This window comes from Zosterops lateralis (genome assembly GCF_965231275.1).
Source record: "Zosterops lateralis genome assembly, chromosome: 6".
Lineage (NCBI taxonomy): Eukaryota > Metazoa > Chordata > Aves > Passeriformes > Zosteropidae > Zosterops > Zosterops lateralis.
The window spans coordinates 14,255,359-14,399,537 of NC_139761.1; the positions used below are offsets into that span (position 1 = coordinate 14,255,359).

Genomic DNA, 144,179 nt, shown 5'->3' on the forward strand with positions numbered 1-144,179 from the left:
CTTGAGATACTGTCAGATTTAGCAAACCAGCTTTTATCACTTGTCACATACTGTTGTAGGGAAGCCCATTTAGAAATGTCATGTGGTAGAGCAGCTGTGTAGGTATACACTGGATGTCAGAGCCTGTTCCATTTGTTGTCTTTCCTCAAAGTGCTCATTAAGGGACTATAGTCAAGATCTTCTAGCGTTGTAATTCTGGATATGAAATACATTCATGCATCCAAATAAAATATTTTTATGCCATGTCAGGTGACAATATATCTTGTGCTCCATTGCTTCAACTGTCCTACAAAACTCAATTTAAAATGATGGTTACTGTAACCTCATTACTGAATCCTAAGTGGAATCACTTCATTCAGAAAAAAAGCAGTGGACATAAGAAAACTAGCAGGAGTGTATAATTTTGTCATATATGGCATGACTATATATTCACTGTCTAGTAAGTATGTGATCTGATTAAATTTCTTTTTTTTGCATGAGACTTGTAGAGAAAGTGTTGTTTTCTGCACCGTCAAAAGTTCAGTCTGACAACACCATGCACCATTCTTGCCCTCGTTGGTGGTGTTTACTCTGGATGTTTCCAGTATGCCCTAGCAGGATTTTAGTAGCAGGATTTAAAGCAGCTGTCTCTCATTCTCAGAGGGCTACAAATTCTTGTGTCTTAGACTGCCTTTTCAAAACCATTTCTAAAAGTTTGCTGTTGGGTACTGCCAATATGCTAAAAATATCTGATTCTGATTTTTTTTTTGTACTTTGGCACACACCAGTCTTAGTAAGCTTGGGGTTGGGACTAGCAGGTGTGCCTAAAGACTAGGAACACATCACTTTTTATAGGCCAAATTCTGTTACATTCTTCTTATCCTAAAAGAAAAAGCAAGTGGCAGATGCCTTTAGCTTTTCAAACACCAAAAGTTTGATCATTATTAAAACTGAGATATGAAAGATTTTCTCAATCTGCCTAAAGCCAGAGAGCCATGGCAGTTTTCCAGAATATCTCCCTCCCAGTAATGTGGTTTCCTTCCCTAACACTAACACAAATAAAAAGTGCACTACCTTCTCTTCATGGCTTGAGGAGGGTCATTAGTTTATTACAGATGTTCTAAATTAACCTTCTACCCCAATACAGGCAGCTGTGGTTTTACCCTGTGTAACTTCAGCATGATAATATTTGCTTTCTAAAACCCAGAATGTTTTCCAAAGTAAATTATCTTCTTGATAGCATCATCATGTATTGGGAAACCTTTATGAGTGTTTATGAAAAGGGCAGGAAATGAGAGGTAAAATGATCTGTGTTTCAGAAAAGTTTATAGCTCATCTAAATTTCCTGGCCTTGAGGAATTTAGTGTCTCTAATTCAGCACTGCAGTAGAACTAATTGCCTTGGATATTCTTTTAAATGTGGATGTAATGCTCAGATAAATATAGCTATTGAGAAACCTTGTAATATTTGGTTCACTTGTATAACCAAAGTGCCTGTAAATCCTAAGCATGGGCTCAGGCTGTGCTGCACCCACCAAGGCTCACACAGGCTGGGCATGGGCTGCCAGGCTGGCACTTCCCACATCACATTCAGCACTCCTGGTTCTCTGCTGCAGATTGGAAACTCACACATTTTTCCTGTGGACCCAGAGGTGATAGGGTAAAGAAAGAAGTGGCTAGTGGTGTCAGGTATGTGCCCTCTTAGAGGTTCATGTGGGATCCCACAGAGGCAGAGCAGGACATGGGCAGCAGCAATGCTCCCCCCGCTGACAGCACAGCACTGCAGAGAGCAAAATGCCTTCCCCACTCCTCAGAGCTGACAGCCTGAGTGGCTTGGGAACAGACTTAAATATTTACTTGCTATTACACCATCTACAGATTACTCTTCTCTGGGGAGTTGTCATCAAGCCTTTAATACAATATTCAAGCTCATTAACCGGCTGTGAAGACAGACTGAAAGAAAGAGGTCAGAACACAATATTTGATTGTATGATGTCTGCACCTGAGGAAAAATGCAATAACCAGAAAATATCCACTCTCAGAAACAGTCTGTTTGTTAACAAGAGCCACACTGATGGCACAAATAAAGCATAAATGAATATGTTCTACATTTTAAAGGGCAAAGCCCAAAGCGGAATTTTTTAGCCAGAAAGCAAAAGAAAGGAAAACAACTGTATGAAGTCTGATAGAAGCAGCTATTGCTATCAATTGCATGCAGTAAAAACTAAACTAGAATAATAGACATGGACAGCATTATAAAACTTCCAAACTTCCAGAGAGACAAATAGATAACAGCTTACAAGTAAAAGATTACACAAGGGCAAAAGCTTAGCTTAAAGTAAGAAAGAAGGGGGAAAAGATCCCTAAAGAAATTATAACAAAAAACTAAATATGAAATATCAGTCAACTAAAGTCATGGATCATGGGTCTACCCCTAGAGCAAATTTACCTTATGTGGCATCAATTAACTGATTCTTTCCACCTGACAAAATCACAGAATTGGGAGGGATTTCTCAGGACCCTCTCTTCTACCCCTACTCTGCAATACAATCATTTTTATAGGAGGTTTTTCACTCTGTTTTAAACTTGTTCTGTACTCGAAATTCCATATTCTTCCCATAAAATTCTTCTGTTTCACGGGCCTCACCACATGAATGGCTAATGCTTATCTTCCTGATGACAATTTAATCACATATTCCTCCTCCTGTTCAAAGCCCACACTGGAGCAGCTGTTCCTGAAGAACTGCAGTCCCTGTGAGGGACCCAGCCAGGACTGTACCTGTGGGAAGAACCCTGGAATGGAGAAGGGAAACAAAGTAAGGATTATGGAGCAGCTGAGATGAAAGGTTATGAACTGACCACTTACCCAATTCACCTGTGCAGCTCAGGGGAGAGACAGCAGAGCCAGTACTGAAGTTGAGCCTGGGAAGAACAAGTGGGAGGGAGCAGAGGAAGGGGACTTTAGCTTTATCTTTTCTTCTCACTATCTTAATCTATTTTTAATTGGCAATAAATTGATATAATCCTCCTCAATCAAGCTTCTTTTGCCCATGACAGTAATTGCTAAGCAATCTCTCTGTCTTTATCTCAGCCCACAAGCCCTTTCATCATATCTTCTCCTCCATCCCATTGAGAGAGTGAGAGGTAGAGTGGTTGGTAGGCATCCAGCAGCAAGACAAGGTCAAACCACCACAGCTCCCTGCAGCCATCTCTTCAGCATTTAGAGAACATTTTATAGAGCACATGGACAGTATGTACCCTCTTCAGCCTTAAATGAAGTAAATTTTAACTAAAGGTAGCTTTAGATAAAACAATGAGCAATAAGAATTATAGATCACCTAAGCCTTTCCTTGGTATTATTTAGCATAAGTAAAGCTTCTCAGAGAAGAGCAGGATAAAACTCTTCAGAAATAAGAGATGAGCTGGAATTTTCTAGAAGCACAGTTCATGAAATGAGTTAGATTACAAATAACAGTGTTATTAGACCCACTTATCATACATACTCTAGAACAAATTTATGTGACTGGTACAGCAAGCAGGAAGAGCTTCCCTCTGAAACAGCATTCCTTTGGGGCTGAGTTCATAATCAGATGGCAGGCCACAGAAATTATTAGGTCTTCACAGAAGTTTTAGTTTTTGAATATCAGGAAAGCTAGTGAAATTTTCTTCTCTAATGTACTAACCATCATTTAGTGATTTCTAAAATACAGATAGACCCCTTTCTTTTAATTACTTCCTATCATCTTAACATGTACACATTTGTTTATTAATTTATTGTATCATAGACTGTTCTTCCCTTTTTTGTATTGGATTTTCTTATCAGAATCTTAAGATAAGGTTGTTGTGGTTTTTTACATTTCACAGTCATAAAAGTCCAGTTTTGAGGGTAGGTGTCCTTGAATTCTCCTGCTTCTCACATCATAGCAAGGCATCAATCCTCTTTTTTATCCTCAATTCTTTAAACAAAGTAGATCCTGTTGGTCTATTTCTTACATGGCCACACTCAAAACTGAATAATGTACCTAAGCTGAATCTTTACCAATGAAATGTACACTGGAAGAAATTATTTCACATATTTTACAAGTTTTACCCTTGGCAAGGCAACTTAGGATGACATTTCCCAGTTTTGTAATATGATGTGGTTGACCAAAGACCATACTTGACCAGAGCTTTTTTTTTCAAAACTGCTGAAGAAAGTTACTCTCCATACTGTACCAATAAGGATGATTTATCCCACTCATATAGCATGTCTTTGGATAATTTTAATTGTAGTTTCCTTTTAATTTAATCTTATTTTTAATTCCATTTTCAATTTTGCCAGGAACATTTTGAATTCTATTTTTGTCATCAAAAGAATTTCTGTCTTTAGTGACATTTGCAATTTAAATTTAAGAATTAATTACTAGAAAATAGAAACCATCATCATCAGTGCATTGCAAGATAAATCAGTTTGAAATCCCTGAAAAAATTAAGATTTCATGGCATGCCGCCTCTAAATTGTAATGAAGGTCACACAGATGTGAACTCAAAGTAACTTTAGATTGACGAAAGAGGAAGTTATTTACTTGTCCTCAGATTTTCTGGTGTCTCAGGATACCTAGGAGTCCTGCCTGTACAAGGGTCTATCTCTTAACACCAGGGGAACATGCAAATGACACCAAAAGAAGAGGGTTTATTCCTAATTCTGTTCACCCTTCATGCTATTGTCTATTGGGGTTTTTTTACATTATTATATTACTATATTACTAGTATTGCTATTATTCAATTCCCCATTAAATTATTTTCCCTGTTAAAAGATGGATTTGATTCAATAGCCGTGCATTATATTAAAGAAGGAATTCAGCTAAGTGTTTTTAGGGATTCTGTCTACTCTTTTAATTACATGATAAATGAAATTGTTTCTAAAAATTGTCATTACAAGTTTTGGCATTTGAACAGACATCATATGTATGATGATGTATGTTCATCATACATGTTTCTGCTTTGTTACTCAGCATTATGGAAAAAACTCAGTCATTGTTCAGACATCTAAAGTAAAGGCTTATTTTTTCACTAAGATGTTCTGGAACAGTTTGGAGCAGCTCAAATTCTGTGCCCAGTCCTGCAAGGTTTCTGCTTACCCATGTGGGCTCATCCACACTGCTGGAACCCATCTGCCAGCAGAGCAGGGCTCTTGAGAACATTTCTGTGCACAGGGGAAATGGTGTGTGCTTGTCAGATCCAGAGCTGTTGGCAAGAAGGAGCAGACTCAGATTTGGATTTAAGCTTGAAAACCAGAGATTTATGTAATTTGATGGAAAGGGAACAATTTCTTCATGCTTCTTTGAAGTAATTAGAAACAATTTTGGAGCTAATTTCTCTGTGTAGAGAGATTTGCAGGAGTGGTGTCAACTGTGCATTAAAAAAGATTATATGAGCCATAGAGCCATAATCCAAAAAATTCTTGTCTCTTTGCTTTACTGTTATGGCCCCAGTGGAATTAATAAAGATACTTCCATAACTAAAGTCAAATAAATAAAGACAACCTCTTGATAACAGAACCAAAAGATGAATAAACAAAGAGTGGAAAGGGGAGATAATGTTTTAAAGACTATTGTACCTGAAGAAATTAGTATATTTTCTTGATTTTCTCTTTTCTTGAGTGACAGAACTTGACTTGCAACTGGATGTTAAGAGAAGTGTGAGAGAGGAAGCAAAGCAGCGATTAAGACTGCTGTCCTTGAAGCCCCTCATTCCCAAGAAAATTGATCTTTCCATCAGACCATAAAAAAATCATCTCAGAGTTGTTGGGGGGTTTTGTTTGGTGTGGTTTTTTTTAGACTGAGCTAATAATAGAGCTGGTCATAATTGCTTTAAGTCAGGTGCTTACATTTTTGTTCAAAGACGATTTTATGAATTTGAATGTAAAAGAAATCCAGGGAAGTGAAAGATACCTAGGAGCTGCAGACCTAATCTTGGGATGCTTCTGCCCTCTTGTGACCATTGTGAGATGCTTTCTGTAGCTCTTCACTGTGTGGATACATCACATTTATTCTTGTTCACACCCTGGACCCTTCTCAAAACACGCTCTCACTGACAACAGGTGGCTGTGCCTACACAAGCTGAGACACCTTCCCCCCCCCACCCCATGCCTGACCTCTCTGCCCAGAGGCAAGCAGAACTCTTTGGCTCTATAATTTTACTTACAGAGTGGAAAGAGGGGACTAAACAAAAAAAAAAACCAAAAAAAAAACAAAAACAAAAACAAAAACAAAAAAAAAAAAAAAAAAACAAAAACAAAAACAAAAACAAAAACAAAAAAAAAAAAAAAAACACAACAAAACAACAACAACAACAAAAAATATCCACCACATAAAACAGGTTTATGATACATTTGTTTTTCTCCAACTGCGAAATGGAGATTTTGCATTATAATAATGAAAATCATTGTCAGCTTAATATAACCATAAGTCTTGGAGAAAGGTCAAGTAGAAATTATTAGGAGAAATTTTGTTATATTTTTGGGTCTGTGCTTTATTTTAGGAGAATTGGCAGTTGCATCCAGTTCTTCTTCTTATTATGGGGTAGGTTTAGTATTGGCATGTGTGTCGATGGCTGATGAGTCCAGATACCTCCTTCATGTTTCTAGTGCAATTTTTACTGTGCTTTGGCAGAATATTATTGAGTTTTGTTTACTCTGTCTCTGGCAGTGGACCCCTATACAGAAACATGGGAGGATTGAAGAAAATGTGGCAAGCTTTGGTTATGACAGTTGGAGTAGCTCTGAGTGTTGGTTTGGTGCAGATGCTGTTGATAGTGCGGGTGTCTTGTCTGTGTGACTGGGTTTTACTGGGGTAGCTGTTCTACCCATGGAGACCAGGGCGGTTTTTGGTTGCAGGCTTGGAGCTGCTGCTAACTCTTTTTGTCATCTAAGAACTTTCATGGAGGCTATCCTGGGGAGCAATTTGAGCAGTTTAAGGTAGAGAGGAGTCAAAAAGTAGTTTAATTTAAAATAGCAGCTTTGGGAGTTGTATATAAAGGTTTTCTTTCAGAAGGGAAAGAACTCCAAGAAGACATATAATCTCCAATCTTTTGTTTACAACACCAAAGTTTTTATGAACTATTGGAGTAGTTTTAGAGGTTAAGTAATTTGTTTTCTAAAGCTCCAAGAACAGGCATAGGATTAAGAGGATTATGAAGCTGAGTGAGGCAAATTGTCTGATGATCATGAATAGGTGTTCTACTGCTTGGCTGCCTGCTGGCCTGAGAATAAAGAGATTGGCTGCTAGTGTTTAGGACTGGAGTTGTGATGGGGTTGGAAAGGTATTCTAGATGGTTTTGATTCCTGTACGAGGGGGACAAGGAAAGACTCCTATGGAGGTGATGGGAGCTAGGACACTGCAAGAGCTACACAGTCACAGGCTGCCTGTAAGATATTGCCACTGCTCCAAACACCATCCCAGACCTTGAGAGACACATTGTGTGGTGACATGATACCCAAGAGAGAATCAATTCAGACAAGGGGCCTGATTTTAGAAATAACCTTATAACCTCTTGGGCAATGTAGTATTGAATGCATACACTATGTCCCTTATTGCTCCCAACCCTCTGGAAAGATGGAGAGGTATAAAGGACTGCCAAAGACTGTGTAAGAGCATTAAGTGGTGGGGCATGGAAGCACTGGGATGCAAACTTAGGGTTAAAGTTGGCCAACACATGGCCAACAGTCATCCTTTTGAATCTTTTTCTCTTCATGTGTGAAATTATTACAAGCAATATGAAGAATGTTGATTTGACGTTGAAATAGCAGCATTATAATTCTGGCTGGTCACAGAATTGTCTACTAATTGCGTTTTTCATATAGCATCACTCACTGCAGCTGGGGAAGATTAGGGTCTGTATTTTGTCCATGCCTTAAATAATAAATACAGTTATCAATTTTAAACTCATTTCCATGAAAAATTGTTATCGTGCCTCTTTGCAAGCAAAGAGTACTCGAGGAACTGATGAGTGCTTCTGGCCATTCTGGCCCCTTCCCTCCTGTCCTGCATCACGGGCTCTCTCCTACCCTCCACTGCGCCCAGAGGGCACTCTGGGATCAGCTGGATGCTCTGCAGAATTCCTTTAGCACCGCCAGGTGTCTCTGCCATTTAAGAAAGCACAATCTGAAGCCTACCTTAGAAGACAAAACACTTTTTAATTCTTCTTTTTTTTTTTTTTTTTTTTTTTTTTTTACTATTTATCTATTTATTTAAAATCAACAGGAGCTGTGTTTCCAGAATGGGCAAAAATACGAGTAGCATCCATCCTCTCTGTCTCCCTTGCTCTCTCCCTCCGTCCCCGAGCACAGCCTGTGCAGAACCAAGATGATTTATGTCCATGAGGGTACAGGCTTCACAGCTTTCCAGCAGTACTGAAGCACACTTACTACCTCTGCTCTTGACATGTGCCTTCGAACACAAATGAATATGAGAAAGTATCTGACATAACTGTGAGATATTTTGCAAAGAAAAGTAGCCTGGTACTCCTCTGCCCGCCTTCAGTGGCAGCTCTGGGAGTGTGTGTAGCTACTCCAGTGAGAATTCCATGGTCCCTGCACATCTTCCTTTGGCCCTTGACCCTGGGAATTCAAACCCAGGTGTACGGGGTCACTGCAGAGGTACTGCCAGCCTTGTGTGCTGTCTCAGAGTCTCCAATAGCAAATGTCTGAGGAAGGAATATAATAACATAGAAATACAGTATAATCTTTTTTACTTCCTATCCTCCCAGACTCTGATTCTCAGAGAAGTCCTTCCCACTCCTTCAGAAATGTTCTTTCTGTGCCTTATATTTTTATATTACAAAACAAATATTTGAAACTACTATCATTAACTGACCTGTGCAGTGCCACACCACAGGCACCAATGGATTTTATGAAATTACCTATATTCAGTACTGATTGGATCTATTAACTTTCCTGTTCTCAGCTCTGCTCCTCTTTTCTCTTCCCTGTGGTTGGACATAGCTATACATACAGGTCATGAACTGATAAAACAAATTGCTAACACACATCATACAAATCAACTGAGATCCATTTTAGAATTTAGAAATAATTTAGCACACCATAAAATAGAAAAAATAAAAATATAAATATGGCAAATATAAATCTTACTACTATGAAATCAATATTTTATTATAGGAGCTATCTGCAATCTATATACCAAAGTATTTACAGTTAAAAACCCTGGTCCAGAGTTGCTATTAATAGACCCTGTTTCAGTATATTTAGATGTGAAAGATGGATTACATCTCTAAATATGGCAGTTAAAAATTAAATTTATTCATGTGAGGGCTTAAGCAAGTTTTTAATTTAATACTACACAAGTGAGGCAGAGACATTTAGAAATAAATCATTATGAAAAGTTGTCTTCTCTGAAATGATCATTTGGATTTCTTTATCGTTTTCTGCCTGAGAATTTAATCATAAAGGGCAGCTGTAGTTCTGTGGAGGCTCTGACCAGTGCCAGCTGCAAGCATCACTTGGTGTTACACAGTTTACTTTCTTTGACAAACAAGTGAATATGCAAAAAGATACATTTACTGAAACATGACCATCTAAATTTCTCACTCCATTTCTCCACGACCATCTAAATCCCCTTCACCGCTTAAGCAGATGACAATCCCCTGAGTGAATTAGATGCCTCATGGCAAGCACATATTGCTTCCATGGACTAAGCCAGAGTTGCTCTGTTTGCAGCCCTTTACAGTGATCCAAGGGAAGAATGAGTCAAGCATGTTCAAGAATCAGTTGGAACTCATGTCCCAGTGGTAAAGGGCTCACAAAGAAGATAGAGAAAAAAGAAAGATGTAGGTCTTACTTCTTTAGGATTCAATGTATTCCTTCTGTCATTAGGCTTTAGAAGGGCTTCCAGAGCACAATACTCCTTTGGGTGCTGTAATGGCATCTATGGAGCCAGAAGAAAGCACCAATGTATAAAACTTTCAGCAGGAGTGTTTTAAAACACAGCTAGATTCTGTGCCATTTGAAAAGAGTATAATAGGAGAAATCAAGGCATTTTTCTAAAGAGGACTACATTTGTAAATAAGAAAATGTCATCTTTATTTTTTTACATTGATGTATTGCACAAACATTGCCATAACCAAAATATCTGCAAACAGGCTAATTCCAAGATACCATTGCAGTTTAGTATTACTTTTTTTTATGTAGCAAATCCCCAGACAGAGAAAGGCTTGGCAAGCAGATACTTGGACACAACATTCCTTAAATGGTTTAGGCACATCTTCAATACTCACTTCAATACTCACTTCAAAATCAGACAGGCAGTAAAATTAAAAATCATTGCAAAAAGAAAATTGGAAAATCAAGGGTTTTTTTAAAATTGAAGTCATTCTAGAGAAAACTTTCAGTCTGGAATTCCTCTGTCAGACACACAGCAAAATGCTCACAATTGCAGTTTAAGCACGGAAGCACCATGAAGACACATCAGACAGCAGAAAAAGCCCTCTGCTCATGTTGAAGGGAACATGGATGTTGGAGAGTCCTGCTGAGTAAACAACATCCCTGTATGTAGTCTTTCAAAATTAAATTTTAGTTAAATATTGAGTCACAGTGATTTGGACATATGGGAACAAAACTTCCTCTTGATCACAATTAGGGACCTCAGTGAAACCCAAAGATCTATCAAAGACAAATGCAAAAAAAAATTAGGAGCTGGGTTTACAATAGATGATTATTATATAATATTATATATTATTAAATCATGGAGAAAAAATTTGCAAGAGCCATCCACCAAATGAAGGTCTCCACTCTAGTAAGAGCTCAGCAATAACAGAAGCCAAGAGCATCTATGTGAGAGAGACACACTGTTAATGGCACAGCTGCAGGAAACATTTCTGACCCAGCTGGCATCTTTTTAGTTACTCCTAGTCCCATCAAGAAATAGGAAACTCTAATGTTCATGCAGCTACTTGTTTTGTGTTGCTGTGGCTTAGGAAAAGGAAAACACGTGGGTGGATTGTCTGGTGGATGCATAGCGCAAGTGAGATAAAAACTCTGATTAAATATTTAGACTCAGGGAAAACAAAGGTGATTTGGGATGTAAACTGAGCTGCGTTCTTGATTAAAAAGGAAATGGCAATGCTTCCTTCAACAAGTAGATGGCAGCAGTACTATTTGCTGCATAATCCTGTAGACTGTGATTTGTAATAGGTGGACAGAGAAGAATGGGAGTCCCTGTTCTGGAACAGACAGCTAGAGGCAAAGGAAAGAAGGAAAGCAAATAAGTATAGCTCCTCTAGCAAAATCAGTTCAAGGAACTCACAATATTGCATTTAGTTTATAAACAAACATCCATTAAAAAAAAACCCCAAAACAACACTTTTTTTCTTCCAAATAGGACTTAATTATATTCTGTGCATGAAAAGAATGAATTCTGCCTCAGGTCTGTCAAAAATATTCTGACCATTATGAATCTATACGGAGCCAAGAGGAACACATACAGTGCATGATAGAGGCAATTGTCAGGCTGCATGCACGTGTGTGTGGACTCTGTCTAGAACAGGGGTAAGAACATGGCTGGCAATGATGAGTCTGTGCATAGCACAGCAACAGCTCTCTGTGCTCGTGTGGCAGAATGATGGTTAGTGATTGCATATTCAACCACGTTTGAGAGTTTGCCCTGCCTTTCTTTCTCTTGGTTGTCCCTGCTATGTATATGGGAATGCTTTTTCTGTTTTAACAGCCAGGAAATAAAAAGCCTTCATGGGTTGGAGCCTAATTGCTGTCTTCCTCTGAATTTGGATAAGTGAAGCTGCAACTCCTGTCCCCAGCTGTCAGCCCTGCTATACACAGCAGAGGGGAAGAGATGATAGCCAAGTACTCAGAACAGCCAAATAACAACTGGAAGGATCTGCCTGTATTAATCTGTCACAAAGCAATGACGTTTTTGGTTGTTTAGCAAGTTTGAATATTATGGTTTATACCATACTTTGAAGTCCATATGTTTTTATATGGACATCAAAGTCTTACATAGGTTGAAATACTGCCAGAGGTCTACAGGAACAGAGCACATACATCTACACCTACAGACACAGTGTCAGCCAATGTGGGTTCATGGAGAGCCAGTGGGTTGGCTGGGTGAACAATACCAACACATCCACTGGGACTGGGAAGAACAGTCTACGTGAACAGGAGCATGACGCAACATGAGGCACAATGTACTCCACATTTGTTACCTTTTATATTTTTGATGGCAAAGAATGACTAATGTAGTTAATCAGGATTGCTCTCAGATATGGAAATGGCATTTTTCTACTTTTTCCCCGCAAAATTTTTCAACACTTTAAATAAAAAATAAATTCTGCAGAATGAAACTAAACCTACCAAAGGTTTAGCATGTGGAAAGTCCAGACATGCCAAAGGGTAGAAGCAGATCATTTGTTCATAAATATGTAAGAGGATTCCCATAATTTCTTTCATAATACTTTGCTTGATTTTTTTTCTTCCTATGTTTGTAATGGAAATAGGGAAGTACTGACCATTGCTTAAATTAAATCTAACAAAAGGTTTCTATCACAACAATTCAGCATCCATTGATGCTGGGCTGACCTTAGCTGACTGTAGCAGTGGGATATTAATGATTAGAAGGTCTGCATTGTCACACAGAAGGAGGGAAGTTGGTCAATATTTTGCAGAAATCTATGTTTTCAGCCATTGTTTTACCACATATCAGCATAATCAATTTTATCAGTTTTATATAAGCTTATCCTGGCTCACACACAAGGTAAGTAGTTGCCTCAGGACTGGCATGGGACACCTTGTCTGAGCTGGCCAGAATTCTTTCCTAATGCTAAAAGTTTCTGTTGTTGATGAGGCATAGCAGTGGCAACAGCAGCCATCTGAGACTGACCAATGCCTTCTGGTATTCATTAATTGACTTCTGGACTGCATGGTGATTGCTAAGTCGTGGAATTTTCAGTGATCTAAGCAAGATAATGAGATTCACAAAGGAAAAGACTCATAGCTTCCCTGTTGCTCACAAATTCAGATCACTCTGAATTCAGATCAGGAGTTATAAAAGACAGAGATTTTCATTACCTCTTTCCCAGAATTTCAATTTCATCTTAAAAACATTACTGGATTGTTTTATTTCATCTCAATAGAAAATACAGCAGCAATGCATGACATGCTTACAAACTGTAGCCGTGCATTTGGTAGGGCATGATGAGGTGAAATTTATACTGAAAGGATATCTACCATATTTACAGAACAGCCTGAACAGCACAGGAATCATGATGACCTAAAAAAACCAGAGGAGTACACAGAAGGTTGCCCAGTGAGCTTCAGCTGAGGGATGCTGAGAACCAATGGGTGCAGCAAAAGAGGTTTCAGGGAGGGAGGGGTAGAGAGTTTGGTTTCTCAAGGGACCTAATTTGATGTGCTACTTGACACTCAGAAATGAAAACTGTTGGAAAATTTGCTACAGTCTTCAAGTTCCTAACAGTCCACTTAACATCCACATAATAAAAATAGACCCTGTATGTCTGCCTGAAACATTACAGCACTTTGGTGCCAGCCACATCTAAATGATCACGTCAGATTTAGGTGAGGGAGTCACTCACATTCCTGTTAAGATCCCTTCCTCCCTTCTTCTACACATTCTTTACACATTTGTATTTACTTCCCTCTGCATTAAACCATACTATTTAAGTACTATTTGCAGTACTCAGAGATTTGAAACACAGTGATGGTAAATTATTTAGCAAACAATTAGAGGAAGGAGTGCAAACAAAACCACTAATTTCTAAAAGTATCTTTAATCACTTGGTGCAGGCTCAGAACCCCAAGCAAATATTAAGATAATTAATAGCTGTCAACTTGTCAGTCACAAGAAAAGCACCTTCAGTCAATTATGCAAATGTGTCCCTCATACTTCAGAAGGTGTGAGCACAGCTACCTGCTGTTTCTGTCAAGGTCACACTGACTTCACAACACTCTTCCCGTGGTATAGAAGTTCAAATCTGTTCTGAATGTTCCTTTAGGATTTCCAAGCCTTTGTTCAGCAATCACTATCAATGAATGAAACACTTGCTTTATATCTCCAGTGAGTACTTCAAACATAACCTTTGAATAACCTCCAATAATTGGATGACAGATGACCTACATATGAGTTTGGATGTAAAAATTGTTCTAACAAAAATCCAGACAAGCATAGAGATGTAGAATTCATGATCAAAAAGGGAAAACAAGGCACCTTTCCAGAAGACAGCTGTTCTCATTCTTTGTTTTGCGGGAAAGATTTTGGCTTATAGGACTTAGAAGTACCTTGTCACTTGATAGCAACATATTCATGCCTTCAATAACTACTTAAAGTATTAAATATAACTGCAAATTGCTAGTGTTGTGGATCTTTGGGATTCTTAACATCCGGTGAGGTGTTCTTTCCCCCATCTGTTTTAAGTAGAAATCACTAGTAGAGGATGTGATGGTTGCCTCCACCTTACTCTGGAGTTTGGGGATGGGTGGCAACATGGTAGCCAGGGTCTGTCTGGAATGGTGGCCCAGACGTCTTGCTGGAATGCAAATATGACCATAAGTCACTCATCCTTCTCTATAAATAGCGGCCAGCCCAGGGCCCGTGGAGCTCTCCTGTACGGCCGCGGGCTGCACGCCAGGATCTCTCCTTGGGCAGGGACACATCTCAAGGTTACTCCTCCAGGCTGAGAGATCCCTTCCCACAACAGACCCTCACTAAGTGGTTAACAGCATGATAAACTTTGACTTCTTAACTAAGCGGTCTAAAGGATTCACTGTGCATGTATTATCCTTTAGCCACAGACTGCTGACCAAGTCTGGGACTAGGAGTGGACCCAGCTGTGCCTAGACTGCTCTCTGAGAAGGCGTTCAGAAAGCAGGACAGTCTAATCTGAACCTCATGATTCAGTGGTAGGGTCTTCCTAATGGTTTTGTCTGACCCTGTCCTCTATGCAGTAACTAACCAAGTATACCTAGCCAACAAATCTTGTTGAATCACTGTCACACTTACCATTGAATATTAACTCACAACTTTATAATGATACAGTATATGATGGCTTTTTTTTTTTTTTTTGTGAGTGAAGGGTGTCACACCAAGACATAAAGCATATTAGTCTATGTCTATTTGAGAAAGAAAGCAGAAGGAATGTTGCTGGAGGTATGCCAATACTTCCACCAAGAGAGCACTCTGGGAGGAGTGTGACTCCAAACACCCACCTTCATTTTGGTGCATTCTCATAAACCTTACCGGAGGCAGAAAGTACCCACACTTTTTTTTTCCCATTACTATCAGTTTTGCTAACTTAATACTATAAATTCTCTTTAGTTCTTTTGCTGAGCATTGTTGAAGATTACATATTTGTACTTAACCATTGTTGCTTTTGAATACTGTGAGATTTCATTGCTCTGACTTTTTAATGAAGGAAAGCAGAATTATCAAGATGGAGCTGGACAGTTTGTCTTCTGGTACAGAAATCCTGGCATAGTTATTTCCATGTGGAGTGCTACATGTATTAATGTTAAATATAAAGACAGGCAGAGTGCCTCACTACCTTTCTAAAGGATATCATGTCTGTGTGGATGTTGCATTAATCCTGTGACCCACAACGAAAGAGTGCAAGGGTTAGATTTCCAAAGAAATTAGGCACCCAAACTGCATTTTAGTGTTACTTCAGCTGTTTTTATCACATGAAATCTTCAACTTCCAATATTTAGGGATTGCCTAGCATCCCAATGGCCGGCTCTGTAGATTCAGACTCTTTGTCTCTGAGCAACTAATTTCCGTCTCTGATAGAAGGAATTAAAAGGGGGGAAAAAAAGGGGGGGAAAGAAAGGAAAAAAAATAAAAAACCTTAAAGTGTCTAAGTTTAAGTAGCTCAGAGATGTTCTAAAAGGCTCTGAAATAACCTTGTATTTGCCAGTCCTGGATGAGGAGGCACTGAGAAGCAGAATATGGCCTCCCCTTGCTGGCAGCCCATCAGGCTGGGAAGAGTCAGCAGCATGCCCGTGGCCTCCTGTAGCTCATTTGCCCAGTCCTCTGAAAATGTGCTGGCTTAAGTTCTGTTTGCTCAGGACTTCTGTGCTGCACTGCATGGCCAGCCAGCCCTGGGAGTGCAACTTTGGAGACTTGCTTGTGGTCCATTTGCATATTCTTGTGAGTCTCGCTAGAATGCTTTGCAGCTGCATCCTCAGAGTCTGGAGGCCACCCAAAAGAAACCAACATTGAAACTAAACTAATTTTGGTCTCTGGAGCTGATTCTGCATTTTGGGAGCTAGCTCGTGCCATAGGCAATTAATGGTGTTTTTATGCCCCAGAGCAGATTTACAGCAAGATCCCTTTCTCAGGGTGAGAAACAGCCTTGGCTTTAAACAAGGGGACACAGCTTTTCAGCATCTGGATGCTTCTAAGATCAAGTATTGTAAGGGCTCTCTAGAGAGAGTTTTCACTGTCCATTAACTTTTGCAGTGTGTCAGCTTTCCAGTGTAGTTGGAGAAGTCACTATGGAGCTCAGGGTGTTAGGACAAAACATACCAATAAGACAATAAAATTCACTGGACTAGCTAATGTGAGCCGAAAATCCTGGTTGACTCTTCTCTAGTAAAGTCATCCTGCTTTTTTACAGCTCACAACAACTTAAAACCAACTCCCACAGCCAGAAAAAAAGCACGTTTTGCCCAGAGACAAGTTGGAGCTCCCTGTTGCTGGACAGCAGCAGAGGCAGCAGCGGAGACAGATGGAAAGTCATGCTACGAGTGCAATGCTGATCCATGAGAAACGATTTTGCATATTCTGCAGCATAGTCAAGCTGTTTTGTGAATTTTTAAGAGACTAGAGGAAAGATCAAGAACAAAACTTGAGTTGAGGTTTGAGGCTGCTTATGAATGGTACAGTGAGATGATCTTTTTCTCTTCATTTCTTAGCTTTTGAAGAAACAAGAAGGCTGTTACCACTCTAGGACCAGGCTATAGACTTGGGGGCTTGTCATAGACCTCTAGCAGATAAAGTGGGGTATTGCCTAAACATCATCTTGGTTTAAGATAATTTAAGTGGGAGGACACTCCAAAATGAATTACCTTCCTTTTTAGTTTTAACCCCTCCCTTTGCACCTATAAAGAGAGACAAATGCAAGTAGATCTAAGTGAAAAAGTAGCTGTTTACTAAAAAAAAAGAAACAAGAAGAAAAATAACAGTAAATAATAAGTAGATACACTGTTGCTGCATCTCGCAGGCAATGCCACCTTCCCAGTGGTGGCAGCTTCATGGAGAGAGGTGGCTGAAAGACTCTGGGACTCTGGGGGCTGGGAGACTCAGGAGTCAGAGAACTCGGCGAACCTGCAAAGTCAATTTCTCTGCCTCCTCTTCGTCTGGCTGGACCTGGTTGGTGTGAGCACTGCAGCTGCTGAGCCATCCATTGGTGTGCTGCCACCAGTGGTGTCCCCAAGAGCTGAAACCAGCACCTCCCAGCCCTGATGGCTCTGGCTGAACACCCAGCTGTAGACAGGTGTTGAGAATTTTTCCTTGAAGCAGTTTAGCACTTAAAATGCAGCTTCTTGCAAGCAGGCAAGGAGCTCAGAAAGAACAAAAGAAGGCTTCTGCCTTGCTCTGTCCCAGCTTCCCCTCAAGAAAGAAATGGAAAGGGCAAGAGAATTCTGCCTGAGAGACCCCATTCTCAAAAGGACCTGGCAGGCTAACCTTTATGGTTCTGTGTCCAGCTGCTGGTTCTGACAGAGACAGTAGCATTTTTGGGCACAGGTAGATATGGGATACAATAACACATTGGGTTGCCCAGGACAATATTGTATAATCTGATGCTCTAGTAGAAAGATGATCTCCAGTGAAAAGGAGTTATAGCCAGATTACTGTCCAGTAAGACCTCATTCCTCATATGTGCTCTTAGATGACTTTTCTATTCACTAAGAAAATTGCTGCAGTTGGATGGGCCCTCAATAATTCTTTGTCTCTTTTTTCACTGTCCAGAGAAGTGGACAATTTTAAAACAAGTTGAACTCAGGAAGTATTTAAAGTAGAACACTACTCTCCAACACTGCACATGCATCATTATGCACTGTCGAGTGACTACTTCCATTCTTGTGAGCAGAATTCAACATTCATTTGTGTTTAGGTCTTGTGCTTAAACTACATTTACATTGTCATTTTGAAGAGAAAGAACTTGTAAGGGCACTGAAATCTCTGCACCCGCTCTTTCTTCCTTCCTTGAAGAAACCAGAATGGTATAAGGAACCTTGGTGTACACTAAGTTTAATCTGTGCTAAGATGTCCATCTTTCTCAGAGGAGAAGATAGATTGCTCTAATATGCAAGGTTTTGTAATAACAAAATGTCTTGCCTAAAATTGTAGCTTAGTTGGTAGATTAGGTAGAAAGAATTATTCCCATGTAGATTCTAACGTTGTATTTTAATAAATGTTTTAAATAAAGGGAAGGCTACTTCCCATGCAGTTTTGCTTTGTTCTATTGAAATATTTACCATGCTGTAATTGCAGTCCATCCCTCAGGCAGAAGAATACTGCCAGCCATGTAATAAATATTCTACTATGCCTGAGCTAGGCTTTTCAAAAAAGAAATTTCTCTTAGTAAGTATGAGTTGTTTGATAATGGTTTGTTCTGAGATGACCACTAAGGAATTTGTTCATTAAACGGATTTCAGAAACAGCAGGGGTGTAAGATTCTTCACACATCATTACATTTAGCTAATCATTTATACATTTAAAAAACTTTACTAACTATGCCTCACAGAGGAGAAACAAACCACATGAGTCAAATCACAAGTTACTTCTCGATTGCAAAAGCACTTCATAAAATCACCTCTAAAAATACAGGAAGCTCTTTTGAAAAAAGAAAAAACAGGAAAACTAGAGAGGGCAATGTGCCGAACCAGCTACTTCCCCACTACCATAACTCTGCTGTTCAGCTTAAATCAGCTGAGACCCTAGATCTTCTTCAATTAGTGCCAGAGTACATTTTTTTTCCTTCCATAACTATTCTAAAGGAAAAAAAAAATCTAATTTAATCACAACAAAGGACATCAAAACAGGCCTGGATTTATTCCCACACTACACAAAGTCTGTGGTCCATGTCCAAGGACACACCCATGGGTGTTTCTCACCTCTCTGGCCATAGCTGCCCTTTTCCACTAGTGCTGATATGGGCTCAGCATCTGCAGGCTCATGCCAATACTCACTTTCAGTTCATGAAAAATAACTGGAAGTACTCCTGCAAAGCCAAATGACTTGGAATAGTCTAAGCTCAGTGATGCTGTAGAAAAGACAGAATAAGGTCCTTCTGGTTTCCTGGCTAGCTCTGCCCTTCAGATACCATATAAATGAGTTATTCCTTTGGGTCCAGATTTCAGACAGAGATGTGACCTTGCTTGGAACAAGGAGCGAACTCACACTGGGTGGAAAAGAAGGTGTTTATTCAGGGTGAAGGTCCAGGGTGCTGAGTGCGAGAGTGTGAGTGACTCTTTTTGGCTCTTCCTTGCCTTTATGAACAGGGGCATTACTGATGGAAATGAGGGGGAGTGATTTAGGCACAGGGGGATTGACATTGCCATTTTGGAGTAAAAGGGGTGTGGAGATACCTGAAACCTTGGCTGAGCATCTGGCTTAGCAGGAGAAAGGGTGAAGCTGTTAATTCTCTCTGTTCCCTCTCTTACTCTTTGCCTTGCTTTTCTGGGCTTTGATCTAATACTTCGATCTGACAAATGGAAAAGAACAGAGGATCACCAGGAGGTAGCAATAAATATGCAGCAGTACTTTTCTGCCTTTAATTTTCACCTTCCTTCATAGCAGAAAAATTGCCTCAAGATATTCTTCTTTACAGAATGGGGAGGAGGACACTTTATGCCAAACAGAGATGTATTTGTTTCCTCTTAAAAGATCAGCCTCTTACTTCTGTATTCAGAAGTGTGTATTTACAGAGTTGTTACATCACCTACAACCAGACTTTAAATATTTATTGCTTATGTGGTTGAAAAATAATATAATCAGATGACAAGCAATCCTCCACAGGTTCTCCCTCTGACAATATTTCAAGCCATGAGGGAACACACACTACAGCTAGCTGGCAACTAACTCAACAAGCAGCTCTACAGGGACAGATCCTGCTTGAGTGCTGGGTTCCTCCACAGCTGGGAGAGGAACAGAAGCCTAAGGAGACCAGTATTCATATCTCACAGAAAAGATCCACAGACTCCCAAACAAAAACAGAGGGAAAGGACCATCAGGATAGTAATGTTCAGTTTTGAATACTCTTGATGCACCACACAGAGAATTACCCTGGGTAGGGCTTTTGGACTGCAGAATCTGTACCAACCTGTCAACAGCCTCCGTGTCTCCCCATACATCCATGGAGGAGACATCCTGACCAGCAATGAAGACAAAAGTCACAAAGAATGGAAAAGTTCCATTTGGACAGACTAAACCTACAATTAGACAAGTATTATCCTGTTCAGGAAGAGCCACCAGTGTCACTGCAATAGGGAGCAATATCCCAGGAAACTGCAGCATGTCTGAAAGGACCATCCAAGATTGTCAAGCACCATATGTGTCACCAGTGCTTAGCATTCCCCTCCAGGACACTGCTGATGTGTTCATCTGCATTAGAAGAACCACTGCTAAATCAGGCTAATTCTTAAAAATCAATCAAACCTTTCCTCAAACATACACTCACTGTACAGTGTGGGCTTCCTCCACAGTGGGCTATGATCTGGGAACTGTGGAATACTTTCTGCCCATTCTATTAACTCTATGGAAGATAGAGTCAGAAGTGAAACACTCTTCAAAGGTTTCAATTAAAAATATTGGTGAGCTTTTAGTTCAAGTTCACTTTTCCTTGTTTATGGTGTTTCAGCTATACCTCAAACTTAGCTCTGTAAGAGTGTCCAGTTTCTACTGAATTGTCCACAGTGCATCATACACATTTTTTCTGAAGTGGAAACTCTGAACCACACTATTAAACACAGAAGATTTTTCCTTTTTCATTTTTTTTCTAGAAAGATAAGAAGTACCTGCTGAAAAGTGCAGATGCATAAGTGACATCTTAACATACATGACAAGTCAGGAAGCTTTTCTTGCTACTAAATTGATCATTTCTCTTGTGAATATAGACAAAATAAATTTATTTTAGTTTTGTCATTTCCATTTTTTTTTTTGTCTGGGCCCTGCAGTTATGAAACTCCTGATCAACAATTTTCATGTGGAATGAGTGTAAGGATCTTTTCATTCAGCACTTGGGTTGCCAAAGGCTTGTTGGCTTATTCCGGGAAAAGTGAAGTTAATACCTGTGATACTCTGTAAATACAAAGAGATGAGATGAAAGCACAACACTCTTCTCACACATGGGTGGAGATGGACCAGCTGAAGTTATTATGAAGGGTATGAACATCTCTGTTAGCACTGATGAGGCACAACTCACACCCCTAGCTGTAAGTATAGGGATACTGAAGTAAATGGCAGAATTGCTCCTTGCCTCTCTGGCCCTAATACAGGACAGAAGAAATACATTTTACAATGCATTTTTACTCTTGTATAATATGCAAGAATGCAGAAGTGTTATTGTAGGCTTTCAAAAGGCTACAAAAGCAAAATGCTGGCAAGGATTTTGCACAGAAAAGGTCAAACCCATGTTATGAGGTAGCCATAAAGAATGGAAATAAAAGCATCATGCCTTTCTTTGAAGGTGTAATATCACAAAATTTAATTTCCAAATACTGAAAAAGAAGAAAATATATAAGAAAATTTTTATGTTTCAAAGTACATAGGCTAAACAAACAGCAAAATTAAAAACACTCAGGAGGATGGCAAAATTTCACGTCTCTTATAAATTAAAGGCTAAACTAGCCAGCAAAAATGGGTTGAAAAAAGCAATGCAAACCTTGAAATAATACCAATGAGCTGGTAGAGAGAGAGGACAAGGGGAGACAGCCAGTAGTGAGCATCCTGTGCTCAGAAGACATTCTGGGAAAATGCCAGAAACAAGTGGCAGACAGGATTTTCATTCTGCTTAAACAAGCTTCATTCCTTGAGAGACTCTACTGTGCTAAACAGGGTTATTTCAGTTTTACTCCTGAGAGCAGGGCCATTCTCAAAAACTTTTTGTGCCTCTGACACAAAGCTGGTAATCTCTAATTTGCCCAGTTTTGTCAGATGTTATATGGGTCTTACAGCACTGTTGAGCTACTTTATCAAGATGAGATAAGCGGGTTCACAGCCTTGGCCAGAGATACCCTTATGCCTTTGCTTCAATGGTATTCCAGACTGGGCAGAGCAGAGTCCCTCCCATTTGCTACCCACCACATGTCCAGAGGTCAGCTGTCACAGGGAACTCCAATGACACATGGTTATATAAATAAGGAAAAGCCAAAGATTTTCATAAGTTAAACTCGTATGTAACAGCAATAAGTATAATAATAGGTAAAAGTAGCACTACTGCAGGAAGATTTCCTCTTTCCTTCATGTCCTAGGCTCTATTACACAGGAGAGCCATGGGCTGCATTCACCTTGCATCAACAAATCAAATCTTCAGGGAACAGCTATAACAACTTACTCCTCCTTTTCTCATGGGTAAAGGGATAAGAAAAACTCCACAAAATCAACAAATGTCCAATTCCCTAAGATACAGCTTTTCTCCCGATGGCTGGGGTAAATCTACTGTCTTTCTCTTTTTGGACAAAACACTTTTATTTCTTCCTAGCCTAAACCTTTGCCTCAGGTTAATCCCTGTGGAGATGAAAGAACAGGGAGGAGCAGGGGAATTGTCATTGCCCCTTCCTCAGCTGCCTCCATAGACCTCCAGCTGCCCCAACACACTCCCAGCTCTCCTCTGAGATCACTTCCCTGTGCTTGCACTTGGTAGAAACTGGTTCTATATGTCTTGTTTTCCCCAAGCACTCCTTGCTCCCTCAGCATAGAAGCTTCATCAGCATCTCAGTTCTGCCCCAAATGTGGCTGCCCTTCCCCAGGCTGTTCTGCTGGGCAGGGTGCTCATGTGGCAGGTTTCTGTCTCTCTGCAGGCAGGGGGGGGCTAGGGCCAGCTCAGCCAGTTCCAAAGCTGAAACATCTCTGGCTCTGCCCTGACCATGACCTTTGGCCTCAGACACAGGTGTAGGACAGAGTTGTGCAACAGAACATATAATTTTCGTCACAGAATACATTCAGGCTGTTGTCTCCAGCTCAAACTGCTTTTGGGGGCAGTGACACTCACTTCAAGGGCTTCCCACTGCCAAAGCAGTCATTGACAGTCCAACAGTGTGTTGATATACCCAGCAAGGACAATGACAACAAATGTTGTCCCAGAGGAAACACAAAGAAAAATTAATTAAACATGCATATAAAAATAATTACATTCTAGATAAGGACACATGCAAACTGACATTTCACAGATGAATCATACTTCCCTGCTTTTTTTTCCCCTGTGTTTCCTTGAAGCCTGCTCTTAGTCATCTTGAGGAATGCGTGTTTGCTCACAGAGCCATGCTGCCTTCATGGAGAGCACTCGCCTGATCCTACGTCCTCTTCACCACCAGCACAGCCACATCTGCTGTAACAGAGCATATAAGAGCTCAAGAACAACCACAGATCTGCCTGTGTCTTCTAGGGCTTTTCCAATCCCCTGGAAAAAAAAAACAACTCAAAACCCATACAGAATCACAAACACGCAGATTTTTAGGACATCGACTTCTTTACAGACTGCTGCAAAGGTTCAGTCAGAGTAGCAGTGACCTTGTGAGCATGAAATCAGCTTGATCACCATCACTAGTTCTGTAAGATTACCACTGCAGAAGAATGGGATTGTACAAGACAATAAACCAAACTGATTTTTTTTTTCTAAGCAGCTTCATCAAAACCCTCAGAGGCCTCATTATAAAAGACTCCGACATCTCCACCCCTCAGCTCTTTCTCTATTAACCAAAGTGTGTAAGGAAGGAATTTTAGACCATCCTTCCAATGCAGCACTGATTGCAGCATTCAGTCACAAAGTCCTGTATACTCATCTTCCTTCATAGCTCAACGTGTTTCACCACAGGCTCTGGTGATTGCACTTCAGTCCAAGAAGTTCTTGTAGCCTATACCACCCTGTAGAGTCCTCTCTGCAGTTGCCCTGGTACTGGGTCTCACTCACCAGCCTTTTTTGCTCCTAGCCAGAAGAGCTCTGCTGAGAGGTAGCTGTATTATCACTACATGGTGGGGAGGTATTTCTGGCAAGCTTCAAATGAGAGAAGGAGCAGAGCTGGTATAAAAGGCAAGCAATGCCAGGTATACGATAGGAACAGCCCACAGCTCTTCTGGCTGTGGGAAATGATGATGCTCAGCACAGCTGGTGACATTGGTGATTGAAATGAGATCAGAAGATAAAATAGAGCCTTGGGCAAGGAAGAGGTTCTCAATTTAAATCTGAGGCACATAAAGCAGAGAGAGCTGGCCATTTAAGCAAGACTGTTTAGCTACGATGTTTTGTAAGGAATGGACAAGGCTGATGTTATGAGCCAGGAAACAAGGAGGGAGTTGCAGAATGGAGAAAAGGGACTGAGAGGGAATTGAATGAGTGCTCTGGGATATTTGTTCCCTTCTATTTCAAAGTAATACCTCTTTCAAGCAGTAATAACCTCCCTAAAAAGCAAAATGGACTGAGTGTTTCAGCACGGCTGCAGGACACTGCCCTGCTCCAGTGAAACACTTAAGCACATCCTTACTTTCAAGCTTATGGGCTACCCAGAAACCCAACAGGACTATGCACTTTCTTGGACAGAATTATGAATATAAATGCTCTGCTGGATTCAGCCCTGGGAGCTAGACTGTGCCTTCAGCTCCAGTCGTGTAACTTCAACAAAAGCTGGACTGACAGCTGGGAAACACGACCCATTATGTGAATGTAATGAAAAAAATCTTACCAAAGAAAAGATGCTGAATTGAACTGAGATGGTTAACTTTTACATAATAATGGTATAAATTTTCAAGGTAGTTTTCAAAGAGCTTTTGGATATATGCTGTATATCCTGCTGCTTCTACCACTCCTAAGGAAATCATGGCTTCTAAAAAGTACTTATTTCTTATAGGATTCTATACATTTTGGTCTGTGGAGCTTGAATTGATTGATACAATCAGATATGTTTTATTCCTACAACTGGACTATTAAATTCCTTTTGTTAAAACTACTTCTCAACAATGACTTATCAACAATGTTATCACACAGGACTTGATGAGTAAAAAGATACACAGAAGGAGGAAACTATCTGGTTGAAAGGAAGAGTACCCATCCTCTGTACAGGGGACAAGACTATAAATAAAAGTTTACTGATCTGAAAAAATATTGGAAAGTACCAGTCAGATTCTCTTTTACTGTTAAGCCACACTTCAGTACATCCTTCTGGAAACCAAGCATGGACTAATGGAGGAACACTCTGCATGCCTATTGATTTCTTTATTTAGTTTCCAGGCAGTGGAATTGCAGCACAAGGATCACTGTTTTCAGACTTTTTCCTTTATTCTGCAAAACAACAGAAAGCCATACAAAAATTTTGAGCTTATTTGACAATTGCAGAAATGTCTCAGAACTAGAAGTGAGTTTCAGCTGGTATTAATTATGATATTTTAATAACATGAGATCTTTATCCTCCTCAGGTTTCATGGCATCAAAAATTCTACTTTTGCCACTAATTTTGTAAGAATGCTTTATTTTCAGACAAGCAACGAGGTTTGAATCAATTGAAATTACTAACCTCTACTAGTGAAAGTCAAAGAAGGTGTCATGCCCCTGATAAGCAATGCTGGAAAGCTGGTGGATGAGGAGAAGGCTGAGGTATTCAACAACTTTTTTCCCTCAGTCTTCAATGGCAACCTCTCTTCCCACACTTGTCGAGCTAAGTGCCTCCACTGAAAACTGGAAAGGTGCAAGTTTCAGATCAGATAGTGTCCTGGGTTGCAGTGTAGGATGTACACAAAGTATTTATTCTATCACCATCTTCATGAACTGTTGAAACCAGGTGGGCTAGTGTTTTCCCAAGCCCCTGCCTCTTCTGCTAATGACCTTTGGGGTGTCTTCTGCTAATGGCCCATTAACGCCTGGCCCATGAGTCACAGGTAACTCCCTCCAGGGGTTATCTCTGTTTAATGGGCCATCAAGGACCCACTTCACACTTCTCATGCTATTGTGAGATGCTCTGCCCAGGGGGAGGAGCCAAGCATTCTCACCTGGATATAAGCTGGTATGTGGGACAGTGCAAGGGCACTTATCCACTGGATTCCCAGAGGAGCAGGGCTACCAGACCTTTCTACAGGATCACTGTTTCAGGAAGAGCACTTCACCTGGACTGCTTCCACCATCCTCCTCAGGTTGTATTCTGACTCTGTCAGTGATCCTTTGTGTTATTGCATTTATTTTATTTTATTTTTACCTTTTTACCTTTCTTCTTATTAAATTATATCTCTGACTTGGAGCCTCTCATCTGTTTTGCTTTCAAACCACAACAGATAGGAAGGATTTTTTTACTGTGAGAGTGGTGAAGAACTGAAACAAGTTGCCCAGAGAAGCTGTGGATGATGCATCCCTGGAAGTGCTCAAGGACAGGTTGGGTGAGGCTCTGAGCAACCTAGTCTAGTGAAAGGTGTCCCCTGCCCATGGCAGGGGGCATTGGAATGAAATGACTTTACAACACAAACCATTCTATGATTCTATTCTGGTTGTTAGTTTTGTGCCTCATTTAGTCTCTGAGATGATGGGAATATCCTAGCAATTCCATGAAGAATTTGTGAGCACTCCAGGCACTGTGGATGAAATATGCCACTACTGCAATTCTTACAGCATCATGTCATGGAAGTGCTCACAAGTCAAGTAAGACTCTTAAGTGACTCTTAAAAGCTGAGTTGCACTTAAAAACTATCCTTAAACAATCTGAGAATTTCAAACGAAAGAGAGTAAAATTTTAGGGAAGAAGATTCTCAGCTGGATACCCAGGCCTTCATCTATGGTCTTTCCACCCACCCTGTCACATGGAGAAGGCAGGAGTCTGGGGAATACAGATGCAGAAAGCTGCTTCCTTTTCAAACTCTACCAAGAAGTGAGGCAGCTCCTATGAGGCCTGGATAAGGACTTTGTGATTGTCTAGTTTCTAGAAAAAGAAGCTGAGGGATTATCTGATTTTTCTCTATAGCTTCTTGAGGAGACAATATGGAGAGGAAGGGACTAAGCATTTCTCACTGGCATCCAGTGATATATGGTCTGGGAATGGTGTCCAAAGCTGCATCAGGGGAGATCCAGAGGTGGCACTAGGAAACATTTCTTTACCAAGAATGGTCTGGAATAGGTCTACAATAGGCTTTCTAGAGAGGTGGTTGATGTCCCAAACCTGCCAGTATTTAAGAGGCATTTGGATAGTACCCTTAGTAATGGGCTCTAGCTTTTGGACAGTCCAGATGGTTATTGTAGGTCCCTTCCAACTAAAGTATTCTATTCTATTCTATTCTATTCTATTCTATTCTATTCTATTCTATTCTATTCTATTTGAAAGTGCACACACAGGAAAATATGGAGAGTAAGGGATTGCAGCATCACACAACATCCTCCAGGGAATTGGCATGGTCAGTTTTAGGAAGATGCCTCTTCAGGCCACTTGAGTCAAAGCAGTGATGACTTGTGGGGATGAGGATTGCACCAGGCGCTGCCAAGGGCTCTTCACAGCTCCTGGGCCCACTTCTCTAAAAAGATGTATTTTGAAAACAGACATTTAGGAGCACCTTAAGAAATCACTGGCTGCTTTTCTGTTTTATGTAAGGCTACTGCTTGGTGGTGGTTTTTTTGTCTAGACCAATGAAACCAAAGAGAAAATGGTGACATTTCATATTTTGGGATGTTAATGACTTGACTACTACTGCCTTTCATCAAGTGTAGAGGGCACTGAGCATTTGGTCTGTCAGGGTACAGCTAGGGCTGCTGCCCCATGGGAGAAGGTCAGCCAGGAGCTGAGCATTGTCTGTGGTCATCAGATTTTTTTACTTGCTCTGTAAATTGCAAATACAGTGCAATGCACTGTTTCAAGGAGTTTCACAGCTGGGCTTTTTTTTTTTTTTCAAAACCAAAAGACTCTAATATTGTATGCAGCACCATATCAGGCTCACTTGGCCATATGAACAGTCTCAAGAAAAAACACCCCTGTTTTGTGTAAATGGTCATATGCTTTCAATCTAAGCTTGTAGTGAGGATTGCATAATTGTATAGTACTTTAGGATGTGGTATATTTCTCCTCGCGATCTTTAAAACAGGAGACGGGTATGTACTGGAAAGAGGCTTATACAACTTAAACAGCAACAAAGGATGCAAAATCCATTTGCTGGTATTTTCACAGCTCAGTGGAACTGTACATAAATATTATTATACAATCAAATAGAAATAGTGTGTTGGCTGATAGTGAAACATAAAGGAAAATGTAAAACATTTAGTTCTGAGATCTTTTCTTAAAGCCATTTAGGGAAATGCTTAGTTTCTGATATAATATGTAGATTTAATATTCCTCTATGGTGTTTATTCTTTCATTGTTTAGGCAGGCTTTAACATCATTCTCATCAATCACGCAGTCTGAAAACAATCAGCTGAAAATAAGGTCAATGAGACAAAGAGGAATAGCTCATTGTACAGGAAATTTCTTATTTTTCTCTGTCTGATTAGCTGCATTTTTGCTACAGCTGAACTGTCGTCTAACTGTCAACTAATGCCTCAAACCTGCAAATACATATTCATATGCATATTCACTGTAAAGGAACTTAGCCCCTTAATCTGAGTTATGTACATGAATAGTCTTAGCAGAGTGAGCTTCTAAATTATGTCCTGGTGTGTATTATACAATGTCAGCAGGGGTGTAAGAATGATAGTTGTGTGGTCTCACTTTGAGTTTCAATCTGCTCAAAATGTATATGACTGATACGGTTTTCTTTTAGCTAAACAAGCATTTCATATGCTTCTCGGTTTGCTGACATTTGTTTGAATATGCACTGCTCTAAATGATGGAACTTTGTCTCACAGAATTCCAGAAATAATGGTATCAAATTATTAAAATACTGCTAACTATGTGCACTGGATGCAAAGAAAACTACTGACTATCTTTTCCTGCTCACAAGAACAGAATAATACAACAGTGACAATATAATCATCATTCTTTTGCATCCAGTAACAATGCTTTTGCATTAGCCATCATTATTACAGAAAGAATAGCACCTCCAAAACTAAAATTGAGTTGTTTGGTAAGGGGGGGAAAAAGAAGCAGCACATTAAAATTTGAAAACATATATAGTAAATTTTAATCCATATTTTAAATTGACAAAGCCAGAATTATTTATAAAGCCTTTCCCATTAAGTTTGCAGGAAATAAAGTTGAGAAATCATGCCCTGCTACACAAACATTTTACTACATTTACCCACCACCAATATCAATCCACCATAACACTACTGCTCCTCAAGAAGGTAAATGTTGGGGAAAGCAGCCACAGTGCATTTTACCTCTGGCTGCCCATGGCTCTCATATGGTGTCCCTTGCTAATGTTTGTCCCTTAATACTTTGTTGACAGAGACTGACAATGACCAAGGCTTGTTATGGTGACACCTTCACAATATCAAGGCCAGATTAAGGTTTCATGACATTTAATACGTTTCTGAAGACTTGGCTCAGAAGTCTGCCTCATAAAAGTCTGCCTCAGTCTAAATGGTGACTGAGTCTGTGGAGAAGAACCTGGAGTCCAGGTAATAAACTTGCATTTCCCAGACTATGAGGAATGATGGGCAGGAAAAGGGTTTCCATCAGCACCCTTGGCAGGTGGCCTTGTCCTTGAAATCCAGAAATGGATGCCCCTGCTGCTATTTCTGCCATGCAAGAGTGACATTGTTCCCTATTCTAGGAGATTAGGAAAGTCCAGAGCTGTTTACTTCCCTCAGGGGGAAAGGAAGTTCTGGGACTGCCACAAGAGGCTCAGGGTGGCTCATGGGTCACCTTCAGCTAAACTGGGACTGGTTGCAGAAGAAGGGATCCCAGTGGGCATAGCTAAGTGCCTTTCTATGAACAAGGCAGGATGTCCCTTCACTCTACAGAGCTTGACCTGGGATCCAGGCTTTTGCACAGAACACTTGCACACTTTCTCGGCTGTGTGGGCCAGTTACAGCCCTGCCCCAGCCCTTGGGTGTCACAGAGGCTGTGTCAGTGTGGGACCATACAAGAAGGATGGTGAACAGGCACTTTCCAGGTGACAGCTCCACTATGAAAAGCTGGATCATTGGAAACAGTTGGGTGCTTTCAGCTTTACAAATTGCCTTTCACTGTCTGAGTCCCCCGGTGAAATGCAGATAAGCAAACCTAATGCCCGAGACACGGAAAGTCTTACTGGATACCAGATGGTTCATCTGCAGATAAATGCATAGGGAAGCATGTGGGATTTCAGTCTGGTGTGGAGGTTTCCACACTGAATAGGTTTTGTTTCTCTTGGATCAGTGGTGGGGAAATAAAGCTATGCTGAGTTTATAAGACCTTCTGGGATGAGCCTCCAAAACAGACAGCCAGGCATGGAAGCTGTGCAGGTTCTGTGAGGTGTCTGTAGTGTATCTGCTGGAAATAAACGTAAACAGAATTTTTTTGTTGTTGATGTTGCATAATGTGCTATTTCATAAATTTGTAAATCTGTGCATTCTGTTCCAAAGAAGACAAAGCCTCTCAGTAAACAAGAGGTGCTTACATATGTGTGCGCTATGTTCCTGGGCTGCCAAACAGTTCTCTTGGGAAGCAAGCCACTCAGAGTCCTGGTCAGTGTTTTCTTTGGAGCACTGCTGCTGAAATATTTTCAATGAGGTTCTTTCTTTCAATTAGACATATTTCTTCCAGGAACTTTCCAAGGAACAATAATATCTTTTCTCCAAAATATTGGCTATCCAGATACAAAGTACTCTGGCTAGACCTCAAACTAATTAGTAAATTCTAAAGCGCTGCATTTCTGGAGTTTTAATTCAGCTAATTTTTATCCTTTCCCTCTGTGGGCCAAGTTCTCTGCATATGCCATAATTCACACAGAAGTTATAATTCTGACTAAGAAGAGATTAGACCTCTTGACACAGGTGAGATCTTGGGGCATTTGGGGTGAGCTTCAGAGTATAGATTAAATGGAAATATAAGACACATGGACTTAAACAATGCTTCATACTGAAATCTGGTTGTGATGTAACTGAAGCTTTCTTTTGTATTTTGATGCCTACTTAATCAAAATTTTACCTGTAGGCCAGGGGTGGGATTTGTCTGGGAATTCACAAAGTGAAGTATCCCCAAGATTATCAGACAGTAACATGATGATGATTACTGACCGTCCTTAAAATAATAAAACTCAGGCCCATAGTAGATCATTACACCTCAGTAAAACAAAACAATTGCTTCCAGAGGCTGCCAGGCTGGGTTTGTGTTCAAACTCTCCTTAGGCACAATGAGTCACACACAGCTGCAGAGGTGCAGGTGGAAGGAGCAGAAGGGACATAACTGCAAGGACTGCCCTGGCAGCCAACACAGAGGATGATACATTCCTGTACAAGGTTGTGGTTCCTGAGATATTAAGTTTTCAATGCAGTTGTAAGAACCAGATTGGAGGGCAATAACCTGCCTGTTTTCTGTCTCCTGATCCTGTTGTGTGCATAATAAATAGTTTTATCTTCTCCCTTCTTGAAAGTCTTCTGTATTCACCAGCCAACACAACAGATACTGAGGGACAGTGTCATCTTTCTGTCACCTCATGAAAATACTTTTCATTCCCATGACACAAACCATCAAATTACAGAGGGTATGTAATTGTATTCTTAGCTGCCTGAAGCAAAAGGTGATGCTTTAGTATCTTATTATGACATTGGATGTTAATTTCCTTCTACTCAAATGCAAAGATGAAAGTTCCCATCACTAATGGAATAATACCTCATTTTTAAAAAATTTTACTTTGGAAACTGCATTACATAAAAGTCAAGCCCAAAGTAATACTGTTGGATTTTTCCTTGTCAAAGCAGATTTACCATTCAGCTCTTGTCATGAGAAGGTTTATTCAACTGTTTATAGAGCAGTTACTGACTATAAGGTATCTATGACATATATATTACCTAGTTGAATATTTCCTATAGTTGCATGCTGAAAACTGCTCACATAAAAAAGCATGAGGGGAATTTGGCTCCAACTGTCACTGAGCCAAGAGCAGGGCCACCCACAGCTGCCTGGGTAGGCACACATTCAGATCTCTGTATAAAATATTCCTCTTCCACTGTCATTCTTGAAAACATACTTTCCCCCTATCAGTGTTCATGAATACCAAATGAAAGGTAAAGAAATTGCCCTCAAAGGAAGCTCTTCATTTTTATTTAAATGAATACTTAAGGAATCTACTTAAGAAGAAATTGCCCCAGGATATTTCTAGAAATATCTGTGAACAGAAACCTGTAAAATTAAAATATTAAATGTTGAACTTTTTATGGAATGGGATAAACCTTTCTTCCTCTTTCAGAGGAATAGAAATCCCATGGCAAAGCACAGTGCACACAGCTGCTGCAGTGCAGGGTGACAGTATACCTGGACACACTGCCTACATCAAGACTAACAGGCAAAGTACAGCAGAGAGAACATGGAATTGTTAGGCTCTTGATCCACCATTTCAGCTGATTTGGGCTATTTGCCATACCTGTCTTGTTGAAGGTGCTGGCCCATGTCTGAATAAGTGCAACTGTGCTGAGCAACAAAAGTTCCTTCTTTACTGGGTGAGGTGTCCTATGCTGTTTTCCAAAGCAGAGGTTTAATTTGTGATAATAGTGGAACCCTCATGAAATTTGATTCATTAAGCATCTTCATGCCCACAAGATGACAGGTATTACCATTTGATGCAGAGGGAGGCAAAGTATCTGGCATGAGATTTCATCCTTTGACTCAGAGGCTGCCCCTCTAGAAGATGAGCATGAGCCTCAGGCAGATTGCTGTGGTGTTTGCTGTAAAAGGAGAAGTTAAAGAGAAATATCTGCAGAGAAGATCCTGGCAGGCAAGAGGGTGGCTGAAGTTAGACTGGTGCCTCGAGCATGTGCAGGTGCTCAAAGCCACAGGTTGTGAGCAGCAGCAGTTTAAAAAGAAGAAAAAAATGCCTAGTGGAATAAAATATTTTTTAGCCATTAGGTTGATCAAAAACTAGAGTTTGCTGATTCCTTAGAATTATCAATAAATAACTATAAATTAAAAACCAAAATCACTTTCACTGTGCTAGACTGTCCTGCACCACTATAGTTTCTTGTCCTCTCTGAGACCTGCAGCTCTACCAGCACTGTACAAATTCAAATATTTTCACAGCCATGCTGGCATGCACGGCACTGGCTTTCTGTGCTGTTTTCTACTTCAAATCTCTGCTCATTTCCTCACCTCTCTCACCCTGTCATGTTTTCATTAACAAGAGATTATTCTTGCTCTGCTTTCCTTCAGTCTTCATATTGGAGTTCACTGTAATTTATTTACTGACCTTTTTTCTACTCTTAATGGTTTTGTATTAACTCTATGGTACCATAAGACACTAAACACCTCTGTTTATAAGAGGTGTCCCTCAGGCTTTCTTTTATATCCTGCATGGAAATTCTGTATTTTCGAGCTCTTTCCTAGACTCTCAAAAATGGTGAAAACCTCATTATTGATTCCAGAGGGACAGATAGGATCCCTAAAATCAATGAAACTCTAGGGTCAAAATTTTCACAGCTCTAGCTGACTTCAATACCATTTCTCCTTGTGCATCTGAGGATGCAATCCAAACCACAAGTCAGTAAACAATTAATTGACCTATTTTTTAAGAGGATCTATCAGAGTTAGTGGGCAATGTACTTAGGCAGCTTGAGGCAGAATTGAGGTCTCATATTTTTAATGCTTCGTATATTTATAGGTACTGAACTCTGAAGAAAAATGGTGATCATCATCATTGCACATTCCTGTCAAAAACACAAGTCAGCGAATTTCACTGCACTGCACTTTCACTGCAACTCAGTTAAAGCACATGTCAGAGAAGCGTAAACAGTTAATGATCCTCACATTTAAAATACACCCTGTATTTACAATCTGGATTTCACTTAAGCCCCTCACTATAGGCTCTATAAATTTCTCTTTTCAACTCTATAAACCTCTGCCCACTTCTCCCAGCACAAGTACTTAGAGAGCGTGACCAGATTCTGAAAGCCATAAATTCCAAGAATTTTACAATATTTTGTGAGATGCCTCAGTATTCCTTTAATTTGCTTTTTCTTTTTTTAACTATAAAGAGAGCCTTCTTTCTGCAACCAGTCTCCAAAGGTCACCTTACAATGTTTTGCTATTTCCCATATTAAGCAGCAATGCTTTTCAGCTGACATTCCAACTTCAAGTCATGCATGTGAGCATGATGTGAGCTTGCTTCAGACCTCAGTGAGAGGGCTGCAAACAAGGCTGCTGTATAATTGCCGAGAAAAATAACATCCATTGTCAAAAGGGGCACTTCATCAAACAAAATTTAGCTGCATGAATACAAGTGTCTCCAAATATTTGGTTCATGCTAAAAATATAGCACATTTATTAAAAATATATATTTATAAACATTGGTATGAACAGACACAGACGTTAAGCAAATGAGAAAGGAAAAATAACCATGTAATGTATTTCTCCCAACATTTTATCAGGTTTAGGCAGACCTTGCTCAATGGAATTGTTTTTTTCATGATTGCACCATATGTTCATTCTAAATAAAAAGCTTGTCGGATCCAATGTAAGTAAAAGCAAAAACCAAGAGAAAAACCCATTTGACCTACAGACACGTGATCTGTGCTATGAAGCTATCTTTGAGTTCAATCTTTGCGAGTATACAGCATACATTTCTTATTATATATAGTGTACAGTTTCTTTCTTTTCCTTTTTTTCCTTTCTCTTTTTTCTTTTCCTTTTTATATTTTTTTTTTTTTAGTTGCGTTAAAACAACCTATCCCTGGTGGATTTCTTCAAAGCTACAACTTATATAACTGCAGTCATTCTCCCCCAAACTGAAAACCAAACAGAAAGGGAGAGGGCAGGAGAGAAGAGTTAAGCTTATTACTGTGTGAAAAAGTCTTGTTAAATTAATTGTGCTTCAGTCTTCGCTGCCTTCAGGCAGTGCTTTTATGATGTGTTAATATAATACAGAGTCAATTCTGATTAAAGAACTTGTCAATAGTCAGCAATGTTTGTTGTCACTCTTAATGGCCGTTTTATCTGGTCTATTTGCATGCCTTCTAGTTTACAACGTTGTATAAATATACACAAAAATGATCACAATGAGGTTCAGAATTGTCCCAATAATTCCAAGCATTGCCAAGATGGTTTCTTCTTTGCTTTCCTTTTCTTGACTGCCTTTATCTTCTTCATTTCCACTAGTGATTACCATCTTGGTGGCCAGTTTCTTTATCCTTCCCTTCAGAATAACCTGGATTTAGGAACAAAAACATTAAAATGGATTATTAGTGTGAGTATAGAAACTCGTATTAACCGTGGAGCCAACAGCAGAATTTTTGCCCCATAACACATTTTATTAAGAATTCACTTGAAAAGGAATAGTATTTTCATTAGTTATTTAGTAAATAATTAAAATTATAATTCAGATATTCTGTGGTTTACTCACAACCCTCTGCTTATGTGCCAGCAATCACTCCTAGCACACATAACTCAGCTGCTATGTCATTATAAAATTGGTCAGAAATGTGACTCCTCCAGCATCAGTGGGGACTTTGCCTGCCCTGGGACTGCAGATCATCTTGCCACACTGTGGAGACCCCATATTTATACTTCAGTACCAAGAAGCAAGTGAGGGAAATAAAACTGGGAAGACCTTGCTTCTTTTTTACTAGGAAAAAAAAATCATTAAAGAGAAAGGCATTTTGTCTCCCGATGAGAAGGAAGACAGCAGTGACTTCTTAATAAATAATTCAAAATAAAAGCAAAACCAAAATAACATCCATCTTGGCTTTTATTTTCCTCGTTCTTAATGTACGATGAAAAGTTACTTGCAGTGCAGTGAGCTGAAATGTATCGATCTGCCTGCAGGGAGAATACAGCCATTTCCCAAGCAACAGCCCCAGCCTAAAAAAAGAAGATTCTTAAATGTGGGACAAGCCCTGACTCTCAGCGCAGCTGAAGCTGCAAACAAAGAAGCTCCCTTAGTCTTCCCAAAATGGGTAAACATCTGATTGTTTACATGATTGTAAACATTCAAATTAGAAATGGATACATATTTATCTGTGTTTATCTAACACTGCAAATTTTAATCACATGGGCAAACCAGAGTGTCCCAGAAAACTGAAAAAGGTTGGCTCATCTCCCAGCGCCAACTGATCTGCCAAGATCTGGGTTCAGGCAAAGCCCTGCTGCTGTCTTCTAAGGTACAAACCCCATATCCCATCATATTTCTGCAGCAGGAAACAGGTAGGATGTAGAAAAAAAAATTGTTCCCCAACAGCTCCTGCCTAAAAGAGGGATTTGATTTGGTTCTTTATTGGACCCTCATTCCTACCTCCACTAACTCAGAGCAAAACCAGTACCCCCCAGGCAGTGCATATACTCGGGGAGGTGAGGGCTCCCCAAGAACTGGCCACCACCTCTGTGGGCATGTCCCCTCTGGCAGGTATCACCAGAGGAGAGCCCTGACCTGCAGCTCCTCTGAGCTGCCCCTGCACTTCACAGCCACAGAGCAGCAGCCAGAGTACTGAAAAGATAGAAAACACTGGGGTAGGTGAGGAAATCCTGCATTGGAGAGACTGAGAGGAAGAACTGAGGATCCAGACAAAACAACCTGTATTTTTATACATCTGCAAGTTGCTCCTATAAAGGACAGAGAGTGACTTCTGGCAACTTCCTAGAAGTGTTTGATTCCCAGCAGGTACAAGTGATTAGTGGCAAGTAAGAAGAAGTTGGGCTCTGCAGAGGCCTTTGTACTTACACTTGTATTAGTATTTACGTGTCGTGTCTTATTGTAACCAGTGGATCAGAGGAAAAAATAACAAGGGAGTCAAAAACCCGAGTACCCACAGCAGACAGCAGTCAGTGGGAGCAGGGGGCATGAAGGCGTAGGTCATCAAATATCAGAGCATCAAACATCAGAGCATGATCATCCAGAAGGTCTTTGGATATCCTGCCCCAGGAAAGCAAAACTTCATAGGCACCAGTACATACACAGGCTCCTGCTGTACCTCTCCAGATTCCCTTCCAGCCTTCAGAAACTTTGTCTCCAGAGTTCCTTCAGGCACAGCCATCTCCAACTCTTTCTGCAGCATCCCTATCTCTTCTAGCAGCAGAAAGGTTTTGTTGTATTTGCTCCAGCTCGGGTCCAGAGGAGGGTTTGGCTGCATCTAGTGCATGTCCTCCTTTTCTTGTTAATTGCCACTAAGCAGTCAGTGGTATCTTAACAAGCAACTTGTCTCTGAGAAATCAGAGAGGTCCTACCAAAGCCATTTACACTAACGTCACAACCTAAGTGCATCCACTCCATGTGGCATCAGACCACAAACTCACATCCTAGGCTATGACATGCAGCCATTACTTCACCCACAGAGCCATGAGTCATTTGGATATTGTGTTCTTTTCCCCTTCAGTAACTGGAAAGTTTTCCCTCTGGCCAACTGTTTGCATTTCACTGTTTATTTGAGAAATCAAGTAGGATTACAAATATAGTCTGATAAAATTCCAGGCCTAAAATGCAAGGATTTGAGAAGAGAGTGGAATTCTTTCTGGCTGGATCCCACAAGAGCTGAACACTCTTGATTCAGTACTCTGGTTCCCACAGAAATACGATCATGCCCAAACATGTTGTGGGTCAAGCATTTCTGGCTTGAAAAAAGCCAGAGAAGGTACAATTTGACTCTGCATCCCGTGGTTTGGGCAGAGTTTCCCATTCACACCAAAAACCCACAGAGTGGTACAGAGACCCAGCTGGGGTGGCTTTGCTCTGCAGCCACTGGAACTCTTCAGTTTGGCATGGTGACCCTGCACTACATGCACTAGGAAATTCTGATTCCAGGATTAATGTGAACAGAAGGCAGCATCTGATCTCCTGTTATTAGCATCCCCATTCTTTTCTTGATAAACTGTGCAGCACGAAGTCAATATCAAATTCTCTCCTGCAGAACACTAGATCCCAAAATTAACATCAACCTAAAAAGTAGCTAAATAATTCACACAAATGAAGGAGACATATCAAAAGCTATTAGATATAGAGACAAAGCCTCTGGCTTAGCAAATCCTTGAGTTGTGAATTTTCTGTAAGCTAAGAAATTATTCTGGGGAAGTACCATCACATTTTTGCCTTATTATTAAAGTCTCTCTCAGGCACCCTAAACTGGCTAATGAGAAAGGCAAAGGTCCTTGGGCTGCACAGTCTCTGATCTGAGGGTGTACAATCACATTTTTCCTCTTTGCAAGTTATACTTATTAGCAAGGAGATAGTGCATGGTTTCAATTCAGGTGACATGAATCAGACTGCCAGGTTATTTCTGTCCCTCCAAGGGGCCTTAACTGAGGGAGAAGTCCTCAGTGTGATGCAATGAAATATGATGCACAGAGAAGCTGGTGGCTGGAACATGATGAACAAGGGGGCATCAGCAGCTGAGGGTTTACACATGGGCTGATGCATAGTGTGATTTGTTGGAGGTTGTCTCTATGTGCTCATGTGCTGTATTTGGCTCACACTATGGTGCATCCTGGGACTGCATAAACTGCAGCTTTTTTTTGATGAAACTGCACCCAAAAAAGTGGTTTCAGCCCATGGGAGTAGGGATCCAGACAAAAGCTGGTGTGAAGCAAAACCCCCAAAACACACATAGTGTGGGCACTGGCAACACAGATTTCCCTGGAGGGATTGCTCCAGCGGGTGTGTGCTGCTCTCTGTTTTATACCTGGCCTAAGACACAAGAGGGAGCACACAATGGCTTGGGATTAAGAGGAGTTTAACATTCAAACAGGACATGGCTGGGACCAAATACAATTATATCAGTACTTTGCCAAATATAGCACTGTTGAAATCAAGGTAAGTGTTGACTTTGTACAGTGAGGAGACTAGAATCAAAATTACTTCTCCATATGTAAGGACTGACCTTGGGAGAAGAGTAGCACTCTCCTAATGGCAGACTCAAGCCTTTAACCTTCACAGATCTCATGCTCAGAGCGGTATTTTTGCTGGCTGGTGTTAGTGGGTGTTTTTTGCTACTGGGGAAATACTTGCTGTCAGCTTTAGCATAATTATCCCAATTAAGAAAATAGAAAAGTCATCTGGCTTTCTGAGTACCTTTTCTCAGTCTTTATTATTCTCTTCTAGAAACTGATTTCATTTATTTGACATTATTTAATATTTCTTATAATTCTTATGACACATTTTTCCTTTCATATTTTTCTGGTGGTACTTCATGCTTGACAGAAACATTCCTTTTCCTTACCCAGAACCACTGCTAGAACTGCTGAGATAGGAGGGCTAGAGAACACTAAATTTTTCATTTTTTAAAATAACTATCCTTCTTATTTAATTACTACCTCATTAGGAAAGCACTTTCCTGCCACATCAAAATGAATGTCTTTCCTACTTCATTTTGTAAGATTCATCATTAACCTAACATCAGGCTTTGAAAAGATATGTATTCCAAAAAGCTATCCATTAAAAGAAAAATATTCTGCGTATTCTGCACTGCACATGGGAGACAAGGACAGTTCAGTGGTTAGGACACTCCTTGCACTATTCATCTCCTTGCACTTCTGCTGACTTCATATATATCTACATGAAATCCACTTATTCTCTCTCTGCCTCACTTTTTCATCTGTGGTGTTCTTTGAAGAATAGGTTATTCAGCCTACAGCAGAAAATGGTCCGTAACAAAAGTGAGGCCTCACAAATATTTCCAGAAGAGGAACACACTAACAGGAAAAGTTTTAAATTCAGCTGTGCCATGAAATACACCCACTACCATCTCCCCAAATCTGGGGAACATGCTGCACATCACTGCCATTGCAAATAGTCCAACGAACCAGGAAAGCTTTTCTAGCAAAAGATCTTTTTGCATCTCGTCACTCAGCATGACTGATCTAAAGGTGATGGCTTGATGGCAGGGCTTTGGAAAAGGCAGTAGCAAGTGTGTGCTTGAGAATTTACTGCAGTATGTTTGTCACATCAAAGATACAAAGCACATCCCCTCCCAAAGCACCTGCCCTGACATATCTGACAGTTTTTGGATATGCTGGCACCTTGACTTGATCTTGAAAAAGTTTAGTAATATTAAATCATTTCTCCTCTAAGTCATTATTTATGAGCTCCCCAAAGAGGCTGCAAGTGGAGGGCTCAGCCAGCAGAATCTGAGCTCCTGGGAACTCAGAGAAGGGGAGGATCATCCACGCTCTCCTGGGGGCCCTCAGTGCTCCTCCTGATCAGCCCCGTGCTGTCATGTATTATCTGGCACCTTGAAAAACAAGAATGGAAACTTCTGAAAACCTCCCAAGATCAGATGCTCACCTGGTACAAAGCAGTTTTCCTCTCCCATTTCAGCTTAGCCACTTCCATTTACATCAGCTGAGGATATGGCTCCTTGTTTTCAATCTACCTTGAATATCAGTGAGCACAAATTTTGTATTCTTAATCCATAATCACAGACAATCACCAGCCAAATTGTTTTGATATTTAAACTTGTTTACAGTCCCCAGGCTATTAGTTGTGATGACACATTAAGAGATAAGAGAGCTTTAATTTTCTGAGGATAGTTCCACCCTCCGGGGATAAGAAAAACAGCGGAAACTTGTTTTGATTAGCAAACTGAAGAGGGCACAGAAATCATACAAAGCAGAGTGTGAGTTCAGATGCTGCTGGACCTGACACCTTTCCTTATCTCACAAACAAGTGCACGAATTACCAAACAGGGAGGGGAGGCTCCTCGAGGATTTAACCTCACTTGAACATCACAGACAAATGCAGTTTTTTTCCTTTCCTCATAAGAAGTTAGCTTCTAACCTCGTACTTCTAACCTCTTTTTCCTCCAAGGGCAAACTTGGGAAGTTGGGTGCTTGGCTTAAATCCTGGTCAGTCCCCAAGGAAGGTGCTGAGCAGGGCACTAAGTGCTGCTTATGATGTGCAGGACGAAGTCATGCTTGGCTCACACATTTGTGCTTGCTCTGTTCTTTTTCTAGGGATTACATTGTCACATTTTCTCACTTCTGTAACGACTTTGTATCTGCTCTTGATCCTTGTGATGTTTTTACTGGACTGTCCCCTCCTAAACTCCAGTAACACAGAGTGCTGTCAGTTACCAGTCAAGATCCTGCTCAGAGAAGCAGGTGCTGGTAATCACATTTGCATTTATTCTTAGAGTTGGATTTCAAGGAACTGAAAGGCACCATGTAAATGCAAGATAAGGCCAAGAGAAGCTCTGGGGTTATAAGAAACTTGACTAAAAGCTCATCCAGACACAGCAGTGTGCACAGGAAGTGCACAGTATCTATGAATACCAGAGGAATCAAAATGGAATGAGCAGAAATTAATAAACAGTAGAAATCAGTATACCCAAGAAAAGCAAGGACCTGCCATAAGAGACGGGAGAGAGGAAACTAGGAAAGGTGCCCATGGGAAAGTCTTTCATTAGAGAAAAAAGGATCAGAAGGAACAGGAATGTGAGCCAGGTTCAATAACACTCCTCAGCAGTGAGCAGAGGGACCAGTGCCTAAAGCGAAGGGATGTCTCAGAGGAGAGAGGACACAAGCACTTATGTAGTCCTCAAGCAGAAAAATAAACCCACATCAGACTGCTGCTATGCTGCAGGTTTTAGTCAGTGGGAAATACTTGCTATTTATAGCACTACAGTCAGGATATTTCCAAAGGTCTCAGCAATGTGAGACCCCCTCCAGAATAAAGGGAAGCACTCAGCAGCAAAGAGGTTACTCTGAGAGGGCAGAATTTAAATAAGTAATGTATTACAGGGCTCATCCTGCTCTCCACCTTGAGTCTGATCCAGTTTGTTCTGGCAGCAGTTTTTATCCCCCAGGCAGCTTAGAACTCAGGGGAGGAAAAGGACTTGAAGCCAGTTTTACAGTTCTTCCCTCCCCTTGTTTATGTCTCTGGGACTGCTCACAGCCTTGATATGCTCAGGATATCTAAGCTCTATTGTAGAGAAATCAAATATTTTCTGTACAAAAATCCTTATCTTAGAAACAAAGCTATAATCCATAGCAGAATAATGATCCTCAAGCACCAGGCTGTTACTGCTGTGCAGGCAGTGCCATCCCCAGACTCACTGACAGCCTTTGGTTCCTCCACCTACAGCAAGGCTTCCCACATCAGGATTCATAAGGCTTCACAAGTCCTAGTTTCCTAGATTGTGGAAGAAAAAAAAAAAACCTGACCAAAGGGAGAGCAAATTACCCTTTAACCCACAGTCCTTTCCCTTTCAGTGTGAGTTGGATTATGAAGAATGAATTGTTACAGATCAAAATTAACAGTCTGTATAAAACACAACTGGAGGAAGCATTTATGACTTCTTTGACCTTTTTCGACTTTTTTATGACCAAAAGTCCAAATTTAACAAGTACAGAGGTTAGTAATTTTCTGGTGCAACCTAAAGAGTGTTGAAAATTCTGTGTGCTTCTGTGTGGTTTAGACTGGCCTATTTTGTGTTCACAACCCATTTTCCTGATACACAGCACCTTGCTTGGTTGCTTAGCGCTAATGCTCAGAAGCAGAATTGTTTGACTCTCAGTGGTACTGTAGCACACACCTGCAGTTTCCCTCCTTTTAAATACTCATTATTTCTTTTCAGACCTTTTGATTTCCATAGTATATACTTGTTCAAGTATTGCTCAGTTTTGTTAGAAAAAGTCAGATGGTCCAGCTTCTGCTTCCATTTGTTGCTCTCATAGAGGAAAATTAAATCCTGGCTTGTTGGAAGTTAGTGACAATATTCTCTCACACTCGCTGAAATCAGAGTTCATGGGCTGCCTTTCATTTTAGCAGGTAACGAGAAAGTCTTTAAGATGAATAAATACAAAAATTGGTTGAATAAATGAAAAGCAAGGAACAACTTTATCCCAGGAATAGTCAGTAGTTTAATTAGTGCACGAATGCAGCTATTTTTAGTAGCATCTTATCCTTTGACTTTGGTACCCAATATTGTTTTCTTTCTGTTTTGGTATTTTGCAATCCAGACTCTTCAGTGAACATGTCACTACAGTGTCCTCTAGCACTGAGGTCAAAAGATAATTAAGGGAGTTCTGAAAAAGTATCTACTTGTTATTTTTCACTCCTCATTAGGCAATTTGGAACAAAATGAGTAATTGGCTTTTATTCTTCAGGCCACCTAGAATGCTGTAAGTCTCTTACCATATCCTTGTAGCAATTTTTTTTCAAGACTGAAAAATCCCAGTCTGTCTAGTGGTATCCTGGTTCAGAGGCTATCCCCCGCTTTTGGTTATTTTTCTTGCCTTTCTCTCTGAATTTTCTATTAGTATGAAGGAGTTTTAAGCAGCAGATGGTAAAACCTTTCTGTGCTTCAGGTATTAATGTCTGGCCTGGGAGCTGAAGAGGTACTGTTCTTACTCAAAAGATTTTGTCATTTACACATATCAAGGCTGGCAGAAAGGACACATTTTGTTGGAAAAGAAAAAAGAAAATAAGAGAGAGAAGAGAAGAGAAGAGAAGAGAAGAGAAGAGAAGAGAAGAGAAGAGAAGAGAAGAGAAGAGAAAAGAAAAGAAAAGAAAAGAAAAGAAAAGAAAAGAAAAGAAAAGAAAAGAAGCTAACACTTCTACCTACCACACACCAGAAATTATAAAGATTTGAAGTTTGAAGCCAGAGCTCTCTCTTCCAGTATTTCGCCCATCTTTACTGAGGTTAACAAAGCAAAACAATAATAATCTATCATGAGCACATCTGGAAAATTCATATATAAATAAATAAGTGAACCAACAAATAAGTAAAATCTGGAGGAAGCCCTCAAATTTGCAACCTTTTTCCAGATAAAAGTAGTATTTGCTGGAAAAGCTTTGTGAAAGAATGAGATGCTAAAGTATTTCTATATTTTCAGACCTATTTTTCTGTTTCAAGGGCATCTCCAGGCTTTTCTTTTAAGAACCAAAACACACTGGAGCCCTGTACAAGGAAAAAATGCAATATCCAAGTCTCAGAGAAAGACAGGTCTCCTTTATCTGCCAGAAGGCACATAACCTCTGTCACAAGCAATTTGAAGATCTGCCCTCACCACTACATGTTGGAATGGAAACTGAGCTGCTTCAAAGACATTTAAGAAATATTAAGAGAAGGGAAAGTGACATAAATTTATATTAATTTGTTGCTATATAATATCTCCAAGTTCAGCCAAGGCCAGAAGATAATTTGCCCTGTAATGGATTAAACTACCTTTAGCTCAGATGTGACCCCTCCTTACAAAACAAATGCGCACCAGAAGAGCATTCAGAAGCCTGAGGGATACAGAAGTAGAGTTTCTCTAGGAAAGATCTTTCAGTGTGTAGGTAAACCAAAAATCTATAAAGCCTCAAATCTCCTTTACTTTTACTTCCATCTATACCTTTATTCCAAAATTAATTATTAATTATGGCTACATTAAGGGACACAATAAATCTAACCAACAGGCACTTTCTGATTTAGGAGAGTTGTGTTCAGGGGGTTTTAAAATAATTTTAAAATTACAACTGTTTGGCTTTAAATTATATTTACCAGCCATTTGTTTCAGGAAAAATACTTTTTGGGAAAAAAAACCACCTAGTTTTTCTGTTTATAGGACTGATACTTGTAAATAATTTTTTTTTTAAATCCATCTAAAACCTCGACAACTGTTTTTGTGAAATACTCAAATATCATCATCTTGAAGCAAGGACTGTATTTTCAATTTTACTGTGGCTGAGATGGTTTGATATAGGTTCTGAAGAAGGTTCTGTGTGTCTGAAAACATCTTTATTTTTAAGTGATAAGTTTTATAAAAGAAATTACTTCTCTGGTAATTTATTTTCCTGTTTAATTACTTTCCTAGCTTGGTGCATCCTTGCAGCACTCCAATAGGTTGAAATGACATTGATAGTTTTCAGTAAGAAAATTTAAACAGCAGAAGGCTTTATTTTGCTATTAAAAATACATTATTTGGGATTTTTTTCATTAATTTACAAAGACCACCCAAAAAATGCCACAATTAAAGGCGATCCAGAAAGAATTCATCCTCCATCTATTCATGTAGGCTTTAGAAAGCACTAAATTCCAGCTTCAGTCAGAGCACCACACATTTGCTATAGAAGAGGAGAAAAAGAAAGTGTTTCCTTGTAGAATGTGGTTTTTTTTTATTTTTTTTTTTTTTTTTATTTTTTTTTGGGTGAGAATTTAAAGGTGTCAGGAGAAACTGAGAAGAGGAACAGCAGTCTTTTGTCTGCAAATCTGAGACACTGCTCTGAGGAACAGGAGAAGTTGCTCACACTGTGCTTTTCAAACCTGTTCCCCTGGTCTGTGTTTCTGGGAGCCTGCCTTGGGATTGGGGGATTGGAACATCTGAAAGTGGCAACTACTGGCCAGTAGTGTACAGGAAAGTAATAGGAGCTGCAGGATGTGCTGCCAAGTCCTCTGAAAAATTTACATTAGCCACCCACAATTATGGATACTTGTAATCTTGCCCTTTTTTTGTCTTAGGTTATCAGCTGTACTAGGGAGCAAAGATACTCAAAATTGTTATGAAGATGCTATAAATGGAAATTAGCCAGTGTTTGCACGTGGCAAAGGCCCACACGGTGGAACACCCTGGAATGCCCCAGTGGGGAATAATTTTGCTTTCACAGCAGAGTCTGAACGATGCCGTGAAAAGAAAATCAAGTATCAACCTCCCAAACTGAGTCATTTGTTATGCACACCAAGTGAGACTCGGATCCTGCGCAAAAATAGTCTGTGACTGATGCACCTGTGCAAGGTGGCAAATTAATGGAGTAGAGACAATTTTGCTTACAGCATTTCTTAGCTTCAAGTGCTGAGCTGTGCAACCTTGATAATGTTCTTTTCACATACTGTTTTGTGTGTAATTATTACCTGTATCAGCCCAAACTTAAAAATAGAGCACTTCTCTATTGAATGCCTCTTTTAGGATGCAGTTGCAGCTGACTTTCCAATACCCTGCAACTGATGCTGAAGGCTATTGGCACTGTCACAGCAACACCATCCAAACTCTGAAAATTTCAAAGCGTCTTTCAAAGCCCTGGGATGAGCACTCCAAAATGGAGGCAGGCAAAAATCCCTTGCCAGTTGTAAAATATTAGATGTAATAAGATAAAATAGCAGATAATTTGAGGAAGAAGCTAGTTTCTGAAACAAAGTTGTCAAAGTAGGGTAACACTCCAGGCAACCAACTCCCACACCTTTTATCATCATCATTAGTCATTTTTATTGCAGCAGCATGCAGCAACCCCTGCTGACGTCTGGGCTAGAAACCAGACACAGATAGTGAGAATGATACCTAGCCCAAGCAGCTTGCAAAATTACAACAGTATTAAGTATCAGAAAGGGAGGGAGGAAGAACAGAAGGTTGAAGTGGGTTGCTGAAGGTCGATTTGCACAAACCTGGCACAGCCAGGAGAGTCAGGGCCTCGATCCATGGGAGCAGCTGCCTCTCTGGCTCATGCTCTGAGTGAGCATGGCATGGAAGAGAGATGGTAGCTTGACTTGTTCAGGGTTCCTGCTCCTGGGGAAAGAGGCTGGTTGTGCCAGGAGTAACACATTTGGGAACACACAAGGGAAAGGTGACATATGTCCCCTTCAGGACTTGGGGTAGAGCTCTGTGGCAGAGGAGAGAAATGGGATTTGGGAGGGAAAAGGTCACAATTAACTCACAAAATGCTCTGGCAAGGCCATTTGGGCAGGCGGTGAAGAAAATAACATGGGAAGAGCTGGTTCTCCTAACCCTTGTGCACTGGTCCACTGCTATAGCAAATGTTTGCTGTTGGGAGTTGTGGGTATCACAGGGTCACAGAATGACTGAGGTTGGAAGGGACCTCTTCAGGTCACTTGGCCCAACCCCTTGGTCAGGCAGGATCACCTACAGCCAGTTGTCCAGGACGATGTCCAGGGAGTTTTTCAATATCTCAAAGATGGAGACTCCACAACCTCTCTGTGCAACCTGTTCCCCTGCTTGGTCACCATCACAGTCATGTGCTTCCTGAGGTGCAGAGGTTTCCATGGTTTAGCAAAAGATTTCACCTTGCCTATGGGGCAGAGCCAGTTGGGTTCAGTTCTTTTTTCTCACTTCTTCTTCTAATTCTCTGTAAAAAGATACAACTTATGTGGCCACAGATCTGGGGAGATTATTTGCATATGTCTCCCAAGTCTGTATGCCTAACAACTCAAATCTCTGTCTGCAGTGGGTACTGTGCTGTATAAGGAACATACTTTGATGGCCAATGTAATGCAATGTACACATCACATTGTCTCAAGGTCATGGTAAATTGTATCTGTTTATATGATGCATCTTGACATACTCTAATGTAGTGCTAGTAATTTAAAACAGTGACCATATAAAATGTGAATAAGACCAAGAACAAAGCCACAAATTTCACTGACTTTTTGTATTAGAGGATTCACTAGCATATTGGCAATTCATCACAAGGATTTCAAGAAAAGAATGTATATTTTGCCACATTTTTCTTCAATGGACACCAAGTCAAATTCCATTTCCATTGCATTCCAAATTCCAAATTCCATTCCATTCCATTCACAAAACCTTGAGTAAAATTACTGCCAAAAAGAAAGGTAATCTGGATTTATGACCCCAGAACAGAGAGCCAAGTTTAATCCTGACTTTTTTTAAACATATAATGGATTCATTAAAAATATTGCTTGCAATAAAAAGGCTGCTAACAATAAATAAAATATTCATAATATCTGAATTATGCAAAACTGGCGATTGGAAATGATTGCGTGTAAGTCCCAGAATCCTTATAGGGAGAGCACTGAGTCCCACTGAACCAGTGTGAAAAGTAAATAAATAGCAACTTGCCTGAAACAGTAGAGTGGATAACGTTTCTTTAAAGTTTGTTTTCAAAACAAAGCCTTATGTGCTATGAATTGTTGCCCAAGATGTTCTGCATGTTCACACAGGCTGGATTTTATTACAGCTGCTGTTATACCATGCCTATAGGATTGATTCTTTCTCCATTAAAATACTTTGCTCACATTTGTAAAGTATCCATTTGGCTTTACCTGTATTTTTAAAGCCAGGCAATCCTCTTGCGAGATTATCATCCATTTCTTTCCCTTTCATGGTCTAAGGCAGCATCAAGGAGTGCTGGGATGAGCTGATTGGGAGAACTGACCATATTAGTGGAAAAAAAAGCTTATGGTCAAAGACCATCTAAAACCCATGGAAAATAGTAGCCTTGTTCTTCAGGCTCTGGTGAGAAAAAGGACTTTCCTCAGGAAAGCAAGCTGGGAAGTGAATTCTAATCATAGCAGAGGTATTCAGGCGTTTTCAGTTCATGACATTTGAAGAAATTCTAACAAATTTTAAAAAATCTAAGATTAAAAATCACCCCAACCACTTAGGCCAAACTTCTCCAAAAGCTATTTGAAGGCTGAGCTAAATATTATTTCAGGTTAACCTGAAAATGCTGATCAGAATCATTCATACTCTAAGAAAATGTTTGGATTTTCTTTACTATGTAGGAAAGAAATGGAAGGCTGCTTGACAGACAAATCTGGACTGAGAAAGGGCATCTTCTAGTAAATACTCACAGGCACTGATAAACCTAATAAAAATTAACCTATTCCAGGATACCATTGCATTCCCAGATATTATGATTTTAAAACCTATCTGTAGTGCAGATTAATCAGTCATACTGTTAAATGTTAGATGTGAAAGGAAAAAAACTACATGACTCAAAAATTGAATGTGCAAAGTGCTTTAAAAATAAAGTGTCACTCTACCACTCATTCAGAAAACCTGAGGCAGAGGAAGATGAAATTTTTTTATCTAAATTCATGAAGCTGCCCATGCTCCAGAGAAACAAACCCTTTTTCTTGGTTTCCAGATCAGCACCCTGTTCTTTGGACCACATTTTGTCTCTGCACCCTCTGGCTTAAACTGATGCAGCTCATCTGCAGTTTGTACTGGTTGAAGAGTTGCAGCATAAGCTTTTTAAGAAGTCACTTTGCAGCACCAACAATTTAATTCAGCTTTACAGAAACATAGAAATAGAAACAGTAAAATGTCTTTTGACCTTTGCTGTTGGCTACAATCAAACCCATGCAACAAAGAGAGCAGAGAGGAAATGTTGGACATATGCTCAAGATGAAAAAAATGTTTGGGCATGTAACAGTGCACTGGAGAAAGCATTCAAGAACAATTCATTGTGCTGAGAATATTATTCCTATAAGGCTGAAAGGGTCAGTGTCATCTCAGATTATACACTATGCAAGTGCCAGCCATTGAAGAAGACCCACCCACAGGCCCTACACTCTTGAGCAGAAGGTCACTAAACACTAGCAATTGATCTGTGGCTCTAGAGACTCCAAGGAGGGACACAAAAACCCCACCAAATAAAAAGTGCAGGTTTCTTTTTGTTATTATGCTAACTACTTTGCTAAAGATGATTAGTAAAGCCTTAATAATGACACTGCCTTGTCAATCCAATGTTAATAAATGCCAATGATGGATAAAAATAAGTTAACACAACTCATAAAAACATCCTTAAACAAAATTCCTCTCCATTTCCTCCTGATACATAAACAACCTTCCAAAGATTTCTATTTGTTTGAAGTAAATTTTCTCCAAAGAATTCCCAGCCAGTTAATTGCTTTCACACAAGTCTGTCTAGCTTAACAATTCAAGCTAAGTCCTAGTTTGTGTGTCCTATCAGTCCTTAGCTCTGTCCAAACTTCACTGACACAGGTGCATATCCAACCCTTGTGCTCCTCACAGGGACTTTGTGTCACCCTCCAAACCACTCTTTTCAGCTGACACCAAAAGCCATACTGTGCATGCCAGGGGTCCAAGGGGAGACAGCTTTTGTCACCCAGTGACTTTTTCTGTTGAGTTTGGCATGGGCACTGCCTCAGCTGGGCCACAGACCTGGCTCTGCCTCTCTGTACGCCTTTCAAGCTGCTGTCTGAGATTGGAACCAGAGTTCCCATTTCCTTACAACTCCAGACGTCAAGCACACTCCAATAATTCACATGGAAACTCAGCAAAGTGATTAGTGACTGAAGTGCAGCCAGCTCTGGAGTGAAGCACAGGCAGTTACAAACCAGAGAGCCATGCCAAATGGTCCAGAGGAGAGGAAGGGACGCAGATTTTTTTTTTTTTCTGAAGAGTATGGCAAATTTATACTGGCAAATATCTTATTCCATGAATCAAGAGGTGCAACCCTTCTTTGCCAAAAACTGGGGAGCCTAAAAGCTCATAACTCTACATTAGTGCAGCAATTATATTAGCTTTCCTGTACTTTAAAAACCCAAGACAAAAGTTTAATGTTTCTGGCTTTGCTTTTTAATAGAAAGTGAGAGTTACACTAGGCAAACTTCAATTTAAAATCTCAGCGGGGCTGACAGCTGTATTGAAGAAGAAAGCTTTTCACAGTACTGGCTTGTGGACTGATTTTAATAATGGATTTTCTTTCCATAGATCCAATATTTATACTCTTGTTGTTATTTTAAAATCTGCCTGGGGACACAAAAATCTGCTCATATCATAATTACACTTACCTACATATCATGCCTGTAATCAGACTAGGACCTATGGCGGAATCCATAGGAATATTGGGCAATCTATTCTGCATGGATAAGAAAGACTCCAGGAATTTTTCCAAAAGGATAACCTATTTTATGGATAATAAATTAACTTTGTCAATTTTTTAGGAAGTTAAGGATTTGTCAGGAGCATTTTTGGGCCTATTTCTGAAAGTAAACATTCAAAGGAGTCCTAAGTATTTTTTCTTGAGTTCATGTGTCTCTTTCTTCCAGTTGCTTCCAAATTCAGGTTCCTTTCTCCAGTCGTTGCATCCCTGGAGCTTGCAGAACTGCTGCAGATCATTCTGTTTGGCAGGGGTGGAAAGGAAGACAGATGCAGGCTGGTTGAGTCCTTCCAAGAGGAAGCTTAGGGTCGTACAGCTCACAGCTACACTGAAACCCCCAGAAATAATCCAAGAATCAAGCTTTTTATGGAAACTTACTGGCAGTGTTTAACTTTTAGTACCACTGCTTCTTGAACTACAAATGTCAGAAGTGTATCTGTAGTGATGCACTGCTGCAGGCTGGCTTTGGGAAATCCTTCATAAAAATCTGTCAGTGAGGCTGGGTAAGTTCCCTCCTCTTATGAAGTCATCCATTCTGGTCACAGCTACACTCTGCATTGTCCCTGGGGCTAAAGTAAACATTACTGAGGAGAAAATGTGCATGACTTACAAATCCACAGCACTTCACCACATGCAGATATTTGCAAATATTTAAGAGCAGAATAGCTTCCTCATAGGTACCTGCATTTACACCATGCTTCACCAACATGTGCCACCTTCTGTATGCTGCACAGCCAGTTAAGAGCAAACTCTTCTACACTGCACTTGCAAATACAGTTTTGGTGGATGCTGTTGCCTATCACAGGAAGGATGTTTGAGTGGCCAGAGGTCCAGGTGGGGACTGAGAAGTCAGAGCCTATGAGGTCCTAAGGGCACCTTCATGGACACAGGGACATCCTTTGCAGTTGGGAAGTTGGTCAGCATGGACAATTCTGGCTCTGAGAAACTGTGTCTTTGTCTTCCCCTCATATTAGCACTCTCTCCCCAGTCTTATGCTGCCAGGGTGATGCTGTGCAGAGCTACTAAACATTTTATTAAAGCACATGATTGCCACCTTGTCAAAGCAGTGTAAGGGCTGCCTTCCTCACTGTTGCCAGGTGGTAATTGCCAAGCAGGAAAACAGGGATTTGCAAAAATGACTGTGCTTTATAGATGGCACAGTGCTCTTCCTTGAAAGCCATAATCCCTCTGTTAGCACAAATCTCTGATGCTTTCCTTCTGTTTTCTCATTCCTGACTTCTTGTAAATGCTAATTTTGATTTTTCTCTTGTGTCATTTTGCTGTCAAAACTGTAAACACTAGAATATCACTAGGCATCACATCAAAGGAAGATTTACAGATGATTGATCTTCTTTTTTAAAAACATTTTACCTTTTTTTTTAACAGCACAATAAACAAGATATTTAAAACTTCCCAAACAAAGCTTATAAATTCATCCTGTTTCAACTTTTCCAACTTGCAGTCATTTATAATTGACATTAGCTATTTCTCTGCTACGGTGACAGGACTGCTGCCCAAGGTAGCTGCCACATAGCCAGGTGGGAGCAGAAGTCTCCTAGAAAATAAAAGGCCTGCAGCCCCATCAGGAACAGCTATCTGAAACCACAGCTACAATCCTGCTACACCCTTTAGATGTGCTCCAAAGCCGATGCCCTACCATCTCTCCCCTGCCTGTTGATTAATCCAGCTAGATCAATGCTAGCTGGGTACATTTATACACATTGTTTAGTGCAAGTGTAAACAAAGACCTAAAATGGAGTTGTGCTGTCATTTTACAAGGAGAAAGAAGAAATCAGTTCCTTTCATTATCAATCATTTTCATGGAGTTTTGTGGCTGGCAAACAGACTGCTTGAGAGAAACAAAACAAGAGGTGTGCTAAATCTTGGACATAACCCAGCCGTGGAGCAGCAATTCTGATACCAGTGGAGATGTGTGTGCAAAGGCATTGTGCAGAGGTACAGAGATATGCCCTGAACATTTGCTGAAGCCCCAAGTGTATGGCAGATAAATATCTGAATGAGGAAAGGAATGGAAAGTAAGTCCCAGATAAAGAAACAAAGCGCAAAGCCAAGGTATATTTGTATTTTATACCACAGCAACTTGTACCGGTGAAGATGAAATAAGCCAGTGATGTGATCCAGCTGTGGAAGAAATCAGTGGTACAAATCTCACTGACCACTAGGTACCGGATTAGGCTTTGAAATCAAAAGGTGCTCAGATGAGCAACAGTGAGAGAAACAAAATATACTTTGTAGTAACCTGGTCACTCAAATTGCTGGCTTATGTGTAGACCCCACAGCCCTGTGTTAATCCCTGAAAATAAGCTACCTAGTAAGTTATCAGTTCCGGTAGCCTCAAACAAGACCATGCAACCATGAAGATTCTCAGGATGTCCCATTCTTTCGTTGATCCTAGTCTTGTATAGTAACATATTATAAAGAAAACAGCCCCTGCATTATGCTGCAGCATGGTAGTTAAGGAAAAGTACAGTTACATAGAGAGACATCAGTAAAGATCTGTGCAAGTGATCCTCTATGCAAAAGGCTTTAAAGATAATGAAAGTATTAATGATTAATACCAAAAATCAACATAAAGATCCACATGTAATTCTGATAACTGGGACCAAGTATTTAGTCAAGTAGACAGTGAAATTAGTTACTATCTTTTTGGCATTCTGTGTGCTTGCAGAATTCATTATGGGAGTTGCATTCACTCAGAATTTAATTCTCCACAAGAGGCTGTTTCCGTTATCATTTCTTCAATATCTACCCCTGTCAGACCCTGATCTCAATAATTGATATTAGCTGCAATCTGTGTGATAAGCACAGAACAAAAAGGTTCCTGAATTTCCAGCATACCCTCCTCTTGGTAGGATTCACATTCTTGGATGAGCTTGTGCCGACTATTGAAGCTGTTCCGAGCTCCTGCAGCTCCTGCAGGTGCAGCAGGGCCAAATCCTGCCAGTGGCTCACAAAAGCAGCTTCTGCTGCTGCCTCCTGCCCACAGCCAAGGACAGCACCGAGCTCTGCTTGCCCTCCCTGCTTCCCGTGTCTCCTGCAGGACCTGAACTGCACATGTACTGTAATAGATCCAAGAGGTTTTCTTTGAGTCCATGGTCCTGTACAAGCATAAATAAATGTCTGTATGGAATTCTAGGTTATGTGAAAAGCACTGGCTTTGCATATTTCTGCTTTATCATCCAATCAGTAGGCTAGGAGCAGTAAGTCTAAATCCTGAGAGGGTTAAGCCAGTCAAACCACATCAGCAAACACTGTCTGAAAGAGTAGGCATTGTTCGGCATATATCTTAAGCTGTCAGGAAGAGCAGCCAGTGAGCAATGCAGTACTTGACCTGTCAGTGTGATACAGATCATTTACATAGCTTTTTACAAACATTAACAGATTAATCCTCACCTTGGGACACACAAGCAAGGTTCAGTAGCCCTGACAAACAGATCTGGAAGCTGTCTCCCACAGTGATGGTAACCTGATTTCCAGGAGGATCAGCATCTTTACATCTTGTAAAAGCAAAGAGGATGGGACTTCATACCTCCAAACCAGGAGAAAAAGAATTGTGAAGCAGATAGCAGCATTGGCCCAACCCCTTGTGTTTGTGGAGAACTGGGGCTGTGGGGACTTTCTTAAGTGCTCTATCCTGGCTCCTGTTCAATTCACACCAGCTGTGACAATCACAAGGAGGATGGCAGCTCTCACCCCAGCACTGAGGACATGGGCATGTTCATGTGCAAAATATTGTGTTTCACACCCAGGGCGTAAAGCAAACCAAGCAGCTGAAGTGAAAAAGTCCTACCTGATTGTGATTTCCCTACCCAAACAGCTACCCAAAGCATCTCAGCTCTTCCCAATGATCCCTCAATCTCAATGGGATCGCTTTATAAAAGGTAACAGTCATCATATGAGTGAAAACTGAATTCTGAGCACAGAGCTTGGGCTTTGGCTTGAGGAGAAGGGAGGATCTGTGATGGATACAGCCCACAAGATCATACTGACAGAGCTCATGGACCTAGAGACAAAGTGGAACATGGCCATGGCCCATGAGGCCATGCTGGCTGATTTTTTTAATTACATGAGAGACATGATTTGTGCATGGATCATTTATGCAGCTGAGAAATCTGGTCTTAGCAGTATTACTGAGGGCTGAGCAGCTGTCCTTAAGCCATGAGAGACTGGGAGATCAGGTCCCTGGTGAGGTAGGACAGGGTGGGTTCCCACAGGTGTGATCCCCTACAAGAGGGACATGTGCATATATGCACTGAAGGGATGAGAATCCTGGTTTATACCCATATGCAATGTGTGGATGTACCCAGATGCACTGTCACGGGGTTTAACCATGTATGTCCACACGGACTGGGATAGACACAAAAAGGATCAAGGGAAGGTGAATCTGTACAAGTATCTGCTAGAGACATGTGGGCAAGGAGGACAGGATGGCAGATTATATATATATACAATAATTCATATGTTGTGACTTGGTAAAAATTTTAACTCATTTTGACTGAAGGTCTCTGTTTTATGAAGGAAATTGCTTATTGATCCTGTCTGTTTGCATCATATTCACACTGTGCTATTCACATGCTTAACCTGGAGAGATTCAGAAAGGTTCTTTCTCTCTTCACATGCAACTTGACTTCTGCAGGGAGATGCTGCACATCCATGTGAGGCTGCAGCAAAGGGCTGTGGGTAGGAAGAGTTTGTGAGGTAAGGAACATTAATGTTCCTGACATTAAAATCCCTGTGATGACCATTTGGTGTGCCTTCTCCATGTACTCATCATGAGATGAGAGGTCACAAATAGATTTGGAGATAGATTCAGCAAAACCATTGTAGGATTGTCTCTGTACCATTACACAGGGTCTACTTATGGTTTTTTGAGTTGTTTCAGTGATGCCTTTGATCTATCACCTCTTTTGAAACATTGCAGATGTGATTTGTGGTATTTTACTAGTTTACTAAAATTCAGTGAGGAATGGTGCAGACACTTGGGATCCTTTGGCATTAAACATCCATTGCATTGTTTTCAGGGTGGGGCTAACAACTAGACTGAAAGACAACAGTGATCCCTTAAAATTCCTTTTGAAGGCACATGAACAGATGCAGAATTTGTGGCATAACAATTAGGAACAGAAGGAATAGACAGCCCTTCCTCAATCCCCTCTAAAGTGCTCATGATATTAAAACCACGCAATGAGGTACATCATGTTGCACAGTCAGGGTGTTCCCAGTGAAATGACACATTAAAACATGCTGAACATAACATTAAGTAATGTCAAAGATGCCATTACCTTTATGCTGAGCCAACAATACCTCAGAATGGCTCCAGAGGAGCAGGTACAGTGTAGATTCTCATGCATTTCCATAGCAGTGTTTTCAGAACTCATCCAGCTGTGCTTGGATGCTTCGGAGCATTTTGGTGCAACATTCCATTTGCTATGGAATGAGGTCACAGGACCCCAAACCAAATGGGTATGACATTACTGAATATCTTCCTTATAGAAAGGTTTGTTTTCTAGCTTTCATTAATACATATAGAGGACAAGTACTGTGTTCAGCAGCACAGAAACAATACTGTCCTAAGGCCCATTGCGGTCATCCATTAAGAGCCACTTTCAGGAATTCTTTAAAAGCCTTTCTGAAATCCTCCCTTCTCCTGCTAAGTGTTTTGTAGTGCTTCTGTATTCAGTGTAAAATTACATTTAGTGTGAACACCTGAATAAAAACCTTTTACCCAGTGTTTTGTTTAGATGCAAGTAAAAAAAGGAATTCCAGCATGCAGCTCTTAGTTCTGTCATCAGCTTTCCCACTCAAAAAGTTACATGGTTTTGTTTTTAATATTAGGCTTGTCTTTCCTAAAGGAAACTTGCTGGTATTCTTAACATAGTTCAGTAAAATCTCACTTTGCAGACAGTATTACTAACTTTTGGGATGTATCAAAATAAAGTCCTAATTGTTCTCATCAAATGTATCACTTTATCAAATGGAGGAGAAAGTGTTGCTTTTCAGTATCTAAAGACTTATGCATAAAATGATAAATCACAAATTTTCAGAATCCAGAAGTTAAGAATATGGATTGCATTCATATCCCTGGAGGCTCTTACAATGAATGAAATTCATTATTTATTTTTCATTATTTATGTTAATGGACTTCAGTTGTTTTCCAATATTTCTTAGCCAAATAAAAAACACTTTACCTGTCAAAGTGCAGTAATTACCTAACTACATTAATTTAATATATGTTCCTGATTTCCAATGCTGTAGAAAATAAGCAAATATTATAAATCTCTTGGTCAGATCCTCAAAGGTATTTGGATATCCTTACTCCCTCTGGCTTAAAAAATAAGTAGAGGCCATGTGATATGCGAAGCCCTTAAGCATCAGCATGTGCTTGAACTTAAACACCTTTATGTACTCTAATATCCAAGGTTCCATGGAAAAAAATGCCAGTTTAGGTAGAAAAGACCTTCAGAACTTCTTTTATGATATTTACAGATAGCATTAGGTATAGGTCAGTATGGAAGGCTGAGGTAGGCTGAAGATGACCCTCTGCACCATCACTATGGATGAAATTAGAGTGCAGATGATCCTCTTGGCTGTCGAGCTCTGTGCACTGGAAAACGTTATTTTGAAGCAAGTTATGTAATTCCTTACTACAATGGATTATGTATTGACAAAAGCATTCCTTTCTAATATTTTTTTCCATTACAAGCCAGTAAAAAGTTTATGTCAGAAAAAATAAAAGATTATACTTGGTGCAGTAGGGTCCATTTTAAGTTCTCTTCTTAACCTTTTGCAGGAATAAAACCAAAATGAGATGAGATTTCCAGTAAAGTACTATTTTTAATCAGATTTTCATATTCTTTTGCATTAATATGTCAGTGGGTAATTGGGCAAGTACTGTATTTGTCAGCACTCAGAGACATGTAACACCTGGAGCTGCATGAATAGACTGATGTGAGGCAGACATTAGTTAAGCTTCTGGGACATTCTTCTGCAGAACTCAATCCAAAACTCTGGCACATTTGCAAAAAGCTATTTTTCCTTCTTGACATGTACAAATTTTTTCTGAGTTTGTATTAAGATGACAAATCAGATTTTTTTCCCCCCAGCTTGAGATGTAATTTTAGCAGCTAAGTGCTTTCCATACAAACCATCTATTCATTTCTCATAAACAGGATACAACACTGAAAGATTACCTTGGACAGAGGCATACCAGGGTTAAAAATAATCACTGTTAGGTACCATATTCTCTCCTTCATCTCTTTTCCCCACAACTGCTGGATTCATAATGACCTGTGTGGATTCTAGACAGCAAATCATCAGTCTTTCTATGTTTTAACTGGATTTTTTTTTCTGTGTTGAAATTTGAATAATTTTACTAAGAGCCTTCAAAACCATTGCAGAGCCCCACAGCTGACCCTAAATCCTGACAGCATAAACAGGTACATATGGACATTCCCCAGAACCTGTGTGGCATGTTTAGGATGTCTATATTTAGTAACTTTCTGTTTAATATAGGATCTACTTCCCCTGTGTAGTAAAGCAATTACATAATTAATGGTTACATTCAAACAGAATGGCTCAGGAGAGAAAGAAGAAATTTTAGGACAACTGTGTCAGACTGGAAAGGAAGTATGCCTCAGTAATTCCCTTTCACATTTGATACTTCAGCTAGTATTAACTTAAAAGTCCAAATATAAGTCATTAAGCAAAGAAATGAACAAAATGAAGACCAACCTTGCAGGGACAGTGATGAACTGAGAATAAGGACATTTGGGTTCAATTCCGAACTCTTCCCTTGCCAGTATAGCTTTGGGCAGTTCCTTTATTGCTCAGTTCCTTATCTATTTAATAAGGATATTAATACTCGATTAATTCTACTCCTTCCTGCATGCCTTTTGAAGGCCTCTTGAAGGCTTTTGTAGTAAAAAGTACTACTTCTGGTATCTGTGAAACTCAGAAAAATAGAGGCCTGCTTTTTGCTGAAGACACAAGAAAAATTAAATGAGGGAATCGCCATCAGAGATTATGTTCTACCACAGACCTGGTGAGAACTGCTGCTCAGTATCAGGCAATATGTAGTGCTAAAGATGACCCTTCAGAAAGCTTCTAGTTAAAGGAATGGCTTGTGCGAGCCAATAAATATTGGAACAAGATCTAGTGAATATATAAATATTGGAAAAAGATCTAGTGAAAAAATTCACAACAAAACGCTTTCCTGTTAAAAAAAATTTGCAGATTTCACTGAGAAAAACAGATAAACAGAGGTCAGTACAATTTTTCATAACAAATGGAAGTCTGATCAAAAATGTCAAAATGAAATTTTATGTCATTTTAGTATCAGTATTTCCAAGCATATTGATTTTTAGAACTTCTCATTTTTAAAAAAATTTCAATTTTTTATCCTGGTTTATGTAAAACACAGACACTGATCTATAGAAATCATTTGGCCAAGAAATATTCTTTCTATAGACATTTACACTTGAGTGACAAAACTTCGAGTTTCATTTGGGATTTTTTTGTTGTTGTTGTTGTTTTTTGCAGTCCTTTCAAAAATCAAGTTTCTGCTGGATCTTGAATCAAGACAGCTCAAGGCATTCTGAATACAGGAACTACTTATGTGCCATATTTTTCTTGACTGGAAATAGTTGCTGCAGGTGTGGAAAATATTTCCACTGCTCAGTATAAGTTCCCTGACAATGCAGATGGTTCAAGCTTTATTCCATACTGTTTATCTAAAGAAATAGTTCAATGGACTGAAATTAAATACTGGTGTTTTCAGCATCAAACCTTTACTATAAGTATCTTAAAAGAAAAGGAAATTACTAATTTTACCTGCTTTGGAATTGACAAAGAAAGACAAATGAAGTTGTTGTGCAAGTTTTTAAATTATTTAAAATGTCACTAAAGTGTCTTAAGTCACAGCAAATCATGGGCAGTAATGTATGGTAAAGACAATGAACACTCTGGACCATGTAAACCCTTCTGTCTCAAAATAACACACTCTTTAGAAAAGAATCCACTATTCTCATTATGTGTACTATAGGGATAAAATAAACAAATGAACCTATTACTGCATTAGTGTACTGGATACATATCAAGCTGCTATGCTTGTCTTTTGTAATATTTTTCTTTTCATCATAATGCATAACCTTGTGGAAAAAAAAATCCTATGCAAAAAGGAAGTGTTCTTTGCAAATAACAATTAATTAAATACTGTTTGTTATGTAATAGATATCCTAATAATCTAGACATTTATAAGCATGCAAAATTGCACAGAGAAATAAAACCCAGATGATTTTATCCTTCCTCTTTCAATATATATCTATATTCTGTAGGAAGTTTACTATAATTATTGTTGCATATTGTGTTTCCACACCGTAAAGATTAATGTTCCTGGATCAACTAAAGAGCTAAACATTGTATATTAACTAAAAAATGAACATATTTAATGTAGCAAAAAGCTGGGTAAGTATCCTTGAACCTAACAATAGTGAGTATTTTGTAATATCAGGATGGGTTCCTGGAAAAATTGACAATATCCAGTAGAAATGTTAATATTGCCAGAAAAATAATAAGGCAATGAATGTTTCCAATAAGAATACACTTTGTTTCTCTTTGAAGGCCACTAATAAAGGTAAATTCTTGCATACTCTGATAGTTTTTTCTCTAACAATGGATATGTACAGTCGCATGATCTTTAAGAATGCAATTAACCTATTTTTCTTGCTTTAATTACAAGGCAAAAGATCCGCATAGGTAAAAAGAAAAATGATTTTGTTTAGAAGGGAAATCCAAACTATGTCTGAAGCCTAATAAATTGGTTGCCATGACAATCAAAAAGCCTGATCTTATAAAATCTTTTAGAATTTATTCACATAGGTGGTTCTTACTCACTGTGCTTGTTTTGGCCTCTCCAATTCTGAGTGACCACTGTAAGATATGGAGCCCAAAGTCATGGACTAAATGAACTCAACAGAGATTTTGTGGGCATATCTGGATATTTTACAGGCGTGGTCCATAGACTATGGGAGTGATATCTGCATGTTTATATATAAGATGTGTTGGTTAATGAGGATGTATTGGATAGTGTGGTACCTGAGCATGAAGTAAATGGTGTAGAATAAGGAATAGAGAATGTGCTGGGTTTACCTGGAAGAGAATTAATTTTCTTTCTAAAAATTAGTATGAGGCTATATTTGGTGTTAGAAACACATTCACAATACAGAGATGGTTTAGCTCCTGCTGAGCAGAACTTCCACATGGCCAAGGCCTTTGGTGCCTGTCGTCCCACCCCACCAGAGACTGGGCTGGGCCTCGCAAGGAATTGGGAGGGAACACAGCTGGTACAGATGACCCCAAGTGACCCAAGGGATATTCTGTACTATATAGTGTCATATAAAACACGTAAAACAGCATATAAAATAGGGGAAAGACAAAGGAAAAAGGGAGAAGGAATGTTCAAAATGACAGCATTTGTCTTCCCAAGTAACCATTACACACAATGGAGCCTGGCTCTCCCAGGGATGACTGAACACCTGCCTGCCCATGGGAAGTGGTGAATGAATTCCTTGTTTTGCTTTGCTTGAGTGTGTGTGGCTTTTGCTTCACCTAATAAAGAGTCTTTGTTTCACCCATAAGTTTTCTCACTTCTACTTTTCTGGTTCTCCTATCCCACCAGAGGGAAGTGAGCAAGCAGCCCTGCAGTGTTTAGTTTCCAGCTGGGATTAAATGAGAATATTCATGCAAGCTGTTCCACTGATTGACATAGAATTGCTGGTCTGAGGTTTGCAATGGGAAACTTGAGTATAGGATGCAGTCTTTGTTCACATAGAGAGTTGAGGGGATGACTTCCACAAGTAAAAGATTCCTCCTGACAGTAAAGATGACATTTATGGGTTGTGTTGTCCTTCCTCAGTCTTGCTTATTGGTTCTTACTCTAGTCACACATTTTATACACAGATCGTAAAATACACAAAAATTCTGCTTTGATGCACAAGTATATGTTTTGAACCTCTGCTCCTAAAATCAAGGCTGATTCCTCTGAACCCTGTTGAAATATTGTCACACTATAATGTGTTTTTTCATCTGTGCTTCTTCCTGCTGCCGTGATTTGAAGAAGTTGTATTACCATTCTCTCTTTAAAAACTGCCTTATGGAGTCCTCCATCATACAAGGAGGAGATTTATTTGGAACTACCACAAAATTACATCTTTTGAATAGTATTTAAGCTCTGATTCTTGTTCATGAGTCCTGCTGTGGGCTGGATTTTGTGATTTGGCTTTATTTATCCTTCCCATCCTAAAAACCTGCTGCTGGGAACCTGTCATCTCCATACACAGCTGCACAGTGCATGACAGCTGCCACACAAACCTTCTCCTGATCTTTTTCCAGCTCCATCAAAAGCAGTCAGATTTCCAAGGGGTTGCTCTCAGAGTGGAGGCAAGCCCTTACCACAGCATACTCAAGAACCACTCAACTTTCCAAACTCAGTGATCAAGCAGGATGCGTAAGAAAACATATGTTTCGCATACCATTATATCACCTTTTAGTTCTACCCCTAATTTCTGAAACAAAGACCCAAATAAACCAGTATTCTTGGAAAAGAAATCTATTCTTCCACCTCAGTTTATTAAATGTGCAATGCCTGACCTGCTTGGCAATTTCTTGACAATGACCCTAAGTATTTGTAAGTCAGTTAGTTACGTCTCCTTCCACTCCCCTAGCACCTTTCATCCAGGAAGATGAAACCACTTTACAGCTATTAACAAAAAACATCTTGCAATGCCCACTGAAGGTATTTCTAATAATTCTCAACACTCCTCTAATATGTAGCAAAAATTACTTGATCTGAGAACAGCCCATACTGGATTTGCTTATTTTATGATCCAGGTAATAATTCAGAGTGGTCATTTTTGACTTTTTGACATGTGTAAGAGGATCTGTCTCCCACTGTCTCTAAAACACAGCATCCAAGTCTGCACTTGACAGTTGTTTCCCATGGAAACAAAATAGAATAAATCTTTTGTACCTACCAGTATTGCAGACATTCAAAACCTTTCTGTAGCTTTCATTTACTAAAATGATATTACCCAAGACCATTCTTGCATTGATACAGGATTTCATCTACCTCCCATTTTTGCCTTCTAGCGGTCAGTGCATGACTGAGGTGCAGGGAAGGTATAGAACCATGACCCCAGAGAAACAGACAGAGCAAGAGAAGGAGGAGGCAGGAGGAGGGGAATGGAGGAAGGGAGGGAAAAAGAGAGAGAAATGTCAAAGCGAATTCCTAAACATTCTCTTTAGCATGGAAATATGTACAATACAGCTCCAGATGTTCCAGTCCAAGTGCAAATGACAGCACAGGTGTGCACAAACACACACACACGCACATACACACTGTCACAAAGCAAGGGAGAAAGACAGAAATGATCTTAAAAGCTGCTGCAGTAATCAGGACACTTGCTCTTGAAAACAACCATGCAAGCAAACATTTTTTTGTTACATTTGTACATTTCCTCAATTTTCATTTCACTATTGCTATTATTTTATACCTCTCACCACATCAGAAAGATAGTTATTATTAAAAGGAAGGAAAAAGGCCTTACCATGCAGTGCATCAGGAAAAGATGAGAAGCACAGAGCATGCTGCAGAGATTAAGCTCAGCATGGCATTCAGATATCCTTTGGAATTGAAGAAAATTGTCCAACCCATTCTTCCTAACAAAGCAGACAAGTTTTCTCTAGGCTTGAATTTTTCACCAGAAGACAGATCCTTACAGTGCATTATATTTTCTTCTTCAGGAGATATATTTCCTCCAGTTAAGTTTCAGCTCCGCAATGCCATTTCCAATCAGCTCTAAGAAGTTCTTCATTCCCAGATTCGCGGTGTCATCAGAGGGACTCCAAAGAAAAGCAAAGAAAGAAAGAAAGAAAGAAAAAAATACCTTACAAAAGCCCTGAAATTACTACACTGAAAAGGAGAAGATATAAAAATCCCACAACACCCCCTCATTTACTCTATTATCTAGGTGCTTCACAACAATCAGTACTACCTCTTTGGTCTCACATATGCAGTGCTGATCATTTGTAAAAAAAGGAAGAGGCAAAAACTTTCCCAATTTACACATGATGCATTTTCATTGCTGCTGCTCAGTGTGTACTACCAAACAGCCCTTTTCATCCTGAGATATCTTTAAAACCATCTGACAAAAACACCAGCTATCCCTTTCCCTTCCCAAAGAACATGAATATTAGAATGTCTAGAAAAGTGTTGAAGAAAATCTGACAAACAAATAAAAAATACAATTCAGATCTAAAAACAAAAGCCTTGAAGCAAGAGGCTTAAGCAACGAGGTGCTTTGCCTGAAGAATCTGGGGACACACACATTAAGTACCGTAGGGAAGGAGGAAGGGGAAAAGAACGGTGGCTAACGGAGTGTTTGGAGAAGATGGGGTGGGACCAAATGGGCATCAGGCAGGAGTGGGATCCTGAGTCACCCTCAGCCTCCTGCCTGCTCGCTGACAGCAGCTCGGGCTTCCCCTGCACTTTCTGCAAAGCATATTAATTGATTCTGGTTGCTGAGCAACTAACTCTGGGGAGCCACATCGACGGCTCCGGTTCCAGCACAGCTTCAGCAGCAGCAGCAGAGAGAGGGGATGGTCTCTCCCGCCTCTCCTCCTCCCGGGATCAGTCTCCCTACCCGGATGTCCTTAGCTGCCCTGCAGGGGAGCTTTGCAAGGGAAAGGAAGAAGCCCTCGGTAGTGCAGCAGGGAGAAGAGGTGGGATGTTCCCCTAGCCCGGGCTGCACTGACAGGACTCAGGAGAGCAGCCCGACCCCACACTGGCAGCAATGACCCTCTGCCACCCTGCTTGGGATGCCTGGGCCAGAGGGGCTGGTAGCCACAGGAAACCCACCCTGACATGTCGACAGGTGGGTGAATTGGGGTGGTGCAGCTGCCTTCTGAAAAGCAAAGATGATCTGCAAGATGTTAAAATGACAAGAAAATCCCATGGTTATCAGGGAAACAGAATATCTGGAATAGGAAGGGACACACAGGGATCATCAAAGTCCAAGTCCTGGCCCTGAACTTCACCTCCAAGAATCCCACCATGTGCCTGAGAACCTTATCCAAATGCTTCTTGAACTCTGTCAGGCTGATGCTGTGACCAGTCTTCTGGGGATCCATTGTTGAACAGTCTTCTGTTCCATTGCCCAATCATCCTCTGGGTGAAGAACTTCTTCCTAATACCCAATCTAAACCTCCTCTGACACATCTTCATGTCATTTGCTCCGATCTTATGTGAGTTTCTAGTTGAACATGTGGCCACTTAAGCTCTGCCCCTGCATTAACAGTAACTATTGCTTATTCCTGAGCTCTTTATCATGCTGAACTTCAAAGAGAGCAGACACTTGTCTGGCTGAAAAGGTATCCCCTAAAACAGAACCACCATGCAGAGGAATTACCTAGGTGTCTTTGACACTCTTTTTGATACTGCAGAAGGGATATCTCTGAAAAAACCTTATAATTGCTTTAACTATATATTTAACTATATATTTAAGTTCCATGGGAGAGTGAAGCAGCAAAGAGGCCATTTAGTTTTGGTCCACAAAAGAGATGGGATAACTGAGTAACTGGAGCTGGCTCAAAGGGGTTTCTCCTAGAGTGCCTTGACTGATGGCCCAGTAGGAGCAACACAGAGGATTTCTGCAAGGTTGATGCCAAGGGGATGAACCCTGAGCACGGCCTGACCCCTGCAATTTGTGGCAGGGCTTCCACTGACTTCTGTGGCTCCAGAGTCTGAAAGAACTCCCCAAAACACTACAGTGTCTGAATGAGGACATTTCCCTTGTGGTGTATAAATCCTTAGTCAGATCATGGCATTTGTTCAGCACTGACTAAGCTGTCTTTCTGTAGCACAGGTAAGATGTAAGAAATGAAAAGACCTCAAGATTTCTCTCCCCGTGACCTGGCAGTAAGTACAGCACTAGATCTTGGCCAAACTGCTCAAGCATGATTACTGTCAAAGATCTGAGCTAGATCAGCTCTTTATTCTGTTACAGTGATAGGATAAGTTAAAGGGCAAGGCCCTGAGAACTGTCTTAGCTTGCAGTCACAGAGCAGAATTATCTAATTCTTCCCTTGAAAAACTCCAAGCTGTATCTAGTAAGCCCTATCTAAGTGGCAAACACCAGGTCTTTGTGAAAGGGACAGGTTATCTTTAGGAAGAGAATTACTTTTCTGACAGTAGTTTAACTGCACCACACTGCTTTCATGCTTTATAAAGAAAGATCTACAGTTTAGCCTCATTTTCTTAGCAAAGCCATATGCTTCACATATATTCAAAGCTCAGGATGAGCCATGAGATCCTGTTAGCAGAACTGCTGTATGAAGCAGATTGCAGAACATATTAGTTCATCCAATATGTTTATTGATATGAGAATATACTGGGAATTCCTTATTCCCCAAGCACAACATCCAGAGAAATATGGGAACATTTAGACTGAGGGAACAAAGAGAGGTGGAGAGATTTCATAAAGTCTTGCAAAGGAATTATTAAGTTCTATATGAATGTATTTCACCAAACACATTGTAAAGACAGATTTTTTTCAGCATGATAAGTTGTTGTTTTATCTTTCCACTATTACTCCTTTATATTCATGCTGCTGCCTGTTTTTATCCCCAACAGTACAATCTTTAAAAAGTGTAACAACGAAGTATTAAAATTCTAATGTGATTTGTTTTGTCCTGTATTTTTACAAGGCAGAATACCAAACAGTGTTGAAGTTATTTGTATTGGAGAAAATATCATTAGAAGTTTTAGGGAAAGGCAGTTTGAAGGGCAAAACAATAAAACAAAACAACCATAGAAAGAAATCAAGTCAACAACAGGTGTCTTCAAAATGAAAGCAAACTAGTGTGTAAGAAGGAGCTATCAGATTATTAAAAAAATTAGGAGAGGTAGGTTTGGAGATGTCATCATTTGGGCAACTTTTAACATTTTTTTTTAGAAAATGCAAGGCTGCTTAGATAAAATTCAGTCTCTTACAGAAAGCAAGTACAGTATCTCTCTTTCACTTACACAAGACTTGAATTTAATCTCATATAAATGCTTTTTATTATTCATTGAAAAGGCTGACTAATGCATATGTTCTATTCCTATTCCATTTTTATGTATCTTTTCTCTTCCCACCTTTATATCCTTTCAATAATAGCATTATCCTCTTTGAGAAAATAGGTGTGCTGTGAGCCTAAGGACCAGAGCAAGTTAGGACTGAGTCAGCCCTCATTCCCTGAGGAATGAGGTAACAGGTCCCACCGAAACCTGGCAGTGCTCTCCATGGTAAAGCCCTTGAGGCAGACAGGACTCCACTACAGGACCCTGGGCACCAAAATAACTGGGAGGTGAAACAAGCCATGGCACCAGCTTGGGCAGAAGCCCATTTCTGATCTTAGACTCTATTGCCAGGACCTGATAGTGAGAGAAAGTCCCCAGGGAGACAAACAGGAAGGAAAAAGACACTTCTGTCAATATGTTCTAGTCCAGAGTGTAGGTAAGGGCCAAGTGGAAAGATGGCATTTGAAAAGGGCAAGTGAGTGCTGCAGCAAGCACGAAGTGGTGGCTGAGGCCAGGGAAACAGTGCCTATCTCTGGAGTGAGTAGGTGCCTGTGCTTCAGGGACAGAGGGCAGCCAGGGTGGATGGGCTCCTCACTGTGCTGGGCAATTACTCTCCTCTACCCTGAAGCACAGCAGAGGCCCCTGGTGACTTGGGAGATGGGAGAACGGACTGTCAGATATTTAAGAATTTGAAGGAGAAAAATCTCTTGGGAATCTCCCTGCAAGTCAGGAGCAGGAAAGACCAGAGAGCAGAGATGCACCAGCTTTGTTCTTTGTGTGCTCAGACTGCTTCTGCAGTGCCTGTCAGCAGCAGATGCCTTCCCATAGCACAGTGCAGAGGCCACCAAGCGACATGGGAAACCTCCTCCGCAGCTGACCCAGCTGCCTGCCACAGCATGGTCCAGACACTGAAACCAGATGAAACAGCTTGCTTCCCAAAACGTTAGCCTTAAACACAATCGTGGCTTAACACTATGAAGACCATAATTTTATTCTCGCAATAATAATCTCCACACCTTTTCCAGTGTCTGTGATTTGAGAAGTGAATTAGGTTTTTAAACGCAGTATTGTATGTAAAAGACACAGTAATTTCAACAGAAATACAAGGATATGCCCAGATAGCGAAAATTATTTAACCTATGAAATAAAAGGTATAATTCAGTTATTAACCAAATTGTGATTAAAAACTTGTGAAAATTATTTGCAAATAAGTGTTATGGGCATGTTTCTCATTTTGACCTTTCAATATCCTGTGTCACATTTACGATTCAGTCAATTACAGCACAAACAACTGAATTGATTTATTGCCTTTTTAGTTTAAATGCCATAATACATGCAAGAGAGTCTGAGCTTCAGTCAGTGTATTTTCAGTTCATCTGCAATTAATTGAAAAATCAAACCATAAGAAATAGACCTTCATTCAAAAAAAATAAAAAAAAAAATAAAAAAAAAAAATCCAAAACATGACAGAGAATGTACACATAGTTCCATCTATCTGCAGAATATTTAGCATTACTAAACACTATTTTTAACATATTTTAATGATATCATTAGTGTAATAATTATTTTCCATATTCTACATGGCAACTGGCCTTCTTTTCTGTTTTCCATCAATGCAAATTGACTAGGATACCATGGTTGTCAAAAACTTACAACACTATGAAAATAGTATGTGGTAAGTAAATGGTAAGTAAAGGCAGTAAAATTAAAAACACTTAAGATTCATTATTATCTTTCTTTTTAAATAAATGTTTCTTTACTACAACTTAACTGCCAACTGACTAAAGAATGATAAAAAGTTACAACTTGTGTTTGATAATTGTTGGGTTTGCTCATACTTTCATAGATGAATCTGAAATAAATATTAGTGGATCTGACTTGTATTTCATTTATGGAAAAGTAAACCCCTTACATTCACTGATTTCAAAGAAATCACCCTTAATTTACATCAGTGTAGTGAGTATAATCGATTGCAGTACTAATTTTTGTTCATTGCAGAGTTAACTTCAGCTTAAATTTGTTACGTACCAGTAATATAGTACTGCTTCCTTCCATCACCCTAGCTCTAAAAATAGCATTTCAATACTGCTGTATCAAAAATGTATGCACAAAAATCTGACTACCTGGCACAGACATTTTCATTGCAGAAAATATATACAGAAAGCATCTTTGTTTTCTTCAGGAAAAGAAAACCTGTTTTGAAATTAACCTCTTAGCATAAAAATGAAATATAAATGTCAAAATAGAGAGTTTTATCCTAATTCTCTGAAATAGGTAGAAAAATGCACCCTGATTTCTATGGGAAGACGACTGAGCTGCATTCTTAGGAGACTACTCCAGTCTCAGACAGAAACTGCTTAGCCTGTTGCACCAAATAGAGGCAGCCCTTGTCCCTCCAAAGCTACTGAAATGGGCTAGTTCTGTGCTTACATTGAACCACTCCAGAAGCCAAGTACTATGTTCTGAGAGGCAATGATGTGTTTGCGGTGTCTGTGCTCAAAGTGGAATCTCATTAGAAAAACAGTAATCTTGCTGTACAGCTGTAGTAAGATAGGACATGCAACGCATGAATTCATTGAATCCCAAGGGTGATCATCTGCCTGAAATTCTTTTCTAGATAAGCATGTTCACACGTGGTAAAAAAAAGCTCTCAAGCAGCAACAGTTATTACTGCTGAATAAATATTCACATTATTTCTCAACAGGCAATATACCCACTGGGCAAAAAAAATAATAGTATGCTAATGAAGGATTAGGCAGACATGGGCTAAATTAGTTCTACTACACTTCCGTTAAGCTCTTGGGTGTGTATTACACGACGTTACTATTTAATACTATAGAAAAAAATTCTCTCTCTCTCTCTCCCCTCTCTTTTTTTTTTTTTTTCTTCTTTTCTCCCCTTTCTTCTTTTTCTTTATTGTTTGTTTGGTTTTGATTTTTCCCTTTAGCAAAAGAGATGGAGGTTTCCTTTCTTTCGGTTAACTTCCAAGCATTAAGAAAAGTAACATAACTTGAATATTTATATGCTTCACACCTAAACCTCTTAATTACTACACAGGATGCTGCTAGAATTAATGTTGTATAGCAGCCAAAGTAGACCTAAACATTATTCAATACTCCAAAATACACAGTATGGGTGTTGTCACGATACTGCACAGTATTTGAATAAATGCACCTTGAGGAATGTGACAGAAGCTAGATTTAAGTAGCTGCTGGCATTTCTATTCTGAATACAGCTGATCTCCAGAATACCAGTATTCTGACTGGTAAAACCTCTCAAATGCCTTTTCATTCTTTGCCTCACAGAAGGCTCAGCAGCTGGTTTGGTTTTCTTTTCACCACTAGCAGAGGTGTCTTTGTAAGCATCCTTCTGGCGAAAGTCACTTGGAACAGCTCTGAAAGTGTCTCCAGTTTAACAGAGAATGCCCCTTAGCTGGTGGGGGGGAAATCTCCATCAGCAATCCTCTGCCAGTCTCTTTCGAGTCTTTCCTAAATAGTCACTCCATTAATGGATATTTTGAAAGCTTTACTGATTAGTAAGTTCCTGGTATTCAGAAGGATTCCACAGAGTTAAATGATACCAGAAAAATACACAAATATAGATCCACAAGGTACTCTGAGCTACCTCCTCTTAAAAAAAAAAAAAAAAAAAAAAAAAGCAGCAAAACAAGACAAATCAAAACTAACTTGAACATGTTAGCTCTTTATGATATATGTTTCTTAAATATCCCAATTGCTTTCAGGCTTTTCCTTGGAGCTGGTCTCCGTTTAATTAATTAATCACAGTATTTGCACATCTTGAATGCTTTGTTTTAATGTCTCACTCCCTTCTGTGGATTTCTCTGCTGTGAGATTTTAATGAGTGCCATTTCTCATGTTTTTATGCAGAATTATTATACAGAGGAGAAAGTGATAATAACTCAGTCTTCTCTTAATTACACTTCTAATTATTCTTAGAAGTTTATTTATAATTGTGTCTGCTAGCAGGATTTGTTTCAATTATCATAGCCAGATTGGAAATGGAGCTTAAATGAATTCTGTCTGTAAACAACCATATTTTAAAACAAGCAAACAAGAAGTATTAATATTTATTTCTAACTCAAAATACTTCCTTCTCTGACAGTCTTTCTTGTAAACAAAAATATTAGAGAATCGTGTAACATTTTTGCCCTTCAATACTAATAATACTTACATAGCAAATGTTCTCAGAGGACACAAGAAACTTAATTAAGACAAAACCTATCTATGGTCAAAGGGTCTTTTTTCTTTCCCTAAATGGTAATAAAGGCTTTTATGTTAAAAGTCTTCAGATAGGAAGCCTCACCTCTAGAGGCACAGCAAGCAGTGCCATTACTCAAAGAGAATAAGTGTTCTTTCAAGGGTGAATGGGAAAGAAATATCTATTTTTGATGCTGTTAGATTCCCACTTGCAAGACAGGAAACCCTTTGTTTACCACAGTATTTCTACAATAATGCAGACCTCATCTGAAAAGTAAGCTGCCCAAGGATCTCAGTTCAGGAAATGGTGTTTTCAGGGAAAAACCGTTCAACAAAAATCATCTTTAGAAAGTACAATCCTATACATATGATTTCATTTTTCATATGAAATAACATTATTTTAGCCAGAGTAATCAATCTAGAAGTAATTATAGGGCGACTGAAAGATATTTAGAAATGGGTATTTCAGTATGCACAGAGGGTTGATATACACATTCACTTCTAACAATATAAATGTATAAAAGTTAGGGATTAATTTGGAGTGAGATTCATATCTTGGCTACGGAAAGAAATGATAGCTATTGTTAGGTAATGGATTTGTAACCCGACAGACAGAAAATGACAATGTGCTGTACTGCATGTTTCAAATCTAGAGACAAACAGTCTGCCTTCACATCAGACACATTTCCCTCTGACACCGGTCCCCTGCAAGCCCCTGCTCCCTCACCAAAACAAGCACTGTAAGAGAAGCTTGTGAGACTTACCTGTTTGCCTGCAGAAGATGAGGAAGTTTAAAGCATCAAAGTTCTCGCGACAATCAGCCACTAGCACTTAGCTTAGGTGGAAATAATTACATTCTTCCATCTTTCAGCTTTCTCAGTAAGTGAAAGCTGGTGATGGATGCCAGCAGCCTTGTTAAAATATCACTGTAATCCGTTCAAGCTCTGGAGATTGCTTAGAAAACCAAGTCATAAACATGCAGTGTCTAGAGCTTCACAAGCAGCTCAGCATTTTCCAAGTGTGTACACGTCTTCCTTTTCCAGTACTGTACTCCACAGAGCACTCGACCTATCTTCATTTAGGTAGAAAGAACACAGTTGTTGAAAGTAAATCCTACGTGAACAGAAGTGTTCTACGTGTTTGTTCTCTCACATCAAATAGTTATTATTTTAGGCAAGCAGACACCCCTTTATGCTTTTGGTTGCTGCTGTTCCTTCATCAAGAAAAAAAAAAGAAAATAATAAAAAAAGCTTCAAATAGAAAAGCAAGAAGCAAAGAAGAGGATACAGCAGTTCAAGAAGCAGCAGGCAAGGATGGGTGTCTTGTGATTGCTTTGAGTTAATACTCCTCAGGGGGAGTTGAAAAAAGCACAAATACAGCAAAATCTGTCTTACAGAGTAAAAATCTGTTGTATAAGCCAGTCTCTGGCAAAGTAAAACAGCATGTGCATTTACTCCATTAATTTCTAGCATGCCAGAGTGCAAAGGAAATTGGTAGCTTTCTGTTTACTAACAGCAAACAGGTAGGAAGGAGGAAAAAATTCCAGTATATGTAACTACTCTAATTGCTTCTTCTCTCCTGAGAAATATATCAGATCTTTTGAGGCTGTGCACGTGAAATGTCCATGAGTATCTATCAGTACCACAGAATATTTTACCATTATCAATATTTTCTGCAGTGTAAGTGGAGGGTGAACAACTAAGAGTGCTGCATCTCCAGGATGCAAACAGCACATTTGTGACTGTAACTTAAACATAACAGGTCTTTGGGCTCTCTGAAAAATATGAATATGAAGACTCCTACAAGGATCGTAAGTACTGAACACTTTGGAGTAACTGACCCAATTACTGGCACCAAGCAATGGGAACTTCAGCCTAAAAACCTTAATTCAAATCTCCCTGAAGCCCATTAAAATAGATTTTGAGAGGCTGTGGATGAGGACCTTTGCCAGCTGGCTCCTTTGTCCCTGGGCATCAAGACACAGCTAGATCACAAAATCACCAAAACCAACTTGGAAGGAGCTGGTTGAAACCCTGCTCTGACCTGAAGTTGTCCTGGATGTGACAGTGTGATGCTGGGTCTGAATCTGCTCAGATAATATATGCAGCACAAACACATGCCTGTTCCCTTCAGGGCCAAAAAGAAAACAGTCCATTTATTTGTATGATGAGCCCAGTCACAGACTAAAATGCCACTGAGCCAAATGCTATTCAAGCATAAAACAAAGAAACTCCTCAGCTGCGTGAATTTACTGTCCAGCTGTCACCTTTCATACTTTCCACACATACTACCCACCTGCAGTGCCACCAAATCTTGCAGAACACAGTGTTCTTGACTTTAAGCTTTCGGGTTATTAACCCTGCCATACTTTGGGTCATTTTTCCCCTTAGCAGAACTTGATTAGCCCTTTCCAATCAGTGAAAGCATCATATTTTGAAAAAAAACCCAATTAACTCTTATTTCCATTGCCCCTTGCTGTTAGAAAGGTTGGAGATGAGGTGCATCTGTGTTATACACTAAAAATAAATAAAAAAATGGGGAAAAGAAACAGAGCCATGTTTCATATTTAAGCTCTGAGCAACTGCACATGCCAGATGCAGCAAATACCACATCCTTGACACATAACAAATCATTGATAGCTCAGGGCTTTGCCTCAAAATGCTGTTGCACTTTGTATATTTCTTTCTTTTCCATAGTCCCAATTCTGCATTTTGCTGCAATCTGAGTATTCTAGGCTTACGTGTTCATGGGAAACTGCTTTCCATTTGAGGGAGCTTTGGGGGCTGATCCAGTGGAGGAAGCATTTGCTCTTATGTTCCTGAAGATTAGACATGCTAACTACTCTTTCTATATCTGATGTCCAGGTGGAAGACAAATACTCTTTCTAGATACACAGGAACCCCACTGACTCTGGAATAGCCACAGATAGGAAGGTGAGAACACAGTTTTTTGAACATTGAAGAGAAAATCCCAGCCCACAGCCCAGTCCAGCAACTTTCAGTGACATCTTGAGTTGTATCAATGCCATCCAGACCCACTGGGTCCCCAAGAAAATTTCCCTCTTCCTTGTCAGCTTTGCAGTTTGGTTGGGTGTTTGAGCCTTCCCACTGGCACAGGGCTGCTTTCCAGAGCACCACATGCAGCACCCCTGTGATAAAAAGACAGTAAAGCAGCAATTGCATAATCTAACAGTGCACACGCAAGCAAACTGCACTTCCACCAACAGAGCAGCTGCAGCTGCTGCAGCATGCAGTGCTTTTTGCATACCAAAATGCACTGGACTGAAACTACAAATGAGGGGCTACTCCAGCACTGCCAGTGCAATAAAGTCTCTGGTGTTATATGGAGGAAATCTCAATGTTGTCAACTCACATTTGACTTCCAAATATGCTTGCAATGCATTGCGTATTTTTAGCATGCCCAGGGCTCCTATTTTGGGTTACCAGCCTGAGAAATCTTGGAAGGGGTCTGATGTTGAACAAACCTTTGAAAGACTGGTGAATTTTAACATTGGGCAGCAGGAGGAGAAAAAAAAATTAGAAAGACAGCTATAAGATATCAGTAGCTTCTTCCAGAAACAGAGGTCAGTGGCCATGAAATTTGTCACTATTTTGCTAAGCATCAAGAAATTCAATGTTTTGACACTACAAAGTGCACCTGCCTCTGGAAATTATTTTGAATGTCTGAATTATCCCTCTTCCATCCAATACAATAATCTTTGTGCAAAGATATTTCCCTTATATTCTGTACAAAATATTTCCAGCACTCAAAGATACAGTTTGGGAATAGAGGTCAATGTGTGTATGTCCCAAAGGTAGGATATTAATAACACCAGAAGATCTATAGTTTTCCATGAGACATGGCATTTCAGCTACTGACTGTGAAAAATTGAATTTGTTCCAAGGGTTGTTTTTGCATAGAAAGGTGACACTACCCTTGCAGAGGACTTGTGGGTATTCCCCTCTCATCCTGAGAGAGTCTGACTGTCCCAGGAAGGACTCTGAGCATCTTCAGTGCTTTTTGAAGGTCAGAAGGAACTGAGTAAGCCATATATATACATACAAGTATAGTATATATGTATAGTATGTATTCAGACAAATATAGTACATAGTATTATATGGCAAAGTATACCATACAAGCTCCTCAAGGAGCCAGGATCCTAGGAAGCATAATGGAATGCTTATTGTGTCATCTGGATTTTTTTACATACTATTCCAGCATGAAAAAAGCCTTTGACAGACTGGGATCGATTAATTTTATGAAATACATACATTTGGTCAAGCACCAGAGACTCCCAAATATTCTTTTTCTTTGTATCCTGCTCAGAGACTCCTCATCAAAGCAATTCTCTTTCTGTATCTTGGCAAGTTGTTTAAATAGTATATCCGGTATGATGTCCTTGGTGAAATATAATCAAATGGTGTGACAGTCCCAAGATCAAAAAGAAAATACTAAAAAAACATAACTACTGAAAGTTAGCACTGTCCAGGGTACACAGCCTTGTGTAGGAGAAGAAGGAACAACAAACAAGAAACACAAAAATAAACTGAGGTGGAAACTGTTATTTTTAATGATAACATTACTTTTATTTCTAGCCAAAAACATAAATCCTGGTGCACTCTGTGCATATCCATATTCATATCTGGAATAAATTTATTTGTGCTGAAAGAGCAAGTCCCAGTACATGAGATTGAGGAAGCTGAGTCTGCAGCTCAGGATTCAGTTGTGACTTAAGTTCAGCCATATTTTAAAATAAAAAATTTTGATTACTTCTACTTGTAGCAGCAGCAGCAAGAGATTAAAGAACTGTGTTTAATTTTAATTAAGCTCAAAGAGTTATTTTATGTCCGTTATGAAATCAGTTCTAATACTGCAGAGCTGGACAGGCTGCCATTGAGCTATCTGGTGTTCCCTCTAAAAGAGTAGAACCTGTATTTAAACATATCCATATCATACCAACACATGTTAACATGAATCTAAACTGACAAACAAGTTCTTTTCAATTGCCCTGTGCTCAGTATAAGTGCCCAAATATCTAAGCCAAACTTGAGAAAGAGGCAGAATTTCTTTCATGGTTCAGAGACAGAAACCCTTTATTAAAGGAAAAATTTTCTGGCCTTTCAGCTGCTTTGAGAGAAGATTACAACACATTCCTTTCAGACATCATGCATGTGATGAATGGGAGAATACTGTAATAAACTGCCAGAATATATCCATATAATGCCATTTTTTGCTTCAGACTTTCGTGAACTCTATAGGGCCCACTCTGAACTGAACTAAGCCAGGTCCATTAGCTCTTGAAAAAAAAAGTTCTAAACTACTTGATCAGCCTTCAGAACCATGAAAACAAAAGATAAATTACAAAATGGAAGTGAAACAGAAAGAGGACGAGTGAAGGCCAAATCAAGGATAAAACTAGTGGTGGAAAGACTAAGGGCAGGGCTAAAAAATAGACACATCAGGAAAAAAAGATCTATGGGAAGAAAGTAAGAGGTAAAGGTTGAGGAGGCATATGTATGACAGCATTGAAACTCATGCAAAAAGGACAAAGGTGTGAAGCAAACAGCCTGGGATCCTGAAATCAGGTAAGAAGGCAGCAGATACTCCAAACTGTGATTTGATCATGTCATGGAATTCACTGCCGAGGTCAAATTCTCTTCTGATCCAATCCCTGGTAAAAATTGGGGATGGAGGAGGGAAAGTAAGAATTATTTTAATTTGATTGTTCATCTTTTTAAACAGTTTTATTCTGTCTTTCTTCACTAAGATTTTGCTAAGCTTACTTACTGAGGGCAATTCTTGCAGTTGTTCTGTGTTTGCTACATGACATAGAGGGGACAGGGGTCTGGACACCTAGAACCAAACTACTTTCTCACCGAGGACTGAGTCAAGTTCTTGAAATCTGAGTTGGTGCAATTTCAGAAAATACTGCTTTACCCTGTCAATGCCATTTGCAAATTAAAAGTCACCACCAACAAGCGGCCACAGAAGCTGTTTAAGCTAAGTAGTTTTGCACTGCACTGATACGTATTAACTATGATCTTATGGATGGTTACATTGTCTCATCTGACCAGAATGGCAATTTCCAGCTGGAAAGGATGCAAAAGTTGAGAGTGGTAGCTTTAAAACTTCTTTTGGCTCCTCAACCCATACAAGTTTATATTTTTCCTTGCTTCAGTTTTCATAATAATTAATTTCCTTGCTTCATTGTTTTCCACCAGGTGCTACTTATTCAGTGAGTGTCAGTGATGTTCAACTAGAATCCCAAAGGGATCATAACCATGGCTGTAATGGTGACAAGTGTGGGACTATTATATTTTACAAATATAAGCTTATAGGTTAATTCAGATAGGAAGGAACCTCAGGAGGTCATCTAGTGAATGTTTGACTCTGACCCAGTTTCACTTGCTTGTCAGAAGTACCCAACATGCTCCCAGGCTTAGCTGTAAGAGGAGATTTTTACTTTTGCACATCTTGAACAGAAGTGAAAGACTTAGTTTTATTTCTTCTAAATTTTTTCTCTGACTGCATTCCTTCAGGAAAGACAGTGCTTAAATATTACGAAGGCATTGCAGTCATTCTCACTGCATGCTAGACTGTAAAGTTCATGCAATCAAAATAAATGAATCACAGATATCTTATACCAGTTTCTGTCTTGATTCACGCATTGCATGAGGAAGAATTTTAGGGTTGTAAAGAAAAGATCACATATGGAAGATTCAGCCCAGTCATCCATTCATACAACATTTGCATTATAGAGCACCTGCGACCAGTCCTTTCTCCTGAGCACTTCAAAGAGTACGTGCAGCAATATTTTTTTAACTTTGAACAAAAAGAATGTTTGCATCTCATGTGACTCATTAACTCAACAGAGCCATAATATATCAGTTGAGCTACATGGAAAGAGGACTATAATAGCACAATGAGTCTGTAGTCCTATTTCTAATTAACATGGCTTAAATAGACACAATGAGCAATCTCACAGTGTAAGCACACTCCTGTGACAGCCATAAAAAAAATAATCTGGAAAGGTTCAATGAATTTCAATCCAAAAACCTGGGTTTTTTTTCTGTCCTCACAACTCAATTTCATTTCGACTTGCAGCTTTTGAAAGGAGCAGTCAAGAGCAGTATTGGAAGATGAGGGCCACTATCATCATTACCCCATATGCAAAACAGACATAACATTTACTTCCCACAAAAAGACACTGTGGTGTTTTTATTATCATTAATAAAATGCCTTGCAATCCACAGAAAGAAAACACTGTCTAAGGCCAAACAGTTCTATTAATAAGAAAGTTTTTGCTTTTCAGTCCACAAACAGTCACTGATTTGTTTTGCTGCTCCTTTTTGCTAAAGAATATTCTGTTGTTTGGTCTTTGGTTTTTACTTATATCCTCATCTTTGGAATCAGATAACACTGGGTTCCAGCGCAATGCTCTGCACATTTGCAGTACAGAATTTTAAAGAGCCCCACCATTTTATGAAGGCAGGAAGCAAAATTTCAGTTTTGCAGTGCTAGTACCACATACATTACAAAATAGGAGGTTTTAGGTCTGCAAAGTCACAGTCTTCACCAAAAAGAAACACTACTCTCTAGCCTACCAGATTATTTTATAGTTATTCTATTTTTTAAATATTTCTTATATTTATCCAAGAGCAACAAAATCAGGGACTCAAGACAAGCAAGGAATAAATAGTACTGCTACCCATATCTGTACAGTAGCAGCACTTTGTCAGGAGCAGCTATTCTGACTCTTCTGTCCTGAGGCATTAAAGCAAAGGTCACAGTAACTGGTGCTCATGAAGGATTGTGTGGTCTTTCCCATAAGCTTCAGGTGACAAATGCAGAACCTTGGACAAAATCCAACTCAGGAAATTGCCTTCTAACTACATAAAATAATTTCTACAATTTCAATTGAGTAATGTATTTTTCTCCACACTCCATCTTAAGCTCCTGTTCTTGGGCAGCCTTCAGTAACATGAGCACTTTACACAAGAGTTGATTTGAATTCTAAATACTGCTAAATAGTTAAATTTCACGAAATATTTTAGCAACTGGTTTCAAAGGAGCCATAAAATCTCAAGCTTTTCTATTGCTATTTTATGTTGAAGAATTAACTTGTGCTAACACAGCATTTTCCTAAACTCTGTATTTAACTTCACAGTTGGTGATTTCTGATTCTTTTTATTTATTTTATTCCTACATATGTTGGAAAAGAACTTCTTTTATAAGCTATCTTGATAGAATCTGTTTGGGAATTCTTAGCATACAGAAAGAAGACTTGTTGCTTTGCTTATGCATAGCAAATCTAATGGACATTTTGTTATAGTTGTTTATCATAAAGCTGAATTTGTTAGAGAAGGACAATGGTCAAAAGCTTGATACTTTCAGCTGCCTGAAAACGTAAGCAGAGTCCCTGAATTAGCTTGTAATGCCACTATGAGCCTGAAATTTATGGGAAGCATTAGGACTAAGGTTCTGTGAATATTATGGTTGAAGGTTTTGGAAAAACTTAACTCAGCAAAGAAGCCAGAGAGCATAATCCAGGCTTGTTGTCCCACAGTAATTTCCCAGCTGAACATTATCAGGTTCTCTCCAACAGCAGCCCCTGGGCAGTGACCCTTGTGAGGAGGCCCTGGATCTCAGCTGGCTCTGTTCCAGTAGCTTGAACAGGGTGAGGTTTATAGCCAGTGAAGGGGGTTTGGCTGTCTTGCTGCACAAGGAGTGTCATACTAAATCACTTTTAACAGATTTTGTTTTGCAGACACATGCCTAGACCTGTTGGAAAGCTCAAACAGTTCAATAAATGTTGAATGACTTTGTTCCAGAAGATGTATGTTTAAAGGCTACACCTTTGGTAAGAACATAATTTCCACATTTCACTTGTGAGTCTTCCTCTATGCTATAACACCCAATACTGGATGAAAAATATATTTATATTCTGTGAAGAAAAATTATCTCCTATGAAGACATAGCCTGTAAAGTTCTTCTCGTCTACATAGGCTTATTTCCTTCTAACTGCATATATTTTTTCGGCAGTCAATTTTAGATAATCATATTATTCTCAGCTAAGTTTTTCAAATGATATATGAAGTACTTATTTTATCAAACAGCTGCCACCAAATAGTCTTAAAATGGAGGATTAAAATCCTCAAAGTCAGTCAGTGACAGCATTATACTTGCATATGCAATCTTAATACAGCCACGAGTATAACAGTTTTAAATGCCATTTGCATATACTACTTCCACAACATAGGATCTTCTTATGATCTTAAAAATATGTGCGAAACTCCGCAGAAAATAAAGACTAGGTAGTATTTTCACAGCTAAATTATAGGAAATGGAAAAATGTTTGTCCATGTGTTTTGAAATCCCATATATTTAATACATTAAAGATTCTAATATGTGCAGTTGAGGTTGGGGTGTGGGGAGGATAGGAGAACTGGAGGAGTCATGGAATAATAATCATTATTTGGGGGATCAATAATCTATGAGGAAGGTGCCATTTACTAGAAAACATTGGCCCATAATTGCAGCCCTAATATGATACACAGTAAGTTGCATGGTCAACAGTCCTCTTTGAGGTTATCAGAAGTGTAATATTCTGGTTCTTTCAACAATCATCTATATCCACGTTTGGGGTTCTTTCTTTTCTTCACAGTTTTAATAATCTTATAATACTGCTTTGTGTTGTTTTGTTTTGTATTATACACATACTCATGAGGATGAAGAGAACCAACTAGGAATACTTTCACAAAAATATATTTTGTTATATAAAGTGAGGAATAATTTAACAGGTATGAACACATACTAAGAACAAATACCTAGTTCTGTAATTTATTTCATCTCTGACATTGTATTTCTCTTTCTAAACATCTACTGTACAAACTTTTCCCAACCAGTTCTCATAAAGTACAACACCATTACATGGGGGATCATTATTAAGAGTTATAGTTCTGATTTAAACTACTTAAAGCTGAACAAAATGAAACAAATTGTTTTCTCATTTGTACTGGTATGCAAAATTTTCTTAATAAACTATTGTTTAGTGGAGTTTCACAAAGATTTTGTGATGAAATCCAGAACGAGGAGAGAATCCTCGCTCATATTGAATTTACAGAAATGTTTCTTCCAATATGCCTATTTTTAGAATGCTGTTCATCTCATAGACCTTACACTTTCAAGTGTATAAATATCAGAAAGAACAGTGGTATTCATAACTAAACCAAACAAAATAAATATTTTTCTGCTTTTTATTTTGCTATTTTTTTTTATTTCAGCTTTGTCCATCAGCTAGTTATTTAAAATTTCAAATTTTCTTCCTGAAGAACTTTTTTATTCTTGTCTCTCCTTGGTGAAGATATAGGGCTAATTTATATGCAGTAAACACATAAAAATTCCACAAGACTCTGCATAAATATTTCTCTATCCTTTCATACAATATTTCATTGTTACAGTACTTGATTTCTCTACAGTTTTAACAGAATACATGTTCTATGTCTCTTAATAAATCATGAGAGAATACCTATTTGATAAGAAGAAAGAAAAAGTAAAAATGCTGATATGGATTTCCTGTATTTAAAAAAAAAAAAAAAAAGCTTCTAAAAACAAAATCCCCTCTATCAATCTAACAATTTTAGAGCCCATATTATGCATAGCCTAATTCAACACACAGCAGAGATGCCTTGCTCATTGTCCTGTGATGACTGTATGCTCCAGTATCCCCATCATCTATTCTTTTCTGCTCAGAAATGGGTCAAGTAACTTTAACAAATAGAAAGCTTTATGGTTTTCCACCAAAAGGGCATGTTACAAGGAATAAGGCAACCCCAAATTTCATCTTAGCAGTTTTGTTAGCCTGTGCTGGACGAAAATTATAGACAATAAATCATATTTTCTCCTCTAGTCCAGTATTTCTCATGCTCTCAAAATGGATTATAAAGGGTTTTTTAGATTTTTGCAGGGAAAAAAAAAAAAAAAAAAAAAAAAAAAAAAAAAAAAAAAAAAAAAAAAAAAAAAAAGGAGTTCTAATTTTTTAATTTAGGGAAAAATATGAACTTCTAAATTATTGTAAAGTAGGGCAGATGCATAAAAAGCACTTTTAGAATAGTGACTTTTAGTTTGCCTGTTTCAGCATTAAAATTTAGAGATGAAATTCTGTTATATTTCCCTCTAGTGACTACTTTCATTGAAATAGGATTTCATTCAGATTTATTGTGAAGTAGCAGAATGGGAGATGACCCCTTAAGGCAGCCACTCATTTCTCTTGTAGCAAATTATGTAATTCCTGAATTTGATTTCCAGTGCACGCACATGAGGCATAAGATGTGCTTTAGTAAAAAAGAACAGGGATGAGGATCTAACATCAAGAAGGGCTTTATTCAAGTGTTCTAAAATGAATTTTGAAATGTTTTCAGTTTCTGTATCTGCTGTTCTGTGAACGTGTGTTTTGAGATCAACTTTCATGAATTCAAGTGACACCATTTTTCTCATGTTAGGACAGGTTAGTATGAGCCAATTACTCCCACATAAAAAGCTGAATGCTTATTTGAGACGTACTTCTGCCTATCTTGGCTGATGCTTTTGCAAGCATTGGAAATCTTGCTTCAGTTTTACGATCTTTGAGAAATTTTACCTATTATTTCATTCTTTGGTGTTGGGAATTTATATCTCAGAGTAGAAGTAAAACAAAATCAATTCTAAGGAAAGCATTGCCAGAATTCTCTGCCCATCCCTCTTCCTTCCTGTTATAGCCCCAAATTTTATTAAAATAAAAAGGAAAAGAAGGGCAGTGGTGGGGAAAGCTTTTACAAGAAAACAAAGGTGTTTTTTTTCTTTCCTAACAGCAAGAAGAAACATTTAGCAATTCCCACACGGAGTAATACAAGGTAACACAAGTAATTGTGTGGTCAGGCCTCCTGCCATCACTAAAGATAATCTCTTGTATTCCTTGGGAAAAATTTTTGACATCAGCTCATTGAATTTTAAAAAAGAATCTTCATTTATAATTTGCACAAACCCATGATGCTGCGCAAACCCACAAACCTGGCCACCAGCAATGAGTGTGAATATCTTTTTCAAAGCCATGGTAAGATGTGGCTGCTTCTGAGGTCATCCTTCCACGTATTTCTGAGACTTCCAGTCAATAGATCACCTTAAGCCATAAAACCTTCTCCCTGGCACTATGCTTTCTTTCCCAGAAAATTTATTAGAGACAGTGTAAAGGTAATATAGAAGTAAACACACCTTTGCACAACTTAGTAGACCTTTCCTTTTGAGACCCAGATGACACAAGTGATTGATCTTTGTAGGTGTTATGCCTCTAATTACTCTGGCTGGATAATCTTTCCCCTTTAGCTAAACGAGTTAAATCAGAACTAAAGCATTAGTAAGTCACTTAGGGAGGTTTTTCTTGGTTTCTTTTGGTTCTGCACTACCCAGGAAACAGTACTCCAGACCGGACACAGAGTTTTCCATCCTTCCAGCCCTCATGCATTTGGTTTGCCTACAGCTCTAATACATCTTCATGTACCAGTGAACAAAACCATGATGTATCCACATGCATCTTCGCCTGTCTCTTGTCAGGTGCTCCACCAAAAACAGAATTACAGGAAGTACTTAACAGAAGACCCTTTTGTAGTGAACTCATCATCTTATGAAATGTCTTTATTTCAGTGCAACTGCCTTTCCATTCACTTGATTTGTATTTCCTGTCACAGTCTAAGGAATTTCTATATTATTTTCATTTCATAAATCCATCATATGAGATAGGTTTAAGAAAGTCAATAATATTATATCTTTTTCTCCATTCATCTTGAGAAAGAACATTTTTTTGGACTTCTACACTAATGATGAAAAATTGACTGCAGTTTTGCAGAAGAATTTACTTATTGAAATCTGAATTGATCATATAAAAGGGAAATCCTCATTGTCTTATAATGCAGTAATCACAAGTTCTGAAAAGTGATTGTCTTGGGTTTTGTCTTTGCTCTCATAATCCTGTTTATTTTTCCTTGGAATAATACTACTTCTGGTACCCTTGATATAATATTTAAAGTAATAATAATTACATGGGTCAGAAAATTTGTCCAAATGTTTTGTGATTTCCTAAATTAAAATCAAAACCTAACTTCAGATTTTAAGAAAATACATGTATTTTTGCTCATTTTCAAGGGGAAAATATAAGTCATTTTCTGCTCTAAGAAACCATATTGAACTCACAGGATTTATACCAACAGATAATTTGACTGAGAAGGTGCCAGATTTTGAATGTTCCATACTGCCTGCTTTAATTATTTAGCAGACATAAGTCTATACATCTTGTTTGGTTCTCACTGAAAAATAAAACAAATTACATGTTCTCTGCGTATCAAGGATAAATTATATTATTATGAATCCCAGGTGATGTATTATTCTGAATCCCTGCTAAAATGTTGCAGGTGAAAGCAAATTGTCACGTTTTGAGTCTGGTCACAAAGATAAGGTGGACGATGCATTTTCTGGGCAACTGGCAAAAGTATGAAGAGCACAGGACAGATTTGGGGTGGACTCTTCATCCTCCAGACCATTTGGAAAACAGGGAAGCAGGAACATATGGGTAACAAAGTCTTATGGTGACATGTCTCTACAAAAGCTAAAGCAAGCAAGTAAAGGAAAAGGGCTCTGCCTGTGTTTCTGGGCAGCCTGGAAGAACAGGCTGAGATTGTGCAGATGCAAAGTAACCTGTCAGAGTGACCATGAAATAGATGACAGAATTAACAAGCCTCAGATGGTTAGAAGGGAGAACACAAACATCATAAATCATGGAGCTCAGGACAGCAGACTGCAATAAACACTCGGAGGTGGAAGTGCTAGGTTTTTACAAAATGTCAGTAGAAAGGGGAGTAGGAATTGGAGAGAACTGCTAGTGCTGTTAAAACAAACAAAACCAAAAGGAACAAAAAAAGGACAATTCATAGGCACAAAGTATCCTAAACTAGAATGTCAACAGTCTAGGAATAAAATGAGAAAGGAAAAACATAACTTGTGACAAAGTAAAACATAGGAGAAAATTTATTATTATTAGACTATTAAGAAAAAAGCTGGTCTGTTCCTCAGCAGGAATCTTGAGAAGGTCACAATGTTGTCATCTTTGCTTCTATCTTCACTAAAAATGTCAACTCTGATCTTGCAGCTAAGAAAATGAGCTGCAGAGATAGAGATGAGTAATACACCCAGAACAGTGACAAACAGATTGGAAAATAGGTAAATGAGAGGTTCCAAGATCAGCTCAGTGGAAATTCTCTGTAGGTATTTTCCTTAAGCCTGCCTTTTATCCCATGGATGATAAATTATTATATTTTGAAAACTGTCAAAAATAAATGAGGCTCCACCAAACCAGAAAAGCCACTCCTACATCTAATTAAAAAAAAAAAAAAAAAAAAAAAAAAAAAAAAAAAAAAAAAAAGGAAAAGAGAGTAGAGGCAGGCTAGAGGAGAGAAAACCACTCAGCCTACTTCCAGTTTTAGAAAAATCTTACAATAAAGAGTCAAACAAATAATTCACGAACACCTAAGAGAGAAAAAAAGTCATGATTGCCTGCAAGGACCTTTCAATATCAAATCATAGTAAATAATTCTAATCCTAATCCTTTTTATGAGATCAGAATTGTTAAGGTGTAACAATGAAAAATAAATAAGACAAAAATAGTTGGTCCCAATAACAGGTCACAAGATAACATGAAGTTGGGTTGGGAGTGTTGTTCTGCTGAAAGGTGGGAAGGTTCTGAGATGGATCTGGACAGGCTGGATCCATGGGGTCAAGGCCAGTGGTGTGAGGTTCAACAAGACCAAGTGCCAGTTCTGCACTGGGGTCACTCACAACAACCCCACACAGCTCTACAGGCTGAGGACAGAGTGTCTGGAAAGCTGCCTGGTGGAAAAGGACCTGGGGGTGCTGGTGACAGCAGCTGAACATGAGCTGTGTGTGCCCAGGTGGCCAAGAAGGCCAATGGCATCGTGGCCTGTGTCAGCAATAGTGCAGCCAGCAGGACCAGGGCAGGGATTGTCCCCCTGTACTCAGCACTGGTGAGGCCACACCTCAAATCCTGTGTTCAGTTCTGGGCTCCTCGTTACAAAAAAGACACTGAAGGGCTGGAGCATGTCCGGAGAAGGGCAACAGAGCTGAGAAGGGTCTGGAGCACAAGTCTTGTGAAGAGCAGCTGAGGTTGTTTAGTCTGAAGAAAAGGAGGCTCAGGGAGGACCTTGTCTTTCTCTACAATCACCTGAGAGGAGGCTGCAGCCGGGTGGGGACTGGTCCCTTCTCCCAAGTAACAACAAAAGGACAAGAGGAAATGGCCTGAAGTTGCAGTAGGGGAGGTTTAGATTGCATATTAGGAAAAGCTTCTTCACTGAAAGGGTGGCCAAGCATTGGAACAGGCTGCCCAGGGAAATGGTGTAACCACCATTCCTGGAAGCATCTAAAAGACATGTACACTGGCTCTTATGGATATGGTTCAGGGGAGAGCTTGGCAGTGCTAGGCTGATGACTGGACTTAATGATCTCAGGAGCCTTTTCATTGTAAATGTTGCTCTGATTGTATAAGTCAAAATAAAACTTCACTGATTTGAGTATCTTTTTTCTGATAGAAGCCACTAGCTGGTGTCAAGGAAGAACATGAAGAAAGTATGGTAAGAATGTATTTAACTTTAATGGGGTAGGCTGTCCTGGTTTCAACAAATATGCAACTTAATGACTTTTAGAGCTGGAAGTTGCATCAGCAACTATTTGGGGATATTCCATCCAAAATCAAAGTATATTTAAGTACAATATTGCAGAATCTGATATTATATTTTCAAAAGTCACTTCTAGAACATTATGAATATCATTTAAATGTTGTATATAGAGATCATACCAAAATTGCAGATGTTTCAATCACTGAAAGATCTAGGAATAAAACTCCAAATAATCTTAAAAGGCTAAAGAACACTCCTGCAAAAATAGGATTCAAATTAGAGGGAAAAGAAAAAAAGCTATGCATTTCGATTACACTACACAGATAGAGGATAGGGAATGACAGATCTGCTCTGCTGTAAAAGATCTGAGGATTAAAATGGATCAGATCAGAGCATGTGCCAATACCATTGCCAAAAGCAAACATACTGCCTAAATGAAAGGCTGGCTGTAAGAGCTGGTGCAGCATCCACTGGAGTAGCTTTTCAGTTACAAGCACTGCCCCTCGAGAATGGTCTAGGTCATCTGAAAGGAGTTACGAGAGCAGAATAAATGATAGAATTCAATAAAATATCGTTCAAGAAGGGTTGAATGGGTCATATAATCTAAAGGAGAGAAATCTGAAAGGAACTTTAACAGTTTTCAAATGTGAAAAAAAAGTAGCTGTAAGGAAGAGAACTAAGAAATTCTCCATGAACACTACAGATAAAGCAAGAAGTTCACACATAATCACAACAGGGAAAATTCAAAGCCAGGTCTTGGAAAAACTTTTGGACAACTAAAGTTATTCACAAAACAACTCAGTCTCCATTACTGGAGTTTATCTGGGAAAAGATAGACAAACACCTATCAAAAAATGCTTAGGCATAAATGACACAGCTTTATGTTAAGGGAGTTGGCATCCTGAGTCTTTCCCATTTTATTTTCTGTGTCCTTTCAGGTTTTTTTCTCTCTGTTTTTGCAGAGGCAAATAACTACTTGAACAAGTCACCAGTGGATGTTATAGGGTCTCAATTACTTTTACTTGCATTTGAAAATAAGAGTCCTTCCTATGAAATATACTGTCTTGAAACAGTTAATATATGTGACTTTATGCAGAAATGACTGATAAGGTCTTTCTTTATTTTTTTTTTTTTCTGTAGGAGATAAAACTACATAGTTCTAATGCTTTCTTCTGGCCTTATTATCTAGATGGTGTGAATAGATTAACGGTACACTGTTGAGTACTGCAACACATTGCCCAGAGATGTTTTAGAATCTTCAGCCCTGGGCAAAATGCTGTAATTGACCCTACTTTGAGTACCAGTTTGGACTGCACAGTCTCCAGAGGCTCCTTCTAGCTTCAGTCCTTGTGATTCTGTGAGATCCTGTGATTTCTAGATTGCAACTACATTAAGTGCATCTTATCACTATGAATCAAGTGAAAACTCTGAAGCATTCAAGAATGAAAAGAAGAAAAATCGATGTGAAGAGCATTTTCTCTCCTGTCATGGTCCACATGGCTTCTTTATTCTGATGTATCCTAATTATTTTTGTTCCAACTGGATTGGTTTTCTAATGAAAATTAGGCTCTTTGCTGCTGTTGTGAGGGTGGGAAATGAATCTGGTTAAAGTTACAGACCTTGTGAGATGCCACTCTTTATGTATGTGATAAGCAGTGATACAAAAACATAGGAGGAGGTTTGGTAAAATGATGAGATGCTCCACATGAACTGGGAATTATAAAAACCAATTTAACACAATAGTTTAGAATGGATAATGTGAAATTTTAAATAAGAAAAAGATGAGTTTTCAATGGAATATGCTTGAAAGAAAAATAGACAAAATACTGAAAGGTGTTCAGTGCCCAAAAAAAGACAGGGAATGGAGGGGCAAACCCAGGAGGAATCAGCTTCTACAGCCCAGTGAGGGCTTCTGTCTGATTCTAGGCCCTCATCATTGAAATCTGGAGCTGTCATTTGCAAGTCACATCTTTGACTGATACAAACCAAATCATTCTGTGAATGAAGATTCTTCGATAATGGTTCTTTTTAAAGACTCACAAAGAAGATTTACCTTTATCCTCAGGACAGCAGAAGCAGGAAAACCTAACTAACCCACTTTTCTGTTGAGTCCATATTTTCAGAATAAGATTCACTTCCTTTGATTTATCTGATCCCTCAGAAGAAACCACAGACATACATAGTCCAAACAAATCCCTCTCATGATGCAAGTAAGAGATAGATGCTTCTAAATGGGAGTGAGAATCACAAGTAGACACAGCACTATGCTAACCAGAGGTAGTAGTAACAAGATGGCATGGTGTCCCCTTATCAAAACTCTGAGCTAAAACTTGTGCAAGCCTCTCAATTAGAAACTCAAACCATGGCTTGGATGTTGGCACTTATAGCAAGTACTTTGGAAACAGAACACTCCTTAATTCACTTAAATGGCTGAAAAATGGAAGCGGCGATTATAATTTATGTTATAGAATTAGAAGTTAAGTGGTCTTATGCAGGAAATAGAAACTCTGAATATGAGTTGCTTCCTGAGCCTGGTGGTTCAAACTCAAAATTTCCATCTTCCATCAGCATGGATTGTCAATTTTAGGAGGAAGCTTTGGATGAGAATTGCTTTCCTGCAGAAGCTCTGTCATCATGCAATAAAGAATTCACTGTTCCCATATACTAAGAAATTTACTACTCAAATTTACTAACAAATTGAGAATGTAATTTCATTTGAAAATGAAAAATAAAGGCAAAGTCACTGTTAAAGAGAATTCATCTGTGAATGGCAAATTGCCTCCTGAAGCAAATGCACTCATTACGCTCAAAGAAGGGATGAGATCTCCCACAGTTAAATAAAACTAGTAAGAAAAAATAATTGCTTGATAAATCAGAGTAATTAAATTTTGCACATGTGAATGCTACCGCACCTCTGTCTTCAGTACAACAAGGCCAGCCCTGTAGCAGACAAACAGCACATAAAGCTCAGCCTTTACTCCCTGAAAAATGTATTACTGAAAGAAATAGCATATCCTTTCCCTTTTAGCTCTTCACTAATGAGGAATGGGAAATCTTGCCCCACAAAGCTCTTGGGATCAGAGCAGCCAAAAACTGATGATGCTATCTAGTTCCAGTTCACCTCCTGCAAACATTCCATTGATCATTAGTGTATCTTCTAGCATTTAAAAAACATAAAGCAATAGACTCTGCTTTTTCTTTGGGAACCTGTCTGACAGGTAATTTCTTAGTTGATCTGTCTTATATGTTAATTTTTGTATACCAGATAAATAACTGTTTCCCCTTATAAACTTCCATAGGAAAAATACCCATGAAGCCTTTAAACTTCATAGGTACTCTGATTGCTCTGTATTAGTTCAGGAAAAAAAGCTTCTGCCACTATCCTTTCAAATTTCAAAAGTTAATTCTTGACTGTTCAAACTATTTTTGTGTTTAGGCTATCTAAACACAGTTATCTACATCTAGGCACGCACACATTCATCTGTTGTTCATCTGCAGTCAGCAGAAATCCAGCCAATGCAACCTAGAGCACAATTCAGTTCACCCCATCCAAGGGAACCAGCAGCTGCTGAGCTGAATCACTCGCTCAGCTCCAGTAACTCCAGCCTTGATCTTTATTGACTCTAACAAGGGCTTTGATACTGAGGGCTCAATCCATTGCCCACACAGAGGGAGCCAGTGCCATTTGAGATGGACAGCACAACCTGCCTGTCCTGTTGGCAATACATCTTGCAGAGCTGTCAAGGTGCCTTGCATACTCCAGGGGAGCTGAAATGGCAGCAGTTCCTCTGTGGGGGTGACTGAAGAAAGCCTTTAGGCCACAAACAGACTCCTACAGGTAGGCATAATATTTGGTATCTAGATTGTCAGCTGCATCTCTGGAATTTAGGAATTTCAGCAGCTGTATCTGGAAATACTGCCACAGTATATGTAGCACTCCAAAGAGTGCCTTATTATGGTTTCCCTCCTATTCAGGAGACTAACAGGAGGAAAGCACAGCACAAGCTCATTCATATCTGTTCCTCAGGAGTACAAGGATGCATTGCATACTCTGCCTTCAGAACCAGTCAAGCAGAAAGCACCAGCAATTCCTTTCACAAGAGTTACAGAAGAGTGATTTTGAGCTTAAGGGTCATTTTAAGGCATAGCTATATGATTGGATTTAGATGGTCATAAGTTAACTCTACATTTTATGTTCACCTCAAGTTCTCAATGCATTTAGACATTATTACAGGATAACATTTGAACTAAAAATTCACACCTCTCAGTTTATTCATGCAGGCTCAGTGAACAGCAAACTGGGCTACGATCCAAGCTGGAACTGGCCTGTGCTGCAGAATCTGGGGCATCAGATACTAACCTTTGAGTATTTAGGTATACTCAGACACTTCAGTGCTGACTCCCTCACTGCAAGATCACCACAAACTTGGTACATTGAAACATCAGGCAACAAAAGACACATGAAGCACTGAGAGAGCATATCTATGTAGAAACACATATTCACCTTTTGACAGTCCATTTTTGACAAAAGAGAAGTTGCCTTTTATTAAGAGAATCTAAACAAAATATAGTAATTTTTCCAACAGCTTCATGTTCTGTAAATATCAGTTCCCTGAGCAATTCCCTTAAAAAAAGTTCAGATAATCTTATTACTCATGTGATCTATGTGCATGTAATCTTCTTTTAACTTCTCCACTGCAGCATTTTTGTAGAAATTGACCATAATAAATGTGATTATGGCTGCAGTTTATACAGGTATAGTTCCTAATATCCATTTGGTAGGTAGCTATTCTTTTAGACTAAATATTCCCAGATGACTGAGCAAGTTCTTTGAGCTTCTTCCCAACGTGCCTCTCGTGTGTATGCGTTGTGTCTGGCAAAAACTGTAGTGTCCACTGAGAGAAAGAAGACATGTAGCAGATGCTCGACTGCATTTCTTTTCTTGCTTGACTGCAGTGACTGCTCTGAGAAGTAAAAAATCTACTCAGTAAAACAAACTGCTGCAAATGCTCACTATGGGTTGTATCATTTGATTATTAACTTGTTTATTCTCTTTCCGTAAACAGGTTTATTCAAATTTCCCTACCAATCTATAAACTCCTGAATTTTTATCAGCTATATCTCTTCTCTGCAGGCAGAGCCCACTCTTTCTTTTTGCTCCAAGACTTTTTTATATGTAGGATTGGATTTTTTGTTCATTTTTGTAAGGAACTTATTCTTGGAATTAGTTCCTGCTTTTTTACTAAGGAATGGCATGTTCTAAAAAGTATTCAGTCTCTAAATCACACACAGAGAAAAAAATGCCATGTCTCCCATTTTCAGATTTGAAAGAGCAACTGATATCAGAAGGCAAGATAAAAAAGGTGACCTTAAAACAATCTGGTTCATGATGATGCTGCCTTTTAGTCTCAATGTCCAATTTATCTCAGAGCACATGCAGGATGAAGACTGCAAAGTAAGACTAATGAGTGTGGCAGAAACATGTGCAGTAATTCATCATCATAACAAAGCATAGCATAATTATCAGAAATTTCCTGTAGGCTTGCTATGATTGCATTGAAACAGATTGTTTCATCTGTCCAGTTAGAAGTGCAAGAATACTGAACTAAAAACCAGAAAGGGATTGTTGCCACCTGTATACACAAATTATCCTTTTAGGATATGACAAATGTACAATTTAGCTTTCTTTTTGGGTTTGTACACTGAAATAGTATTCATTCAGTGCCTGGCCAAATGGGTCTCCATGTTCTGCAACAGGACACATCACAAAAAACACAGGAAGAAGAGGCAGTTGGCTGCAGGGTTTGAGGAGTTAATGGATGTATCACAATACCTTTTTCATGCTTGCCAAAGACTTCACTGCAGCAAAATTTTCAAGAATGGAAACCTGTAATTAGATGGAATTTACTTATTTTAAAAAAACCTCTTATCTCTGCTTGGTGTATCTTCCTGAGAAAAGACTAACATCAGCATCACTTTGTGAGTAATTTGGTTTGGTCCTGTTCCTGGTGTTCAGCTACCTGGAGTACAGTTTAGGCTGCTGTTTATTTGACTCTCCTCCCTGAGGACCACTCTTCTGTAGGAAAATTAAAGCTATGCAATGCTTACACAGACATTTCTTGCACTTCTGCTGGAGAACAAGACCCATTCTGAGTAAGCACTAATAATAGACAACACTGCAAGCAGCTGCTTGGGACTCACATGCCTGAGAGACATAATATTAAAGGAGAAGTCACTGCTGAAAGGAGCAGATAGATTGCATTTGCTATCACAGATCTCTACTGTGTTTCAGTGATCATGCCACTTAGGTAAAGTGGGACTTTGAGAGCTAAAGTCTAATTAAAATAAGTGGGCGTTATATAACCATGCTCAGAAGGCAAATTTTCTGCAATATTCCCTAGTGACTAGAAGCTCTCTTTCTTTAAAGCATTTACACAACTCAAATCTAGCAATTTAATGGTTGGAAGATGATAAGGAAATAAGTTAGATTTTGGCACACAGCAGTCAAATTAATTTCAGGGGTATATGTAACTCTTAGGACTTAAATCCCATAAACTACATCATGACCCATATCAACTGGAAGGTCCCAATTATCAGGGTAGGCTGGATAGCACACATCACACAATTGCTTTTTAGAAGATGTCATCATGCATCATGGCAAAAGTCATGTTTCAGGGAATGCCTTAGCTCCACCAGGATATGCATTACGGTCAGGGCTGCATTGCTGAGGTTCCAGGGATGCATCTGGCCCAAGGAGTGAATTTAACTTCCCGTCCTTTCTTTGTTTTGTTTTAATTGGTTTGCCTCTGTTGCTTTCATTATTTTTCCCCTCAAATAATTTCCTTTATTGATCTTGTCTTTCCTTGCTTTCCTCTCTTTCCTGGTTACTTCCAGATTAGCACCAGGATGGAAGTCCCATGAGGAGCTCCATTTGGCCCCTTTCTGCTAAGTACAACAGCCAGTCTTGGCAAAGTGAAGACATTCTTATCAGAAGCAAGGGGGAACATTGGTGGGAGCGTCTACTTTGGGTGTCACAGGTTGGTGATAACCTGTCACACTACTGCAGTCCAAGTGACAGTGCAGCCACTGTGCTCTGCCAGCATTTCTCTCAATTACCCCCATGAAGGAACCATGTAAGGTGCAAAGACAACTAAGCTCACTCACTGACTCTGAGCCTGCTTCGCCAGCATTGCTTTCCTAAGGAATGTTGCACAGAACTCAGTCTCCAGAGATGGAGAGCCTGCTGCAATCAACCTTATGAAGGAAAATATATCAGCCTTGAATTAATTTCACTGTATGGATGAATTCTGCCAAGTTCCTGGAATTTTCACAAACCAGTTTCATCTACCCTTAATTTACTGATCTACTTTTTAAAATGTAAACAACTTTCAAATAAGATTTTATTGCATTCGACTATAATTCTTGTCATGTTCTGTACTTTTCTGCTTCACTTCCAAAGAATGTTGTGATGATTAACTCATGCATTATGTGATGCCATGTGTAATGTTCCCTTGTGACAATAACTCAAATTGCTATTTTCATGCTATCTTCCTGTCTCTCACTCTTGTTTTATTTTTACTCCATCCTTTTACTCATTTGAACAGAAATATTTTCAAGAATATATTTCTGTCTCCTTTTGCTGACTGCCAGCTCACAGAGCCTAGAAAAATAGGTAAGTGGAAACATGCAGCTGCCACAGCTTTGCTTCCAGTTGCTACACAGCTCACTTTCTCAGGAATTCTCCTGGTACTTCATCTGCAGAGGTCAGTCACTCATCAAAATATCAGCAAGTTGTCTCTGAATGCCTGGTTAGCCAATGAGGTGTACAGCAAGGGTTCAGTTCAAACAAGTAAGGAGCAAGCTCATAGCTTTATAATTTTGTTATATTCGAAATAAGATTCAGTACTTTCAAAATTTCTTTCTGGATATCAATAGAGAAAGAGAGCTTCTGGATGTTAATTGATCATGGATGAAATGTAAATTTTTTTTTAGAATATTAATTATTCTTAACCTGAATAAAGATGCATATAAATCCATTTCATTTTACCATTTGAACAGAAGAAATAGGGCTAAAATTTTAAAGTCCCATAATTCTGACAGTGATGTAGGAACTTGTATAACATGCATGGAGAACCTACAGCAATAGAAAATCCTGAAAAAATCTAGGAGAGAAGAAAGTGACAGCAGAAGACATGCAGGCCAGAGAAATTTGAGGCTTCAAATAACAGTAATAACCTGTTACTGTTCACAAACTCCATACCCCAAATCTATCTAGAGAATGGTAAGAAAACTAAGGATAGGAAAATTCAGCTTTCAGGAGCAGGCATAATTTAATCACCTATTTTCCAGCAAGTGTTCTGTCCACAATTATCTCAACAAAAGAGTAACCAAAATAAAACCAGGAAAGTCCATGCAAATAGATATTTGAGGTTAATAACTCTTGTGAGCCTATCCAGGGCTGGCACTAGGACACTCTATCATCCCATAACAAGAAATACAGTCTAAAAAGATGGATTTAAAGTTTTAAGTCCACCTCCTAGTGAGAGTAGGACTGTTCTCAAAATACTCTAAGCAGTAGTTTCTAGTTTAGCTTTAAATACACAAAGCAATGGCTTTGTTCTTCCTTGTCTTGAAATCTATCCAAGTCTGGAATTCAGTATCCAGTCCTCCGTGGCTTTTGCTCTTCTCCACATTCAGATGCTATATATACAACAGAAATCTGCAATTTACATACATTAGGCGGCCCTATATAAGTGTGCTCAATCAGTAAAGATGTTTTCTGCATATAGGGGCTATATGGATGCAGCCTCAATAGCTGCCAGACATTAGGATGGAAAAGGTCTTAGTCTTTCACATCACAGCCTGATCACCTGTTCTTTTATCCCATTACTCTCACAGAGAGCACCCCAAGGAACATCTCCAGTCAAATTGTTCTTCCTTGCTGTCAAGGTCACTTACAGACATTAGTAGATATTCATCTATCCTTAGCCTGTAAACTGAAAGATGTTTCACTTTCTTTGTACATCCTCATCTAATAATGTTTCTCTCTGAATTACCTCCAGTTCACTGCACTGTTAATTAACTTTTATGCACTACCAGAGATGAATGCATCTCAGCAGTGACTTAAGTGATTTCTCTACGGCTTGTGTTTCAGTTTCCATTCATAAAACACTTCAACCTGTATTAGTCAAAATTGTCCCCTTTGTAACACTTTTGCATTTCCATAATATCACTCACTGCAAAGTAAAAAAAGGGCAGAGCAACAGAGGAAGTAAAAATTTAAATGCCAATATTCGTCTTTGCCTGACAAAAGCTGGGAAAAAAATTCTCTGAGTGTTAGCTCTATACTTTCTACACATCATTTGCATTATTAAACACCAATATCTGAGCCTTGCCTTAAATATCAATATAATAGGACTTTAGTTATTTAGCAATATTGTTTTAAGTTGAAGTTTCATACCAAAAAACCCAACCCAAACCATGTAAGCACTACAAAATGTGTCACTGTGACAAGGATTTCTTCAACAGCCTGCAAACAGCACACAGGTTTTCCTGCACATTTTAAGGACATATCTCGAGTTCACAAACATTTTCAATTTTATCATTTAATTATTAGAGAGACAATTTGTAAGAGTAAACAGTTCATACACTGAACCTCTTAGCATTATGATGAACATGGATATAAAATTATTTAGTTACATAATAGCAGAACATGTCTGACTTACACAAATGTTGAATCATTTAGAGTTTAAAGCTGAGGTTTCCCAAACTGGTGGTCTATAGATTTCTGTCAGTGGTTTGCAGCTGAAGATTTATTGCTGTCTGGGTACACAGTATTCATTCCCTATGGATAATGGGGAGAGAATAGATTATTAACAAAAAAACTGACTAAGAAAAAATACTTCAGTTTATCAGCAGCAGTAAAAGTATGTTCTTTAAACAAATAAAATGCTCAACAGTTTTGGTTTGTCCTACCCCATGTCACATTTCAGTATACCTAATTTCCATAAACAGTTACTGAATTTGGCACAGTATTATATACATGTAGAAAATATTTGGCCGTGGTTTTGTTAGAACTACCTCTGTGACTGTCACAGTTCCCCTTTATTCTTCTGTCATTGTCTGCTCATCTTATTTAATGTCATCCATTCTAATTTCCATGCTAATAAACTCAAATTAAAAGCTACGGATAAAAATAGGAACCAACATGTACTACTAAAAAGAAAATATACCTTCAAATTGCTGTCTCAAAAAAAAACCATTTCAAATTACTGTTTTTGTTTTTTAACTAGTGATGAATAAAATCAAATTCAGGAATACATTCAAGAATATTTGTTTATTAAAACATAAAAACTTTCCGTTGCCACAAAGTAGAGACTCAATTGCTCAACAATCACAGCCAATTCCAAACTTTCTCAGATCTAATGAAACCACTGCTTTAACTGTATTAGTTATCCAAGTAGTACAACTTGCACTGCAGGATATAAAAGATTCATGTCAGTAGAGATTTAAGCTCAGAAAAGTAGAACAATACTTAATGGTTAGTGAACTGCATTGGAATATTCCTTCAAGCAATTTCTCTTTTTCTGCGTTTGTGTTACACTGTATTTTCATCCAAGCCAAGTGAAAACTTCAAATACTTAAACAAGTTAGGGGTTTACTGCTACCCCAAAATTCAAGAAAAACTTGTGGTCATTCACATTTATTTCATATGGAAACTGCTTTCAGAAAAGCAAGAAATTGTGAGGCTTGCTAGTTAGCCCTAAGCTTATGAGCAATAATGAGAAAGAATAAAGAAATTTCTCTAATGAAAGTAGCAGATTAAGCAGGAAAAACCTTTCCAGAAGTGTAATTTTGGAATAAGTGAGAAGCAACCTGCATGAAAGACACACTGCAGTTCTTTCCAAAGCTTCTGTTTTGGTTTTCACCTTGTGAGACAACAGTGAACAATGGAAACAACCTAATATTGGCATCCTATTTTTCTCGTCTTTTAATAGGTTTTCCTCTCAAATATGTAATTCCACAGCTGCATTGTCTGAATATTTTAAACTTGATTATAGAGTTCCTGCAACCTGTTTTATACTGTTTGTGCCAGGCAGTAACACAAAAGAAGGAAAACAAGCTAATACTTGGAGAGGTGCTGTGGGCATACCTCGGATGCCACATAGCCACATGTACCTAACCAGAATCCACAGTGCCATCTATGAAATCTAATGCTTGGGAAAGAAAGTACAAAAAATTTTACGTAGCCATCAGTCTTTTGTTTGAGTTCACAAATTTCCAATTTCCTCCAGTTACCTCATAATGTCCACAGGAAAAAAGAAGTTGTATTCAATTGACTCCTTTCATTTTTTAGGCTCAGATTGTTGTGCAGCTCTTGGCTTACATACACTGGGGTCAGGTAGGTCAAACCTGGCAGAATTGGGGGTTTCTGCCAGATTTGATGGACAACAGCATGCCCTTCAGAGCAAACAAATTTGCCTTCTCTAGCCTGTGGATTTCCTTTTATCATCTATCATTTTGCTTTTCACACATATCACAATTATCCATGTATATTTTCACCTAAGCATACTCGCATGGGCTACAAGCACATGTCGTGCTTCAACCTCACTCACTTTTAATCCCTATCCCATATTGTCAGCAGCTGCCTGTTGGGACTACCACTCCCACTGTAACTCCAAATCTGTTTTGGTGCATACAGCTCCCTGTCTCTGCCACCTTCAAAAACCCAGCATGTTCCTATGTTAGTTTTTGCTTCCACAGGGATTTATGTAGCCTCACACCAAACCATGTCAGGGAATCAATGTAGAGGAAAATTTAACAAGCAGAAAAGCAGTAAGCCCCTTTCAACAGTGCTGGATTTTGTCATCTTCAGGTACTTATATTACTATGGGATCAGCATTAAGAACTCCAGCTTCAGAAATTCTGACCAGCCCTGAAGAATGAACAATTAATGTTCTAAATATCCCTTAACATAGCAATCTTGTTAGAGATCACAGTATCTGGAGCAGGAAAGCTTAATCCTCTCCAGATTCAGTTTATCTGCATGGAGTCCAATTTTTTATTCCCAAGCTATGTCTGGGAAGCATCACAGCATGTTAGCTTAGAGATAGCAACATCCTCTCTGTCAGTGCCTTCTCCAGTGAGGAGTGTGATGTATCCAAGACTTGGGATCCTTGGTTCAGCTTAACCTGAAACACCTCAGGAGCTTCTCTCATGGGCTCTCTTCTTTCTTATGCATCCCTTATGCTCTGTTTTCCTTCTGCGAGATGCAATTTCAAAATGTTGTTTAGACAGACAAGAGTCACAGGCCATTTTATTTTGATACTGGTGAGGATGGACAGAAGAGAGACAAATATTTCAATCTTTCACTAGAATTCATTTTTGTTCTTTAACCGTTTAGTCTTCTAGATTAAATAGATAGGTAAGTAATTTGAACTTGAAGGACCTGTTGTCTTAGGAAAAACATGATCATCACCCCTCTAAGTATTCTGCTCATGTGTAATGATTCATACCAGGCCTTATACTTTGGAAGGTTTGCAGTTCGAAAAGTTAATTAACAGATATAGTCCATTTCCATATGTCTTCCTCTAAAGGTTACTGCAACAACATTTCCTGAATATCCTTTAACAATTTAATGGCAGCCTGGCAGTGGTATCACGACAAATAAATTTAAGTAACATACAGTTTGCAGTGGCAGAATACAAAGTATAATAAAGCAATGTACTTCTTATAGAAATGTGACATGAAAAACATTGACCTGTGGTCCCAAGTAATTTTCATAAGACAAAAGCTTTCATGGTAATAAAAACAAATCAGTCAATGTTCTGAAAGACTAATATAATAAACCATCAGGGAAGCTATTCAGCTGTGTTAACACCATTTAACAAAAGAGGAGTCATTATTATTCAAACTTTGTACTTAAAATTTGGTGATAACTTTAGCTGCACTATGACAAAGTAGCCTTCTTGATTAATGGGAGATACCTCCAGAATGGGCAGTGATACTCAATGTGGAAACATATGCTACCTTGCTGGTCATATTGAACAAAGCCAGCTTGACATTAGGAACACAGGACTGGACTTAAATGACAGGACAGAGGAGCTGAAGATGGTGCATGAAATATTACCATATCCAAGAATTTATATACTGACAAGTAACCAGAACATGAGGAGGATGGAAGAGGGGTCAGGACTGCAAGTATTTTTTATGGGAAGGAGAAAAAGAAAGGAAGAGTAAAAAAAGTACTTTGAGTCCATGAATGCCAAACTGATTCTCAACAAATGAACACTACATTACTTTTCAAGAAAAACAAAATTGTTCTTTATAATTTTATTTTCAAGGAGAAAAAGTTTTATTGCTATAACCACTGAGAAAAGAAGAAATTAAGTGAATTACAAGGAATTTGGGGTACAGGTAGAAAAGAATCACAGGTTATTATTACAAACTGTGCTTTCCAACCCTGAGTTCATTCTTAGACACACACTCAGCTGGAGTAACTAGCTGGATTTTTTTCAAAATACCTAGAAGATCTCCTTTTTGTCCACTCCTTTCCTTTTCCTGCACTGAATTTTGGAGACTTTACACACCTGAAAAACCACTTTGGTCTTTATCTATCTATATCTATATCTAACTATCTATATCTATCTATATCTATATCTGTGGTATATCTATACCACAAGCAACTCCACCTAAACCCAGTCAGGATTTTTTCCAATTACACAAGGTCCACTCATTTATGCCAAACACAGACTGTGAACTGGGACTCTGTGGAATATACCACAAAAAGATGTGAGCTATTTGTTTGAGAAGGGATAAATAGGCATGCAGAGCAGAATAGAAAGGCAGAAAAAAGAAGATAAATGAAAGGATGAGTTATACAGGCAGAGCTGAAAAGGGCATTACAGATAAAGATATGCAACATCTCTACCTGATTAAAAAAATATAAGGTAGTCAGTCTGTGACTGAAAGGGCTGCAAGAAACAGGAGTGTCTGAACGTTGTTCAGAAGATTTGTTCTTTTTGATGCAACACGAATGGCTAATTATGATGAATATAATACTGAGGGATTCCACTTGAATTCAGGTCTATCAGGTACCACACAAACAAATTGGTAGACTATTTAATGCCCTGTCATCTTAAGATATGAAATGATAGGGGTAGACAATGAAAGAGATCTGAGAAAAAAAATTAGACAATATCCCTGTTATTTGATCTGTCTTTAAAACTAGATTGCTAATAACTCTTCCAAGACTTCCAAGAACAGCAGCAGGTGCCACATTAAAATATATCATAGCAAAAAAATAAAGGACTTCATCCCCACAGATGACAAAGCACTCAAGTATTCTAGACTGCAGGGAAAAATCCAGTCTCAGCTAAGATGAAAAACTACTATCCATCTTTAACCAAGTGTAATATTTAATAGTGATGGCTCTTTAAAATCTGAATGGCTTTTCAAGGGGAAATTTTAAATACTCTGGTATTTTTTTCATATCAAACATCTTCAAAAAATAAAATTTAACTTCCATTGCAAAACTGAATTTACATAATGTAGATAACAACTGTAGTTTCAATTCCCTAGCAAGAATGAATATAAAAAGCATTGTTTGCAAAAGTAGTTTGTTTTAAGAACTAATTACTCATGTTATTTATTAAAGCATTTCATATACCTATATCAGTTACTATCACTTGGATGCAATTAGGAGATCCTGTACTTGTTTATGACCATTATTCAACTTTTCATGAAAAACGCATGTCATTTACAAGCTTATGATAAATTAACCCTCAAAGGGATTCTTCAGATCTACAAAAATAACATATCACCCTTATTTCCAAGCCTTTTGCAGCTGATTTGAAATTAAAACAAAAAAACAAAAAAAACCAAAAAAAAAATACCCCAAACCCAAACATTCCAATATGATATTTTGTCTAACCTTCATAAGAGGCTAGTTGAATGTTTTTTCTCTTACCAACACCCTTGGATCATATCCTTTTTACAGATTTGAACATGAACAGTGAACAGAGAACAGCAAAGCAGCATCTGTGATTCTTCAGCTTCATCCCATGCTGGGCTTTTCATGTAAGTTCAGCAGAGAAGCTCTCATTTAGAAAGAGAGAATGCAATGACATTGTTGTGTTTCTTGTGAGGCTGATTGGCTGAGTTGCTCAATTTATGGTAGCATGTATAAACCTCTGAAGGTTGGTTCTTGTGGCTTCTCTTGCTAAAGAAAAGAAGTGATGTTGTCTCCTTCCCAAAGGACAGCCCTGTATCCTGTTCCTCCTGCAGAAGCAAAACCAACAAGCTTGGCTCTCCAAAGCTCATTATCTCACTGTGCAACAGCTTCTTCAATATCCTTTCTGCTATCTCTCTATACCCCATAACATAAGCTAGCCCAAACTCAATCTTTTGGGCAGCAAAACCAGGTTTCTTACAGTGTTAATCAATCTTGAATCAGCTTAATTTAGAAATATTACTCTGCACCTTTCTCCAAAGGGAAGAAAGGAAGTGTGTGATCAGACACACTTTACTTTCCAAAATGGAAAACAAATACATAAAAGGGTGAAATAGCTCTCCCTTACCAGCACTGCCATAGCAACTTAGGACAACTATATAGACAAACAGAATGTAGACTAAAATTGTTGTCTACAATGGAATTATTCTCTCTTGATACCACCTGAATTGCCTTGAATGAAGGAAAGGCAAAAAGGTCTCGTAAAGTCAGATAATCAGAAATAAACTTAACAAGATAAATCAGATGGATATCTGTCTAGCCAGTTTGATTTAGCTTTTAACTTCTGCACAAAGACCTCTGCAAAACTTCAGAAAATTCAGCCAAGGGTGGTATGGCTGTTGACCCCATTAAATGAGCAAAAGGATTGCAATGCATTGAAGAATTTCAAATCTCCAGTCTCCTAGATGATTTGCAGACACGGAGAGCAGCAGTGGAACATCCTCTCTCGAAGCAGAGCTCCTAGAAGGTGGATCACAGAGTACCATGGCTCCAGTCACAGTCATTCTGCAGAGATGACTTCCACTGCTTTTCCAAAAACATTGCTCCAAAAAAAACCATTCTTCTTTGCCATAACATAAACCTTCATAAGAACACACAAGTGACTTAATCAAAACTACCCCCAGTTACAGCACAGGCTCTCTGCACCTTTGTGAAGTGCAACGGGAAAGAAGTAGCCACTGCCACAATTAATATATTTATCCAATGTAATATGTCCCAACAGCATTGTCCCAGCTTTACTTTTTCCACCACAATATTCTCCATGACTAGGACAAAGCAACAGTCTCCTTGTACCATGTAACTTCTTCAGCTCAGCCTACTTTTTGCTCAAATTCAAAAGATACTATTTTATTTTTTCCAGTTCAAACACTATGAAAACTTTAAACAAACAAACAAACCTTTTCCAAATAAATCTTAGCTACTCTACTGAATAATTTGGCCTAATAGCATCCTGATTGATTCCTGTACCAGAGTGTGTCTGTGACATTGAGATGTTTTGAATTGCCCTTATTATAGAGGGGATAACTGTTTACAGGATATTATGTATATAAGCAGTTTTTCTCTTTTAGCCTTAGCTCTGTGAACAGGACTAGCCCTAAGGCAAAGCCTAAGGCAGAAAGTGAAATACATTTTTTAAAGGCTGCTTGTTAATTGAGCCCTAAACTGCTTTCCTGTTCCTTGCCAGTTTTATCCTAACATAAGAACAAATCAATGTTAAGGCAGTCTGCCAGATGCTGGCCAACTCAGACTACTTTGAGCATCCTCTCTCTTTCTTGGCAGCTGAAATCTCTCAGCACTATTCAAATTTTGCTCAGCATCTAGCAGCATTCACCCCTAAATGGGCTGCAATCTGCATATGAATATTTTAATTACATGCTGCTATGCAGAAAGAAAACAACCAGCTATGTACAAGCAAGTCAACCAAGAACTTGTAAGCTCTGTGATAGCAATGGATTTATAATTTCAGCCTGTTTATTATGCTTTGGGCATCTTTCTCTAAAAGGTTTGTTTGGGGGCACTGACAGCTAGGTGCCTTGTTTGAAAAAGAAAAGTGTAGTTGTTTTGTTGCCCTGCTGCAGTCTGTGCAGAAACTGATGAGAAAATGAATGAGTTTCTCAGACCAAATGCCTGAAATTAACTGTTTTCCTGAAGGCCATAGGACTGAAGGAGGATGATCAGTAGCTTTCAAGAAAGAAGACTGCATTTGGCAGCAAGAGGAGGAGGAGGGCAGAGAAGTGGTGAGTCTCAGCCAGATTCTGGTTTCATACCTGGATCAAATGTACTGGAATGACATGAAGCACCCAACTCCTGCCTACTTTCCATGGTGAGACTGCACAAAAACAGTCTCTGATGGGGCCGGAGCCATTCCCAAAAGCATCAACTATCCAGGCACCCTATTGTTGCATTTCACTTCCCCTGAAGAACTCTGTGATTCACTGTCTAGAAATTTGGACAACCAAAAGATAAAAGAGGAAGAGCCAAGAGTGAAATAGCAGGGAGGAGCTTTGTCAAACAGACAAAACCTAAAGGGATAAAGGTGAGAGACCGGCAGTTATGGGGAATCTACATGAAGATTTGAGCTGCAGTAGGATACAAGGGGATGGTGAAACTGTTAGGTCAAATGTGAAAATGGAGTGAGGTGATCCTGGTGATCACCTGGTGATCCTGGCAAAGACATCCCTAAACTGTTGTCAAATGGCATCTGAGAAAGAGCTGCCCAAATACCTGTACTGAAAAGAAAGAAGTTCAGTAATCCATGAGGAAACAGACTAAAAGAAGTTTTCAGTATTTTCCCCTTGAGTCTCGCTCTGCAGAAGTAATTTTTTTCTAACATCCTTCATCTCTTTACCAGCCTACCAAAGAGTCAGGCAAAGCTGGGAAATAAGCCTTTATGGAACAACAAATATCAAGGTGATTTAGGAGGAGAGAGAGAACTGCTTGGCTAGTTTTCCTTGTCTTTATTTTTAACTTAGCAGTGAAAGAGAGGGAAAGTTTCTTGATAACAAAAAAAAAAAAATTAATGCCTTTCAGAGCCATCACCATCTCATGAAAAGGGCTAGGCCAGAGTGTAGGTAAAAGCTATGAGACACTTCAAAAGATAACAAATCTGACACTTGCATGACATTTCCAGTTTAACACTGAACTTCTACTTCCCAGCTAGACTGAAAGCTTCATCAGCCACCAGATGCTTTTAACAGCCTGGGGGAATGAAAAGAAATATTATTTTTCCTATCTAGATGGTCCTTTAAACTGTCTACAATCAAATTTTTTTTTCTGTTAAAAGCCACTGTACTTTGCTTTAAAAAATCTTTGGGATTGCAAAAAAAAAAAAAAAATCAAAAAAATATATCAAAATTCAGTATCATCCTGCAGTCCTAATCTGCTTTTCATCAAAAAAGCTTCTGTATCTCCTAAAAACTTTGATGAACCTGATAAGAGACAAAGGTTAAGACAGAGACCAAGTGAATCTCAAGCACTCAGTAAAGTTTTGTTCTCACACCAAATAGACTGTGAGAGAATTGCACTGAAGTTTGTTGTAAGTTTGATGCTGGTTTGTGTCCCTAAATCAAAGAAAGTTTCAGAATGTTTGGTCACAGACTTTATGGGGCCATTAATTTTACAATACTTTATTGCACACACATGGTCTATACCTAACAAGACTGAAAGAACTTCCACATTTAACATAAATGTGGTCAAATACAGGAAAACAAAATAGACCTGAATATTAGGATTTTTAATCCAATAGAAAATCCATGAGCTTGGACTGTGTCCTCACAGTTTTAGTAAACAGTCTGATAATCTTTACTATTATGAACCATAATATCATCTTCAATTCAATTCTTCCCCTCTTTGGATAACACATTCCTCCTACCAATGTCTTGGATATCTTAACATAAATATGAACAATGTTTACATAGATCCTCTATGCTGTTCAAGACAAAACTTACTAAAATATTACAACTTACAACAACCCCCTGCATCTCTACAGGCTGGGGGCAGAGTGGCTGGAAAGCTGCCTGATGGAAAAGGACCTTGGAGTGCTGGTGACAGCAGCTGAACATGAGCTGTGTGTGCCCAGGTGGCCAAGAGGGCCAATGACATTCCTGGCCTGTGTCAGCAACAGTGCAGCCAGCAGGGCCAGGGCAGGGATTGTCCCCCTGTACTCAGCACTGGTGAGGCCATATCTTGTTCAGTTCTGGGCTCCTCACAATGAGAAAGACACTGAGGGGCTGGAGTGAGTCCAGAGAAGAGCAACAGAGCTGGAGAAGGGTCTGGAGCACAAGTCTGATGAGGAGCAGCTGAGGGAGCTGGGGGTGTTTAGCCTGGAGAAGAGGAAGCCCAGGGGGGACCTTATATTCTCCTTACAGCCACCTGAAAAAACATTGTAACAAGGTGGGGGTCAGTCTCTTACAACACATATCAAGTGAAGGGACAGGAGGAAATAGCCTTAAATTGTGTTTAGGGGAGGTTCAGATTAGATAGTAGATTTTTTTTATTCCACTGAGGGGGCTTAGGCATTGAAATTAGTTGCCCAGGGAGGTGGTGGAGTCACTGTCTCTGGAAGTGTTCAAAGAGAAATCTGGATGTGGCACTTGGGATATTGTTTAAGGGTGGTTATGGTGGTGCTGGGTTGACAGTTGGGCAAGATAGTTTTGAAGGTCTGTTTCAACACTGATGATGCTGTGATTTAAAGAAGTGGGGTTTTGAAGTTATAATAAATAGCAATAGATGGTCCCGACATGAGTATATGGCTGAATTCATTCCAAGGATTCTCTTTTCAAGATGTCAGTGTTAAGCCCCTTGAGCAAATTATCACTTTTATCCTCACTCTATGGCCATTAGTTAAGCCCTTATATTTATCAGCACTAGTAATCAAAAATCATCAAGTACAATCAGAGACAAGCAGACTTAATCTCTGGATTCAGAAATGTTTTCAATCCTCGCCAAGAAAGGCCTCTCTCTCCCTCCTGATTTAGCATTAAGTTGCAAAATAAACAATCCCACTAAATTGCATTTCTCAGCTTGAGCATCACAAACAAAACCCAAGTAAATGAGAGTTTATTAGAATGAGCTTGACAAATAATGACTTCCTACCAACAGGCTATCCATGATATATCTATAGATTGCTATCTGTGACATCTCTGTAACAATGTATTTTGTTACACGGAGATTGTTGATAGGTAATGACATGTGTTTTCATCAGAAAGGACTTGAAAATTAAAATTGTGATGTACATATTAATTTTCCAAAAAGTCCAAACTGTAAAGATTGAATTAGGCACATGAGTTATTTTGGTTTTGTTTGAGGGGTTTTTGGCAGAACTATCTGCATACAGAACAGTTTCAGTTTCTTGAAAACTGGCCTAGACCTGAGGAAAAGCAATCTAAAGCTTTATGGCAAAGGCATGCAGGGCTGAAATCCCTCTATCAGCACACACATTTGTAACTTTTTGATGATACAGTCAGCATCTTCCAGTGTTTGAAGTGAAGCTTGATCAAGTCTCTTCTTTGCCACAACTTGTCAACAACTAGTTTATTTCTTTACATTTGATGTTTATTTTGTAAATGTTACGTGTTTCCAAGACATCCAGCATCTTGCAACGTATCATTGGATTTTTCCATTAAGAATGCTGAAAAATATAACTGCCAGCTCAAATATGTTTTAGTGTCAAATTAACTGGTCACATCCAACTGATCAATGTCAAGGTCAATTAACTATGAGTTTACTAGGTCCAAGGAACAAGTCTCAAGACCCAGAACATTCAGAATGCAGATGAACAGTGGATGCGGAGAAGCAAAAAAAGGAAAGAATTATGTGAATATCAGTTTCTCTGTGATTATACTATGCTCAGAGTTTGCAAGGGGGAAACTGTTCCAAACACAAACAATATGAGAATGAACTTTAGAAAAGGGGAATAAGCAAGATGCATAAAAATCTTCCCAAAAAGCTGATCTAACTCCAACTGACTTAGAATGATTCGTTCTCTTCATTGAGCCCTTTAAAAAAAGCAAAATAGAAGACATGCAGGCTTCCAGACTGCTCCTTACAAAAAGGTCAGTAACAAAACATAACTCATGTTCTGGTTATCTCAATAGGACAACAGATAACAATTGAGTATAATTTCTGTAAATTTTAAAGGAGAAGCCTGAGACAGAGAAGTTGAAGGAGACAGACAGCAGTGTGTATTTTTCACCCTCTATTACCTCCTTCAATGACTTTCAGATGTGGAAGACCTTGAAATCTAGAGAAGGATTTATCTTATATGGATGTCACTGACGTGCATGCTTCTCTCTAGAAGTGTATCTTGAGCTAGTTACCTGAAGCTCTCTAGAGGAAAAAAATATGTATTTTTAGGCAGGATTCACCCAACCTATTTTGCACATCTGCTTTACAATACAATAAGACTTTGCTCAAGACAGTCCTGTTCTTCATTGTCTATAAAGGGAATCTCAGTGATTGACTCAGAAGCTGAAGTTTACACTAGAGATCTCTAAGATTAGATATGCCAAAGCTCACCCCTAGGGTCTATAGAAAAGCATACCAACTTGTCTGGTATAGAGGAAAGTGAAATCTTTGCCAGAGGAGATGGCAGGAATGTGTCAGAAAAAGAACTATGAAGTTTTCTGTTTGATGCCTGCAATCAAGGTGACATCTGGCACACAATGTGCAACTTGCCTGTTTGGCCTGAAGAACACAGATCTACTTCTTGCAAAGCCCAGGTATTTGGTCTATAATGCATAAATCTGAGAAATGAGATTTTGGAAAGCTGAGAATGGCACATCTCACTTTCCAGACAAGTCACAACCTCTTAATAATCCCTTAAGGTGGTCGTGACAGGGACAGCACTCTTGGTCATGTAAATGGAAAGAGCCAAGGTTTTTTGAAAGAACAAAGCGAAGTCCTGCCTCATGAGTGTATGAAACATACTAGGATGGTGCCATCAGCACTGGAAGGATGGTTTTCAGAATGTCTCTGCACTTACTATTACTACTGGCAGCTTCTCTTTCTGTATTTCATTTTGGATTGCCATGCCTCCCCAGGAAAGCCACCACGAATCACTCTCTGCAAGCCATTCTCTTCACCAGGTCTCACTCTGTGAGACCCAAGACCTTTTGTGCATGTAGCCCAAACACTCATCGTGGCTTGGACCGTTCCTCCACTGAGTTTTGGAAATAAGATGTCTATAGATTTTTTTAAATTGCATCTTTATACACATTATGAAGTTCAGAATTTCTATCAGTAGGCAAACAAAGAAATTATTACAATCAAATTTTTATTCCCATGCTCTTTACTACCACACAGTGTATTTAAATATTCCCTCAAGTACATTATCAAAAACACAATAAAAGCCTAGCCAATGATAATGAAGAGTGATGAGAGAATAGTGTCCTGGCAGCTGTCTAATAGAACACAGTCACTCAACAGGAAGTGTCTCGTACCATTTAGTATTGATATCTCTCAAGCTCATTAATTTTTTTCAGATTTCAATATCCAGAAGTCATCAATTCCATTTTTTTCCAGTTAATAAAATTTTTCTTCCTTTTGTCCACAGTTATTGACAAGACTATTATCTAAATGAGTATTAGCTCTTTCTTAATTAGCAGGCAATTCAGCTGTGACTTCCACACAAAACCTTGTCTATTTTAATAAATGGTTACATTGCTTTACCAGTGCTGAGCAATTAATTAACTCAGACATCGCATTTGGTTTTTTTATGCATTTTCCTGGCATTTGTATTGTGAACTAACCCATGCCACTGTCACATTGACTAAGAGTTTTATTCCCAAACTCTTATTAGATTTAAACTATGAAATATTAAAAAAAAAAAAAAAAAGAGTCAATTATTGGCTTGGAACAGGAATTCTTCCCTGACACCTATTTTTCCTACTCCTCAAGAGCAGCCAGCTGACATCTATCTGCCTAAGTGGGGTCCAGTTACCTGCTCACGTGTCTAGAAACCTGTACAACTCAAAATAATATTTTGCTTTCAGATCATTCCCCCCTGATTTCCTATGCTTATTTAGAATGTATAAACAAGGCCTGGGACCTCAGACCTGATTCCTTACAGTCATTCACGGCAGTGAATATAATGCTTAGCCTTCACAAAAGCTGCCCATGATATTTGTCAACTTCAACAGGGCTGTACTAACTTACATCAGCTTCAAACCTTGCTTATGGTATTTTACATTCATTTTGCCATAGCATGCATGATTACACAAGCTGCAGGGCAGAAAAGAGTATAATTCAGCCCTCTTTTCTCCTCCACCCACATCTTTTATTTGTATGTAAAGCACTCACTCCATTCCCAGGGATATATAGCTAGGTAACATAAGCAAACTAATGAAGTATAGCCTTGAGGCGTGCCTTAAAAGTGCCTACCTTTCCAAACATAGAATTGCTATTCAAATATTGTTCCTGGTTTTGTTAACTAATGATAAAAGCACATGAAAATATAGCACCATGTCACCCACTGTTTATAAGCTCCATACATGATGAATAGGTAGCTTGAGAGGGCAACCTGCGCACTCTGTCCTGCCTATTAAGGTTTTTAAGATCAGGTTTTTATTATGCATCTCAGGAAATGTTTGTCTTATCAATGAGCACTGTGCATAGGCTGTCAGAGGATATTGCAGTCCCTTCTCATGTGGGATTGTTTTGACTCGTCAATTCAAGCAGAAGAAAGCAAATAATTTATATGAGCATTTTGTGTTAGAGCATTGAATGCGTTCTGATTTTAATTAGGAGGAACAAGAATTGGTTGCAACAAGATCTAAATGCCTGTTGCACCTCAAAGGATATCAAGGGTTTTCACATTAAAAGTGGCTCATTGCAACTGATTCTGATTCATGGCTGTCCACTCTTCAGTGGATGCTTGAGATATTTCTTCTGTGAGCTTCTCTTTTATCAACTGTGGCCCATTTTTCTCCTCTCTACATCCATATACATTCTGTTGGCCTTGAAGCTTGTCCTGAATCCTTCTGCTGTCTGATTCTAAGGAATTCACACAGCTGTTCAAAAGATGCAAAGTGCTTACCTCTATTCCAAACTCTGAGCATCAAATAGTTTTGCCTAGGATGAAAGATTTAACACGGGATGTGCCCATGCCAATGCCAGCACCATCCCAGCAGTAAGGGCTGCCCATCTTGTAATGGCACCTGCTCTGTCTGTATCAATGTCACACAACAAACCAGGAACAAGCCTTCAAAGAGTGTCTTTCCACTCGGCATTTAAGGGGGTTTCATAAACCACAGATTGCACACAGATGCAAAGACATGCCTGTGATAGTTATCAATTTTCAGATAACAATTCTACGAGTTAAGAAGTTTAATGAGATATTTGAAGTTGCATAGCAAAAGAGCTGGAAATAAGAGTGCATACATTCAACTCCTAGCATGGTGTTTGCTATTTGACAATCCTGTCTTATACCCAGATCCTGACTGGAACAGCAGCAGGATGCAATTTCAGTGCATTTCAGTGCGTAGACCCAGTTTTGCTATATTCCATGTTTCCTTTTACTTGTAAGTAAATTGCTTCAGTGGGGATAAACCACTTGAGCTCCATTACAAACAGTAGCTAGCTTGGTCTTCACCATAAGTAAAAGATTATTATTACATTGTTCTATTAAGCACATAAATATAATTTAGATCCTTTGTAGAATGCTCTCTTTTAGTAGGATGACAAGGACTCTATATAGATGAAGTCTCTTTCACTAAACTCTTTGTTTATTAGTTAACAGGCATTGTTATCTGACTGTTAAAAGGTTGATCGAATGGTTTTTTTGCTTAACCATGTTATTTTCGTTCATATGTTAAATGCTCTTTCAATGATAATTTATTTTAAGAATCAGAGAATATTTTGAGTTGGAAGGGACTCATGTGGATCATCCAAGTCCCACTCCTGATCCTGGTTCTATTTTAAACACAGAGAAACCACTATTTAGTGTCAGAACAAGCTTTTCTAGCAGATTGATCTACCATACTTCATAAACTGGTAGGTTTGATTGCTGATGAAGTGAATAACCTTAGAAATTTGATGGCATTCCCCACTAAGCCTCACTGAAGTTCTAGTATTATCACCCAGGCATATGTGTGCCTTGACCCACAGCTGCCAATCTTGGCAATCTCGCTGAAATAATGATAGCTGTGTTGTTTCATCAAAATGTAAATTCCACGTCTAAAGACTGCCGTGATAAATGACACGAGGCAAAGAGGAGAGTCCGCCTGGGATCAGGCTAAGGAACCCTCCTGACTCTCATTTGTTGCTGTTATCAGTGCCCAAGGAGCAGTGCAGGGGTTCCTTAGCCCTGTTGTTGGGATGGACTGACAGATACCAAGGGGTCCCTTGTCTCACCCCAGGCTAGAGGGGCACTGCGGCTTTAGATCAGCCCCTTCAGCCCCTGAGCCTGCATTTCAATAAACACTTCTCTTAATTCGGAGACACGACGCGAAGCCTCTCTCCGTTTCTGAAGCGGTCACGTCGTTCCAGCACCAGCCGCTATTTTAAGCCCTGTTTTTGGCTGCTGTTGTGAAGGTGGCCAAGAGAGGGCAGCCGGCCCTTGGCTACTCCTGTGCCCGGCCGGCGGGGAGAGCTGTGCCCTCATCCCCCACCATCAACCTGCGCCCTGCACCGGGAGCCCCCAGCGCTGCAGGAGACGGGAATTTCTGGCCTGGCTGCACAGGTGTCCCTCGTGAACCGGGTTCCATGCACGGGTGAACGGGCACATGAATTACTGTCTCCAGAAATAGCTGGTTTTTATTTAAAAGCGAGATGTATCAGAAATAGCCCTGGTGGATTTCACGCCTCAGGTGCTCGGGGAAAGGAGCGTGTGTGCTCTTGCTGAGGCTGACAGGACAGGACAGGTTTATTTGCTTGCCCTTCTTGATATAGTAAGTGGCATTTGATAAATCGTTGTCAGACCACTGAAATCTAATAACATGGATCACTACAAGATGATTACAGCCCCTGAACATTACTGGCACTATATGAGTGAATAATAACCTTGCCATTTTTGACAAGGGGATACGTAATCCTCAGGGTATTCAGGGACAAGGTGTGATTTCCAAAACTTGGTAACAGGAAAGGCATTAAAAATTATAACGTCATTGGCTGAGAAGCCTTCCCTGTGGATTTTAAAGATTTGTGACTGTGATAAATAAAATCACTCTCTTAATCAACCCTTTCCAATATAATTTATGAATGCTCTGTTCAAAACATTGTATCATAAAAATATGGAAGATGATTGGTGTAGAGACACCTTGATGCATACATACATACTAAAATATAGATATTGCCAGTACTAGGATAAGATAAAAGCAAACTGACATACATAAAATCCTCTTAAGGACATTTTAAAAATACAGTCTTAACACAATGTACCTGCCAAAGTATTCAACAGATTTTACATCATGTCAGGTAATAGCTAGCAGTGCTTTCAGTTGCCCAGGAAAGCTAGTAATCAATGAGTAGAAACACAATTCACCATGCTTGATAGGTGAGCTAGCAAGGCAGTAATACCTCTGAGAAAATGTCAGGAGTGATATGTGCACACTCTTTCTGTCCTGATGCTGAGCCGGACCTGCTATCAAAGGAAACTGACACTGTATGTAGAAGCTTTTTCTATTGACATCAGGCAGAAATTATCAAGCACAGTCCAGCAGAAGGCGTGTGAGATTGACCATATTTTGTACTGCCAAAAAAGGATCTTAAAGATAGATTGGTTTTTACACCTCAAAAACCTTTTCCTCAGTTGCAAAGAAGAGAAGACATACACATATATAGATAACTCCTTCAAAAGAAGCATACTGAAAGTGCCTACTACATCCAATTTAAAATCCTGTTATTTTTAAATAGTCTTCATAGCAGAAGTAATGTAACCAAAACAAATTTAAGACCTGGAATAATCACTAATCTGTACAAGTTCAAGTGTAGAAGTTTGTGATGCAAAAACTCAACTGCAAGGGTTAGGTTTTGCCTGAAGCAATACCTGCCAGTAGTCCCACTGAAAACAGAGTGAAATGCTATTAGGGGTAATCACAAGGGGAAAAGAAAAGCTTGAACTTTAAAGCACCCAGTTTAAAATTCTCATCATGCCTTTTACAGATAGCCTGACTGCTGCCCCAAGTTCCCACTCATGTGCCAGCACCTTATGCCCTTGTTAGCAATGCCATTTCTCTTCCCTGGGATTGAAGACCTGCCTGAGTTTTTGCTCCCATCCAACACCAGCACCCACACTAATCCTCCCATCACTGCCCCTGGAGCCAGCCTCATCACCAGCTGCACAAGCTGAGCTCTAATTGGGCTCAGTGGAACACAGCATCACATCCCAGCCAGTGCTCTGTCTAGGACATTGCTTGGCTCTCCCATCATGCCCATGCAAGCTGTCCAAAGTAGGGGCTCTGCCTTTGTTCCAATTGCACTATTAATGCGAAAAACACCATGACTGCAACAAGGGAAACATCATTTTGACCCGTTATTGTGTGTCTCAGTAGCACCATAGAGAAGCTCCATGTGACTCTAGGGAGAGGTCTCACCATAACACAAAGCTCTCAGCCTACTGACCTGAGAAACTCCTCAAGACACAAAGTCCTCCACCATGCCTGAGAAAGAGGAGACAAAAATGCATTTGTCAGCAGTGAGCTGTGAGGACACAACTGTACTGTCCTGCAGGTCTGTCCCTATCCAAACCCTATCCCCTCCACGTAGAAGCCTACCCAGACAGATGTCCCTGTAGCAAAGTTTGGCCACCAGATGCCTGCAGGTGGCCAGTACAATATGGTGCCCATTCACACAGAGAAAGGAGGGAGGCAGGTGCAGGGGGAAGCAGAGAGAGGGCAGATCAGGAGGGGGGCCTGCAAGACAGACAGCGAGGAGACAGGGACCAGCCAGTGGCCTCCTCCACAGGTATGGTCCCAACACCTCTCCTGAGGAGAAGGAGCCAGGGTTAAGGCATTCAGGAGGTTCCTGTCCAGATTCAAACTGGACCTGAGGGGAAAGGCTCTGGGGACTGGTGGAGAGGCAGCAGATCCTTCCTGGCAGTGTTTTCAGGTGCTTGGCAGAGGCAGGTGCCACCCTGGGCAGCCTCTGAAGCTCCAGTGGTGCTTCCTGTCAGAGAGGATGCCCCGATGGCTTGTTGGGCATCAGCTCACTCACTGAGGCAGAAAAAAGGTCCCTGTCTGTACAAATTAGGTGACTCCATTCTTCTGCCACTCTACTGTGGATGTATCTGAACCCCTTCATATAAAAATACCTTGAGTGCTGAAAAAAACTTCACCTCAGAACACCTCTGTTTTCAGAGGTTGAGACAAAAGCTGCAACCTGCTTTATTGTGGAGTTAATCATACCCAGGCTTAAAGAGACACCTTCTGCATTGCCAGTGACTGACAGGTATCTCATACATCAGGAAAGGGTTAGGGTTAGGCTTAGGCTTAGGGTTAGTTAGTTAGATTTAGGTGTAAATAAATAGCTGGATGTAGCCAATATAGCAGCAGTCTTCACTTTACAATGGTAATTCTGAGTACTTTAAAGTAGAAAGAAGGTGAGAAAAAAGGAAAAAAAAATTCCTTTAGAAATTTTGGTTGTCTGCAGCACCAGAACAAGTCATTTGAGTAAAAGCAATAAAAGAACAAAGTCAATAATGGGAAAGAAGCAACATGCATAGCCATTTCAGAACTTTGTCTCTGGCTTTCAAAACTGCTTTCCCTACGCGCAGCTGCTTCATCTTCAGCATCTATGTGGAAAACATGATGTGGCTAACTCTGCTCTTCAGAACTGCACTGCAGTTTAATGCCTAATAAAAGCAGTGTAAAATTTCCATACAGAGCTGAACAGATCCTTACAGACTGTAGAGGGTGGGGGTCTATCCACTGGGGCCACTCTTGCTGAGGTACGGAGGAACTTTTAAATTTGTTGCAAGTGCTGCTCATCCTAGAGACAGCAGAATAGCATCCTCAAGAGAAAATTATTCCATTTTTCTTTCAGAGGATTTCACCCTAAAGACCTGCTGCTGTATATTCTAGGTGTGAAATGAGAGAAGGCACAGTGTTCTCTGAAGTTTAATTTGGAGAGTATAAGGGGAAAGGAGAACAGCTTTATGTCTGAGTTGAAAAACATTCCTCCACAGTGTAGGCCAGTTCAGCACAGCACTGGAACATTTTATTCAGGGACTAAACTAAAGAAGCTTCCCCAGGGAAAAAAAAAAAAAAAAAAAAAAAAAAAAAAAAAAAAAAAAAAAAAAAAAAACACCAACAGAAGAGTCTCTGGAGATAAGCAATGAACAACAACAACAACAACAACAACAACAACAATGAAATTTTAAAGTCCTTTTGGTTTGAGTCATAGATGAAGTACTTTTGATAACAAAAACAGATATGTGGGGTGTGTGTCCTGATCCCTTATCACACCCAGACTTGGCTGGTAGCTGATGGGAGCCCTACTTCTACATCTGGTTTGTGTCAGCCTGAGGCTGTCCCAGGGTGGGATCACCCATGTACAGACAGCTGTGCCACAGCAAGTCAGAGGCTGTACAGATCAGAGCAAGATAAAACCCTTCAACAATGCTCTGAATCTCAAAGAAAAATCTTCTCTTCAAGACACTGGGAAACAGCAGGGGAAGTGTGAGTTTCAAGTTTTTAGTCTAGCTACATCCACTGTGAAGGCTCTGAAAAAAAAGGCAAGGAGCAGATTTGTGAACAGACTTCCTAATTCCACTCATATAATAATATAATAACTTCTCCATTTTTGTTTGACCCAGACAGTTACTTCAGCTTAAAAAATAGACAGAGAGAGTTCTTAGGATTATTAAATTTTATATCCATGTCAAGTGAGCTGTAGTTTCTGGTTTTCCTTATATGTTTTACTAGTTCTTGAAAGCACTTTAAAAAATAGGATCATACATGCAGAAGGAGGCAATATGCCATGAACAGGATGGAGTAGTGCTTATGCACAGTAGTGCTGTTTATGGTATTTTTTGTTTTCATTGAACAGTGCACAAGGACCTCTTATATCTCAGTGAGTCAGAGCACACAAGTGTTGCCTGCCTGTTCTATCACTTCACTTTTCCTTTATTCCCCATCAAGTCTCATGATTCTGGAGGCAAAGCCAAGGCACAGAAATCCAAACAAGCAACACAGGTGGGGTTGTACATGTCCTCAGCTGCAGTCTCTGGGTCCACATTCTTCACATTTGACCACAAAAAAAAGTAGTTTTCCCTTAAAGTATATTAACCATATTGGACCAGTTATTATTTCTCTAAGCTTGCCTATAGTTTAAGTATCAGCATTTAGGCTGTGTGAAGTATGACATTTGTTTACTCAGAGAATGGTGGTCTGTATATTGCACTGATCTGAACTCCACTTTTAAGATCCCTTTAACCAGCTTTCTGTGTCCTTTTGCACAGTTGCATAAGCAGGTCTGAGACATGCCATACAAACTAAATGAGGTTTCCATTCACAAATCTGACTTTGGCACAGAAATTATGTGTTCAGGCAGGCTGTTCCATTTGTCCGCAGCTTTTTTCAGAAGCTTTTGCATCTGTTTTGCAGAATAATTAATTAAATGTGATGCTAAACAGCAAACAAGAAAAAAAAAAAAACAACAACCAAACCAAGCAAACTTAAAAATTTAAAACATGATGGACATATTATTTCTCAACACAATGCTTTAACTTGTGCTATGAAATCTAAATTCTACCACAGAGGTGTGGTAGTACCAACCACAGACATAGCAAGCATGTTCTCTATGTCTATTAAAATATTATGAAAGCCAGACATATTTAAAGAAGCTTTTAACATACTAGCTGCTATACATTACAGGCGACATTTGTAAAATATTAACTGCTTTATTGCTAATTTTGTTTTGAGTCATATATTGTTTAATTAGGATTTTACTCAGGAGCAGATGGTTGTCTTCATTAAATCATAACATATTCTACCCAAATGGAAGCAGCTGGTTTTTTGAATACACTATAATTTATTTCCTACATGCCAGAAACCACTCTGAAGGGAATCCAGACTATAATCATTCAGTTTGTTTTCACTGGAGCTTATTTACAATAAACTTTGAAAGTTTTTAGAAAACAGAAGTCAAGTGTAGGTGACATTTATTATCATTAGCAATTTTCTATTATTGAACTTGGTTCTAAATCTATATTCATGGAAGCACTTCCAGATGTGCATAAATGATAGTCATAGCAAGATATGTGTTGTATACAGACATTGGCAAAAGAAAACTGCATGCAAAGAGTTTCCAAAATATATAACAAATCAGGCAGAGGACTAGAAAAAAGTTGGGTTTTGTTTTCCCTTTTGATGACATAAAATAGAAAAAGAAACTTGGATGATAAGAAACATCATCAGAGTCCCAAATTCATTCTGTCAGCCAGAATGAATCTCTTAAAATTTCACTGAACTCAGCTGCCACATGCACTATAATGCTTTGTAATTCTTTTCAGTGCATTTAAGAAAAAGGGTTTTTAAGGAAGACTTTTTCTTAAATTACTGGGTTCCAGTCTTCTCTTTACGAAGCAGAGCAGAGTTGAAGATCACAGATTACATTCTTATTACTTCACTTACCATGAGCTGATGTGCAGAGTCATCAGAGAGCTTGATTGTACAGGTAAGGATCAAAAGCTTCTGCTCTCCTATGCTGACAAATTTCTGATAGGTTCAATCATAGAACCTGTGATCTCTCTATGCATCTAAAATTTTAGATGTTCCTCAAAGCCTCTGAAATTACTGAGGGAGAGCAGGACTCTAGATGATAAGTTCCAAAAATATACGGTTTAAATGTGGGTTGACAATTAAGGAGTTATCTTATATTCTTTGTAAAGTATTACTCCTTATGGATCCTTGTTCATCCTTTTCTCTTTCCCCTACCTCCACTGCTCAGCTTTTCTGCACCCTATTTCACATCTCATGATTTTTTCCCCTTTCTTTTTTGATTGAGACTTCTTTGACCTTTTTGTCTGAGTTCAAACAAATTCCTCTATATACCATTTCATATAAAATTATACATTATAAAGATAGACACTACTCAGTAAACATCTAAGCAGGCATTGTGCATGTATATGTGTATGCATTAAATTTAAAAATTTGAAAGTTACAGCATTTGTAATTATCCTATACAATCCTTGTTAAGAGAGCAATAGAAGGTCAGGTTTTACTAATGACAAATTCCATTTAGATTCCACATTCCTTCTTTAGAGAAAATAAAGTAACAGTAGATAAGCCCTATCTTTGTCTAATTTTCCAGAAATACAACTACCTCGATATAAAAGTTGAGTTTTATTTAGATGAAGCCAGGGCATCTATACAAAACAGCATGTCAGAAAAAACATATTACTATGATTCAATGCAGATACAACCTCTGAATCTAGGAGAGGCATATCAAGGTATATTGATCCATCAAAAGTTTTCCCCATAGAAACCCCTACTGAGTTGCCTTAGTGTGCTAGTATTTTCTATTTTCGACTCAAATTCAGTTTAGGAAGAAAATGTTGTTTCAGCTCATGTTCTTGTTCGGAAATTGACTAATCCAAAAGCTAGAAATTCAATGACTGACTTCTGAGTCAACATTCAGAAAAGGGCCTTCAAAAGAATAAGATTTTCTTTTGGAAACAAATTTGATTTAGAAAAAGTAATAGGACAGGAAAGGCTATTAATCTAAATTAAAAGACACTAATTATTTTGAGAAAAAAAAGTGTAGTTCTCAAAACACTGTATGAACGAACATGCTAGAAGTTCACTGAGCTTTTCTTCACTTTGTCACTGATTCTATTAGTGTGTACATATTACCATTCCTTTTCTACCAAAATCTGACATTTTTTGGCCTTGTGTACAAGCAGGTTTCTATACCATCCCTTGGATGGAAGGGAACAGCACAGATAGACCTTGGCACCTCATTTTGGTGTGGATGGAAATAACAGTAAGCAAGAGTAAGGACAGAGGATTATGACTAAGAAATACTTCTGGGAAAAGGAGACATACATATTGAGTATTCAGCAAAAGAGCAAGCATCCTATTGCACCCTCCTGGTTGTCTGCACCAGGTTTCTGCATGAGCTTTCTCACTTCAGAAGAAAATCATACTTTCCTTCATTCCTCTCTAACCAGCAGAATTGTCTTTCTCTACCTTGCTTTTAAAACAGATCTTAAAGGAAAGTATTACCTCAGGGAAGGTACCAAGCTCAGGAAATTTCTGTTCCCAGGATGACAGTTTTATATATTTACAAACAACTTAAAAGCAGAGGGCTGTTCTTTGCAACTGTAACCATAGGAACAGAGACCAGCACCTGCATTAATAGAGGACTGGGATTCCACTCTGCATAAATTACCTCAGCCAAAAAATGCTTACCTACTGAGGCTGTGCAATTAAATAAACATTATTCCAGTATCTCTTTACATCAGTGATCTGGAGCAATCTCTTGCTGTCAGGGACAGAAATATAGCCTCACAAACTTGTGGCTGTCAAAGCCCCCAGATTTGTTTAGTTTAACAGAGAAGCCACCTCCCAGCTGTTCTTCCCATTTTGTTTTCATTTCTCTCTTTTGATGCTCTTCATCTTTTTCAGCCTCCACAGTCCATATTCTTCACACTCCCCTTTCCTGCACTTCTGCTTCTCTGCAGGTAATGCTGAGGCCAAACCAACCTTAAGGTCACTGATTGTGGGGAAGGGTCTTTAAAGGTGACTTCCCTACTCAGAACTGCTGCTGTTCATGTGCATGTTAGAAAACAAAGGATGATACACTGTGCTATGCCCTGACATGCATCCCCATACTTTAAGGTTTTCCATCTTCACTACTGGCTGAGACATCAGACTGCCAGTTTTCATGCCTAACAGTGAAATGGCACCGTGTGCCCTAAAGCTAAGGGCTCAATGGACAATATATATTATGTGGTATCTGCAGCACACAGAACAACATTTTGCTCGGTAGAAAAAATAGTTATTTTGGATTGTTCTTTTTAATGGAGGATGGATGTGAAAATAAATAAACCCCACTGACTTCTTTCAGAGATAAATTTTCTTGTACTTCAGAGTAATAAAGATGTAACTGCATTTTTGAATGCATCTGGCAAACACAGATAGAGTGATAGTGAAACTGACATGCTGAAGTAGCAGTGATATGCTAAATTTGACATCTTACTCTCTCTAATGCATCAGGACACCAGAAACAATCATTCATAAAGTCTCCTTTGAGATTTGTGGAGATCAGGTTGAAGCAACAGTCAATGGTTGTTGTTTTGCATCTATTGGAATGTAAAGCCAAAAAGAATTCAAATATGCAAATACAAAGAATATACTAAGCAAATTGTGTTGGAGTGCTAGGCCAAAAAAAGAAAAAAAACCAATTTAAAATATCATTCATACAATCCTATGTGCAAACAATCAGAATATTCACATATTCACAAAACATTCATCTTTTGAGCTATTTTTCATATAGTCTAATATAATTTCCAGTTATTTGTCATGAAATTATTAGCTGATATAACTCATTGTATTTTACATTTAATCTTAGCTCTTACTACTGGAAAGTTAGAGAGGGATAGAGAGAAGTGCTGCTAAACAGCATCTACTTTCTCAAATAAAGTTCAGTCTTCAGTCCCAAGTCTCTGACTGATCACCTTGCTGGAATTATATAAATTTACTCCAGGACTTTCTTTTGAAGTGAACCAACTACTTCCATCCAAAACAAAACTGGAGCATAATTTGGAGACTATTTCACTCCAGGGTCTGGTTGCTTCAGGCAAGAGGAGCAGGACTGTGCCCAGCTGGGGTCCCTTCATCGTAAACAGTCATTCAGTCATTTCCCACCAGGCTTTAAATCCCCTGTACTTTCCTGCCACCTCCAAGGGCAGGCAACATACACTTTGGTCTTAAAACTACAGTAACATGCCTCTGGCACTCCTTGGACTATTTGAAGAACTGCAGAAAAATTACTTTCAACACCTTTCTTTCCATCTTCCCTCAAAAAAAAAAAAAAAAAAAAAAAAAAAAAAAAAAAAAAAAAAGAAGACATTTTGTAACAACAAGGAACATAAAAAGCTATTTATAGTGAACTTACAGCATCAGGTGCCATTCACCCCCAACACCTGCTCTCTAGTTGTCAAATACACACGTGAAAAGATATTTTTAAGTGTGTGTGTATATTACTGGAAAGAGCAGGGGGATGCAGACTGTGTGCATTCTTCTTGCACAGTGCTCAGCACAACAGAGGTTCAGTTCTCCCATGATTTCTGAAAACTATATTCATTAATCCATTCTTCAAGTTTCACAACAGCAACAACAGACCCACTGCACAGCAGATGAACATTCTGTATCTCTGTATCATGGCAAATTCTTCTCCCCATGCTGAACACATGGGACATTTATAAAAGCTGTTCTTCCACACAGAAGCTTCAGACCTTGTGCTTTCATTGTGGCTCTTAATAGGTGTTTTTTTAGGACATTTTCTGAGAAATGGTAATTTTTTGGTTACCATTGGTTACATTATATTCTTGTAGTATGACAAATCTTGGAAAGGGATGGTTATGATTACCCCCTAGTGTCTCCCAGAAGCACTTGATCTAGATTTAATATAGTTTCATAGAATGTTATGGGTTGGAAGGGACCTTAAAGATCATCTAGACCCAACCTCCCCTGGCATGGGCAGGCAGACCTCCCACTAGACCAGGTTGCTCAAGGACTTATCCAACCTTGCCTTGAATACTGTCAGGACTGGGGCATCTAAAACCTTCCTGTGCAAGCTGTTCCAGTGTCTCACCACCCTCTTGGTAAAGAATTTCTTCCCATTATCTAGTCAAAACATCCCCTCTTTCAGTTTGTACCCACTGCTCTTTGTTCTATCACTACAGTTCCTGACAAAGAACCCCTCTGGCTTCCCTGTAGGCCCCCTTCTGGGAAGGGGGAAGGTTGTTGGGAGTTCTCCATGCAACCTTCTCTTCTCCAGGCTGACTAGCCCCAATTTTCTCAGTCTGTCTTTGTAGGGGAGGTGCTCCAGTCCTCTTATCAACTTCATGGCCTCCTCTAGACTTGCTCCGACAGTTCCATGTCCTTCTTATATTGGGGACACCAGAACTGTACACAGCACTCCAAGTGGAGTCTCACAAGAGCAGGATAGAGGGGGAAAATCCCCTCCCTTGACCTGCTGCCCACACTCCTTTGGCTGCAGCCCAGGACACGTTTGGCTGTCTGGGCTGTGAGCACTTTGCCAGCTCATGTTGAGTTTCTCATCAACCACGGCCCCCAAGTCATTCTCCTCAGGGCTGCTCTCAGTCACTTCTCTGCCCAGCCTGTGGATGTGCCTGGGATTGCCACAACCCAGCTACAGGACCTTGCATTCACTCTATTGGACTTCAAGGGGTTTGCACTGACCTGCCTGTCCAGGTCCCTCTGGATGGCATCCTGTCCCTCCAGTGTGTCAGCTGCACCACACAGCCTGGTGTTCCCAGCAACTTTCCTGAGGGTTCACTTGATCCCACTGTCCATGTCACCAACAAAGATGTTGAATAGTATTGGCCCCAGTACCAGCTCCTGAGGGACACCACTCATCACTGGTCTTCATGTGGACAATGACCCATTGACCACAGCCCTTTGCATATGACCATCCAGACAGTTCTTGATCTACTGAGTGGTCTATGCACCAAATCCATGTGTCTCCAATTTAAAGACAAGGACATCATGAGGGACAGGGCCAAATATTTAAATATTTTGCATGTGAAAAACCACATGGAGGGACAAACAATGCAAAAAAAAAAAAAAAAAATCAACTCTATCCTTATGTTCAACCACTCGCATGGCTGAAGGAAAATTACCAGAAAAAGACTAGACCAAAAAGATCTCCAGAGTTGACACCATTCTGTTCTTTGGACACACACTGATCTAACTCATACTAAGCAAACTAAAGTGATAAGGAATGACCCCAGTGGGATCAGATCAGTAGCAAGAATTTGGGTTTTTTTTAATTGCTATACTTATTATGTTGGTTGTCCAATCTCTCTCCAAGCTAATGATGCAAATGCATTGCAGTTCAATGCAACACAGGGACTACCCCAATTGGAAAGGCCTCATTTAAAATATGCTGGCTAAGATCTTATAGCCCTTGGTTGCATTGGGAATGCACAGCTTCAAATTAGCTCCAAAAATGCTATACAAGAAAACCAGAGTCATCATGTTTACTACACTTTGCTGAGGCTTGGAGTGACTTTGTGCTTGCTGTTGCATTTCAAAGCATACTTTTTGGTTTTAAGTCCTGTTTCCTGAATACTTTCAGGTATTTTCCATGCTGTTGGCAGGCTCAAGGGTATGAGAATTAAGAGATATTTATTATCTTGTGAAACACCTAACTTTACCTCAGGCTTTTACAGAAAGAAGATGAGAGCTGAGTTCCTACAGAACATTTTCAAAGGCTGCTGACAATTTGTTTCCTATTTCTGAATTGACTTTTAAAAGGCAGTCCTTGAAAGTAATATCCTATTTTCCTTGAAATCTCAGCAAAAGCTCATAAGAGCAGCAATAACAAAAGAAATGACTGAGCAGGATACGGCTTGATGTCTTAACTCCCTGCATCACAAGCAAAATTTTAAAAAGTGCAAGTTTATTTTGGTACAGAAAGAAGCGACTGCCCTTTCTGATCAGGGTTGCAGACTGAGGATCAATGGAGATATACTTTACTGTTTGAAATTAAGGGCAGTGGCCACAAGTAATCACCTTACCACTTCCTAACAACTTAATGCATCCAGCTGAACCTTGCTAACTGCCCAGCTGAGTGTCTCTCATTTGCCTCAGATCCAAATAAAAGGCATTGTGAAAGATTAATTGCACACTGCTTATCACATGAGCTGGTATCTGACTATGCATATGATCTTATGTGCACATTAATGGTGAATCAAATCATCCCATCACCTTAACCCACCACATATCTTGTGACTGCATCAGGCCAGGGAGATTCTATAGCCCAGCTGATGTAGGGCAAATCAAGTAATGGTAACACCAAGCAGTTTTTGTCAATACTTTTAGAGTCTATGAAGTCCCTGTCAGAATAATTTATTTCACATGGAACATTACACATAATACTCAAGCTGTGTTTCAGCTCAAATTCTGCAAAGGAAAAGAGTTGTCTAAGAGGCATCTTACACAATACAATCTGCTCAAATTTTAAGGACCAGGCTCAAAATAAATTAAAAGATTGCCAAAAAGTTCTGAGTTTTCCTACTTGCCTCCTGGATTTGTCAAGATTTTGGGTTTTTCTAAATCCTCTTAAAATATTTCCTTTTTTCCCCCTAAACCCTACATACTGAAGTCATGCTCTTTAATGTAAGAACACAGAGATGCTTGAATTTTCATTCCACAAAAGTGATTAGCAAAAAGCTATTCATTATCATGAGGCTTTAGGTGAAAGTGTAGAAACTATAAATGCAACACAAGGCAATATTTTAGTAGTATGTACTTCACCTAAGTCATATGTGAATGGGCAATAGAAACAGTAGCATTTTAGAACAACTGCAGAGGACTAAAATCCACAACCCAGCATGACTTTTACTGCCTGGGTTTAAGGGATTTTAAAAGTAAAAGCAAGGCTGGTTTTAAAAAGTTGAGATTCTAGTTCACAGAAAATCTCTGAAAAAACTTTCGGTGAACGTTCTCAAATTAGTGTTTCCACAGAAACAGATGGCAAATCAGTGAGAAAAGACAAGCTGCAGTTACTCAAGGAAAAAAGACACTCTCAGACTTCGGGACACAACCTGAATTTACATCCATGGACATTCACAAAAGCCAGGTTTAGCATCATGACTTCCCAGGCAAGAAGATACAGAGGTAGGCTCCACCAGCATGATCTAACTTAACAAGTGTTTTCAGGCCCTTAGAAATCGTTTTCTTTCAGGAAGGAAGTTTTAAATTACACTTGCAAGACAATTAATGACCATAAACTTCTGAGTGGCCTGAGATAACCCTGTTAAAAAACACCAGCTATTTAACATTGTTGCTTTAATGGTGTCACTGGTTATATGTCAGCATAATTGATGCTCTGTCACTTTAACTTAATAAGTAGTGTAATTGATGCATTATTACTTTAATTCTTCTTCATTATGGAGGTTATTAAGGTGCACTGTAAGTTAGAGTAATTGGACATTTCAATTGAATGGCTAAGGAGTTTGGAAATAAATAGCTCTAGGAACTAGCACTGATGCTTACCTTTGAAATCTGCACCACATTTATATACATAAAAATGGATTGGCTTTGTCAGGGGTGGAGAGGAGAAAAAAAATGAAAATAAGATGGTGCTTAACTTTTTGGATTCTACTTCCTTTAAGTTTGCAATCCATCACATTTGTCCTTTTGTAAACCTCCACAAGTTTCTAAGCACTTTAGAGAATCCTGCACATCTGAAAAGCTGTGACATAGGGATGTGCTTTTCTATTTTTTACAGATGGCTCTACACTGCAAGATGTAAGTATTGCAGAGATAAGGATCTGCCTCCCTTTGAACTTCAAGTAAAGATGACCTTGTCCTGTCCATACTCTGCCGGATGAAAAGCAGAGTGACCATGGGTGCCACACCCAAGGCACCTCAGTAATGCAGTCAAAACTACTTGTGTCCAGACCTGATCACTTGTAACTCCACAACTTACCTACACTGCACTATGGTCTCAAATATTTACCATGTGGGAGACCAGATCGGTCATGTGTTTCAAATTACATCCTCAAAAAGGCAGCAGTCGCTGGTGGGAGCAGATTGAGTGGGTGCTGGACAAACCTGACTGAGTGCCACACATTGGTCCAGCCATAAGGATGCCAGCTGCCTATTGAAGTCACCAGGTTTCCAAGACTAATTGTAACAACTTTTATGGCAAACCAGTATGAAGCATACTACCAGTACTAGTATGAGAGACTGTCAGTAACAATATCCTTACTGAAAACTTTTATGCTTAATCCCATTTCATTTGGAAAAGGAGATTTTACAGGTCGATTCTTATTTGAAGAGACAAGCCTGCCAAGGGGGATTTCAGTGGCAGCATTGAACAAGTGGAAAACAGGAAACAATGAAAGAATCTTCTTGATTGAGAGATGAAAGACTTTCGAATTAATCATCTTCTGTTGCTAACATTGAACTGGAAGGACCTTCCTGGCTTCTATGGGGAAGAAAAGCATTGTCTTTTTTCACTGTCCTCTGATTTTTTCAATGCTCCACTAGTCTTCTTAGACTTTAAGAAAGAACACAGAAGACAGCTTATACAGCTAAAGGGCACTGGTACTGAGAGAAGGCTGTGTCTCAGGATGATCTCAAAAATGGTTTGGAACAAATAAATAATAGGGTCTGATCCCACAGGTAAGACTCTTCGGAAGTTATTTTACAATACTAAATGATCTATCTCCATCTCTTGCTCTGTGGTAAGAGAATGAGGAAGAGGCACAATCATATTATCTGAGGATGCAGTGAGACTGGATGGAATAAATTAGTCTATATCATAATGCTAATGAAGTCACTGATGAGTCAGGAATTAAGCTGAACAAATTATTATTTTTCATTCTCCATGCTAAAGGAATTGGCATGTTAAATCACATATACAGAGGAAATATTGCAGACAATGTTCACAGTCATAAACGTGGTTCTTGGTAACTAAACTGTCATAAATGTTGCTTTTATACATGACTGGATGCACAATTTTGCAAGTTTTGAGTCAGGCTATACAACAATCTTAGAACCATCATATAGTAAATAAGAGTATATATTGTACAGTATTTCTGTACACTGCAAGAACAGATTAATATTCCTGGTGAAGCAATAATTCATAGGAAGGTACAACACAAAGGGGATAGCAGACCATAAGTGCAGAAGATGGGCTACGTGTAGTATAACCAGGTCTTCTCTTGAAGCTTGCACATCATTGCTACAAAAGGTTCCAGTATTCTTTTGTGTGCTTTTTACTATGATTGTTAATCCTTTACAGACTATAAATATAACTTTTCATCTGCATAGCTTACAGGAACACATCTACCTCTTTAAAATAAATGCTTTGCAAGGTCTTTCATCCACATGTGTTTCATCTTTTGCAATTGTGAATTTGCATTAACACATACTAGCAAATATATTTTAGGACTGATGGACTGATTGACACCAGTTCTTAAGCCATTTTTTAGATGTATCCCCTGTACCTATTTTTCTGACAGCCAAAAGAGCTTTCCCTATTCCTACCCTCTCAGAAACTAATTCCCAAACACCTCTTGGTGCAAGTAGGGAGGTTGAGGAATACTCCAGTTCAGTTACAAATGACTTGGATCACATCCTTTTATCACAGGTCCCTGAACTTGTCAGCAGACTATTTTGTCTAATTGATAAATGGCAGAGATAACTAGTTCTCTGTGGCAATGGCTTACTTACATTGGTGGATTTATTTGAAGTTCCTGAAACAGCCTAGCTCTATCTGTGCTGGGCGGTCAAGCAGATTGCAACAGTTTTCAATTCCCTAATAGATATGGCTGAATCTGAAACCTGCTTCAACAGAAAAGATCCTTTCTCAAATTTCTTGGCTTAATATTCAGCTTGCATGGTCTAGGTCTCTGCCATCATAGCTGGGGATACAAAGGAACATTCCTCTTGGTGAGATGAAGAAATCCCCTTTTCCATCTTGTTTCTCTTGCCCAGGTTGTCTCAGTACATCTCATTTGGTGACTTTATATGGGCAATGGACATTGGTGACAGATAATTTTTTCCAGTGATGATTCTTTGTAGCACTGAGTGAAAAAAATACCAACTTTCCAGGAACAGTAATTAACTTGTGCATATATTGTAGGATCTGAACCACTGAATTTACATCATGGGAAAATATTAACTACAGAGTTACACAAAGCTGGGGTTAGGGAGCCTGCTTGCAACAAGAAGAATGCAGCTGGACATATCCTCCCTAGTAAAGGCCTCTCAGGTTGTCGTACAAAAAAAGAGAATCAGAGAGACATAAAAGCTGTGAATTGTTTATGTCTAAACCAGACTAATAGATCATAACTATTAGAGGAGGAAAAAAGAATCAGATGGTAGCCAAAAGAATATATAACAGGACAATAAAAATATTTCCATCTGTGAAATTACAACACTACAAGAGCTTTAACTTTAGTGCGGTGGTATTTTCCTCCAATATTTTTATAGCAAGTTTCAGATTTTCCCTGAAAACTACATTTGTAAGTTAAGCATAGTTTTGGTTTATAGTTAATTTGCCCTGTCTCACTTCATGCCTCAGAGAGGCTTTGGGAACAGCGGCGTCTAAGCACAGACCCAAGCCCTCAGCAAGGACTGGGTGAGTCTAGGAGGGAGTGGGGAGCACTGGGAGAAACACTCTCAGAAACACACTCTGCCTTACTTTTAGAAGGTTTTAATTTTCTGTTGATGATGATTTGAAACCACTCTAGTTTTCTCTAGCATAACCCTGTGGTTCAAGATAAAATGCTTCACACAGGACTTCACGTCATTTCCCTGAAGGGTAAAGGACCAGCAAAACCTTGCAGCATGAGTCAAGTCTGGTTTATAAATGCAGCTAACAAAGGAGTGAATCCCCTCTGACAAGTGCGTGAGGTGTTTGTGCTAGACAAATTAGAGGTACAAAGCTGTGTGTTTAATTCTGACTGAAAGCAATTGAGAGGTACAAATTATACCAGAGGAACTTTCTAAATTGAAGGGAACGCAGGAAAGAGACTCAAAAAAACAAGACTAAAATGACCTCCACACAATGACAGTTGAGAGATAAAAACTTGGCCATTTTGAAGGGGAAAAAAGGAGCAAGGCAGGCAGGAGGACAGGCAGAGAAGTAGTCTGGAAGTTTTTAATGGATAACTTATTTTTGAGAACACAAAAGCCCTGCTGCCATGCCTTCTTGGATTATTTCCAGTGTTACAGATGAACCTATAGCTTAGTGAACACAAAAGCCAGGACTTTTTTTTTTGTTCCCCCTTTTCTTTTTAGCACAAAGGAAGACAGCAATCATGTCAGAAAAGATTTGGTGGCTTTAATTGAGCTGCAGTTGTATCCTTTTCTGTGTTTTCTATCATGTCAATTTTCCAAGTGGCCATCAAGTTTTTGTCAGCTGAAGCAACCCAAGTATACAAGGGTGACATTTAGAATAGCTCCAGGATTTGCCTCCCTCCTGGCAGCACTATCAAGAAGGGCTTTAAGCATGCTTAAGTTGACTTTAAATCAAGATGTCAGTTTTGAAATCAGGCTGTCTTTGGCATTCTTGTCAATAATGCTGAATTTGACTTAAGCCCCATACACCTTCATGCATTAACCAGCCAGCATTTGAAGCTATGTTTCTCTAATACATATCACAATCTTTTGTCCTTTACTCAGGATTTGGGACATTTACAGTTGGATTGGGTGACATTTTTTTCGCCTTCTCTTGTAATGGGAAAGCCAAATGTTTGCTCTTGCAAGGGCAAGCAGTGGTAGGACAGTGGGGAATAGCTTTATGATGAAAGAGGTTAGATTTAGATTTCGACTGGATATTAGGAAGAAATTCTTTACAATGAGGGTGGGGATCAACCTGTCTGGAGCAGATTGCCCAGAGAAGTTGTGGATGCCCCACCCCTGCAATTTTTCAAGGCCAGGCTTGAGGCTCTGAGCAACCTGGTCTAGTGGAATGTGTCCCTGCCCACAGCAGGAGGAACTGAATGAAATGATCTTTACAGTCCCTTCCAACTCAAATCATTCTGTGATTCTGTGAAACATTTTTGAGCTTGAATTTCAGGGGGAAGGAGGGGGCACAGAGAGAGGGGGAATGATGTTGCATTAGAATGAAGTCATAACAAAAAGTGAAGCTATATGAGTCTTTGCATAACTGTGTTTATGTATCTTTGTATCTATTCTGTGGCAGAGTTGCATGCAAAATGGCTTCCCATGACCAAACACCTTTGGACATTTTATGTGTCTATTGTGAGATGCTCCCAATGCATAAAGACCAAAAAAGGAAAAAGAGTCCAGGAGTTCTCTGTAGCAAATAGCTGCTAGCTGGATAGAGAAGGCAAAGGTACAGGATTATTCCTCCTTCCTCTTTCATTAGTTCAGGGCTATGGCATTATAGAATCATCAAAGTAGTTTGTTATCACAGGAGTTTTGGGAGAAAGTTCAAAACACAACATTAAGATTTACCTCTCTAGGTCACAGGGAAAGCCCTGACCAGAACTCCTCTTTGGGAGCTCTGCTTCAAGCCATAAGGAATATAGCAGCCCCTGTGAAATGTGGTTTCTGAGTTACCTTTCAGAAGTCAGATATGTGAAGACCTCAGCTATCCAACTGAGGATTTTGGCTTACTTCTATTCCTTTTTATTACTTTTGCATTAAACACTATGAAGAAATATTCCAAAGTTTCTCAGTTGTCATAAACTGGCACTGAAGTCAATGAAATGACGACAATTCAGCCTGAATACACAAACTGCACTTTTGACTCATGTATAAAAGATAATTAATCCAGATTAAGGGAGAATAAATGGAGACAACCAGTAGTTACTGTAGAACTTCCCCCACATGGAGACAGGAAGAGCATTTACAAGGGGAGCTGTTCTACAACAGTCATCACTCAATACATCTATACTGCAACAACTCTTACAGTCAATCACATGGTACAGACAAACTTCTAAAGCAAGAAATTAGCAATCATTGTGAATGAAACTTGAACATTGTTTCTGTTCTCAACTGAAAACAATCAACTAAGAATATTTGGTTTTCTGTACACTTGTCTTATTCCAGAATACCCAGGAATATTTCAGAATATATGGAACCTTAGGTACAGACAAGCATTCTGAAAAAACTCCCTTAGCAAAGAACACCCCACAAATGCATCAAGAGGTAAATCTCATAGAACTAAAATCTAATTATGGATTAGATTTAGTCAAGTCTATAAAAACTCTATTTTACCCTCATTTTTAAGGAAGAGAAGCTTTAGTCTTTTCCTAGCATAAAGCAGGATGTGAATAGGAAGAATCTGTAGTCAAATGGAAGCAACTGGGTAATAATATACAAGATAATACTTTTAAATAGCAAACTTAGCATAGCTGCGACAAAAAAAAAAAGTTCATCACAGCTTCATGGAAATATTGGGTGACTTCTCCAGTCACTTTATTTAGTAAATTCACATTAATGTCAGTTTTCTCATCACAACTATTTATGGCAGCTTCTTCCAAAATGACCTCTCAGTAATCTGCAGGAGTTCTTATCTAAATATAACACCAAATGAGCCCTGAAATAAGTCATGAGACCCAAAGTGACATTATTGTTAGGAAAATGCATTTTTAAAAAATATTTTTTTTCCAACATCCTAAGAGGACAAAAGCTAAGGCAAAGGAATGAAAAATTAAACCATCAATTAACACCATGCAGCACAAGTCAGCACATCGGCCTGAACTGAGCCCTCCAATACACTTGTGTATATTAAGCAGAGGGTTAAATTATCCCAGTTCTGTTCCTTGCTGCAGTGGGAGCACAAAAAAAAAAAAAAGAAAAAGAGAAAGTAAAGATTTGTTGAACAACTCCCAAAATTGGTGTTTGGAGATAGGCAGATTCAGAGTAATGATTGTAATGTGGTGCTTTACGTACAGAAACAAGATGGAAATTTGTACCCAAGGCAGAGTCAAATGGAAGGATTTATTTTCTTGTTGCTTTATTGTGTTCTTGTAATTTACTTAAGAACCTCAAGTTTTCTCTAATGAAGTTCAGTGGAGGTGGGAGCTGGGGTGAAATAGTGAATGGTTGAATCTCTGGGGAGGCAGGAATGCAGCTGATGTAAGCAGTGTTTTTATTTGCCAACAGGTCTAAAGGAAATTCTTCTGTGTCTGTTGCTGCACATAAAACTCTACTTTGTAATAGAATGAAGTTTGACAGTAAAGAGTAGCTTGTGCCAGGGTAGAGTTTGTGTTCTCCTTGCATCTATCACTAATCTGGCAAATAGCACCACACACAAAGATTTTTTTTTTTTTTGTGGTTTAAAACCACAAAACTTCACTAAACCAGCTCTACATTCCATATTTAAAGCAAAATATCCTTAATTTTACTGAAATGAGAGTTTTTTTGATAGATAGTGTGTTCAACACTCTACTAAGTAAACTGAAATTTTAGCAAGTATACAAGTCTGAAAGTTGTCTCTGTTAGTGTGAGACAGCACAATGTCTTCACCAAATCAGAGGCAATTATAGAAGAACACATGAAGTGGGCATTCACATTTTGTAAGATTGCAAAAAAATGTTGGCAGGCAAAGAACTCGAGAGATTGCTAAGCACACATGGGGGCAGGATATAAACTATTAATTATATTAAAACAAACAGAAGCTTGTTTACCTTGTACCTGAAGTTCTCCAGAGATGGAGATTCTGCTGTACTCAGCCACCTACTTCACTACTCTGTGTTAAAAGGTGGTCAAACTTAGAAGGAACTTTAACTTAGAAGGAACTCATTGTATCTCATCATCAAAACCTATTAAATTTTTTTATCCCTTATACATAAAGCCTTCTGAAATCTTTAAAGCTCATTCTTATTTTGAGGCAGTCCTGTCTCTGCCCACCTTTCAAAGAGTAGCCATCTCTCCTCACTATGAAGTGATGTCCCATCTTATATTTTCTCAAGGGCAGGAGCTTGGCTTTTTTTGCTAATTGCAAGGCATCATGTGAGCTGGTGGCTCTTTGACAAGTAATAATAATGCATTTTCTTGCCATTCTCTTCGGCCATTTGAATTTATCAGACTTTTAAAGTGCCTGCTGTCCTTCTGAGCCATGTCAGGTGCAGCAGAGTAAAAACTTTCCTGACAGAATATACAGCTCTGTACTTTTCTATGGTAAAGTACTGATCCTGCAAAAGCCTCCACATTCTGTCACACTACTGGGAAAATTATATATATTGCTAATGTGTTTCATTTGGGCCATGTGAGCAGCACTTTTGTAATATCTTGCATGCATATGAGTCCTTTTAAGTGCATTAACTTGATTTATAATAAGCAATAACATAATAGGGATATGAGATTCTGAAGTTAAATCGAGGTTTCTTAATAAAGTAAATATTAACTCTGATCATAGATGAGCAGAACTGAAGCACAAGATACCTCATCTCAAATGACACAATCAATGCAAGCACTAGAGAAATGTGTAATTCTCCAGACTGCTCTTTGCACATCTCCCCTGTGTGGTGTTTGCCCTTTTAAATTAAGAAAATAAGTCTTTTTAAAATATTGGATTAAGGATTTCTAGGATGCATTTTCATGAGGTAAGAGAAAAATTTGGACTTTAAATTTTAAATGCACTTTAAAAATAGCTGCAGTGCTTTCATAGTTTTGCAAAAGGAAAAAAAAAGTTTTAAAGCATCTATTTTCATTAGTTGAGATCCATTTTGACTGGAAGTTAAATATAGCACTACTACTTGTTTAGGAGAGAAACAAACTGATGTTTCAGAAGACAGCTCAAATGAATTAAACCAGCATGGCAAATTAATTAATTCAGAACTAGAACACAGAGCAGAAGCCATTGCCAGAGGATGGAGAAATAGTTAAAGGATGCTTACAAAAAATGCCTCACTATAATACCATGTTTTGGAAAATGTTACTGCCGCAGGGGAACTATGGAACTGGACTGTTGCAGGACCAGTTGACACTCAAGTAAGAGAAACCTAGAAAAAAATTAAGGAAGGCCTTGGTTGCAATTTACGGAAGAGGACAGACCAATAGAGAGGAACTCAACTGAAAGACTGGAGTATCAGAACTGATCATTTAACTCAAAAATATTGAAAAAAACCCCAAAACAAAACCAAACATTTTAACTGTGCAAAAATAAAACTTCATTCAAAACTGAGATCATCTAGAAGACCAGATTGCTTCTGACCCACACAGTGGCAAACAGCAAAATATTCTGGGGACCTTTCTCAAGAAAGAGACAAAATCCCTGCCTGGGGACAGTTTACCTGGCAACACCAAAAGGCATGTTAACAGACAGTATTGTTGTTGAATATAGAACTGCCACAGAGGCTCCTTGGGCTGTTTTCTGTCTGCAAACAATAATGTGAAGAAAGCTGGTTTGACCAAAAGCCTTGGTTATATCCAAAGCTGTTCCCATCAGGGATGCAAAGGCTAGAAACACTTTCCTTCTTATACAGCCTGATCTTGGAAGGAACTTCGTAAATTCTAGGTGTTAATGAGCATTAAAAGCAGGATATGGTTATCTGTATTCACAGATTTGCAGCAGCAAATTTCTAGTGATGTATGAAATGAGAAATCCCCGCCTCATGCACAGGGAGAATTATACAGAAATTGCTATTCAGTCAGTGGTGTGCCACACTCAGGCTAGCTTCACACATACTGTTCAACTCATAGAAATGTAGTGACACACAAACACATTGTGCCTAGATGTTTCTGAATGTAAAAAAAAAGTCATTAGAAGACTTTAAAAATAAATAGAAATTTTAAATCAAGCCTTGTACTCTTTAACATCCATGTGACCGCATCAAACTATTTTGTTTCTGCTCCCTAGGATACCCATACTTACTGCCATTAAAAGCTCAAGAAAGACACTGGCTCAGGGTAGATTTTGAGAAAAGAAAAATAAGATGGTAAGTTACTTAAAAAAAAAATGGTGTTAGAATGAACAAGAATGTGAGAATGTTCCAAATTCATGTTGGAAAGAAATTCTTATCACTTGATGCTACTCAATTTTTTCCAGACCCAGACAGTCTTTATTGATGAGAAAGCAGTGGCAGATCAAATTCTGATGCCCTCAGTGTCTGGCTGCTGCCCTGGAGCCCAAAAGCTGCACATTGTGAGGGCACAGCAAACCTTCCTGCACATGGTGGTTCCAAGAACACAGGAAGCCACATGGGAGCCACCAGCTAATTCCTGGCCCACATTTTCATACAGTTTTAATTCTTTTGATGAAACCTTGAAACACAGATGGCTGCTTTGTGAGGGCATTAGAAGACTTTCTCTAGGATAAACCATTTATCCACCAAATCCTTGTACATTACTTACATTTGCCCTACAAACAGATTTGTTGGCTCTTCTACCCTTGAGGGTCTGATTCTCAATTTTCAGTTAAATGTAATCTTTTTACAACAGTACAAAGTGAGTGAAAAAAAAATAGAATAACTGTTTCTCTTGGTCTGCATTTTTCACTAGTAGCAGTTAGCTCACACCTGACACTACTGTTTTTTACTCAGGCTGCCTGGTCTTAATTTTTCCTCTTCCTATAGCTGTATCATGTACCAGAAAGACATTTTTTTATAATGGCAGTCCTCTGTAATGCCTATATTTTTCTTTCTTTTTGTATTTCCAAACAGAACTGGATGATATTTTTCACGTCCATATTTTCCCCTCCAAAAGCATAAATTTAGTAACATCCCTAAAACCTTTAAATTCAAGTTGTCTCCTTAAACTCCATAAAAATAAATTACAGAGATTCCAAAAGTCAACACAGTTTATTTTGACATTTTCAAACTTCCTTGCTACAGCTACTGCTCATTTCAGCTTGTCCTTCCATTTTGAACACACTAAAAACCCTTTTCCAATGTTCCCACTCAAATTCAAATGCTCCATCCACCTCACACACACACACACACACACACACACACACACACACACTTTCTCACAACTCCCAGGAAACTGAAAAACCAATTATTCTGCCCCCTAGTCCTGTGCAGGACTTGGCACCATCAGACTAATTAATATAAGAGGGGGGTAAGGAAGAGGATCTCTGAAGGCAGGCAGGGCAACAGCAGTGCAAGGGGGGCTGGAGCAGAGGTGCCTGAGCTAGCAGAGAGAGATCTGATCACCACAGCCTCACGGTGCCCCTCTGAGCCACCCAGCCCTGGTTTGAGCAAGGTTCATCAGGACAGGCAGACCCTGGTGCAGCTGTGGCAGTGCCACTTCCCACCCTGCATGGCAAATGCTCTGTGATGACTCAAAATCACAGCTTATTAAGCCAAAACTTCCAGGCATGGTGCAGAGGTCTGGTGGCTCTGATGAAGCGAGTGCTGACTGAGCTTTGCTCACCAGGCAGGGCTCACCCCTCTGCATGTACCACCCTTATCTGCCTCGAGCTTTTTCATATAGAGTCTTTTTTCAGGTGGAAACCCCAGAAGGCCAGACATTGATGTTTTGAATTATACAACCAGTCTCTGCCTTCCACAGTGAGGGGTCAGCTCCCTGCCAGCAAACTCATTTGTAACGCTGCACTTGTAAACTCCTGATAAAAGGCTCTGATGGAACCACGCTTCGCTGGGTCGTGCCAATAAAACTGCACAGCCTCCTTTACATCATAAAAAGCTTTCCAAACCCTACCATTTCAGACTGGAGCTTCAGCGAGGCAATGGATATAAACCCATAGAGGGGAGATTTACTATAAAACCTGAACTATTTTTAGGTGTTATCAGCCTAAAGGAAAACGTCTTTAGAAGTCAATCTACAGGAGAATCTCAGTGGTAGAATGAAATGTTAAGTTCATGTTTCTTTCCATGTTTTTTGTGGGATTTCAATGCATTGATTCTGACCACAGGGGTCAAGAATATCAAAAGAACAGTATAAGGGGAAAGGAAAAAATTGTCTTATTCCAGGGGCTTGCCTTAAATACATGACAGAAGTTATCACAAATAATTAGGCTGATACTTGCTTCGAGTTACAATTGCCTTTTTAAAATTTCTAGTCTTGTTGTAGGCTGTTTAATGGGGTGACATATACCACAAAACTGCCTCTGGGACATGTGAGATTGTTTACATTCAGGTGCCAATGCCACCCTGGTAGTAATCAAATGTAGATAAGGACTGATTTACTAAAGAAAAGGAAAAAAGATACAAAATCCCAAACTCCAACCAATAAAATAATTCTGACAAAATTTAAAACTAATCGTGAGAGGGTGAAGAATCAATGAGTAAATGATTTTGAGGCACTTCTCTTGAAGTCAGTAGGCACTGGCCACACTGAATCTCTATGCTGAGTGCCAAGGGAGACCCTTGATATCTGCTTTGACAGTGGACACCACAGATCTGTGATCAGCACAGACTTGGGTACCACAGGAGCAGGGCTCCCAGGAATGCCCAGTTTCTAAGTCAGCCCACAGTAGGTGCCTGCTAACAGGGCCAGCCCATGTTCAAGAGTGAACACAGTGCTTGCACTTAGTGATTGTGAAGGCAGATCTTGGCTTAAGCTTTTACTTCCTATTTCTCCTAAAAAATAGATTTGGTAATTGTATAGATAGAAAAACATACCCTTCCTTCTAGACACTGAAATCATTTCCCCACCAGACAGTCTGACTGTCTCTCCTGAGCAGTCAAATAATTTTCAGGCAGATTATTGTCCCCTGAGTGCAGGAAACTGGTACAACTGTACACAAAGAAGAAAAATATAAAAAAAGCATAGCAACACAGCCAGAAGACATTTATAATGCATGTACTTTGCTTCAAGAAATGTGTTTTATGGAAGAGAAGGGGTAAGAGACAGGCCCTAGAGACAATGTCTCCCTATTCCTTATTTGTAAGCACATGCCCTTAAACGGACCCTGAGAAATCTCAGGGTTTGACTACATGGAATTCTGCACTGCACAATCAGACCAAGTGTTTATCTTGTCCTTGAAGCAATATCCCAATAGGAAAACTCCTGCTCCAGCCTAACAAAAGTGTTTCCTCCTATTTCCAGAACCCTGTTAGGACCACTGGCACTCAGATCCTGGCCCAGCTGCCTGCAGGGTAACCCTAGATCCACAAGCCTCATTCCCACACATGCACAAAGAGAAAGCAGCTCAGCAGCACAGTCAGGATTATCCTCTGGCTGCCCAGCTCCCATTTCAAGCCCAGGGCAGCTCCTTGTTAAGCCCTGCACGCCCATGGGTGCAATCCAGACTTGCCAGCACGGCACGGGGATGCCCATCTGTCTCGCCCAGAGTGGCAGCAAAACTGCATTACACAAAAAGCTTTCCCATTCAGCTCCAGGTGGAACACAAAGGTCTAGTCTGTGTCAGAGCACTGAGATACATAAAACATTTATAAACACCAGCTGCCTCAAGATCTGCTAAAGATTGTTCTTTTAGGGGTGATCCTGTGTGTCTGCATTCACATCTCGTACATTTTTAAAAGATCAGAACTGGTTTGGATGACCTCAGCAGGAGAGCTTGGTATTTACACAGGGCATACTGGCACACAGTGATGGCTATGTACACAGCAGAAAGTCCTCAAAGCCCTATTTCCTGGCTGTGAACCTGCATCTTGCAGAATGAAATTAGAGCATGGCTCTCATGATTCTCTAGGAAAACTTAGTAGTAGAATATCCATGCATCTCCAGAGACAATATCACCATAGTATATGCAGGGCTTGTTGTGCTGCCCATATCCCAAATGTCCTTTTGTGGAACCTGCTTTGTGAGTCTATTTGGGCTATGGAAATTTCCTGATGGACATCTGCATCAGGGTGAATTTTGGAAAATTCCCAAAAAATTCATACAATTTTTTTGTTGTCCATAAAAGAATCCAACAAAAAAAACCCACCAAAAAACAGCAAAATAAAAACGAACAATTAAAAAAAAACACAAACAAACACACAAAAAGAAAACAAAAACCAAAAAATACCCAACCAACCAAAACTTCAGATTCTTTCATGGTGACACAGTCATAAGATCTGCTCTCTGAAAAAAAAAATAAAAAAATAAAGCTGCCCATTTTTAAGAAGGAGCTTGGATTGGTTTTGGAAGGGTATTGAATTTTCCTGTTTCCAGGAAAATGTGCCAAAGTTTACACAATCTCAGAACACAGAAAAATCCTGTTTTACACATGACCACTAAAGGCTTATTTGAGTTTGGAAGCTGAATGGTTTGCAGATTCCATCTGGACTGAGCATCCCCAGCCCAGAGCTGCAAAGGTTGAGCAAAGCTTCTGCCGAAATCTCTCTCACCAGCTGCTCAGGGTCACTTCTAACACTGGCAAAGATCCTGTAAGCGTCCAATATGCAGCCTTTTGCCTAAAAAGTGGAGGCATTTGATCTAAAAAATTGGCAATATGACACAGCACTCTTTGTCATGCCTCTTTAAAGTGACTTTAAAGCTTAGTGTAAAAAGCAAGTTTGTGCCTGGCTATTAGAGCTATTTATTAACACCCCACAAGGCCTTTGTGATACTTGAATAGTAAAAATAGGGATCTATAGCATGATTGGACATGGAAATTAAGAGGATTTAAAGGAAATGTGGTAGAACTTTAGCCTATGACATTGTTTTAATATAAACACCTGCTTAAAAGGATTACTTTAATTGGGCCAATTTACTAAGCTGAATCCAAATGAAAGGCTATCCAAATAAAGGCTGGAAATCTTCTGAGTGGGACAGGGATGACAGAAATGTGGACTCCTTCAATAGCCATGGATGAGAAACAGGTAGTGCTAGAACAAAGTGCATCCCACCTGAGGGCAGGCATGTGAAGCAGAACAAGTGACTGTTTCCATGGACTCTGCAGAAAGCTTTGGGTGATCAACTATGTAATAGCTTATAATACACACATCTGAATATAGGGAAAAATTCACCTAAGCAACAAAAAGAAATGGGATAAAATTAGCAGAAATTTTTAAGATAACTGAGGTAGGAACATTTGCTCACCTCTAATCAAAAGAAAAATATTGCATTAAATTTCTCAAGCACTCAAGACTTTCCCACTTCTGTCCTCTAACCTTTAGGCTTCTCAATTTAAGTCCCCTTGGAAATTTCTTAATCCATGCTGTTCAGCAAGTGCTGAAGAGTTTTGACTCAGGGAAGGTACTTGTGTTGATTTTTTATTTTGGGGGGTGGTTTGTGTGCTTGTACATAAGCACGTAGATGAAAGAGCTTGCTCAGGATCCTGTAAATGTCTGGTTCCCTCAGGGTATGCTTGGAAACTCAGCAAGGTATCAACATAATCATTCTTCATACTGGTAATTTAATATTTTTCCCCTCCCCAATTTCTTTAATTCCCTTCAAAAGCATCTGCAGCTTCACAACTGTAATCAATCTAATTATTATTTTACAACTTTTCAGTTACTTTTTTTTTTCTTCACGTTTGTGTACGTCTGACTTTCACCATGATTCACTGCTCCATGCCTGACCATCACCAGGTTTCAGCTGATTGATTAACAGATACACCACTGTGCTGCCTCGCAGAGAGCACTCCAGCATTGAGGTTTGGCAAATGGTCATGATGGAATCAAATATCAAATCCTAAGGAAAGTATCTCTGAAATTTCTGTTCCAACTTCAGCATTTTCCAAGTTCCCTGAAGCCAATATCGCCACTCTCTCACATAAGGGTTAAGTCTGCTAACACACCATATATGTAAATCAAATTCCTGTTAGTACCCTGGGAAAATTCAGAGCAGGCATCACATTTGGAACACTGGCCTATTCCAATTTCATCAACTGACATTCTCACCTTAGAAAAACACCTTTAGCAATCCAGCTAAGAGTAGCTTAAAGATTTCTTTCATTCTGCCTCTTTAACTTATTCTAGTTTATAAGAGTAAATTTACTGGAGTATACTGTCAATACAGCATGTTCAAAGCATCTCAAAATGTGTGAATTTGTCACTGAATTTTTATTCTTTTTAACAGTCTTTCCTTCATGCATAAATGTTTGTTTTGTAGGAGATCGGTACATAGCTTATCACACATATTTTCTAGACTTCTTTAAAGTTTCAATATGGATAAACTAAAAGAACAATAACTATACAAGATTTCTCACTGAAGCCAGATAAGTATTTCAGAGATGCTATAGATTCATAGGTCAGGAAGAGTACAGATACATATGAAGACTGTGAACCCATTTTCTAATGACCTCTCCATCAAAATCTTATCAGAGAGATAAACAGGCAAGAGCTGGAAGTCCTATTTAACTGATGTGTGTTCTGAGTTGTCAGTGTGGAAGAAAGTGTAGGACATGAAAGCAGGGGCAATATCAGAGACAGTATCTTATCTATACCCTATTAGCAGGAAAGGAAGATACACAAGAGACCAGATTCCCCTTACCTATGAAGAAAAAAAAAAAAAAAAAAACAACCAAAGAGAAGATAAGAAAAAGGGGCTTGGATAAGGTTCTGAAAGAAAAAGTAATCAAATTCAAAGCTTATTTGATGTTGATCCATTCATATTGTAAGCCCAGCAATGAAAAATTAGAACTTCAACTTCTTGGGGTTGCTTCATCTATGACCCTGAGCAAGAGTTACAATATCTGTGCTTTCCCCTTACAATTTATAAAATACAACAGCAATGAAAAAAATTCCTTCCTGGACAAGGATAGTATAAAATTTTCAGTTTAAATTTTTTAAAGTCACATGTATAACTCGATAGGACTAAACATGAATAACTATCCAATCTCTAAATCTCTCAGGATTCATGTATTGTTATTAGTTAAACTGCTTTAAAAAACCCTTTATTAAGCTACAACATTTCCAGGTAGGTGAAAATTTATGGCACACTGGATACATTCAAACTTGATACTCCACTTACTTCTACTAGAAATCAACATATAGTGTCATAAGTGGCATGATAGCTGAGATACTTACATATCCCCTGGACCAGATGAGATCAGACATGCATAAAAGCCCCAGAGCAATATTCTTTAGAAGAAAAGCAATTTCAGACATACCACATCAATCCACCCACTTGTATTTGTACGATGACAAGCTCAGCACCAGCAAAGTAGTCATATCAAGAGCTGCATGTATTCAACAGGTGACTCGATTTATTTGACTCACTGGGTCTTGTCTTACAACAAGGACTTGGATGTTAACTTCGCACAGCATGAAAAGTTCAGGAGTGTAAGACAAGCTATAGGAACATGTTTATTAACAGTAGTCCTGAGTAACGATAGACCCTTATGTAAAGTGGGATATAAAACAAATATCTGGAATATTATCTAGAAGATCATCTAGAATATTTCCACATGTCCTCCACAAAAGCCCTCAGAGAACATGAACAAATAGAAAGAATTGTGAAAAAAATTGGACATGAGACTTTGCTTGCTAAGCAAATCTCAGAGGGATATGAAGACAAAAGTTAGACGCAGAGATCTGCTGGAGATGAGAAAACTGTTAGAAAGATAAAGAGTCACCTTGTTCTTGTCAGATCCCAGATCCCAGACCAAGCTCATTGCACTGATTAGCATCCAGATTTGTGTAATAACACAGAACAATTCAATGAGGATTTAGTATCTGTCAGGGTCTCGCTTGTTCACCATAGATATGGATATTTCATGAAACAGGGAAGTCACCTACAGCATATGGGTAAAACACCCTGGCCAATCTACATCCACTGATATATTCCCAAACAAGTGAATATAGCCCTTTATTTAGCTTTGTAAATCAAGGTTAAGTCACCAAATAAAAATGAAATATTTTTCTATGAATTTGCCTACCTATTTAGCTGGTACATCTTCATAATGAAGGTGTCAATCTTATTACAGGACACAATAAATGAGGAAGAACAGAGCCAACAAAAACCTTGGCATTTAGCAGTTTAGTAAGAACAGGGAGCAGACAAAAATGCTCTCAAGCCCAATTTATTAGTCCATTTTTCTACTTTGCAGGTGAGAATTTCCCAGCTAATAACTAGCAGATTCTATCCTTCCTTACTTGGGACATCTGGATACTGGCTGCTTGGTTTTACCAGGAAATTTCTACAGGAACATATGATGGATCAAAGAAAGCATTTTGCAGGAAAGCACAAGCATAGGATTCAAGGGTTTGGGGAGTGGGAAATTCTATGGACACACCAGTGATTTTTTTCCCAATTATATTGCATCATGCCTCAGAGCCTGGGCAGAGTATCATTTAATAATTCCACCGAACACTAGAAGAACCTTTCTGAGATGAAACTTTCACAGAATTTCCTAGAGTTCAAATGCCACATGCTTCACTGGACTCCATATCACAAGTTAACTCAGTGGGCTCTAATGGGCACCAAATATATTCTGCCCACGCCTGAGCAAGAAGCATACAGCTTACCAATATAGCTCAGTTATTATTAACACACATCCCATCAGAACAGATCCATCAAACTCTCTTCTATGCTGACTGTACTTGCATTTATTTGAAAGTGAGCTCAATTTCCACCCACCCCATATTACATATTGGTGGGTTGGAATCTGCCTACTTTGTACAGCTGAAGCTGGAATTCTTCCCCAGTTGCATTCAAAATAACCCACATCAATGTTAATGGACCTTTTTTACTACTTGGTCCTTCAGAAGTCTCTTTTACTCATCTATAAACTTCACCTTTGCATTGAGATTGCATTTCAGCCACTGAAATTCAGTTAGACTCACCATTGTCTTTGCAGATGTAGC

General features: G+C 39.2%; 1 protein-coding gene across 1 annotated transcript; it reads right to left on the reverse strand.

Moving 5' to 3' along the window:
• Window positions 1–35,227: 35,227 nt before the first annotated feature.
• TUNAR (transmembrane neural differentiation associated intracellular calcium regulator) lies at window positions 35,228–96,707 on the reverse strand. The gene is made up of 3 exons (XM_083863370.1): window positions 96,612–96,707; window positions 63,442–63,736; window positions 35,228–35,458 (listed from the first exon to the last, which is right to left on the reverse strand). The coding sequence occupies exons 2-3, from the start codon at window positions 63,478–63,480 to the stop codon at window positions 35,273–35,275; spliced, it is 225 nt and encodes a 74-aa protein (XP_083719496.1). The 5' UTR covers window positions 63,481–63,736; window positions 96,612–96,707; the 3' UTR covers window positions 35,228–35,272.
• Between the last annotated feature and the right edge of the window lie 47,472 nt (window positions 96,708–144,179).

Coding starts and splice junctions, on each gene's coding strand:
- TUNAR (XM_083863370.1), bottom strand. CDS start 63,480: ATGCTCTGTGCTTCTCATCTTTTCCTGATGCACTGCATG. Junction 35,459..63,441: donor TTTTCCTGATGCACTGCATG/GTAAGGCCTTTT, acceptor TCCTAAATCCAG/GTTATTCTGAAGGGAAGGAT.